This window comes from Microcebus murinus, chromosome X, assembly GCF_040939455.1.
Source record: "Microcebus murinus isolate Inina chromosome X, M.murinus_Inina_mat1.0, whole genome shotgun sequence".
NCBI lineage: Eukaryota > Metazoa > Chordata > Mammalia > Primates > Cheirogaleidae > Microcebus > Microcebus murinus.
In genome coordinates, this window is record NC_134136.1 from 31,644,558 (window position 1) to 31,763,189 (window position 118,632).

A 118,632-nucleotide genomic window follows, 5' to 3' on the forward strand; every position below is an offset into this window, starting at 1 on the left:
GATTCAACTGAATAGGAGTCAAAGATAATGATAAGTAGTGGTGGGCATGTCCTTTTTGCCAGACACTGTGTGTGTGTGTGTGTGTGTGTGTGTGTGTGTGTATCTCCTATAAGGTAGGAGACTTTAAAACAAATGAAGGACAGCAGAATTAGTACAACACCAGTGTATTACAGTGTTACCAGTAAGTGGTGCAATTATAGAGTATTAGCCTTTTATTATTTATATCCAACTGCATTTTCCACATGTAAAGGGATAAAAACATTTTATTACCTTAATTGTCAGCACTAAAATTTCTTTTAGGAATGTGATGGCCAAAAAATGTCTGGGGCTGGAAATGGGGTGTCTTGAAGACCCAGCTAGGTATTAATCCCAAATACTGCATGGCTGGCCTCCTGTTGGGAAGGAACTAGATGATTTTCCACTTTGTGGGGATGAATAAGGGAGATGGACGGTGATCTAGTAGAGAGCAGTTTCAGTAAGATGTTCTTTATCATGTCGAAAAAATACCTTTATTTCACCTAGGCCAGTCATTCACGGGCTACAGGGCTATCAACTGTGCCCTGCCCTTCTACTGGTGTCCGTCACAGCAGTCCTTCTTACAGACCCTCTGTTAGAGGGTGGTAACGTGTCAGCATTCTCAGGGATGGGTACTTTTGTGTCTACTTTTGGAAGCATAACCCACCCCAACATCTCTCCTCAGTCATCATCAGATATCCATCTCCTCTGAGCCCCAAATAAACAAGCTGGTCTTACCATGTTTTCCAAGATACATTATTGTGGTCCCTATCAAAGAGTGGTGAAACTAAATCCCTACATCCCTCCCCCCACCTCTACCCTTCTAAATCTGGCTTCGTTTTTGTATGACAAGGTCCTCTCAAGGTGCAGACACCTTTCCAGTCGTAAAGGCAAAGTAGAGGGGAAACAAACACTATTTGATCTCTAGCAGGGCGTTTTGCTACTTGTAGAAAAAACTATAGGGGGGAATACTGCACAGTGTTAACAGTGGTTGTCAGCAGGTGATGGGGCCAGTAGATGTTTGTGTTTCGATTATATCTTTACATGTCCACAAAGTTCACAAATTTTAAATGGGGAGCCGAAGAGACAGAAATGAGGCAGGCTGGGCTCCAAGCTAATAAATTGATTAGGAAATGGTTCATACCACAGATAAGATATGGGGAGAGATTGAAAGTAAACCAGCAAGAATATAGCTGGTATCTATAATTATATAGTTCAAAAGAGTGACAAAATACAGACAACTTTTCCCAGGCCATTTTTTGTGGAGCTTTGATAGACATTTGGCTTCATATCTTTATGCCTTATGCTCTCACTTTTATCTTGTTTTGTTGCAGATTTTTATGGGGAAAAATAAATTTACAGCATTAGGTGAACATATTATGTGTATTAATTTTATTTATTTTTTGTTTTATTTTGTTTTGTTTTGAGACAGAGTCTCACTTTGTTGCCCAGGCTAGAGTGAGTGCCATGGCATCAGCCTAGCTCACAGCAACCTCAAACTCCTGGACTCAAGCAATCCTGCTGCCTCAGCCTCCCGAGTAGCTGGGACTACACATATGCACCACCATGCCCAACTAATTTTTCTTATATATATTAGTTGGCCAATTAATTTCTTTTTTATTTATAGTAGAGACAGGGTCTCGCTCTTGCTCAGGATGGTTTTGAACTCCTGACCTTGAGCAATCTGCCCACCTCGGCCTCCCAGAATGCTAGGATTACAGGTGTAAGCCACCGCGCCCAGCCTATGTGTATTAATTTTAATTAAGCAAAGCAGGTTGAACAATATTATGGATATTATAACATCTTTTTCAAAAGAACAATTACTCATAGCATGTATTTATTTACTTATTTTAATTTCAGAATATTATGGGGGCACAAACGTTTTGGTTACATAAATTGCTTTTGTACCATTTGAATCAAAGTTATAAGTGTTCCCATCCCCCAGATAGTGTGCATTATACTCAATAGGTGTGAATTGACCCATCCCCTCCTCCCCACCCCTACCTGCCCAATCCCCAATGAATGTTATTTCCATATGTGCACATAAGGGTTGATCAATAAGTCCCAATTTAGGCCGGGCGCGGTGGCTCACGCCTGTAATCCTAGCTCTCTGGGAGGCCGAGGCGGGCGGATTGCTCAAGGTCAGGAGTTCAAAACCAGCCTGAATACATGTGTTTGTCTTCTGTGAAAAAAAGAGAAAAAAAAAAAAAAAAAAAAAAACCAGCCTGAGCAAGAGCGAGACCCCGTCTCTACTATAAATACAAAGAAATTAATTGGCCAACTGATATATATATAAAAAATTAGCCGGGCATGGTGGCACATGCCTGTAGTCCCAAGCTACTCGGGAGGCTGAGGCAGAAGGATCGCTGGAGCCCAGGAGTTTGAGGTTGCTGTGAGCTAGGCTGACGCCACGGCACTCACTCTAGCCTGGGCAACAAAGCGAGACTCTGTCTCAAAAAAAAAAAAAATAAAATAAGTCCCAATTCAATGGTGAACATATGTGATGTTTGTTTTTCCATTCTTGTGATACTTCACTTAGAAGAATGGTTTCCAGTTCCATCCAGGTTAATACAAGAGCTATTAGGTCACCATTTTTTATGGCTGAGTAGTACTCCATGGTATACATATACCATATTTTATTAATCCATTCATGTATTGATGGGCACCTGGGTTGTTTCCATGTCTTTGCAATTGCATAGATGAAATATGAAAACTGTACATGGGAACTGTAACAGTAGTTGTCATTGGAAGGGTGTCATGCCAAAGAATTTAACTTTTCATGCCCTGTACTGTCAGCCCTCTGTATCTATGGGTTCCCCATCCATGGATTCAAAATTTTCAGAAAAAAAAATATTCAGAGAATCAAAAATATTAAGGGAAAAAAGTATACTTAACATGTACAGGCTTTTTTCCTTGTCATTCTCTAAACAATACAATATAACAACTATTATAAGTAGTCTAGAGATGATTGAAAATATGCAGGAGATTATCTGCTGAAAAACTGTTAAAAAAAAGAAAAAAGAAAATATGCAGGAGAAAAAAAAATATGCAGGAGGATGAGCATAAGTTATATGTAGATATTATGTCATTTTATATAAAGAACTTGAGTATCCATGGATTCTGTTATCAGAGGGAAGTCCTGGAACCAATATTCCCCAGATATGGAGAAACAAATATATTTGTATATGATTTTATTTGTATATGATTTTTCTTTTATACATGGAACATGTATTCTTGAAATTTAAAAAAATTAATTTGAAATTCTAGATGAGGGCAGAAAGTACTCCTTGGGCTTTATAACAGTGAGGTGTTTGGTGATCTTGTGGGTTCAGTGTGTTCTTTATAAAGTTAATGTTCCCCTCTATTCCTAGTTTGCTTAGAGTTTTTATCATAAATGAGTGTTGGGTTTTGTCAAATGCTTTCACTCTTTGTTAATATTATATGAGTTTTATTGTTTAGCTTGTTGATATGATGGATTATATTAATTGATTTTTTTATAATTTTTTATTTCAATTTAATCTACATTTTTTTATTTCTTTTTTTATTATTCACTCTAAGATACCCATGACAGATGATTTTTTAATATTTAACCAAACTTGCATACCTGGGATAAATCCCACTTTGTCATAATGTATAATTCTTTTTATACATTGTTGGATTAGATTTGCTAGTATTTTGTTGACAGATTTTTATTTTATTCATGAGCACTATTAGTCTATAATTTTACTTTCTTGCAATGACTTTGTCCAGTTTGGGTATTAAGATAATATTGGCCTTGTAGATTGAATTAGAAAGTATTCCCTCTATTTCTGTGTTTGGGATGAGATTGTAGAGAATTGATATAATTTCTTCCTTTCTCGTGCTTCCTTTCTGATGCTTTCTCGTTTGGAAAGTTATTAATTATCAATTCAATTTCTTTGCTATAGGCCTATTCACATAATTATTTTTGTGTGTGAGTTTTGATAGATTGTGTCTTTCAGTGAATTGATCCATTTCACTTATGTTATCAAATTTGTGGACATAGAATTGTTCATAATGTTCTTTATTATCCATTTAATGGCCATGGGGTCAATAGTGATTGTCTCTCTGATATTAGTGATTTGTGTATTCTCTTTTTTGTCTTAGTTAATCTGACTAGAAGTTTATCAATTTTATCAATCTTGTCAAATAACCAGCTTTATTTTCTCTATTAAGTTCCTGTTTTCAATTTCATTGATTTCTGCTCTTGTTTTTATTCTTCTACATACTTTGGATTTAAATTGTTCTTTTTCTAGTTTCCTAAAATGGAAGCTTAGATGATTGATTTTAGATCTTTCTACTTTTCTAATATTTGCATTCAAGGCTATAAGTTTCCCTCTAAGCACTGCTTTTGCTGAGTTCTCACAAATTTTGATAAGTTGTGTTTTCATTTTCATGTAGTTCAAAATATTTTTAAATTTTTACTGAGACTTTTTCTTTAACCCATATGCTATTTAGAAGTATCTTGTTTAATTTCCAAGTATTTGAGGATTTTCCAGCTATATTTCTCTTGTTGGTTTCTAATTTAATTCCACTGTCTGAGAGTATACTTTGCATGACACCTGTTCCCTTAAATTTGTTGAGTGTGTTTTATGGCCCAGAATGTCATATATTTTGGTGATTATTTTGTGTGAGGTGAAGAAGAATGTGTATTTTGTTGTTGTTAGATAAAGCATTCTATAAATACTTTAGATTTTAGATTAAGTTGATTGATAACAATGTTCTGTTCAACTATGTTCTTACTGATTTTATGCTTGCTGGATCTGTCAATTACTGATGAGGGGGTGCTGAAGTCTCCAACTACATTAGAAAATTCATCTATTTTCTTTGCAGTTCTGCCAGGTTTTGCCTTGTATATTTGGTGCTCTTTGTTAGTAACATACACATTCAGGGTTGTTATGTTTCCTCGGATAATTGACCCTTTTACTTCATTATGTAGTGCCCCTCTATATCCTGGTAATTTTCTTTCCTTTGAATTTTTCTTTGCCCAAAATTAATATAGCTACTCCAGCTTTCTTTTGATTAGTGTTACCATGGTACATCTTTCTCAGCTCCTTCACTGTTTTGTTTTTGTTTTTTGTTTTTTGTTTTTTGAGACAGAGTCTCACTCTGTTGCCCAGGCTAGAGTGAGTGCCATGGCATCAGCCTAGCTCACAGCAACCTCAATCTCCTGGGCTCAAGCGATCCTGCTGCCTCAGCCTCCCGAGTAGCTGGGATTACAGGCATGCGCCACCATGCCCGGCTAATTTTTTCTATATATATTAGTTGGCCAATTAATTTCTTTCTATTTATAGTAGAGATGGGGTCTCGCTCTTGCTTAGGCTTAGGCTGGTTTCGAACTCCTGACCTTGAGCAATCCGCCAGCCTCAGCCTCCCACAGTGCTAGCATTACAGGCATGAGCCACCACGCCTGTCCTCATTTAAATGAAGACTTTTGTTGAGCACTAATGCTGTGCCAGGCACTGTTATAGACACTTGTGGGTACAACACAAAACAAAGTTGCCCCAAAGGAGATTACGTTTTAGTGAGGGAAGGACAACAAAGCAAAAAAATAAAATAAAATAAAATAAAATAAAATAAAAATAAATAAATAAAAATCTTTGTAGTGGTTTCCCTAGAGTTTGTAATATATATTTATAATTATTACAATTACATTTTCAAATAATACTATAGAACTTCATGGATAGTGCAAGTAAAATATAATAAAGTATTCCAAACTTCTCCCTCCTTTTACTTATAACATTGCTGTTATTCATATCACTTATCTATAACTATGATCACTGAATGCATTATTGCCATTATTATTTTGAAAAAACTGTTATCTTTTAAACTAGTAATATAAGAAAAATAAAAATTTTATTTTACCTTCATTTATTTCTTCTCTAATGCTATTCCTTTCTTGTTTAGATCCAAGTTTCTGATCTATATTATTTTCCTTCTCTCTGAAGAACTACTTTTAACATTTCTGTTAAGGCAGATATACTGGCAACAAATTCACTCAACTTTTATTTGTCTGACAAAGTCTTTATCTCTTCTTCACTTTTGAAGGATAATTTCACGGAATATAGAATTCTAGACTAGTGGAATTTTTCTTTCAACACTTTAAATCTTTTCTTTTTTTTTTTTTACAGTGGGACATGTATCTGTAAACACTTTAAATCTTTCACTCTACTCTCTTCTTGTTTGCATGGTTTTTCAAGAGATGTCTGATGTAATTCTTATCCTTGTTTCTCTATTAGCAAGGCATTTTGTCATTTCTCCCACCCTCCATCCGATCTGTGGCTCCTTTAGAGATGTTCTCTTTGTCTTTGATTTTCTGCAGTTTGAATATGATATGTCCTGGTATACTTTTTTTTTTTTTTTTTTTTTTTTTTGGTATTTATCCTGCTTAGTGTTCTCTGAGCTTCCTTGATCTGTGGTTTGGTGTCTGTCATTAATTCTGAAAATTTTTGAGTCATTATTATTTCCAACATTTCTTTTGTTCCTTTCTTTTCCTTCTGCTGTTCCCATTACGTATACATTATACCTTTTGTCATTGCCCCATAGTTTTGGATATTCTGTTCTATCTTTTCTATTCCTTTTTCTTTTTCCATTTTAGTTCTGGAAGTTTCTATTGACATATTGTCAAGTTCACTGATTCTTTCCTTAGCCATGTCTAGTCTACTGATGAGCCCATTAAAGACATTCTTTATTTCTATCAATGTTTTTGATTTCTAGTACTTCATCTTGATCCTTTCTTAGATTATTTAGCTTTATGCTTACATTGCCCATCTATTCTTTTTTTTTTTTTTTTTTTTTTTTTTGAGACAGAGTCTCACTCTGTTGCCCAGGCTAGAATGAGTGCTGTGGCATCAGCCTAGCTCACAGCAACCTCAAACTCCTGGGCTCAAGCAATCCTGCTGCCTCAGCTTCCCGAGTAGCTGGGACTACAGGCATGCGCCACCATGCCTGGCTAACTTTTTCTATATATATTAGTTGGCCAATAAATTTCTTTCTATTTATAGTAGAGACTCGCTCTTGCTCAGGCTGGTTTTGAACTCCTGACCTCGAGTAATCCACCCACCTCGGCCTCCCAGAGTGCTAGGATTATAGGCGTGAGCCACCTGCCCATCTGTTTTTGCGTGTTGTCCACATTTTCTGTTAAAGCGCTCAGTATATTGATCATGCTTATCTTAAATTCTTGATCTGATAATTCCAAAATCTCTGTCATATATGAGTCTGGTTTTGATATTCATTCTCTCTGTCTCCCCCTCTCTATCTTCAAATTGTGTTTTGTTTTATGGTATGCTTTGTAAGTTCTTTTGTCAGAAACCAGACATGATGTACTGAGTAAAAGAACTGAGATGCATAGTCCTTTAGTGTGAGGTTTATGTTTATCTGGTTAGGAGTTATGCTGTGTTTACAGTTTTCCCTAAGTACAGGTGTCAGAGGCAAAAATTTCCTCTGGTATCTTTATCTTTTTATTCCCTGTTGTCTTTGGATTTTTAAGGGACTTCTTTTTTATTATTATTTTTTTCTTTTTTTTTATTTTAGCGTATTATGGGGGTACAAGTGTTAAGGTTATATATATATTGCCCATCCCTCCCTTCCTCCTCGAGTAAGAGCTTCAAGCGTGTCCATCCCCCAAATGTTGCACATCTTACTTGTGGTTGTATATACCCATCCCCTCCTCCCCCTCCTACCTTCCCGACACCTGATAAATGTTACTCCTATATGTCCACGTAGGTGTTGATCCGTTAATACCAATTTGCTGGTGAGTACATGTGGTAAGGGACTTCTTTTTAAATAAGTTATGACATGGGCAATCTTTCTGTTATATTTCCCCGTGAGTATATAGGAGTCCAAATGATTTGGTTGTAAGGTTTTGGGAGAAGAGAAGTGTTCTCTTGTCCTATATTAAGTTTCAGTCTTTTAGTGAGCTTGTACCCACCCCTGTGCTGTGACCTTCAGAAGTGTTTCTCAGTCCTCTCTTGCCAGTTAGGTGAGTCAGGAAGGCTAGAGGAGGATGGAGTTGGATATTTCACCTCACTCACCTGGAAAGCTAGGGAGAGCTGAAGTTGGGTATTTCTCTTCCCCTAATTTGTTTGTTTCTCTTGAGAGCAGGTCTTGCTAAGAAAAGTAGAATGTTCTGGGTATATATCAGAATGGTTACTTTTAACCTTCCCTTGCCAAAAGCAGGAGGGTATTTTTTTCTGATCTTCACTATGAGAACCTAGTAGGACTCCTAGAAATAAAACTCACAAAGTGGGGCTGGGGAGCAGGGTGTGGCAGGCTAAAACTGGGCCCATCAATAGTTTTTAACTCTTTTTTTTTTTTTTTGAGACAGAGTCTCACTTTGTTGCCCAGGCTAGAGTGAGTGCCGTGGCGTCAGCCTGGCTCACAGCAACCTCAAACTCCTGGGCTCAGCGATCCTACTGCCTCAGCCTCCCGAGTAGCTGGGACTACAGGCATGCGCCACCATGCCCGGCTAATTTTTTGTATATATATTTTTAGTTGGTCAATTAGTTTCTTTCTATTTTTGGTAGAGATGGGGTCTCGCTCAGGCTGGTTTCGAACTCCTGACCTTGAGCGATCCGCCCGCCTCGGCCTCCCAAAGTGCTAGGATTACAGGCGTGAGCCACCGCGCCCGGCCCGTTTTTAACTCTTAATCTTGTCCACACTGAGCCTGTAGCAATTCATCAATTGTAGTTGATATTTTCCTACTGTGGGACTGGATCCAGTGGTGTTTTCTGCTCTTGGGCTTCTGCTCTAGTAAGCTGTGATTCTTTATATACACCTGTCTGACTCTCCAATTTGGGGAAACAGTGGTTTGTCCTGTGACATCAGTTCTTTAATGGCCTAAGAATTGATTTTTAGTTTATCAGGGTTTTGTTGTTGTGAGAATGGGAGTGATAACTTCCATGCTCCTTACATACTGGTCTGGAACTCAGAAGTTGAAAGGTATAATTTTGATAAAGAAAGACAAAAAACAACAACAGCAACAGCAACAAAGTAATCTGTATTTTTAATAACAAGATTTTGGTAAAGCATTTACTAAGTGAGCCTACTTCTGATTGAGAGAAATACACAATATCAGAAAGACTATCGCTAAACTTACTATTTCCTTGGCTGACATTTCTTAAAACAACTCATTTATTCTTCCATTTGCTATGTGTTTATGTAGCATCTACTGTGTACCAAACACTGCTAACCCTAATCAATATCCCAATGTTAGATTTCTTTTCTGAAACCGAGTCTTGTCTTTTTGAGATACCCATGAAATTGTTCCCATACTGACAACCCAAAATAAATGACTGAAGCAAAGATCTCAATCAGTGGAGGCTTATTAAGCCAAAGTTTGAGGACGCACCCAGGAAAAACAGAAGCTACAGATGCATCTGTGACTATTTATTCTGAAGTGGGTTTGGGGAACTTCAGTATTTAAGGGGAGAGGACATACAGAAATAAAAAGGAGGAAGAGGGTGAATAGTGAAGCAAATGGTTACATTCTTGTGAGGCCCAAGAAATCTACATTTTTATATAAGATAAGGTGAATATTTGAAGAGAAAAAGGAAGTGAAGGAAGAATCAATTATGTAAATGTCCCTGAGTAGGTGAAAGAATGATTGATCTTGTCTCTGTTCTGCACCTGGGAAGATAAACTTGTAATCAACATTATTAAGTGTGAAATCAGACTTTAGATTTAGTAGCTAGACTTAGACTATAGACCTAAAGTTATAATTTGAATGTCCTTGTTTATGGAAGGCCACCAAGGAATCTCCTTATGAATGATCTGTGGGGGCAGTCTTTGTAGAGGCTGAGGCTTTTTACTTTTCTGTGGGGAATCTGGTTAATGCATAAACTTAATAACAGCTATTCATTTGGAAGGGAGGATTGCACGAGTCAGCCTCCAGGCTTTACCTTCTCTTTTGCATAAGGCATTGCAGGAATGGTCCTGAGATTTTTATTTTCCTTTACAATACCTAATAATTTTTGGTTCAAGACTATAATTTTCACCTGTAATCCTAGCACTCTGGGAGGCCGAGGTGGGCGGATTGCTCGAGGTCAGGAGTTCCAAACCAGCCTGAGCAAGAGGAGACCGCCTCTGCTATAAATAGAAAGGAATTAATTGGCCAACTAATATATATAGAAAAAATTAGCCGGGCATAGTGGCGCATGCCTGTAGTCCCAGCTACTCGGGAGGCTGAGGCAGGAGGATCGCTTGAGCCCAGGAGTTTGAGGTTGCTGTGAGCTAGGCTGACACCACGGCACTCACTCTAGCCTGGGCAACAAAGTGAGACTCTGTCTCAGAAAAAAAAAAAAAAAAAGACTATAATTTTAAAATTTTGTTCAATTATTGGTTCCCCTGATAGAGTCTGTGACCCTCCTCCTTTCTCTGTCACCCTGCTGATAAATATCAACAGTCATACGACTGCTCTATTTGCTGTCTCCTAAATAGAAGAGGGAAGAGAAGGTGGGAGCATGAATGGAGAGAGCTCTGAAATCTCTTAAGTTTTCCCTGTCTCCAGTAGTTCATAGGTACTCTGTTCTAATGCTGTAATCCATCCAGGGTAAATAGTTTCTTCACCATGAAATACTGTGTTTGATTTCTTCTTTTAGTGTCTCATTTGAGAAAATCAAATACTATAATGACTTGGTAAAGAACATTTGGGAATTTACCAGCAAAGAAGGGGAGTAAAGACATCATGTACAAGTTTCTGTGCCCTTGCTGAATTAGTTGCCTAAGAACATTATGAAAGGGAAAGCAGGGAGGGCGAGATGGCTCACGCCTGTAATCCTAGCACTCTGGGAGGCCGAGGTGGGTGGATTGCTCAAGGTCAGGAGTTTGAAACCAACCTGAGCAAGAGCGAGACCCCGTCTCTACTATAAATAGAAAGAAATTAATTGGCCAACTAATATATAGAGAAAAAATTAGCTCACATTTTGAGCAGATCATCTAGGAGAGAATGCTAGGATTCACCAAGGAAGCTATGGGAGACACCAACAGTGGGTAAGGAGAGAGTTCAGGGCAGCTTGCTCAGCTGGGGGCTGGCTAACAGTTGGGAGAAGCTCCTAGATGTGATGAAACAGTAAGAGAGAAGCCCCCAGATCTCCACTCTCAAGATGAGTTTTTACAATCTTGGCTACAAGAGAACCTTCACACATGCACGTCTCAGGCCTAACATAGGTAGCTGCTTGGAGATTGCACAGAGATGTTGTTCCAGAAAGGGAACTCATGCAGAGCCCACAGGCATCCAAGCCTACAGCAGTTTGAGCCAGATGCCATTCCAAGAGACTAGATACCAGGGAACCACAGGCACACCTGCAGCCTGCACCTCTGCCTGCAGCACGGCTCTGAGGAAGGGTAGAAGAACTCAGTCATTCCCACACACCCCTAGAAAATTCCCCACCACCCTGCTGTGGGCTGCTGTTGAGACTGAAACAGGAGTGGACAGCATCTTCCACAGTTTATCACCCATGCTGCCTGCCTGGGTGGGGCCCCAGCCATTCTGGTCACAGGTCCAAGGCCCCATTTTGAGAATTTGACACTGGGCTGTGACCCACCTTCAGGCTGAGTTTGGGCTTGACGTATCTGCAGCCCTACCTGGCTGGGGAGGAGTAGGGAAACTTGGCTTTCCAGCATGCATCTGGGACAGTGCCCACCATCCTGGAGCCAGCTGCTCACTCCCCATAATTGCCTGCCTGCCTAAGATGGGCCCTCTCTGGTCACAGGCCAAGGACACCATTTTGGGAGTTTGAAGCCAGACAGCATCCCACCCTTGGGCTGAACTCAGGCTGATGCAGCCTTATCCAGCTGAGGAAGGACATGGAGCCCAAGCTTTCCTGCACACACCTTGGATAATTTCCGTTACCGTGCTACAGGCTGCTGTGGGACCAAGTTGTGAATGGATGACACTACCCCCAGCATCTTACATGTTTTTGCCTGAAAGGGGCCCCACCCTCTCTGGTCACAGGCCCAAGGTGCCAGTTTGGGAGTTTACAACTGGGCAGTGTCCCACCTTTGAGCTGAGTTCTGGCTGATGCAACAGCAGCTTCCACCTAGCTGAGGAGGGACAGGAGAGCCCAATCTCTCCTACCTAGGAAAATTCCCACTACCCTGCTCTGGGCTGCTGTGAAACTGAGACACAAGGGGACAGTACTCCACCCAGCATCTTGCCCATGCTGTTTGCCTGAAAGAGGCCCTACCGTCTCTGGTAACGGGCCCAAGGCACTATTGGGGGAGTTTAATGCTATGCAACCCAGGAAGGGATTTGGAGATGAGAACCTCCCTCCTCCAACCACCCAATGCTATGGACATAGCCACCTTGGCCCCCAAGCATGAGCTTTTGGCATGGATGAGCTATGGAACAGCCAGTTCTAGGCTTTCAGATAGGGTATGCCCCCAGTAGTAATCAACTCACAACACCCAGTTCTGCAAAGAAGATACAGCTCATTGCCCTCCCTTCATGGACAGGCAGTGTTTTTGCAGCTCTCCAACCCAGGAATCCCAGCTCCTGGGTCTCTATATCACTGGATCCATAGCCAACACTCTCCAGCACCCACTGAGATGGCAGCAGACTTGGGAGACCAGTGGGTCCTAGGGGAACTGTGGGACTCACAGAGAATGAGCATTCAGAGTGGAGTGCTTCCAGTTGAGAGAAGAGTGCAGCCTGCCAGAGGACTCCTTAGGACAAAAGGGGCCAGGGCACCAGCTCCCCACCATTAGGGGCCTTCTATTACCCCCTCCCCCACCCACTGCCGGTGAGGCAGCCATGGCTGTTTCTGTTAGGGACCAGTGAGAGTTCCACAGGGGACAATTAAGCCAGAGCACTTGGGAGCAGCTGTCCCACTTCTGACAGAATACTCATCACACCCAGGATTCCATGGAGCTTGAGGCTCACTTTTTCCCTCTAAAAAGCTGAAGCAAGTGTTTTTGTGTGCCCCAAGGACAAAAGCTACCACCTCCCCTGAGGGAGGGAGGGATAAACAAATCTCTCCCTGAGCTGCCTATCCCTTCTGGGAGGAGCCTGCCCTCCCTGGAAGCAAGTCCTTGGCACAACACCTGCCCTGCCAGAAAATTTCAGCCTCAGCCCACAGCCAGTCTGAAGCCCTAAACACAATGGGTTGAGCTGCCTCTACCACCTCTGCTGCAGCTGGGCCAGGGTTGGAGCTGGGAATCTGGGCACTTTTGTGCCCCCGAAGGACAGAGACTACAGTCACTTTGAGAGAGGGAGGTGTGAGTGGCTTGTGCATCCCATGGCTGCCCTGCCTGTGCTTATCTCGTCAAGAGGGGCCCACTGCTTCTGTCACAGGCTCACGGGGCACAGGGCATCTTGCCTTTCTCCTGCCTGAGCATTGTTCTGGAGCAAGACATCACCCCACCCCTCACTATGGCAGCTAGCCATACAGCTAGCTATACAGTTTTGATAGAAAGCCTCACCTGAACTCAGGGAGGCTTGAGGGCAAATTTGTGAGCCTTGTGTTGGGCTGGCTTCCCCAGGACTCAAGCATACCATTCAAGGGACTGGGAGCTGGGGATTACCTAACCTAGTTCACCACGACTGGAACCTGAACACTCTCCCAGGGATCTGAGGTTCAACTGACCCAAATTACCAGCAACACTACAGGGGACACCTACCTGCATGAGCCAAAAGGCAGTGTACCTCACCACCCTGCACTGAGCAGGAGAGTTCCTGGCAAAAGAGAACAAGAGAACCATAAAGCTCTCTGTTTTGAGCTGAGGGAAGAGGTTCCCAATGAGAAGGAACCAGCATAAGAACTCTAGTGATGTGGCCGGGCATGGTAGCTCACGCCTGTAATCCAGCACTCTGGGAGGCCGACGTGGGTGGATTGCTCGAGGTCAAGAATTCGAAACCAGCCTGAACCGAGACCCCCTATCTACTAAAAATAGAAAGAAATTAATTGACCAACTAAAAATATATATAGAAAAAATTAGCGGGGCATGGTGGCGCATGCCTGTAGTCCCAGCTACTCGGGAGGCTGAGGCAGGAGGATTGCTTGAGCCCAGGAGATTAAGGTTGCTGTGAGCTAGTCTGATGCCACGGTACTCACTCTAGCCTGGACAACAAAGTGAGACTCTGTCTCAAAATAAAAAAAATTAAAAAAAGAACTCTGGTAATGTGAAAAAACAGGCTCTGTCAACAGCCCCAAAGGACCACACTAGCTCTCTAGCAGTGGACTCCAACTAAAAAGAAACTGTTGAAATAACAGATATTGAATTCAAAATATGGATTGCAAGTAATATCAAGGGGACTGATGAGAAAATTGAAAACCAATACACAGAAACCAAATAAAAATTATAGGACACAAATGAAAATTCAGTAAATAAGATTTCATCAAGCTAAAAAGCTTCTGCACAGAAAAGGAAACAATCAGCAAAGTGGAATGACAGCAGACAGAATGGGAGAAAATATTTGCAAAATATCCATCTGATAAAGGATTAACAATCAGAATACATAATGAGTTCAAACAACTCAATAGCAAAAACAAATAATGCAATTAAAAATGGTTAAAAGATCTGATTTCTTAACCACTTCGATATAAGCGTTGACTATAGCCAATAGCCACAGATGAACACACACAACTTTAGCCGACAGCCATGATGACTTTTCTAATTTTTCATTTATCAAAATAAAATTGTGAATATTTAAAAATAACGTAATGAAAACATATATGTATATGTTACCTATTCTGATTTACATTACAAGTAAAGCTGCCTATAAAGTAAAACAAGCTTTTAATGCTTTAAAGCTTTCCTCATCACACAAGAGCAAAACGGTTTTGTCGTCAATGCACAGCACAAACTATCGTGCGGACTATGAGTGCCGGCTGTGGGCAAGGTTTCGAGGCTGGTGAGTGCTGTATGGAAGTGGTTAAAAGAAGACATGCAAATTGCCAACAAGTATATGAAGAAATGCTCAACGTTACTAATCATCAGCAAAATGCAAATCAAACCACAATAAGATACCATCTCACCCCAGTTAAAATGGCTTTTATCAAAAAGACAGGCAATATCAGATTCTGAAAAGATGTGGAGAAAGAGGAACTCTTATACACTGTTGGTAGGAATGTAGATTAGTACAGTCACTATGGAGAACAGTATGGAGGTTCCTCAGAAAACTAAAAATTGAACTACCATATAATCCAGTAATTCCACTAATCCAGTAATTCCACTGGGTATATATCCAAAGGAAAAGAAATAAATATATGGAAAGGTTATCTGCACTACCATGTTTATTATAGTGCTGTTCACAATGGGCAAACTATGGAATCAACCTAAGTGCCCACTGACAGATGAGTGGATAAAGAAAATGTGATATATATACACAATGGAGTATTATTTAGCCATAAAAATGAAATCTTGTCATTTGTAGCAACATGGATGAAGCTGAAGATCATGATATTTTTTTTCTATATATATTTTTAGTTGTCCAGCTAATTTCTTTCTATTTTTTTAGTAGAGATGGGGTCTCGCTCTTGCTCAGGCTGATCTCGAACTCCTGAGCTCAAACGATCTGCCCACCTTGGCCTCCCAGAGTACTAGGATTTCAGGCGTGAGCCACCGCGCCTGGCCAAGATCATGATATTAAGTGAAATAAGCCAAGCATAGAAAGATAAGTATCACATATTCTTACTCATATGTGGAAGCTAGAAGAGTGAATCTTATCAAGATAGTGTATTGGTGATTACCAGAGAACGAGAAGGATAGTAGTGAGGTAGGAATGAAAAAAAGTTGATTAATGAGTACAAATATACAGGTTTGTTTTTTTTTTGAGACAGAGTCTGTCCCGGCCCGAGGGACCTTTTGTTACTCACGGGGGTCAAGGGGGACCTTGCCTGAAAGAGATGGGCGAGAGAAAGGAACGAGACCAAGCAAAGGGTTGTCAAGGTCTACTTTACTTGGATTTTTAGTAGGTTTTATATACAGAAACAAGGAAGTAGAAATAGAAAAATAGAGTGGGGGGATGATGAGGCTTGGGTGTGGGCCAATCAGCCCCAATCAGCATCCCAATGGCACTGGAAGCTGTTTGTGATTGATCACTCAACCCCAACCTGGCAGGGGGTCGGGAACAATTGCAGGTAGCATGCCCTGGAGCAAGCACCTCATGGAATGCATTCTTCTCGGAACTATAGCTGGAGGGCTGGGTGCTGTTTTCATCTTAGGCTATTTTCTGGGGGGCGAGGCCCATGCGTAGGACAAGTCGTTGGGATGTGGAGGGTCTTAGTCTCCAACAAGAGTCTCACTCTTGTTGCCCAGGCTAGAGTGCCATGGCGTCAGCTTAGCTCACAGCAACCTCAAATTCCTGGGCTCAAGCGATTCTCCTGCCTCAGCCTCCCAAGTAGCTAGGACTACAGGCACGCGCCACCATGCCCAGCTAATTTTTTCTGTATATTTTTAGTCGTCCAACTAACTTTTTACTATTTTTGGTAGAGACGGGGTATGGCTCTTGCTCAGGCTGGTCTCGAACTCCTGAGCTCAAACAATCTGCCCACCTCCCAGAGTGCTAGGATTACAAGTGTGAGCCACCACACCTGGCCTATACAGTTTTGATAGAAAAAATAAGACCTAGAGTTAGATAGATAAGCAGGGTGTCTATGGTTTCAGTAATCTATTGTACATTTCAAAATAGCTAGAAGATAATAATTTGAATGTTTCTAACATAAAGAACAGACAGATATTTAAAGTGATGGATATTCCAAATATACTGATTTGATCTTTACAAATCATATGAGTATATTAAAGTATCACAGGCCGGGCGTGGTGGCTCACATCTATAATCCTAGCACTCTGGGAGGCCGAGGCAGGTGGATCACTCAAGGTCAGGAGTTCGAAACCAGCCTGAGCAAGAGTGAGAGCCCATCTCTACTATAAATAGAAAGAAATTAATTGGCCAACTAATATATATAGAAAAAATTAGCCAGGCATGGTGGTGCATGCCTGTAGTCCCAGCTACTTGGGAGGCTGAGGCAGCAGGATTGCCTGAGCCCAGGAGTTTGAGGTTGCTGTGAGCTAGGCTGATGCCACAGCACTCGCTCTAGCCTGGGCAACAAAGTGAGACTCTGTCTCAAAAAAAAAAAAAGTATCACATGTACCCCAAAACTATGTATATCTATTATGCATCAATAAAATTTAAAAATTAAAAACTTAAAAGATATTTTAAAATGTAACTATTTGCCAAGACTTCTGAAAAAGGCATATATTAGCATATGAAATGACTGTTTGGGTTTACTCATTTGTAAATAGGCTGCCCCTTTCTGACCCTCTGCCTACCCTAAATTTTCATTGCATAAAACAAGTTAGCTTTTCTCTTAGCATCTGCTAGACTTTCAGAGTCTGTGGCCCCAGGCCTATGTTGGATCTGATGCTCTTTCTCAAACACACTCTTTTGTTAGCTTCCCAGTAGAAAGCTTTACATTAACAGGTTTTTCCTGTTGTTTGTAACCTAATGGGGCCAATAGCTTTGCTCAGGTACCTAACTTATTTTGTAGTAGTTTATATAGTTTGGGGTTAAAAATTATGAGACCACTGGGAATTTGAACACCAAGCGGACATTAAGTAATTGTCCATTTTCATGTGTGATAATGGTGCTATGGTTATATTTTTAAAGCATCATTATTTTTTAGAGATACATACTGTATTAGTTACCTATTGTTGTGTGACAAGTTACCCCAAAATTTAGCAACTTGAAACAATACACTTTTATTTTCCTGTAAATTTTGAGAGTCAGAAGTCTGGGTGTGGCTTATCTAGGTCCTCCATCTCAGAGTCTTTTACAAGGCTGCAATCAAGATGTTGGCCAAGTCCAGCATTTTATTTGAAAACTAAGCTGGAGGAGGATTTGCTTCCGAACTCATTTTTGTTGTTTTGGCAGGATTCAGTTCTTTAAGAATTATTGACTGAGGGCCTCAGTTACTTGCTACCTGTTGGCTAGAGAACACTCTCGGTTCCTTCCTGCATGTGCCTTGCCAACATGGCAGATTGTTTCATCAAAGCCAGCAAAAAAGTGTGGAGGGAAGGAGGGAGGAAGAAAGAGAGAGTGAGTCTGCTAACAAGATGAAAGTCACAATCTTCTGTAACATTATCACAGAAGTGACATCCCGTCATTTTTGCTTTATTGATTAGAAACAAGATGTAATGATTTTGCCTGTGCTCTATAGGAGTGGTAATCACACCAGGGTATGAATACCATAGCTAAGTCTAACATGAAATCTATATATCTGAGTTCTGTCAGTGGGAATTTTTATGTGCTTCCATTGCATTTATAAGCTCACTGAGAGTTCTTTGGATCTGACTCTGTTGTTAGCTTCTATTTCTTTTTAGCCTGTGTCATCCATGTTCTTTAAGAAAAATGTAGTTGAGTACAAAAAATAACTACCCAATATCCCACAAGAGATAAAAAATTAAATTTTTATGTAGTAAATCTAAGTCTTCTTAATGACCTCATACTTTACATTTTAATGTTTTGACTGATTTCAAATATTCACTTTTATATTCTTCTAGTTATTATGGTTATTATTTAAGAATTAGATCATAATAAATATATACATACCAATATCCATTTAGACTTTAATGTGCATCAGCATCACCTGGGAAGCTTGCTTAAAACGAAAGTTCTAGAACCCTATTCAGTAGATCTAGGGACCCTAGGTCTACATATGAATCCACTTTATCAAGAATGTCCCCTAGTGATTCTCATGGAGGTAGCAGATTAGCATACTTTTAGAAACACTAAGACATTACTAAATGAATCCAGTGTTCCTTTAGGAATTACAAGTAATCTCTTCTAGAGAAGATAAGTTACACATTCAAGGTTATATACTTATTCAGGGAGTGTACTGATACAAGAACTCAGAGCTCCTGACTCAGTCATTATTAATTTTACTTTTGTTAAGTGCCTACCTCTTGTCACACAGAAATTGCAGCATGAACGAGACATTGTGGTACTGAGAACAGGAGGTATTGCTGGACTGGTGAGGCCTATCTTTGGGCAGTCTGCTTAATATCTGAAGGGAAAATCTGAGGATGATAGTCTTGCATCATAGGTGTGGACAGGGGGAAATCATGTAAACAGATCACACATTCATGACCTCATTTCACAATCATGTGAAGCAAATGTCACCCCCAATTTTTAAACATTCCTGGGTTCACCTAGCTAAAAGGTCCAAATTCGGTCACTAAGTATTTAATAAGTGACCTTATTGCTTTCATAAGGTTATTGGTTCCATTTCTTCTCAAACTACAGAAAATATGAGAATACATATAAACCCATCTCACAGAAATTAGTCCTTGTATTAATCCTTTGGTATATTTAAGTTCACTTTTCTCCTCATCCATTAAATAGATTAATATAAATTTTTAAATAAAAAATACAGATTGCTTTTTTAAACTGCTTTATTAACTTCACAATATATAATGAGCATCATTTCATGCAATAGGTAAAATTCTTCTGCTAACAAAAATCTTACAGACTGGGTCAAAAACACAACAACATTCAATTAGAAGCTGGTAGTAGGAGACCCACGTAAACAAATGACATCAAAAGGTTACAACAAGATACATCACGAACATGTAAATTTAGGAAGCAGGAGTCTCCCTGTTCAGGGAAAGCATCAGGATTCAGGGCATAAGGCAAAACTCATCATGGTGGTCATGGTGAGGGGGGTCAGTGCTAACTGCCCGCAGACTATGACTCAGCTGCTTTTCCCTCAGCTTTTCCATCAGCTGTCTCATCTCCTCCCCAATCCTCTCCATATTCTCTTCTCTCATCCTTGCCTGTGGCTCTCCAAGCCTATGCATCATGTCCCATCTATAATGCAGGATGGGCTGCCTAACACGGAACCGCCTACGATTCCCCCTAGGCACACAGTGTTCCCCAGCTCCCAGAGGGAGGGCCAAGGGCTCCCCCCCTTTATTAGCAGCTTGCTCCTTTTCTTCCTTTTCTTCGCGTTTCATCTGGGCATTTTCCATGCTGATATTTTTTACGGCCTGCTCTTCTTTGGGTTCCATTACTCCTAGGAGACAAAAGGCGAGAAAAAGGGCTGAATTTTTGGTGAACAGTTCAGCACCGAGGACAGAGGCTTCACTAATTTTTTTTTTTTTTCATGATTCAGCGTCCTGGATATCAACGCTTTTATTTTTTTAATTTCATTTTTCCCACCTGAGAGGTTTCCTGCGCCCTCTAGGGGGCCCCCAGTCCGAACCCTCCCCCTCCCTCTTGGTCCTCTCACCTCCCTCCCCCCAAACCCACCATTTTCCCTACAGATCCATCACTAGACTTCTGCAGGCACCAAAATGGAGGACAGGAGACAGGGGAGTGGGGAGGGGGCCTCAGACTGGACTCCACACCCGCCCCAACCCCCACCCTGTCCGCGCACCGACCTGGGCCTATCCTCGCAGTCTCCTCCTCCTCTTGATCCTCGCTGCGAGGTGCGCCGCCGCGACACTCGGCCCTGCAGACCTGCAGATGGTGGGGTGGGGGGCGCGGGGGCTGCTGCAGCCAAGCGCTCCCGGCCCCTTCCCCGCCCGGACCCTCGTCGCCGCCCGCGTCTCCCGGCGCCTGGCGCCCGCCGCCGCCCCGCCCCCCGCAATGTTCACCGTTTTTCCCACAGGGATTTGAGGTGATTTCCCATCGCTTTTAGTTATTCTGGCCCTGGAACCCCAAACGCCCCAATCCCCACCGCAGGGGGCCACTATTTATGTTCCCGAGAATGTTGGGATGTGTGGAAAGCTGGCAGGACCCACTGCGCTGTCTGCCTCCCCACAGCCAGGGTCGCCAAACAGCTGCCACCTTCGCTACGGCGCGGGCCCCGGGGCCCTTACCTGCTCCGCTTTCCCCGGGCCTGATGCCAGCCCGCCACCGAGCGCAGGGCAGCGGGGAGCTGGTAGCCAGACGCGAGTGACGACTGCACCGAAGGCTGCGTCGCTCTGCAGCTCCGGGTCACGTGTGGGCCGCGCGTCACCGCCAAGCTCGCCCCCCCCACCACCCCCGCCGGCCGGCGACCAGTCAACAGGATGCCCCCCCTGCACGCACAGACACCCCCTTCCTCACGTCTGTGCGCAGAGCCCCAGCGCACGCTGCCCTGTCACTCATCTCTGTCCCCTCCAATCTGAGGGCCCACAAGTGGCATCATCGCCTTGCAGTTGGAGTTTACTCATTTCTGGTTACCAGGGACGGTCTGTACTACCCCTGTTCCCCACCCACACCCCCACTCTTGGCTTTGGCCTTGGTCTTTTATGCTTTTTCTCCTCTTATTATTATTAGGAGGCTGTATATATGCTTCCTAATATTTTTTCTGTTTCTTAAATCAGCACGCTTTAAAATGTTGAAAATAATGAAATTTTATTTTTTAAAGAAATGCTTCAATCTAGAAAAGTAAGCAAACAAAAACACCAAAAAAGAACATTGTTTATGTTCACCTGTAGCACACAGAAAATATTTTCTCTAGGCTCTACAACATCATTCTTAGATCATTCTCACTTGTTTGAAAATTTTATGAAAAACAAAGAGGGAATCTTCCTGAACACAGCTGCTGATGTTTTCAAAATGATCTGTGAAGTAGATCTTCAGGGAGCAATCTAGTTGTCGGATCTTGGCCATTTTATGTAAACAATCTACCTTTTCTCCTTCTGGAACAAATTTTAAGTTTTATTAATAAACATTTGTATTTTATTCTATCATACTAAACATTTATTCGCTGACAACTGACATCTCCTGCTGATAATTAATGGCTATTACTATTGATCGCTTTGAAGACCTAAATGGAGGGAAGAGCCCTGAGGCCAAGGCAGGTTGAGGGATTCAGAAATAGATTATCCGGCTGGGCGCGGTGGCTTCTGCCTGTAATCCTAGCACTCTAGGAGGCTGAGGCGGGTGGATTGCTCGAGGTCAGGAGTTCGAAATCAGCCTGAGCAAGAGCAAGACCCCGTCTCTACTATAAATAAAAAGAAATTGGCCAACTTATATATATATATATAAAATTAGCCGGGCATTGTGGCGCATGCCTGTAGTCCAGCTACTTGGGAGGCTGAGGCAGGAGGATTGCTTGAGCCCAGGAGTTTGAGGTTGCTGTGAGCTAGGCTGACGCCATGGCACTCACCATAGCCTGGGCAACAAAGTGAGACTCTGTCTCAAAAAAAAAAAAATAGATTATCCCTTCCCTGACAAGAAGTTGGGAAGGTAGTGGTCTTCTCATTTCCATATTCTAGAGCTTCTCATTTCCTACTTTTCGACTCCTGACTCTGTTGCTTATTCCCAAAAATATAGATAGGCAGGTGACCAAGGTAGTTGACCTTAGTAAAGGCCTTTGGTTCCTTCCCTTCATTTCTTCCCCAAATTCCCATCTGGTGACTCACTTCCCAGCAAGGAAGGGAGGTCTGTTCCCATACTGGAACCAGAAGTGAGCCCTTCTACAGCTTTGTGGTGAGAGATTCCAGAAGTGATTGCTGGGGTTGGGGGGGGGGGGCGGTAGTAGGTTCTCAAACCTGCCTGCTCTCTTTTCACCTGGGGTGGGGAGGAGGGAGCCTCTCTGGGACCTTTCTGCTCTCACATGGCTTTGGTAGTACAGAATGCTGGGACACTCGCCCTAGCTGCCTCACCTCCAGGTTACCCAGGAAGAGCCTAGTCTTGCTGCAGGGTCACTATCTGCCAATCCATACCCACCCTGATACCTCCTCAGTTAAGCTATAGCTGTAGGAACACTCCCTGCTGACCATCCTGAGTAAACTTGGCTTTCTCAACTCAGGAGTCTGTGGAATCCCTTAAAGATTATTCAAAATTAACTGGGGGATGGGTGGTGGTATATTGGTATATTTACATTTTTTTGTGGGGAAAAGAGCCATACTTCTTAGCAGATTCTCAAAATAAGCTGTGATTCCTCCCCCCATAAAAAGTTTAAAAGTCCCTGATCTACAGGTGATTTCTCTCTCTCTCTACCCACCCCCATCACTTCTTCCCACCTTAGACCAATTTCTTTTCCTTTGTTTTCTACCTTAATATTCACCCATTGGCCAACCCAGAAACCTGACCGTTATCCTTGAATCCCTCTACCTTGTCCCTCATATTCAATTAATAACTAAGTCTGGTTATGTCTCTCTTTACATCTTTTTTAACAACGTTTTGGAGATAGAATTTATATACCATAAGATTAGCCTATTTAAAGTGTAAAATACTGTTTTTTAGTATTAAAATATATTTGTAGGTATGTGCAACCATCATCACAGTCAATTTTAGGACATTTTAATCACTTCAAAAAGAACCCCCCCCCCAGTGTGTGTGTGTGTGTGTGTGTGTGTGTGTGTGTGTGTGTGTGTGTGTAAAAAAAAAACCCTGCCATTCTTTTGCTATCACTTCCCCTATCCCCTCATCTTCTCCTGGCCAAAGCAATTACTAATGGTTTTCTGCATCTAAAGATTTCCCTATTTTGACATTTCATATAAATGAAATTGTGTATGTTCTTGGGCATTGGATTTTTTTTCATTTAGTATAATGTTTTCTAGTTTATATTAATATTAACAATATGATTCATCATTAGAGGAATTGCCAAACTGTTTTCCAAAATGGCTTAACATTTTACATTCCTACCAGTAGTGTATGATGGTTTTGATTTCTTCACATCCTTGCCAAAACTTGTTATTATGTGAAATTTTGATTATAGCCACTTTAGTGGGGATGATGTCATATATCATGGTGGTTTTGATTTGCATTTCCCTGATGACTAATAATGTTGAGCATCTTTTCATGTGCTTTTTGGCCATTTGTATATCTTCCTTGGAGAAATGTCTATTCAGATCCTTTGCCCGTTTTTGAGTTATTTTTCTTTTTATTACTGAGTTGAGTTTTTATATATTCTAGACAGAAGTCCCTTACCAGATATATGATTTACAAATATTTTAGTCCATTCTGTAGGTTGTTTTATCACTTTTTTAATGTTGTCGTTTGAAGTACAACAGTTTTTAATTTTGATGAAATCTAAATTGTCTATTTTTTTTTCTTTTGCTGTCCCTGCTTTTGGTGTCAAATCTAAGAATCCTTTGCCTAATCCAAGGTTACAAATATTTATTCTTATGTTTTCTTCTAAGAGTTTTATAGTTATAGTGCTTCCATTTAGGTCTTTGATCCAGTTTGAGTTAATTTTTTATAAGGTGGGAGTTAAGAGTATAACTTCATTCTTTCACATATGGCTATACAATTGTCCTAGCACCATTTGTTAAAAGCCTAGACTATTCTTTCTCCACTGAGTTGTCTTGACACCCTTATTGAAATTGAATTGACAATAGTCACATGATTTTATTTTTGGACTCTCAAAACTATTCCACCCATCTATATGTCTCTTTGTGCCAGTACTACAGTGTTGTGATGACTGTTGCTTTGTAATTAGTTAAGAAATTGGGAAGTATGAATTCTATTTTGTTCTTTTTCAAGATTGTTTTGACTATTCTGGGGCCCTTGAAATTCCATATGAATTTTAGAATCAGCTTGTCAATTTCTACAAAGAAGTCAGCTGGGATGCTGATAGAGATGACATTTAATCTGTCGATCAGTTTGGGGAGTATTGTCTTTAGGTACTCGATATTCAGTGGAGGTGGAGATAGGAGCCTGAAGTCTTTTAAGCCTGCCTCTCCTGGTGTGCAACCATCACCTTATAAGACAGAACAAGGGCCATTAAATCTCAATATTTTCAGTGATGCCATACCAATGGTACAGCCTTCATTTCACATGGAGGGGGGTGGAACAAGAAAGGAAGCCCCATCTCTCAAATGCATACAACTGGTACTTTGCTTTAGCAACAGGTAGTTGCGGGCAGTGTGAATAATGCTGACATCCTTCTCTTTCCAGAACAAAAGCCTCTGGCTAGGAGCTGGAGAGAGAGTGAGCCCTGTGTTCTTGGCTACAGCAGTCTGGAAAGTAATCTCCATGTCACTGAGCTAGGATACAGGAGACGGGATGGCGTCTTGATTGAAATTCTTACTACATTTTCATACATTTTCTTCAATAAATATTTCTTCATTTGCCTTATGGCCTTAGGACCATTCCTAGAAGATTTAAATAGCTATTTTAAAAATAATTTTCACCAGTTTTACTGCGGAGTAGGTTTGCAGAGGTTCTTGTGCTGTCATGCCAGAATTCAATCTTTTCCTCCCTTCCTTCCTCCCTCCCTCCCTCCCTTCCCCTTTTTCTTTTCTTTTCTTTCTCTCTCTCTCTTGCAAAATATAGCAATGCCTCTATTTTGAATATAAAAGCAATGAATAGTTATCATTCATTTTTACCTATAAGACAGATATCATTCATTTATTTAGTGTATATCAGCATAGGGGCGGCTACTATTCAGTTTCTTCCATTGAGTAGACAGTGATCTTCGGGAAGTGACTGTAGGTCACCACAACACCCCCAAAATTTTAGTATTATTTTAATACTATTTTTCCATTACAAATGAAAAGAGAGTATGAAAGACTCTAAGAAGTCACTAAAAGAGACTTTTTCATTCCCTGACTACTCTTCCAAACCCACTGCAACATTTCTACAAAGAGCTCCTCAGAATAATCTGAGACCATACACCTGTCTATGGTGCTGAGTTATACTATAAATATAGATTCCCTAGGCAGCCTCTTAGAACTTCGAAATGTTACACCATGGCTAGAGATCTCTACTGTGAAAGTTTCCTATGTGTGTATTGTCAACATACAAAAAGCAACATTCATATTGTGTTAGCATACTAAATATTTGCTTCCTCATATTAGCTGCACATACAGAGAACTACTGCTAGATGACATTAATGATAAAATTGTTCACATCTAGGCTGAGGCGGGAGGATGGCTTAAGGTCAGAAGTTTGAAACCAGCCTGAGCAAGAGCGAGACCCTGTCTCTACTAAAATTAGAAAGAAAATTAGCTAGACAACTAAAAATATATACAGAAAAAATTAGCCGGGCACGGTGGCGCATGCCTATAGTCCCAGCTACTTGGGAGGCTGAGGCAGGAGGATGGCTTAAGCCCAAGAGTTTGAGGTTGCTGTGAGCTAGGCTGATGCCACAGCACTCTAGCCCAGGCAACAGAGTGAGACTCTGTCTCAAAATAAATAAATAAATAAATAAATAGAAAAGAAATGAAAGAGTCATTTAAAGAATTTCAAAATACAGCAGAAAGTGCAGTGGCTATTCACAGGCACAATCATAGCACACTATAGCCTCAAACTCATAGGCTCAAGCAATCCTCCAGCATCAGCCTTCTGAGTAAATGAGACTACAGTTGCATGCCACTGGGCTCAGCAGTAAAATTTCTTTATTTTAATCAACGTCCATAACATCATAACTAGCAATAACAAAGATGTTCATTACAATATTTTAATCCAATTTTATATTTGTATTCCCAAATTCTAGCCTAGAAATCTAATTTCACCTCATCCTAAGAATTAAATCTCAGCAACTGCTTATTTAGGATTTTAGCAGGTTTAAAAGTTCCTTTGCTCACTGTTGCTTCTCTCATCATATTCCATTCCTTTGGAGTTTAATGTCCTTTTTCTCAATTATATCTTTTAGTGTTTTTAAATATTTATTTTCTATTTCATTTTGCTTTGTTTTACCCAAGATTTATCAGAAGTAAACTTTGTCTGAAAATATCTTAAATTCACTTTCTCTTGAGTCATACTTTGCCAAAGTATGTATATTCAGTTTCATAAATTTTTTAGCATTTTTAAGATACTATACCATTGTCTCCCACTATTGACTGTGGTTGAAGGGAAGTCTGGAGTCAATGTAATTTCTCTCCTTGGAAATAATCTGTCTTTTCTCTGGCTGCCAACAAGAGATTCTCTTTGTCTCTGATATTGGCATCTTTACCAAATATCTAAATGTAGATTTCTTTTTATTTATTCTGATCACAATTCCATGTGAGTTTTCATTATGTGTACTCATGACGTTTTTCAGTTTGGGGAAATCTCAGCCATTATCCCCTCAAATGATGACTCTTCCACCAGTCTTTCTTTTCCCACTATCTACAACTTATTAGACATAAATTGGATTGCTCATTTCTAGCCTCCATTTGTCTCTTTTTTGAACACTATTATTGAGATATAATTCACAAACCATAAAATTCAAAGTGTACATTCATCTTTTAGTATATTCATAAAGTTGTGAATCCATCACCAAAGTCAATTTTAGAACATTTTCCTTACTACAAAAAGGAATCCCGCTTCCCTTATCTCAAAGCCCATAATCACCCCTCTCTTCCAACCTTAGACAACCATTGATCTGTTTTCTGTGTCCCTATAGACTTGCCTATTCTGGACATTTCATATAAATGGAGCCATACAACATGATCAAGTATTCACAATTGTCCACTTCTTACCCTCTGCCTCAACTTGACCAAACTTTAGCCAGGCTTCTCTACTGCCCACAGGCTCTTAAACTTTGGATTCTATCAAGCCTGCACAAGCACTAAAAGACAGAACATGCTCCTCCTCAACTTTTCTTGAGAATTGTCTGACCACAGCAATACACATTTCCTGTCTAACCACACTGATCATGCAGTCCACTTACTCCCACTCATTTGCCCAACTTCACTTTACTTACTGCTTACCCCTCTCTATAAAAGAAAAATCATTTTTTATTTTGTTTTTGAAACATTTGCAGTTCCTGAGGACAGAGCATTTTTCCTTTTGCAATCATCTTTTGGAGTAACAGCTCCAGGATAGATCATACCCCAGGCTACAAAACAAGTCTTCATGAATATAAAAGGCCTGAAATCATATCAAATGCCCTTTCTAATCACAATGGAATTAAACTAGCAATCAACAGGAGAAGAAAAAATGGAAAATTCATAAATTTGTGGAAATTAACACACTCAGAGGAGAAATTGTGAGAAAACTAGAAAATATGTTGAGACAAATGGAAAGGAAAATACAACATACCAAAACTTACAGGATGCAGTAAAAGAAGAACTAAGAGGGAAATTTATAGCTATAAATGCTCATACTGGCCAGGCGCGGTGGCTCACGCCTGTAATCCTAGCTCTCTGGGAGGCCGAGGCAGGAGGATTGCTCGACTCGACATCAGGAGTTCGAAACCAGCCTGAGCAAGAGCGAGACCCGTCTCTACTATAAATAGAAAGAAATTAATTGGCCAATTGATATATATATATATAAAAAAAATTAGCCAGGCATGGTGGCGCATGCCTGTAATCCCAGCTACTCGGGAGGCTGAGGCAGAAGGATCGCTGGAGCCCAGGAGTTTGAGGTTGCTGTGAAGTAGGCTGACGCCACAGCACTCACTCTAGCCTGGGCAACAAAGCGAGACTCTGTCTCAAAAAAAACAAAAAAATGCTTATACTAAGAAAAGAAGAAAGACCTCAAATCAATAAACTAAAGTTTTACCTCTAGAAAAAGAAGAATAAACTAAACTGAAGCCTAGTACATGGAAGGAAATAATAATGATTACACAAGAGATAAGTAGAACAGAGAACAGAAAAATAAAATCAATGAAACTGGGAATTAGTTTCAATAACAAAGATCAATAAAGTTGAAAAACCTTGGCTAGGTTGGCCAAGCAAAAAAAATTCAAGGAACTAAAATTAGAAAAGAAAAAGGGGCATAACTATCAATTTTATAAAAATAAGAAGGATTATGAAAGGTACTCTTATGAACAGTCATACACCATCAAATTAGATAATCTGGAAGAAATGGACAAATTTCTAGAAACATACAACCTCATCAAATTATAAGGAAATAGAAAATCTAAATAGAGATCTATCTAGTAAAGAGATTAAATCAGTAATCAAAAACCTCCCAACAATGATGGCTTCATTGGTGAAGCCTACCAAACTAAAGAGGAATTAACACAAATTTTTCTCAAACTCTTCCAAAATTTGAAGTAGAGGGAACACTTCCTAACTCATTCTATGAGGTCAGCATTACCCAATTATCAAAGCCAGACAATCATACTACAGGACAAGAAAACTACAGACCAATATTCCTTATGAACACCGATATAAATATCCTCAACAAAATACTAGCAAAACAAATTAAACAGCATATTAAAAGGTTACACACCAGAACCAAGTGGGACTTATTCCTGGAATGCAAGGGTGTTCAACATACAAAAATCAATTATTTGCATTTCTATATAGTAAATGTGAACAATCTGAAAGGATATCACAAAAACAATTCTATTTACAATAGTATCAAAAAGAATAAAATACTTAGGAATAAGCTTAACTGAGGTGGCAAAAGACTTGTACACCGAAATGTAAATATGCTGAACAAAATTTAAGAAGACATAAATAAATGAAAAGATATCCTGTGTTCATGGATTGGAAGACTTCATATAGTTAAAACATCAATACTACCCAAAGTAATATACAGATTCAATGCAATCCCTATCAAAACCCCAATGATGTTCTTGCATAAATAGAAAAATCAATCCTAAAATTCACATGGAATCTTAAAGGACCAAAATAATCAAAACTGTTGAGGGAAGATGATTGAGGAATTAATGAGATGTGGCTCATAAAATTATTATTTTATTGTATCACCCAATATTACTATATTAAAGACAGAATTGATTTCAGGAGTTTTATGTGCTTTGCCCTGAAGGAATATGTAAACTCGTTAGTTTGCATATCAAGGGCTGCCTCTCCTTGGGAGGGCTCTCAAAGCTCTGGTGCCAATGCCTTCCAAGAGGCTTCTCTTATCTCAGATCTGTGACACCTCCCTGATCTTGAAAGATAAGACAGACAGGTAAATACCTGGTGTCTTAGGATGGGAGCCAGAACAATAAGCGCCCTAGCCCAGAGACTCACCCCTGTGGTTATGAGCAATTTAGAATGTAGAGCTGGGCTTCCTGCTTTCTCCTGTCTCAAATCCACAATAACTAGATAAAAGAAGTATAGAGCCACTATATCTCTGTTACTCGTCTGTTAATTGATAGCTATTTCTTAGAAATTAGAAGTTAGTCCTTGAAAGATTTCATATGTCTTTGTTCACATAGATGGAATAGATTAGAAATTGTTAGAAGCCCTTTAAAAAATCTTTTAAATAAAGACATTTTCAGATCTGAGAGCTACAAAAAAAAAAAAAAAAAATCTTTTAACCCAAACTAAAACTACCTGTTGTTATGTAAATCTGTTACTGCTGGAACTCAAACAACCTGATATGTAAATCTGTTACCCATAACAACTGCACTACCTGTCATTATGTAAATCTGTTACCCTGGCAACTAATAACTGATATCTTTGATTATAAAAACCTGTATGAATCTAACCTCAAGGCTTCACTGTTGACAGAGATGTAATGGAGACTCCTGAGTACCCTCGCTTTTTCTTCATATAAACCTATAAAACTATACCTTTGTCTCTGTGTATTCATTTCCATTATTCTATTTCCTATTAATTTCTTATCCTCTGTGATGACTACTACCTAAGGGACCCGGTTTCACAGGGAGAAGTAGCTGATCTTCTTGCAGCCTGCCTGCACAAAGCAATCTTGTAAAAGAACAAAGTTAGTATGCCACTTCCTGATTTCCAAACTTAAGGCAAAGCTATGGTAATCAAAACAGTGGTACTGGCAGGTAATCAAAACAGTGGTACTGGCAGAAAGACGGACATATAGACAAATAGAATTGGCAGTCCAGAAACAAGCCCTGGCATAAATGATCAAATGCTTTTCAACAGTGCCAAGACTATTCAATGGGGAAAGTAGTCCTTTCAACAAATGTTTTTGGGAAAACTGGATATCCACACACGCAAATGAAGTTATACATTACACCATATACAAAAATTAACTCAAAATGAATGAAATACCTAAATGTAAGAGCTAAAAGTACAAAAACTCTTAGAAGAATCATAAGGGACAAGCTTCATGACATTAGATTTCTTGGATATGATAGTGAAAGCATAGGCAACAAAATAAATTGTACTATATCAAACTTTAAAATTTGTGTGCATCAGAGGATACTATCAATAGAATAAAAAGGGAAAGCATTTATAAATCATATAGCTGATAAGAGATTAATCTCCAGAAAATAAAGAATGCCTGTGACTCAACAACAAAAAACCCAACCCAATTCAAAAAATGGAGGAAGGACTTTAATAAGATATCTCTCCAAAGAAGATATGCAAATATCAGTAAGCACATGAAAGACATTGTGTTCTGGGGAAAGAGGCCAAGGGTGTGGCTGGATACCTTTTGCTAAAGACATTAGATGTATAATTAATAAATCCAATCAACCCTCAGTAGAATCCAGGAATAAAGATGGGACTATCTAGAAAGAATCTGTGGAAAACCCTCGTCTGATGGCATGAATCTCCTTGACACACACGAGACCGACAAGGTTTTTAAGAAGACAGTTATACCACAGAGAACACTGCTAGCTTGGCCTGAAGGCAACAAAGGACAAAGTAAATAAGACTATAAGAATTCTAGGATTCTACAGGCAGTAAAAATGGCGCTAGAGGCTGGACTGAAGGTGTAGTGAATTATCTCAATTGTGTTGCAACCCAACCCCCCTTCCCTTCCCTTAATATAAAAGGAACCTACAGTGCATACTAAGATTGTTCTTTGGGACATTAATCTGCCATCTTCTCAGCTTGCAGGCTCTCCAAATAAAAGTCGCTTTCCTTGCCTCTCGACTTATTGACTCTCCTGCAGCAAGGGTATGAGCTTGGACTCAGTTACAGAGCCATGGATACAGACGAAGAGGCTGGAGAGGGCAGTGCCACTTTTATGGACCCAGAGAAAAAAGCATCAAGCCACAAAGGATAATTCTTAGGCCTTGAAACCTTGCTGAGTTTCAAACTTGCTTGGGACCAGTGATCCCTTTAGTGCTTTCACGTTTTTCCTTTCAGAATGGGAATGTGCATTCTATGCCTGTTCCACCAATGAAGTGTAGAAGCAGATAGCATGTTTTCTGGTTTTAGAGGTCCACAAATGGAGACGAATTGTGACCCCACATGGATTCACCATCTCACCTATACCTGATTTAGATGATGAGATCTGGGACTTTTTGAGTTGATATTTAGATGGATTGCTGGAATACATTAACTTTTGGAGATGGTGGGATGGGGTTCAATATTTTTCACATGAATGGATGGGAATTTTCAAGGGCAAGAGAGCACAATGTAGGGAGTTGAAGAGTAGCCTCCAAAAGATGTATACCTGGAACCTCAGGATGTGACCTCATTCAGAATGATGGTCTTTGTAGATAACATAGGGATCACAAGAGGAAGGAATCCTGTATTAGGGTGGACTCTAAAACCAATGAGTGACTTTGAAAGGGAGAGAAAATTAGACTCAGAAGACCAGGGCTAGGAGTGGTGGCTCATGCCTGTAATCCCAACAGTTTGGGAGGCCAAGGCAGTAGGATCACTTGAGGCCATCCTGGGCAACATAGTGAGACCCCCTCTCTGAAAAAAAAAAAAAAAAGAGAGAACATAGCCAAGAATTATAGCATGTGCCTGTAGTCCCAGCTACTTGGGAGGCTGAGGAAGGGATCACTTGAGCCCAGGAGTTCAAGGTTACTGCATTGAGCTACGATCACACCACTGTATTCCAGCCTGGGCAACAGAGACAGACCTGGTCTCTTAAAAAAAAAAAAAAAAAGGCTGGGCACGGTGGCTCACGCCTGCCTGTAATCCTAGCACTCTGGGAGGCCGAGGTGGGCGGATTGCTCAAGGTCAGGAGTTCAAAACCAGCCTGAGCAAGAGTGAGACCCTGTCTCTACTATAAATAGAAAGAAATTAATTGGCCAACTAATATATATAGAAAAAAATTAGCCGGGCATGATGGTGCATGCCTGTAGTTCCAGCTACTTGGGAGGCTGAGGCAGGAGGATTGCTTGAGCCCAGGAGTTAGAGGTTACTGTGAGCTAGGCTGACGCCACGGCACTCACTCTAGCCTGGGCAACAAAGTGAGACTCTGTCTCAAAAAAGAAAAAGAAAAGAAGTCTGTGTGAAGACTGAGGCAAAGATACCAGTTTATGTTGAGCTAAAAATGACCAGCAGCAACCATAAGCTGAAAGAGACAAGGAAGGATTGTCCCCTAGAGCCTTTGGAAAGAGCATGCCCTGCTAGCACCTCGATTTGGATTTATGACCTCCAGAACTGTGAGAAAATGAATTTGTAGTGTTATACCACTCAGTTTGTAGTACTTTATTATGGCAGCTCTAGGAAACTAATACAACAATATAGAAACACATAGACACAATGTATTTTTCTGAAAACAATTGTTAGCTTTCTTTTCTAAACTATCATCTCTCAATGTTTGCAGTTATGTTTTAGTTGTTAGTATGGTTGCATAGCTTTTCATAGATTTTTGGGATATTAACTATTGCTTTCTTTTTTATTTCGGCATATTATGGGGGTACAGATTTTAAGGTTTCAATAAATGCCCTTCCCCCCCCCCAAACTATTGCTTTTAATAATAAAAAGGTTGATATCAGTTTCCCTTCTCTACTGATTTCCTTATAGTATATCAGTCATATATATGGCAATTTTTTCTTCCCAGCTTTTGATGTGCTCTTTCATATACTGTTTTTCCCCAAATAGGTTGTTTTTAAATTTTAATAGATTTGTATGGCTAAGAAATAATGATTTCTGCATAAAAATATTTGACTAATGCATTAGGGACATAGACTATCAGCCTCCAGGCTCCTTAGGGTTGGAGAGCACTCCCCCCTTTGGAAGCCACAGGGCCCTCTGGAGCACAGCTACTGCCTAAGGGTGGGTCCAGGATTTGTCTCTACTCCATGGTTTCCCAGGTGTTGTTTACTCTGTGTCCCTTTCTTTTTCTGTGGAACAGAGATCATTATGGCTGACTCAAGTGGATACTGCAGGGATTTGATATAAACAGACAGCATCACTTTATTGTTAAAAGAAACAGGGATCCTGGTGGGGACAAATACACAGAAAAACTGGCCCTCTGAGGCAGGCTTTGACTTTTTACCTCCAACAAGACCTCCCGATTCAGCCACAGTAAAATGCTCACACTAGAACAAAAATGGAAGCAAAATGATGAGAATGAAAATGATGACATAAAAGGGTTTCTTCTCAGGGCTTTGTTTTCAGGATCTTGAGTCAATTTGTGCTGGTCCCAGGCTGGGCCTCCTCTGGGGTCTTGCTTTTGTCCTAGAAGGAAGCACAGGAGGGAGCTGGGAGATCAGCAGAGCCAGGAGTCCTGTGTTTCAGCCCCAGGCCACTGGACTCTGCTCACCTGGCCTGAATTCCCAGGTGTCACCTTGGGCAGACCAGGGACCTCAGCAGCTCTGATGTAGTCCCATTGGTTGTCATGAAGGCACCTGGGGTGAAGGAATGACAGGTGACATCCATTAGGACCCAACTGGAGAGATACTCTTGAGGACATATTGCCATTTCCTAATCTGTGTCACAGAAACTTGTCTCCATGGTTCATTCACTGAGACATTGCAGCAGAATGAACCCTGTGGCACGGTGTGTCATGGGGAAAATTTCCGGAAAAGCCAATTGTCTCCCAGTAATGGAAAAGGGTACATGAAATTCAGAAAAATACCCTAATCCTGTTTAAAATTTGATAGTTTGGCCGGGCGTGGTGGCTCACGCCTATAATCCTAGCAACTCTGGGAGGCCGAGGGAGGAGGATCGCTTGAGCTCAGGAGTTCGAGACCAGCCTGAGCAAGAGCGAGACCCCATTTCTACTATAAATAGAAAGAAATTAGCCAAACAACTAAAAATAGAAAAAATTAGCTGGGTATGGTGGCGTGTGCCTGTAGTCCCAGCTACCAGGAAGGCTGAGGCAGGAGGATTGCTTTAGCCCAGGAGTTTGAGGCTGCTGTGAGCTAGGCTGACGCCACGGCACTCTAGCCCAGGCAAGAGAGTGAGACTCTGTCTCAAAAAAAAAAAAAAAAAAAACTTGATAGCTTAATGTGTAGGGAGAAGAAGTTCAGTGTGATAATGAGCGACATAAATACCTTCAAGTACCCATTATTCACTTCCCTGCTCCTCCCAGCTCATACTGATCACTATGGACACCCAGCACTCACTTCTGAGACCACTCGAGGTTCATCCCAAATTGCGCAGAGAAAGCCTGAACCATTTTCTGCTGCTCCTGGGAGAGTGCAGCCACAGAACTGGAGTAGGGCGTGATCATTGGGATGGGGAAGGCGCTCCAGATCCCTTGGGGGCCAGTGTCCCGAATAAACAGCTCGTCATTTATGATGCACAGACTGGAGGAAAGATGGATCCTGAGATAGCTGGACAGATGGACAACCCCACAACCCCAACAGAGATCCTCCTTCTATTGCCCAGCAACGAGATTTCTTCTATACCCACATGTCCCACCTCCCAGCTTCCTTGGCTGGTACCCTCTACTCCTCCCACACCTGTAGAGATTTTCTACAGCTGCACACACTTCATAGGTTTACCTGTAACCCAGGGAAGGTTTTACATTTACATTTGCCCTTTACGACAGCCCAAAGGAATGGACAGTGGAATCACCATTTTCAGAGGAAGCCCCAAAGAGGTCATGGTCATATAACTTCACCAAAGTCAGAGTGAATATTGCCTTAGGAAAGAATCTGTCTTCTGATTCTAGAGCACACACTCTTAACCACTAGACTTGGTTTTTGACAATCTTGTGAGTACCCCCAGGACTACACTGCAAAATTCCCACACAGCTGGTCCCAGGCTTGGTGTTCCCATGTTGTACCCACAACACAGCACTTACCTGGAATTGCTGGTAGGGACAGTAATGAAGATCCGAGCGAAGGCACGTACACATCCCTGAGACTTTCCCTCTACTTCAATGACAACAAACAACAATACCTGCTTAGCACTGCATGTACTTTAAGTGCTCACACAGTATTCCCCAGGCAGCGTCTTACTTGATACTCATGCTGAAAGGGGCCAGACCAGAACAACTCACTTGGAGTCAGGAGGGTATGGTGGGAATGGGGAGAGCAACAATAGGAAGAATCCACTCCCAGTGACAGGGCCCCGTGAAAACCACTTCCCAAGTTCACTTGATTCCTGTGTCACAGTAGCCCAAGAGATGGATATTATTAGCCCCACTTTGCAAATGAGGGAACTGAAGGGTTAAGTGACCACCCCAAGTTTGTAGAGTAAGGACCCGAGATGAAAGCCATCAAGCCCCACAGCCTGTGGCCTTAACATCTGAGCCATGTGGGGCAGACAGGCATGGACCTAGGTCAGAACGGGATGATTTGTGGGCAGAGTCGGGGCCGGAGAACACAGAGGGAAGAATAGGACCAAAAGGAATGAAATCAGGGAAGCTGGGAGAGTTCTGACAGGAAGCCCAGCAGGGGCAGGGGGCAGTGTGGGACCTGGGAGGGGACTCTAAGACACTCACCTTCCTTGAACACCCCACTGACAGAAAAGCAGAGCATCCTTTCCTGAAAGGGAAGAGCCCAGGGGTTCGGCATCCTCCTTAACCTGCTACCCACCTCTGGCTGTCTGGGCCTGCCTGAGGGAGGAAGCAGGCACTCACCGCCTGGAACCACACATCCACCAGGAAGGAGCTGAGGTCATGCTGAGTTTTGGGCAACTCGCTGAGGGTGTCCACGATGTCACGTTTTGTGTGCTTCAGCAGCTGTCTCTGCAGGTCTGTGAGGGAGGAGAAGCAAAGATCAGGGGCTGCCTCACCCTGGCCCTGGGCCCCTGTGACTGTCCCCTTCACCTCCCCTTACCCTGCCCAGTCTTCCCCATTGCACACTCACAGGGGTCCTTGAGCATTTTCAGATTCCTGCTTTCCTTGAAGTACTCGCATAAGCTGCTCCTAGAAGAGCAAGAGGAACAGGAAGTGGTGGTCCAGCCAGTGCAGGTTTTCCAGGAGCCAACCTGTGTCTGCTGGGGAGCCACGTGGCCCCGGAGCAGAGTCTCAGCTGTGATACTCACGAAGCTGGGTCCTCGGGGTTGAAGGGAATGGTCAGGGAGAAGCAGGCCTCCTCGTGGTAAGCATCCAGGAGACTCTGGCGGTCTCCAGAGTCATAGATCAAGTAATACCTGTGGAGGAGAAAAGGGAACAGGCTATCTCTGTGGTTTTGGTCCCAAATGAGACTTGAAAGTCACCCTGAGTAGCGCTTATGTGGCCTCACCTGTCCCAGCCCTCTCCTTCCTCAGATTCCCAGGATACTTACTGTTGCAGGAATTGCAGGACCAGATTCTTTAGTGTTTCAGATCCAAAGACACTTCCCTGGAATAACAAATTCCAGGACCACAGCTGGCACCCCCTCCTCATGCACCATCAAACACCCTGCTTGATCCTCACCTCCTCACCTTGCTGGTTGGCAACTTCTTGTGGGTTTCAGTACCACCAAGAGTTGGTCTGGGTGACTCCTGGCCATCCTGGGAAAAGGAAGAAGTCAGCAGTGCAGAGCAGGGAAGTGGCCCTGGATGATCAAGGAAAAGGATGGGCCCAGGAGAGGGTGAGGGTCAGAGATCAGGTGTGAAAGGGCACTGGAAAGTATAATATATTGGAAAGACCACAGTTAGGGTTGCCACCATTTTGTCCCCGAAGCCTGTGGGAAAACTTGTGTGAAGAAGCTCCATAGCTTTTGTCAGCTTCCCCCATGGGTCTATATCACCTTCTCCCACCCTGCCCTTGGGGTTTAAGGGTCAGATCCAAGCAGATGGACCAAGCAGATGTCCATACACAGAACAACTGGCCCTCTGGATGGATGAGACTCAGCCTTATGAGGCAGGCTTTGACTTTTCAGCCCCAACAAGACCTCCTGATTCAGTCACAGGGAAATGCTCAGACTAGAACAAAAATAGAACCAAAATGATAAGAATGAAGATGATGGCACCCAAGGGTTTCTTCTAAGAAACCCTCTCTTGTCACCTGTCCTTTTTCCACCCCAGGTGCCTTCATGACAATACTCACTCTGTGACTCCATCAAGACCTAAAGGGCTTCAGAACAGTTAGGGGTAACATCAGTGCCAATTAGAAGGGTTAACATTTAAGGAAAACACTTACCAGGCGTAATAACTTGGGGAACAATTCCAGGATGGAGCTGCCAAAGATCAAAACAATAGACAAAAGTAAGTGGAACTGTGGAGCTGCCGTACCTCACGTGTGAGCTAGCAAGCACAGCTACACCGGAGACACAGCCCGGCACGTGCCTCCTACACAGCAGAGCCCTTGTTCATGCACAACGCTGGAAAGCTCCTCTGTGGAGTGACCCAGAGGGAGATCTTCACCCCCTTCCTCCTGGGCAGCCCCCACCTGGACTGCCCTGCCTCCCTTCCCCAGCACCGTAAGCAGCAGCATTTGGAACCAGCCTCCAGGGCTTCCTTTCCTTCCCTGCCTGTTTCCTTCCTCCAGGTCCCCATAGAAGGCTCCGCAGGGAACAGGGAATGGGATGTCAGCTATGCTACCTCACTGGGTGTCCACCACTCTGCTGGACCTGGCCAGGGCCCTGGCTGATACCAGGTCACCCAACCAGGGATGGCCCAGGATGCTGGGGCAGGGAGGTGAGCGAGGCCAGGCTCAGGAGGCAAGGAGGGGACGGTGGGGTATGGCAGAAAGGGGGTGAAGGTCAGGGAGGGAGATACGGGGCAGACACAGGAGAAGAGAGGCCAAGGAGAAAGAGGAAGCAATGCAGAGGGAAGGGAAAGATGCTCTCCCATGGCGGTGGGGGGTCAGGGAGGAAGAGAGAAAAGTGCGCCTCTGCAGCTGCCCTTTCCCTCACTTGTCCCTGGCTGGCCGTGGGCACCGAGGCAGGAATGGGAACCACACACCCTTTGGGCTGTGGCTTTGGTCACCTGGGTGAGCCCAGTCTGAGCTGGGCATGGGAAATGAGCAGCCACGGGGGCAGGAGACCTTCCCCAGAAGGAGTGAAGCGTCAGGCTCCAGCTCAGCATGGGGTTGAGGGTCTGGGACCCCCTCTCAGGATCACCACGTTCTGTCCCTATGGTCCTGGTCCAGCTGTGCACATCTGAGCTGGCACAGTGCCCGAGGCGTCATTCCCATCTCGGGATACTCAGGGCTTCTCTGAAGGACCAGGCAAGATGGTGGGAGGTGCGGGGGGAGGGAGAGGCAGTACGCCGAGAGGCCTGTCCTCTGTCTCCTCAATGTCCTTCACCCTCTGCCTCCCACTCCTGCCTCGGGAAGCCCTCTGCTCCCTGGCGGTGGCTCACTTCTTGCTCCTTGATGCAGGGAACCCAGATTCCTCCCCAGGGAGGACCCAGCTCCTGCCACTGTGCCAGAGGAATGGATGTCATCACGGCAGCCACCCAGTGCCTCAGCCCTCAGCCCTCAGCCTGGGGCAGGGAAGCCACCACCTCAGCCCAGGACAGGTGGGCGGGCCTTTATGGAGCAAGGGAAGGAGGGCCCCTCTCAGAAGAGGGGGGGAAGGCCCATGTCAGCACGGAGGCAAGAAGGCCTGGCTCAGCATGGGGTCCAGGGCCCCAGGATCTGGCCCAAGGCTGAACACCCTAGTCCTGGTGAGGCGGGGAGCCCTGCTTCCTGGCGCACACTCATGGAGGGCGTCCTGGAGGAGGCTGGCTGCAGACAGGTGCTAAACACACCCCCGAGCAGGGCAAAAGGGGAGCAGGGCAAAAAGGAAAGGAGACCTCTAAGTACAGCTGAGGGACACACAGAAAGAGGAGAGGGCAGCGTGGCCTCCTCCTTCAGAAGGGCACTGTCAGGGGTAGCTCAGACTCCTAAGGGGTGACAGAAGGTACAACTGACTTTATGTTGCCGGATTTATCCGGCAAGGTGGTACACGGGGCGTTTCCGCCTGCAAGCATCTGCTGTGGCTCCAGTCCTTTCTCCTTGTCCATCTCCCCTGCAGATTCCACCTGTAATTACGCAGAAGAACCACGTGGACCAGGGAACGAGAGCCAGGAGGGTCCTGCACCCCCATTCTCCTCCCTTGCCTACAAATCCACTTCCCTGCCTCTTGTCACCACCCTGATGAGCCCTCTCACTTCCCTCCAACTAACCGTCTGAATATTACACCTCACCTCCGTTTTGGAGAGATTCAGGCTGTTGATGTTGGGGGCCTTTGGCACAGTGTCGGGCAGCTGGTAGGGTTTGCTGTTGCTCGGGTTGAGAGGTACAAGCTATGGTGAGGAAAGTTAAGAGTGAAGGCCCCAACAAGAGATATTTTAGACCAATCAGCCCTCTAGCTAATCTCTCCCACCCTCACCCTCAATCCTAACACCTGGCTTAAGGCCTCACCTTAGTCACGTTCTCTTCATGAACGCCCAGGGAGGCAGCCATGTACTTGCTAGGAGTTGCTGCCATTTCAGGATGTCTCATGAAGTCTCCAGAAAGCAGAGAGAAGTGAATCAGAAGGTTGAGAGGGGCCCAGTTGGTATAGCTCCAACGCCAACTCCTCCCCAAGTTACAATCTCTAAGTCTCCTTCCTAGTAGGATCCCTCTGCCCCCCCCCACCTGCTGTATAATTATGGTCCTTAGCCATACCTGGGTCAAATTGGAGTTTCTGAATGTCAAGAGTTTCCTGGGAGTCATCACGTTTCTTCATGGTCAGCTGCAGAGTTAGACACGGGGTTTAGCTACTCTGAAGCTGAGATGGCGAAGCGGGCAATAGGTGGGGGAAGAAGAGGTGGGTCTGGCTATGGGTGGACAACTTTATCTTGAGTCTGCATTACCTTTACTTGCTGCACCTTTTCTGACTTCGGTTCCTTGTGCACAAAGTGGGGCACATCAGAGGGGCTGACAAATATTGATATCTGCAGAGAACACAAGAGGGGCTGGGTAAGCATGAGGATCTCTGAGCCCTAAGATCAAGCAAGACCTTGCCCATGTGCTTCCCTCTTGCCCCAGGGTAGCCCTGGTCATGCCCTTGACACACACCCTTTCATTATCCTGGTCCCAAATGTTGCCACTGACATTCTTCAGTGCAAAGGCGATGGTGGCATTCTCCACGAAGAAGTGGGCCTGCATTTTCTCATAGTGAAACTACAGGGAGAGTGGCAAGAAAAATAAAATGTGAGGCCAGAGTCCCTACTCATCCAGCCCACTGCCTGTCCTGTTTCCTCTCATCTGCCTCACTGTCATCTTTTACCTTGAATGGAGTGAAAGGGACACTGCATTGGCTCTGAATCAAATTTAGCAGCCACTTCTCATCATATTTTATGCCAAATGGAACCTAGGAGCAAAAGAAAGGATGAGTGAGGAGACTGACATAATGGAATTAAAGGTTAAAATTAGACCCAAACATGTTCCTTTCAGACCTTTTTTCAGGCTTTAAAATAATTTTTACAGTGGCTCATGCCTGTAATCTTAGCACTCTGGGAGGCCGAGGCGGGCGGATTGCTCGAGGTCATGAGTTTGAAACCAGCCTGAGCAAGAACAACACCCCATCTCTACTATAAATAGAAATAAATTAATTGGCCAACTAATATATATAGAAAAAATTAGCCGGGCATGGTGGTGCATGCCTGTAGTCCCAGCTACTCGGGAGGCTGAGGCAGAAGGATCGTTTGAGCTCAGGAGTTTGAGGTTGCTGTGAGCTAGGCTGACGCCATGGCACTCACTCTAGCCTGGGCAACAAAGCAAGACTCTGTCTCAAAAAAAAAAAAAAAAAGGACAGATTACCAATTCCCCTGCCCTCAGAAAAATACCTAGTGTCTCTACACAGTCCAACACAACGCCCCCCTTCTCCTTCTTCTGCATGTTAGATTCATTTTGTTAGGATACTCACTGTGATCTTGAACCAACTCCCTGAGGTCCTATCCAGCCTACGTCCCTGAATGCTTCTCTCTAGAGATTTTTGCTCTCTCTCCATGTTAGCCAGGGTTTTGTCTTGTTTATGAAAAGTACCTCTCCGGTGATATGGTGGAATAGCATAAGGAGTGCTGTGGGGAAGTGGAAAAAATGAAGTAGTCTATATACGCTCAGAAAGTCTTCTATACACATTTTCCCCACTGATACCAGGGCTACAATAAAGTTTGCTTGACCATTAATCTGGTCCTGTCATTCTTCTCTCTGCCAGGTCAGAGAGAAGAATGACATATTTAACTATAGGAGTATAGATTTCACTGGCTGGTATATTCCAGCCATGCCAACTGATCACTTACTATCTTACTCCAGAATCCATGTGGATATCACTTGCTGTTGCATCTCCATCTTGCTGGTGACGGGATGAAGGATGCATACTAGGACTGACTGGTTCAGCCCAGTTGGGAAATCTCCTTCGGTAAATACCCCAGCATCTTGCTCTTCTTTGAACAGAGTTAACTTGGTGATTGTGCCCTTAAATTAAGAAAAACACATCAATGTTTGGAATACCAGAAAAAGTACATAGAAAATGTCATGGATGGGGCTGGGCACAGTGGCTCACGCCTGTAATCTTAGCACTCTGGGAGGCCGAGGTGGGAGGATCATTTGAGCTCAGGAGTTTGAGACCAGCCTGAGCAAGAGCCAGACCCTATCTCTACTAAAAATAGAAAGAAATTATCTGGACATCTAAAAATATATAGAAAAAATTAGCAAGGCATGGTGGCACATGCCTATAGTCCAAGCTACTCGGAAGGCTGAGGCCACAGCATTCTAGCCCAGGCAACAGAGTGAGACTCTGTCTCAAAAAAAAAAAAAAAAAAACCAAAAAGAAAAAGAAAAGAAAAAAAAAAAAAGGAAATCTCATCATTAATGAAGAAATATCACTGATTTTTATAATCTCAAAAGAAATATATCATAGTGCCAGAAAGGTTGAAAGACTTCACTGTGGTTTCACTTCCTGGCAAATGAGAAGGGGGGAGCATTTGCAGCCAAGGAGAAAACAAGCAGGAAGGGTTTGGGGTCTAATCTGTGATGTTAATTCCTGCTCTGCCCTTTTCAGGCTGGGTGACCAAGGACAAGCTGCTTATCATCTCTAGCCCTCACCTTCCTCCTCTGCTTGTAGCATAATAAAATCTACCCTGAAACCTTACTGTTATGGTACAAAGGTCAAAGGCAAGTTCCCTGGGAAGGCTCAGAGAAATGAAAACATGGCTGAAGAAAATATACCCAGAATGAATCTTGAGAGACTTAATTATGGATAATACCAAAAGAGTGGGGGAGAAAATTAAAGGAGACATGGTAAGTATACCTAACACATGTTTGAGTCCCAGAAATAAGAGGGAACAATGGAAAAGCAGTGTTTGGAGAGATCTTGGTTAAGAAGTTTCCAAAAGCAACAAGACATGAAGTCAGTATAAAAATATTTATAGGAGAAAATGTATACTTTAAGGGAATATATAGGCTGGGCATGCTGGCTCACGTCTGTAATCCTAGCACTCTGGGAGGCTGAGGTGGGAGGATTGCTTGAGCTCAGGAATTCAAGACCAGCCTGAGCAATAGCAAAACCTCCTGTCTCTACTAAAAAATAGAAAAAATTAGCTGGGCGTGGTGACACACATCTGTAGTCCCAGCTACTTGGGAGGCTGAGGCAGGAGGATTGCCTGAGCCCAGGAGTTTGAGGTTGCAGTGAGCTATAACGATGCCATTGCACTCTACCCAGGGTGACAGAGTGAGACTCTATCTCAAAAAAATAAAAATAAAAAATAAGGGAAAACATTCCCAAAGACATACATTTCATGATGATGTTAATGTAAGAAAACTGGGCAAAACTGTGACCAGTAACCTCAAACTCAAGGAAACATTGAATGTTCCTCATGTAGAAAAAATATGATCCCCGATAGAGGTACGTAAGGGCAAGAAGAAAGACCAATGGCATTTGTGAATGTGTAGGCAAATATTAAGTGAGAATTAACTACATAACACAATGATAATTTCTTCTGGGGAGTTTTTTTTTTTTTTTTTTTTTTTTTTGAGACAGAGTCTCACTTTGTTGTCCAGGCTAGAGTGAGTGCCATGGCGTCAGCCTAGCTCACAGCAACCTCAAACTCCTGGGCTTGAGTGATCCTTCTGCCTCAGCCTCCCAAGTAGCTGGGACTACAGGCATGCGCCACCATGCCCGGCTAATTTTTTATATATATATCAGTTGGCCAATTAATTTCTTTCTATTTATAGTAGAGACGGGGTCTCGCTCTTGCTCAGGCTGGTTTTGAACTCCTGACCTTGAGCAATCCGCCCGCCTCGGCCTCCCAAGAGCTAGGATTACAGGCGTGAGCCACAGCGCCCGGCCATGGGGAGTTTTAATAGAGAATTAAAATGCATGATAATAAATCAGGAACAGCTAAATGGAGTCAAAGTGTTCTAAGGTCCTGGCATTGTTTGAGACAGGAAAGAACTAATTTACCTTAGACTATGACAGGGCAAAGACCTACATTATAATCTTAAGGGTAAACACTACAAGAATGGCAGAAAACTATTTAACTTTCTAACCAAATGAGATAAAAATTTAATAGTTAAAAAATATTAATCATTTCAAAGGAGAGGAAAAGGAACCTAGAAAAGACAAAAATATACTTTCCTCAAAGTTGAGAGAAAAGTAAGATAAAGAAAAAAAAGACAAAAATAAATGTATAATAATATGGTCTATTAAAACCAGATTAAATCTGTAGTTTCATTAAAAGTAGTCAGAATTCTAAGGATACCCTAATCATGAAAAAAAAAAAAAAAAAAAAACAAAAGTAGTCAGACTAAATTGAAAGGCAGAGTATCAGACTAGATTTTTAAAAGATTCCATCAAATCCTCCTTAAGAATATAAAAGTTAATGATATAGAAAATTCAAATAAAAAGGCAAGATATATACCATTTACACACTAACCAACTGAAAGTTTGTATAGCCATTAGTAAGAGAAAAAGTATACTTTAAAAAAAAATACTAGAGAAAAAGATTTTCATAATGATTAAATGTTCAATTCAACAAGAAGATATTAAGAAAACAATTCCAAATTTGTATGCATGTCTTAACAGAGCCAAAGCATACAAAGCAAATAATGATCTAAGTAAATGGAGAAATGGACAAATCCACAGTCACTGTAGGAAATTTTAATACACTTCACTGAGTAACAGATAAAGCCAGCAGAGAAAAATTCAGCTACATAGAAAAGATTTAAATAACACAACAAACCTGCTTAAATGACATAGAACACCATACATAAAAACTACACATGGAACGTTCCAGAACAGGTCATATGCTAAACCATAAAGCAAGCCTTGGGAAACTTCTAGTAGTGTAATGCAATCTACCCTGAATGGTTGGTATGAATATTTGAGGGTACTGATGGGTTCCCTGTCCCTCTCCCACCTCTAGTATAAATCCACGGAATGTTAATTTCTACCAACCCTTACCCTAGGTGACCCTCCCCATATCTCAAACCCTGTACCTGAGAAGACTACATGACTCAGGCCTGGGCGCTTGCTACTGCCCACCCCCATCTACATGGAGGTTGGCTGGGTGTTCTGTGAGTTGGGTAGAGTTAGGGGAGGGGGCCCAGAGGTCCTAGCCTCATGCTGATCAACTCACCCATGGTGTGTCCTGAAGGCAGTGACCTGTCACCAGTGTCCTCACAGTGCTCTCTTGAGAATCTGTATGTTCTGGAGCTGGGAGTTTGAAGATCGAGGAAGGCTGCTGAGGAAGGCAGAATGCAGGCCCCTAGTTACTTTGTTAGAGCCACATGACCAAGATGGAGTCCTTACAGGAAGTCTATCACCGAAAGCAGAGAGAGGAGTACCCTGGAGGCCAGAGGAGCCTTAACATCCTGTTCTTACTGCCCCCTAGGTTTGCTACCTGCCTAACACCCAGTAAGCTGTTTCCAAGGGAGTGGAGGCTTTGGACCCAGGTACTTCTTGATACAAGCACAGAGAACTCGGCTTGCCAGGCTGAGTTGGCTGTATTACATTGTATTCATTGATTCTGCAAACTCAGAGAACTTGTGATTCCCTGCTGTAGGCCAGGCTCTGTACTTGCTACATTACATCTTCTTTTTCATATGTTCCTCACAAGGGGACTCTGATTACAGAATCACCAGCTTCCTGGAGTTTCTGAGGTTTAATGAGGTACAGGAGCTTGTCTGGAGTCATTCAGATGTTACCTGGAGAAATAGAGTGAAAATGAGAACCATGGAATGGTGGGTAACCCCTCCATGCACTAAAGTCTTTTAGGGCAAAGTAACAGAATGTTCTGAAAATATTCATGTGGCTAGAACTAACTCCAGCCCATCTCAGAGGGAGAATACAAAAAACGGACCAGGAAAATACAAAGGAAATAGCAAACAAAGTTTAGTGGGCCACTGTAATGATGGCAGAAAAAACATCTAATAAAAGGAGGTCCTAGGTGGAGGTCAGGGGATTGTTTTCAGAGGAGATGGGACAATAGATTACAATCATCAACTTGTAGTTGAACAGTAACTGCCTGAAGCTGAGAACCCATCCTGTAAAAGCTCTGTATTTCTGCTTATTGTTAGGACGATAGCATTTCAGACAGGAGTCTCCATCCTCTTCCTCCTTTGCCGGCAAAGTCATAAAAATTCTCTTTCCTTCTCCTCAAGACACTTGTTCTCATTCTTCTGATGCGGCCTCGAGGACAAATGGCTGAGCTTTCAGCAACAGAGGTATCTACATATGAGTGTGTGAACATTTGGGGTGAAGGAAGCGTAAGGCAGAAAAACATATACCTACATAAACTTGTCAGGTCAGGGGTTGAAAAAAAAATTTTTTTTTTTAATAAAACAACATCACATGAACAGTTTTATAAAATGGTAAATGCTATGGTTTGAATGTTTGTGTTCCTCTAAAATTTATGTTGAAACTTAATTCCCAATGTGACAGCATTAAGAGGTGGGGACTTTAGGAAGGGATCAGGCCATGGACAGCTCCAACCTCAAAGATGGGATTAGTGTCTTTATAAAAAGGCTTGAGGGTAAGAAGTTTGTCCCTTTTTGCCCTTTTTGTCATGTGTGGATGCAGCAACGGTGCCATCAACAAAGCAGAGAGCAAGCCTCCACCAGACACCAAACCTGGGGATACCTTGATCTTGTATTTTCCAGCCTCCAGTACTTTGAGAAATGAATTTATACTATTCTAAGATATTTAGTATAGCAGCCACAAACAGACTAACATAGTAAACATATGGAAACTTATTTGCCAATTAGTTATTAGATACTTTCAGGTATCTCTCAAGAAAGTTGCCTAATGATAACATATTAAACACTAAAAATGTACATTTAGAAAATGAAGTCATTCTGCATTTTTTATCCATAAGATCCCCTCACCATGACCCACAGATATCCAATGTAATTACACAATGCGATAGATACTTGTTTTCCAGATGTGTGACTTTTGAGGTCATGTGTGTACATACCTTAAAATATTTGTGTGTGTATAATATATATTCTTTTATTGCTTTCCACAGTTTTCCCCACATGGGAAACTGCCAGCTAGTGGATTTCCACACTGGATTTCCCAAGGGATGAATAAGATCGTAAGTTATTCCCTTCCTGTTGTATCTGGTTAGTCTCCTCTTAGCCCTGGCTAATGCCTCCTGTCCAAACAATGTTCTCCTAGAAATTTTATTTCACAATTCCCCTCTTTTGGTCAAGCTCTCATCTAGGGGAAGTATGACCGAGACTTAGGGCATCAGCACTACTCTCAGCTTCCATCACTTTGGGTCTCTGGTCTCAGCATACCATGTTAGGTTACAGTATCCTCATTATTATACATTTCTTTGACTTTTGTTGTTCCATCCAAAGAGACCATTTGCTATTTAACAGATGGCTGTATGGAAACATTTAAAACCTTGTGTGGTCAATATGTGTAAATGTTTCAGGTTTTGTTTACAAAAGTATTCTTTACCAAATTGCTGTAAACTATAGATAGCTTAAAAAGAAAAAAAGGATTTCTTTAAATCTGAAAAACATTAAAAGAACTAGCCAAGTTTCAAATTTTAAAAAAAAGCCTTTAGCCGGGCGTGGTGGCTCACGCCTGTAATCCTAGCTCTCTGGGAGGCCGAGGCGGGCGGATTGCTCGAGGTCAGGAGTTCGAAACCAGCCTGAACAAGAGCGAGACCCCGTCTCTACTATAAAAATAGAAAGAAATTAATTGGCCAACTAATATATATATATAAAAAAAATTAGCTGGGCACAGTGGCGCATGCCTGTAGTCCCAGCTACTCGGGAGGCTGAGGCAGAAGGATTGCTTGAGCCAGGAGATTGAGGTTGCTGTGAGCTAGGCTGACGCCACGGCACTCACTCTAGCCTAGGCAACAAAGCGAGACTCTGTCTCAAAAAAAAAAAAAAAAAAGCCTTTAAAAAAAAAGCCTTAAAACTCCACAATTTTTCATCAGTTCATTCAATCTCATATAATTCTTACTCTGATCTTGGTTAGCATTTTCATAAACCCAGTTTCTTCATTAGAGTTTTGGAGAGTTACTCCAATAGTATGAACTCAAAGTTATTGGAAACCTGGACTTGTCAGAGTTCTTTTCATTCTTTACGTGAACCTCCTTGAAGACATAACATTTTAGGATATGTAGGGAGCAAGGCCCTTGGCCCCATAAAGGTTCACTGAAAAATCACTGACATAAGGCAGACTAATGGGAGAAAAGACATACAAATTTATTTTAATGTGTATACATAGGAACCTTCAGAATGAAAACTCAATTCCTCAGTGAGGTACAGAAGTTTTTTGTTTTTTTTTCTTTCTTTTTTGAGACAGTCTCTTGCTCTGTTGCCTGGGCTACAGGGCTGTGGCATCAGCCTAGCTCACAGCAATCTCAAACTCCTGGGCTCAAGCAATCCTCCTGCCTCAGCCTCCCAAGTAGCTGGGACTACAGGCATGCGCCACCATGCCCGGCTAACTTTTTTCTATATATTTTTAGTTGTCCAGCTAATTTCCTTCTGTTTTTAGTACAGACGGGGTCTCATTCTTGCTCAGGCTGGTCTCCAACTCCTGAACTCAAAGGATCCTCCCACCTTGGCCTTCTAGAGTGCTGGGATTACAGGCTTGAGCCACCATGCCCAGCTGGTATAGAGGTTTATAAAAGAATGGGGACTTGGATTGTAGCCAAACAGGTTTTTGGTGGCAAGACAGGTTATAGGAGAGAAAAAGGAAGCTTGGCTAGCAAAGGTGGTCTTGTTATGCAGATAAATCCTCACAGGTAGCAGCCCTCAGAGAGAAAAGATGGTAAATGTTCCTTTTCAGATCTTTGAAGGTGTCAGACTCTGTTTCTCAGAGCTGGCAAACAGAAATAACCTTGCAAAACTCTCTTTAGTTGGGGGGCATTTGCACCTGTAGATAATCTGCATTGATGCAGCCAGGCTTTCTCTGAAGCTCTCTTTAGTCCCAATCTAGGAGAGATTAACTGAGAGTCAAAGACCAAAAAGGTCTGAAAGAAATATTTACCATTCATTCTGTCTGATGGCTGCTACCTCTGAGGTTTCATCTACATAACAAGACCACAATAGTAACAGTAACAGTCCCTCCATCTTAAAGCTAACAAATAATTCTTTCTTTTACAATGCCTAATTGTATGTTGAAGAATTCCAGGAACTGGCTTTGAGCAGTTTATAGGACAACTCCCTGGAGGAAAATGCTGAGCAGTTCAACTTCAATTCCATTGCAATCTAGCTGATACCAGCCAGATGGCCCATTACTCAACCATTGGAAACAAGAAATGCAGACCTCCGTGTGGCCGCCGCGCCCAAGCCTCCTTCCCCTTTAAAAGTCCTTCCTTAGCCTGAGAAACTTGAGATAGCCTTTGCAACATGAATCCATCATCTCCTTAGGATACTGGCTCTTGAAGTAAACTTGCTTTCCCTACCACCAGCTCTTTATCTCTCAGGGGCTTGGCTTTTTTGACCCGTGGGCAACCGAGCCTGCATTTGCTTACACCTCTGCAAGCCAGGCCTTGTCCTCTTCTCCCTCCCATAACCTGCCTTACCATTATAATCCGATTTACCATCACAGCCTGGGTTTGGCTGTGCTCCAAGCCCCTATTCTTTTGGTAACCTCAAAATGGTGTATCTAAGCTTCTATACTCCATTGGGGGGTTAGGATAATCACTCTGTGTTTCTCCCTGTGTAAATCAATACATTTGTGGTCAATTTCACCTATTAATCTGCTTTTTGTGAGTTGATGTTTCAGGACACCTTCACAGATTCAAACCCCCATTCCATTGCCCCAAGAGATTGCTAGCCAGTCAACTCTTAATTTGCATTTCCAAAGGATGACTCTCAGATAAAACTAGGTAGACAATTTATAGAACATTTTTTTATTTTTTTTGGAGACAGAATCTGGCTCCATTGCCTGGGGGTGGGGGTGCAGTGGGATGATCATAGCTCACAGAAACCTCCAACTCCCGGGCTCAAGCATTTTCCCACCTCAGCCTCTGAGCTGTGTGATCACAGGTGTGAGCCAGCACTGGGAGGCCCAGGACTTTTAGTAGTAACCCTATTACCCTGGCGCCAGCCTAGCTCACAGCAACCTCAAAGTCCTGGGCTCAAGCAATCCTTCTGCCTCAGCCTCCCAAGTAGCTGGGACTACAGGCATGCGCCACCATGCCCGGCTAATTTTTTCTATATATTTTCAGTTGTCCAGCTAATTCCTTTCTATTTTTAGTAGAGACAAGATCTCGCTCCTGCTCAGGCTGGTCTCCAACTCCTGAGCTCGTAAGATCCACCTGCCTTGGCCTCCCAGAGTGCTAGGATTACAGGTGTGATCCAGCTCGGCCTAGCCAGTTGCTAATTAGACTACGGACTTCAGGGCAGAGACTTTAATGACTAGGGCAAAGGTGGCCCTTAGTTCAGGTGTTAAACATGGAGAGGAGGGGCCACGTGCCTTGGGGCAGGTGGAGGGGAATGGTGAATCCTGGCATCAGGAAGTCTGTCCTAGGGCCTTCAGAATCTCAACTCCTTTGTCATATAGAAAATCCAACATTTCAGGGCAGTGGTGATTGCTTTTGCTTGTAATCCCAGCATTTTGAGAGGCGTAGGCAGGATTTCTTGAGGCCAGGAGCTCAAGGGGGCAGCCTGTTTTTAGGGGCTTTCTTTGAAATCTTTGGGGTCAGTCCCTTGTCCAATTTCCTAGTTGTTTGCACAAATAGCAACATTTCTCTGGCAACTGCAGTTTTAGGGGCTGCTTATTGGAGAAGTGCACTGGGAGCCTAAAAGTCATTCTTGGTGGGTTTTTTTTTTTTGTTTTTTTTTTTTTTTGAGACAGAGTCTCGCTTTCTTGCCTAGGCTAGAGTGAGTGCCGTGGCGTCAGCCTAGCTCACAGCAACCTCAGACTCCTGGGCTCAAGCGATCCTGCTGCCTCAGCCTCCCGAGTAGCTGGGACTACAGGCACGAGCCACCATGCCCGGCTGATTTTTATATTATATATATTAGTTGGCCAATTAATTTCTTTCTATTTTTTTTTATGGTAGAGACGGGGTCTCGCTCAGGCTGGTTTTGAACTCCTGACCTTGAGCAATCCGCCCGCCTCGGCCTCCCAGAGTGCTAGGATTACAGGCGTGAGCCACCACGCCCGGCCATTTTTTTGAGACAGTATCACTCTGTGATCTGGGCTAGAGTGCTGTGGTGTCAGCCTAGCTCACAGCAACCTTAAACTCCTGGCTTACGCGATTCTCCTGCCTCAGCCTCCCAAGTAGCTAGGACTACAGAGGCACTCTATGATGCGCCCAGTTAATTTTTCTATTTTTAGTAGAGATGGGGTCTCACTGTTGCTCAGGCTGGTCTTGAACTCCTGACCTCAAGTGATCCTCCTGCATTGACCTCTCAGAGTTCTAGGATTACAGGTGTGAGCCGTTGCCTGCCCACATTCTAGGTTGTTGATTGCCATGGAGTTGAAAGATTTGGGGAATGGCTTTCAAAAGATTATTTGCCATCTTTTGTGCTTTGCCTATAAGTAGACCAGGTGGGGTTTGCCAGGCCCTTGATATTATTCTCAAGAGAATACCATTCTGCCTCCTTTATTCATTTTGGGCCTCCCGAGGCCCTACCAACATGGGTTTTAGTTGGTAGGTCTCCTGGAGTCATAAGTCACAATTCAGACCTTGAAACCTTAGCAAACTTCTGAAGATTTTCCCTAGGTTTAGAAAAATTTTTAACTAGGGCCTGAACTCTGTTTTTATCCAGGGAATGTAATTCACACAGAGCTTATCTCTTGAATGTTTACTTGTTTCTATCTTACAAGGAAACTGTTTAACTTTTCTTTCAGAAAAGAAATGCAATTCAGAGTCAGCAGACTGTGAATATTCAGGCAAAATTGGATAAAAGAGCACAGTAGAAGTTATATGTTTTACCATCCTTGGTATGGGGGGTATCTTGCATTTTTAGCTTTTCATAATGAATCTTTTTAAAAAGCTCTTTTAAAATCCTGTTGTCTCAGGCCGGGCGCGGTGGCTCACGCCTGTAATCCTAGCACTCTGGGAGGCCGAGGCGGGAGGATCGCTCGAGGTCAGGAGTTCGAAACCAGCCTGAGCAAGAGCGAGACCCCGTCTCTACTATTAGGAGGAAGAAATTAATTGGCCAACTAAAAATATATAGAAAAAATTAGCCGGGCATGGTGGCGCATGCCTGTAGTCCCAGCTACTCGGGAGGCTGAGGCAGCAGGATTGCTTGAGCCCAGGAGTTTGAGGTTGCTGTGAGCTAGGCTGACGCCACGGCACTCTCTAGCCTGGGCAACAAAGAGAGACTCTGTCTCAAAAAAAAAAATAAAAAAAAAAATCCTGTTGTCTCTGTAAAACTTCTGAATGCCAGTAGGAATCCCATTTTCTCTGCCTTCAAGAGGCTTGGGATTTTTACCTTCTTCGATGGTGTTCCACATAATGGCCATGGGAATTCTAGATTATCTTTAGTAAGATTTTGCCACTTTTGTAAAAATCTGTAGCTTCCAGGGCCAGACATCTTATACACAAAAAAGGCAGATCTACCAGAAATCAGACTACTCAGATCTTTAGAAACTAGGGATCCCATTTTTATGTTGGATCGTGGGACTCTTCAAAGCCAAGTTAGCTATGACTCCAAGATCCTCCTTGACCAACTTAACCAATTGACTTTCTAGTTCCTATCTGATCCAGTCAGACTCTGAAGCCTCCCTTACCAAAGAGTACAAGAAAAAAGGACCCACATACCTGTGAATTCTCAAAGCGAGCTGGAAGCCATTCCTCCTGAAGTAATAACCACTCATTGCAACTGCTGTCAGTTATCTTTAAAACTGCAGCCCTTTATGCTAGCTGCAACCCACATTTCCGTATGGCATAAGCTTGGGAGTTTTACAAGCCTTTTTTTTAAATTTTTTTAGAGACAAGGTCTTTTTTTTTTTTCTTGAGACAGAGTCTCACTTTGTTGTCCAGGCTAGAGTGAGTGCCGTGGCGTCAGCCTAGCTCACAGCAACCTCAAACTCCTGGGCTCAAGCAATCCTACTGCCTCAGCCTCCCGAGTAGCTGGGACTACAGGCATGCGCCACCATGCCCGGCTAATTTTTTCTATATATATATATATTACTTGGCCAATTAATTTCTTTCTATTTATAGTAGGGACAGGGTCTCGCTCTTGCTGGTTTCGAACTCCTGACCTTGAGCAATCCGCCTGTCTGGGCCTCCCAGTGCTAGGATTACAGGCGTGAGGCCGGCCGGCCGGCAAGGTCTTGCTCTGAGGCTCAGACTGGAGTGCAATGGCACAATCATAGCTGACTATAACCCTCAACTTCTGGACTCAAGGATCCTCCTGCCTCAGCCTCCCAAGTAGCTGGGACTATAGACATGTGTGTCACCACACCCAGCTAATTTAAGAAAGACTTTTTTGTTGTTGTTTTGAGACAGTCTCACTCTGTTGCCCGGGCTAGAGTGCCGTGGCGTCAGCCTACCTCACAACAACCTCCAACTCCGGGGCTCAAGCAATCCTCCTGCCTTAGCCTCCCGAGTAGCTGGGACTACAGGCATGCACCACCATGCCCGGCTAATTTTTTCCGTATATTTTTAGTTGGCCAATTAATTTCTTTCTATTTTTAGTAGAGACGGAGTCTTGCTCTTGCTCAGGCTGGTCTCAAACTCCTGACCTTGAGTAATCCACCCGCCTCGGCCTCCCAGAGTGCTAGGATTACAGGCGTGAGCCACCGTGCCTGGCCTAAGAAAGATTTTTTGTACAGATGTGGCCTCGCCATGTTGCCCAGACTGATCTCATACTCCTGGCTTCTAGCGACCCTCCTGCCTTGGCCTCCCAAACTGCTGGCATTACAGGAATGAGCCACCATGCCTGGCCTCAAGTTTTTTATGAAACCACATATGAGACACCTCCAAAGAGGGAGCACTTGCTGGTGACTTGCCAGCCACCACAAACCCAAAAGTCACGTGTCCTGGCACAGCACAAACTAACTCTAGGTACCCCAACGTCAAATGCTCTCTCACAGCACAAACTAACCTTGGTATCCCCAAAGCCAAAAATAATCAGGGAGCTCAACTGCAGAAGAGAGCAGAGCTCAGACCTGAAAGGGACTTACTCATGACTCTCAGGGCTCCGTAAGGAAGACAGTACACTTCACTGTTGCCAGATCTGTCAAAATGTAACTGGCTCCACGAACTCCCATATGTTTTTTATAATCCTCTTACTTAACTACTTGGTCGGTTGAGTTGTTTCCCAGAATTGAAAGGACTGGAACTCCTGGCCTTAAGAAATGCTCCTCCCTACGCCTCCCAAAGTGCTGGGATTATAAGCAAAAGCAATCACCACTGCCCTGAAATGTTGGATTTTCAATGACAAACGAGTAGAGATTCTGAAGGCCCTAGGGCAGACTTCCTGATACCAGGATTCACCATTCCCCTCCACCTGCCCCAAGGCACGTGGCCCCTCCTTAAAAAGCCCAGGATCTTCTTTTAGTCAGGGAGACAGATTTGAGGCAGCTTCTCCCAACAAGATGTCTGTCATGTTAAAAGTCCCTTTCTTCCTAGGTAGTCCTCATTGCCTCAATAATTAGATCTTTGTGCAAAGAGCAAGTGAACCTAGCCTGAAACACCCTCAAAGTTTAAACAACAAAAAGAAAAAATTATAGTAAATTTAAAGATCCAATTGGTTTTCTTTGCAATTCTAGAATCGGGCAACACTTCATACCATAAAATAAAATGTATTCCAACGAGATGAACGGAGGAGGTTGACTTTCGAAAGACAGGCTGAAGCAAGCAGAAGAACAAGTTTCAAATATATTTTTAATGTAAAGCAGGGACTGGGAGACAAAACAATAGAAAAACTTGACTAACCTCAGGTGACTTCCAGCTGCCTATTTTGCATAAGAATGAACGGAGGGAGCTTCATTATCAAGCCAATTAAAGATTTTAAATGGCCCAGTTTGGGAAATTAGCTGTTATCTCTTTCCCAGAAAGTCTTTTATTTTTTTTTTTTTGAGACAGAGTCTCGCTTTCTTGCCTAGGCTAGAGTGAGTGCCGTGGCGTCAGCCTAGCTCACAGCAACCTCAAACTCCTGGGCTCAAGCAATCCTACTGCCTCAGCCTCCCGAGTTGCTGGGACTACAGGCACGAGCCACCATGCCCGGCTAATTTTTTATATATATATATTAGTTGGCCAATTGGTTTCTTTCTATTTTTATAGTAGAGACGGGGTCTCGCTCAGGCTGGTTTTGAACTCCTGACCTTGAGCAATCCGCCCGCCTCGGCCTCCCAGAGTGCTAGGATTACAAGCGTGAGCCACCGCGCCCGGCCTCCCAGAAAGTCTTAAAACTTAGTTTGGGTTTGGTGAACTGGAACTTTAGCATGGGTGACTCCATTTTGATTTTTTAGTCTAGTCTGTTGGGACCTAGGGCAAAAGCTTAAGTCTAAAATACTGGCCTCGGCTGGGTGTGGTGGCTCACACCTGTAATCCTAGCACTCTGGGAGGCCAAGGCAGGCAGATTGCTCTAGGTCAGGAGTGCGAAACCAGCCTGAGCCTAACGAGACCCTGTCTCTACTATAAATAGAAAGAAATTAATTGGCCAACTAATATATATAGAAAAAATTAGCTGGGCATGGTGGTGCATGCCTGTAGTCCCAGGTACTTGGGAGGCAGAGGCAACAGGATCGCTTGAGCCCAGGAGTTTGAGGTTGCTGTGAGCTAGGCTGACGCCATGGCACTCACTCTAGCCTGGGCAACAGAGTGAGACTCTGTCTCATAAATAAAGAAAAACAGTGGCCTCATGGCCAGGCACGTGGTGGCTCATGCCTGTAATTCTAGCACTCCGGGAAGCTGAGGCGAGAAGATTGCTTGAGCTCAGGAGTTGGAGACCAGCCTGAGCAAGAGCAAGACCCTGTTTCTATTAAAAAACAATAGAGGCCTGGTGCTGTGACTCATGGCTGTAATCCTAGCACCCTGGGAGGCCTAGGCGGGCGGATCTCTCAAGGTCAGGAGTTCAAAACCAGCCTGAGCAAGAACCAGACCCGTCTCTACTATAAATAGAAAGTAATTGGCCAACTAATATATACAGGAAAAAATTAGCCGGGCATGGTGGCACATGCCTATAGTCCCAGCTACTTGGGAGGCTGAGGCAGCAGGATTGCTTGAGCCCAGGGGTTTGAGGTTGCTGTGAGCTAGGCTGACGCCACGGCACTCACTCTAGCCTGGGCAACAGAGTGAGACTGTCTCAAAAAAAAAAAAAAAAAAAGAAAATAGAAAAAATTAGCTGGGCATGGTGACTTACACCTGTAGTCCCAGGTACTTGGGAGGCTGAGGCAGGAGGATCACTTAAGCCCAGGAGTTTGAGCTTGCAGTAAGCTATGATGATTCCACTGCACTCTACCCAGGCCAACAGAGCGAGACTCTGTCTCAAAAAAAAAAAAAAAATGGTGTCTTAAAATTTTTACTTGACATTCCTTAGCCTCAGGTCTTTGCTTAAACATCACTTCCTGTGAGAAGTCTCCTCAGACACACCTTAATGGTTTAATTATCATTAGCCACCTAGTAACTCCACCAGCTTCACGATTTCCAGGTAAACTTTTTCATTTGAAAATGGGTCAATTGCGTGTGAGCTCAAAATTTCTCATAGTTGTGGCTTCACACAATTAACTTTAGACTCTGGAGCCTTCAAATGTCTAATATGAAAATTGGCCCAAGGATTTCCCTCTTCCAGTTTTGAGGGGGATGCTTGGGACACAGTTTAATTACCAATGGAACCCCAGAGTTGTTTTGGAGACTATGTACTTCAGAGAAGTTGTTTAAACTGAAGAGGACTGTGGATTGATACTTCCTCCTCTAAAAGACTTAATGTGAGTAATGAAATGACAATCTCTTCTTTTTGGCAGATACAGTTTTGCATGACAGATTCCCTATGAACCTTCTAGAGGTAGAATTGCAGGTTTGAAAGTTTTACACAATTTAATTGTGGAATATCATTTTAAATATACTTCTAAAATTTTTAAGTATATTTGAAAAAGGGCAAATTAAAGAAGCAAGCAAAAATCTCCATTAGCCACTGGTTAGATGTCATCATTCTTTATATTCTCATTAACTGTGTGCATAATGACAATGGTTTTATCATTTAGTTTACATAATAACAATCTAGTTGGCATAACTACAATGACAGCACAGGTGTTTCCCCCTTAACAGATGAGGAAACTGAGCCTCACATCTCAGGCAATCCTGAGGCTCTGTATGACCTTCACTGACTTTCGATTTCAATAAATCCAATTAAGGACCCTAGAAGAAAGGGAATCTTCACTCCTTATATGGAGAACCAGGGGTCTAGGGAGGTTACATGTCTCATGCTCCTAGTCATTGGCAGAACCCAAACTGGAGCCCATGTGTTTCTGACCCCAAAGACCTTACTCTTCCTACTATTTCATCTGGCCTAGTCTTTTTTTTTTTTTTTTTTTTTTGAGACAGAGTCTCGCTTTGTTGCCCAGGCTAGAGTGAGTGCCATGGCGTAAGCCTAGCTCACAGCAACCTCAAACTCCTGGGCTCAAGCAATCCTCCTGCCTCAGCCTCCCAAGTAGCTGGGACTACAGGCATGCGCCACCATGCCCGGCTAATTTTTTCTATACATATTAGTTTGCCAATTAATTTCTTTCTATTTATAGTAGAGACGGGGGTCTCGATCTTGCTCAGGCTGGTTTCAAACTCCTGACCTCGAGTAATCTGCCTGCCTCGGCCTCCCAGAGTGCTAGGATTACAGGCGTGAGCCACCATGCCTGGCCTGGCCTAGTCTTAATTACTGGGTATACTTTCATGAGCTTTGTTTCTGACTATAATAGGAATTCACACTCATTTTAGACAATGTGAAAAATACATTCAAGGATGGAAGGGTAAGTTCAAATAACCAGCAACCCCACAACCTGTTGACAAACACAGTTAATTTTTTTAGTTCCTTTTCTGACAGTCAAAAACTATTAAAAACTGATTTCAAGTTACTGTGACAATTTGAGGCAACCCTTTGTCTTCATTTCTGCAGTTTTTTTTCCCTAAATGATCAGTCTTAACTGGAACATCTCTATAGTTTTAAATCATATTACACAAATATTGCTTTTAACAGAAGGAAAACTATGTAACGTTTATCATTGGAAAATCACTGGCAAAACCTGGCAGAAATATTTGTTACTCAAAAATAATTTAAAAAAAATAATAATAATTTTTTAGGCAGGGCATAGTGGCTCACGTCTGTAATCCTCGCACTCTGGGAGGCCTAGGCAGGCGGATTGCTTGAGGTCAGGAGTTCGAAACCAGCCTGAGCAAGAGCAAGACCCCCGGTCTCTACTATGAAAATAGAAATAAATTAACTGGCCAACTAATATATATAGAAAAAATTAGCCGGGCATGGTGGCACATGCCTGTAGTCCCAGCTACTCGGGAGGCTGAGGCAGAAGGATTGCTTGAGCCCAGGAGTTTGAGGTTGCTGTGAGCTAGGCTTACGCCATGGCACTCACTCTAGCCTGGGAAACAAAGTGAGACTCTGTCTCAAAAAAAATAATAATAATAATTTTTCATAAAATTAAAGAGTTTAATTTTAAAGCATTACAATTAAAATCTATATTACAACTTTTTTGCTTATAGGCAATGAAAACTATAGAAATTGAGGCCAGGCTGGGCGTGGTGGCTCACGCCTGTAATCCTAGCTCTCTGGGAGGCCGAGGTGGGTGGATCACTGAAGGTCAGGAGTTCAAAACCAGCCTGAGCAAGAGCGAGACCCTGTCTCTACTATAAATAGAAAGTAATTGGCCAACTAATATATATAGAAAAAATTAGCTGGGCATGGTGGTGCTTGCCTGTAGTCCCAGCTACTCAGGAGGCTGAGGCAGAAGGATCGCTTGAGCCCAGGAGTTTGAGGTTGCTGTGAGCTAGACTGACGCCACAGCACTCACACTAGCCTGGGCAACAAAGTGAGACTCTGTCTCAAAAGAAAAAAGAAAAATTGAGTGAGGACAAAATTAGGATGATACTCATGGAAATTGTGAACAAAACCTTTGAATCTGACTAACTTAGTGATGCACCAAGATTCAGTTTAAGTACCATCCATTACTTGCTCAGAACAAATTATGTCTAAATGCAAAGCTATCCTTGCCCTTCCATTGAGATTATTTATTTTTAAGAATTGGGAAAAGGGCCGGGCGTGGTGGCTCATGCCTGTAATCCTAGCACTCTGGGAGGCTGAGGCTGGCAGATTGCTCGAGGTCAGGAGTTCAAGACCAGCCTGAGCAAGAGCGAGACCCGTCTCTACTATAAATAGGAAGAAATTAATTGGCCAACTAATATACATAGAAAAAAAATTAGCCGGGCACGGTGGCGCATGCCTGTAGTCCCAGCTACTCGGGAGGCTGAGACAGGAGGATCACTTGAGCCCAGGAGTTTGAGGTTGCTGTGAGCTAGGCTGACGCCACGGCACTCACTCTAGTCTGGGCAACAAAGCAAGACTCTGTCTCAAAAAATAAATAAATAAGGCCGGGCGCGGTAGCTCACGCCTGTAATCCTAGCTCTCTGGGAGGCTGAGGCGGGCGGATTGCTCAAGATCAGGAGTTCGAAACCAGCCTGAGCAAGAGCGAGACCCCATCTCTACTATAAAAAACAGAAAGAAATTAATTGGCCAACTAATATATATAGAAAAAATTAGCCGGGCATGGTGGTGCATGCCTGTAGTCTCAGCTACTCGGGAGGCTGAGGCAGCAGAATTGCTTGAGCCCAGGAGTTTGAGGTTGCTGTGAGCTAGGCTGACGCCATGGCACTCACTCTAGCCTGGATAACAAAGTGAAACTCTGTCTCAAAATAAATAAATAAATAAAATTAAATAAATAAATAAATAAAAAAGAATTGGGAAAAGAAATGATTTAGCAGCAGGCATGAATACAGGGTGATAGATTAAAATGCAGAGGTGAACGTCCACAATGGAAGGGAAATGGACTTCCTACTAGGAAAACTACAATGTACCCACACTTTAGAATACTTGAGCACTAAGCAGAGCATAAGAAAAAGGTTGAAGATATTCAAGACAAGCTTTCTCCTGAAGAAATCCCAGGTGTATGTGATACTGCAGGAGCATAAACAACCGCACCTCACTTACCCAAACCTTAAGGTCCTCAGCCTTAACTGGCTTCCGCAGTCTAGAATCTGTATATCAATTCTTACACAAATACTGCCTCCTGGACGAGTTCAGTCCCTTTCCTTGTGATCGTCTCATCTGTAAAGTAGGTAATGTCAAATCACAGTGGTGTTAGGGATCAAATCTGTAGGTGGTGGATTTAGGCCAAGGAGGATGGTTCCTAGGGGCAGAGAAAGGGGGCACCAATCAGGGGAAAGGACTGAAGGAAAACACAAAACATGTGATAATCATTTGGTAATAATCTCACACACCTCTTGTAAGCCCGCCCCTGGACCAGGCCAATAAAAGGAAACCATATGAAAGGCCTCAACATCTTTCTCCACCTGTGGGGACTGACCTGTTCCTCTCTCTGGAATTTATTTTCACTTTGGGTAGCTTTATTCTTTCACTTTGTATAGTTTCTTTCTTTTCTGTAATAAACTGTGTAGGATTACTTTGTATTTGTGATCACTTTGTGATCAGCTCGACTTAGTACCAGTACTCTTGACACTGGGAACTGAGGACCAGGGAAGATGGGACGATTAGAATCATCAACTGTAGTTGAACAGCAATTGACTGAAGCTGAGAACCTACCCTAGCAGTGGTTAGGAGCATGTGCAGGTGAAGTGAGACAGACCTGGGTTTAAGTCCTTGTTTCTTTACCTTTAAGCACAGTGGTGCCCAAGCTGCCTCGCCACACACTCAGATGAGCAAAAATATGTATGGTCTTTATGTCTATTGTAGGGGTGAAGGGAGTAGGGTAATCACATAATGTACAGACCCAATGTTGTACAGAAGCTTATATAATATACTCTTTTCTCATAGGGTAAGGGGAAGATGGGGAATGCAGACAATTCAATTTTGTTTTGTTTTGTTTTTGAGACAGAGTCTCACTCTGTTCCCAGGCTAGAGTGCCGTGACGTCAGCCTAGCTCACAGCAACCTCAAACTCCTGGGCTCAAGCGATCCTGCTGCCTCAGCCTCCCAAGTAGCTGGGACTACAGGCATGTGCCACCATGCCTGGCTAATTTTTTCTATATATATTTTTAGTTGGCCAATAATTTCCTTCTATTTTTAGTAGAGATGGGGTCTCACTCAGGCTGGTTTCAAACTCCTGTCCTTGAGTGATCCACCCGACTCAGCCTCCCAGAGTGCTAGGATTACAGGCGTGAGCCGCCACGCCCGGCTGACAATGCTCTTTTCCATCCCTCTTGCCCATCTGACTTGTGTGCCTACCCTCAGAACAGCTGTGACTCCTGTGTATCAATCTCCACTCCTAACACTTTGTCCCAGAATTATGTCTCAACTGATCCCTTTACCCCTGGGGCCCCTGCCTATAGCCCCTACAATCAGCCCTAGTGCATAGCTGCTACTTAATCTTCCTAAATGTGGACCCTATTTGGCTGCTTATAAGGTTTTTTGTTTGTTTGTTTTGTTTTTGAGACAGAGTCTCACTCTGTTCCCTGGGCTAGAGTGCCGTGGCGCCAGCCTAGCTCACAGCAACCTCAAACTCCTGGGCTCAAGCAATCCTCCTGCTCAGCCTCCCAAATAGCTGGGACTACAGGCATGCACCACCATGCCCAGCTAATTTTTTCTATATATTTTAGTTGGCTAATTAATTTCTTTGTATTTATAGTAGAGACGGGTCTTGCTCTTGTTCAGGCTGGTTTCAAACTCCTGACCTTGACTGATCCTCCCGCCTCGGACTCCCAAGTGCTAGGATTATAGGCGTGAGCCACCACGCCCGAAGGCTCATAAGGTTTTTGTTGTTGTTTTTTTTTTTTTTGAGAATAGGTTGAGATCGTTTTGTGCTCATAAGGTTGTTTTTTTTTTTTTTTTTTTTTTTGAGACAGATTCTCGCTTTGTTGTCCAGGCTAGAGTGAGTGCCGTGGCGTCAGCCTAGCTCACAGCAACCTCAAACTCCTGGGCTCAAGCGATCCTTCTGCCTCAGCCTCCCAAGTAGCTGGGACTACAGGCATGAGCCACCATGCCCACCTAATTTTTTATATATATATCAGTTGGCCAATTAATTTCTTTCTATTTATAGTAGAGACGGGGTCTCGCTCTTACTCAGGCTGGTTTTGAACTCCTGACCTTGAGCAATCCGCCCGCCTCGGCCTCCCAAGAGCTAGGATTACAGGCGTGAGCCACCGCGCCCGGCCGCTCATAAGGTTTTAATGGCATCATTTCCTTAATGATCTCAGAATTCCACTACAGGCCCTTCCTCATGTGACCACACCCTACTGTAACTCCTGCACTGGAGAAAGCCAGTGGTTGGATGTGAATCCTCCAAACCATCAATGGCCATATCCAAGGGCAAGAACCTCAAACCTAGAGCAGGCAAAGGAATAAAGTAGGGAGAAGTGGTGTCTGGCTGTTGTTAGCAACCTAACTTGCATCAAAAAAAGGTGGTGATGTAATGGGAAGAGGGCACACTTCTAACCAAGTATCTTTTAAGTCAGGCAAGGGTTTGATCTCTCCCAGACTTTCTGGAAGCTCCTATAATATCAAAAATAAGCAAATAAATGATAATCTTACAATCGATCCTAGATCTAGAGGGCCTCAGACCCCTGTAGTGTCCAGTCAGGTATCTCAAAGGCCTGTCTACTCCCCTAGGAGGCCCCCACTCTTCACTCCAGGCAGACTGGACTCCCTGTCCCCTTCCTCCCGTCCAGCCCCCGTAAGTCCTGCTCATTGTACCAGGTCCAGCTCGTCTCTGATGACTCCAGGGAGGCTTTCCTCCTCTTATACAGTGAGGTGATTCTACAGAGGGTGCCATAACTTCCACAAGGACCTGGACCTAGTGCAGTGATTACTGTGACCTCTCTACTGCAAGTGTGAAGAGTGACAGATGCTCAGTGAACACCTGAGTGACGATGCAGGTCAAGGCAGAAGAAACTCACCCTGGATGGCTCAGACACTGGGACCCAGGAGGAGCTCCTGACCCTTGCTCCAGTGTCCCTCCTGCAGACCAACATCACCTCTCGCTGGAGCTCCAAGAAGGTCCCAGAGCCCCAGGTCATGTACATGCCTGATGGGAACACACAGGGCCCCAACTGAGTACAGGAAAAGCACAAGTAATCAATGGAAAAAGGGTGAGGACTTCTCCCACTCCCAACTCCATTATACTATACAACACAGAGGTGGCACTGAATTTCCTACATAATATAGAGTGTGTGTGCTTCCCTTCTTGAAGTCCCAAATACCCACTAAAACATAATTATGCTATTGGGGTTGAGAAACAACATTCCCATTAAAAATCAGAGCAGTTGGGATGGGAACAAAGCAAATATTGGCATCATGGGTGATATGCCAAACACCATGTTGGGATCTTTTACAAAGGTTTCCACTTGACTTCCTCAGAGAGCTCCCCTAAAGCATGGGTCAGGATTTCCTTTTACCCATCAGGAAGGTGAAGCCCAGGGAGATTAAGCAGATTTTTCAGTTTCACAGAACTACTAAGAGCCAGAGCCAGTATCATCTCCCCAGTTTGCCTGATTCCAGGACCTGTGTTTGGAATGAGAAACAACCTCCCCTTTAGATGTATGATTTGGGCAAGGGGAACTTACACATGCCACTGGTGAGTGTACATCCACTCTGGAGAGCAATATGACAACTTCTAGTAAATATAGTCTCTAGTTAAGTTGAAAGTGATCCTACATTGTGATATAGCTCTTGCATTCATAGTTCGAGACCTGGAAAATATCTGCCATGAGAGCACAAGGAAACAAGTAAAAAGAATATTCATTGCCACATCACTTGTGAAAATAAATCTGTAGAAGGAAAATGTTCATCAATAGGACATTGAAAAAGTACATTGTGGTACATTCATACAATGGAATCATTACGCAGTGGTAAAAAATGGAATAGAAAATCTACAATCATCAGCACAAGGTGGGGTGACAATAGCAAGGGAGACAAGAACAACCACATAGAGTTAAACCCATGCAAAAGAATACTTCATTCTGATTAGGGATGCAGTCATTGGTATTGAAAGGATAAATCATAAAAATAATTTTCAACAGAGTGGTTCTCTCTGGGAAAGGGGAAAGTACAGAGAAGGGTAAACAGGGAGATTATACTGTAATTAATACATTTTATATCTTTAACCCATGTTCACAGCTGCCTACTATTATATTATTTACTATGACTTTGAATGTCTACAGTATTTCAAAATTTAAAAGCAATACTTGTGTGATCTTTATTATTTTACTTTATTATTTATGTATTTTAGACAGAGTCTCGCTCCGTCGCCCCGGGTAGAGCACAGTGGTATCATCATAGCTCACTGCAACCTCAAACTCCTCTGCTCAAGTAATCCTCCTGCCTCAGCCTCCAGTGTAGCTGTGACTACAGGTGTGTGTCACCATGCCTGACTAATTTTTTCTATTTTTGGTAGAGATGAGGTCTTGCTCTTGCTCAGGCTGGTCTCAAACTCCTGAGCTCAAGCAATCCTCCCACCTTGGCCTCCCAGAGAGCTAGGATTACATGTGTGAGCCACCACTCCCAGACTCTTTATTATTTTAAATGTAATCCATATTAATATTAGAAACATTCAAAAAGCCAGACATGTAAGAGATGGATAAAAATATAGTTGAAATCTCACCGTGCACCAAGATAAAACCTCATCTCGTAGGAGGGGAGGCCAGGATGTAGGAACCATATGGATGTGCTGGTCTCTTAGTGGGTGAGCAGAGCTCAGGAAGAAGTAGAGTTTTTGCTCTCTTAAAGGTAACCTTTGGTAAAATAGTAACATTATAGGAGTACTGTATATGAGACCTCAGTTACATTTTATTTTCTTTACCCTAGCAGCTATACGAGTTACATGTTATTACCACCAATATTCAGATTAGGATTCAGCTATAAATTGAACAACAGCCTTGTAGACTCCTTCTGAGTAATTTTTTTTTTTCCTAAGGGACGGCCTCCCACTGTTGCCCAGGCTGGAGTGCAGTAGCATGATCATAGCTCATTGTAGCCTAGAACTCCAGCTATTCTCTGCCTCAACATCGAGAGTAGCTAGAAGTATAGACACGTGCCACCATGCTCTGCTATTCAGCTATTTTTAAAAGTATTTTTGTAGAGACAGGGTCTTGCTATATTTCCCAAGCTGGTCTTGAACTCCTGGCCTCAAGGGATTCCCCACCCCCAGCCTTAGCCTCCCACAATACTGGGGTTATAGGTGTAAGCCAAGCCCTCCTTCAGAGTAATTAAAGTTGGAATTACTCTAAATCTTTCCCATTGTGTCCTCAAGCCTCCAGGACTCTAAGTGCTTCAATCCTGGCACTTGATGCTCCCCATGGTATTGCTCAAATTCTATTACAATCAACTGTACTTTAAAAATCAAAGTATTATTGAAACTTAAAACACTTTCTAATTGGTAAAAAAAATAAGGGGGGGGCAAAAAAATGTGTGAAAAATATATTCGTTAACCAACACAGAGATGGATAAAAGACAGCAAAAGAGAATTCACTTAAAAATATACCTGCACAGAAACATTTTTTTTTTTTTTTTTTGAGACAGAGTCTCACTTTGTTGCCCAGGCTAGAGTGAGTGCCGTGGCGTCAGCCTGGCTCACAGCAACCTGAATCTCCCGGGCTCAGCGATCCTCCTGCCTCAGCCTCCCGAGTAGCTGGGACTACAGGCATGCACCACCATGCCCGGCTAATTTTTTTTTGTATATATATCTTTAGTTGGTCAATTAATTTATTTCTATTTTTGGTAGAGAGGGGGTCTCGCTCAGGCTGGTTTCGAACTCCTGACCTTGAGCAATTTGCCCGCCTCGGCCTCCCAAAGTGCTAGGATTACAGGCGTGAGCCACCACGCCCGGCAGAAACATTTTTTAAAATGTTAAACCCATAAGCACAAATGTACATAACAACTGAGATAGATAATATTAAATAAGAAAGCAAGTTAAAAATTAATATGTATAACATGACTATAATTTTGAAGAATATGTAAATGTAAACATATATTTGAGTATATACCAATAAATACAAGTTAACAATCCACCTACATATAAACCCATTTAGGGAATCTAATGATAAAGCCCCTTGTGGTTCAGGGGATTGTAACAGAGTAGCTGCCCCTCCTCCCATAGATGTGGAAGCATAAAATTGAGAGTGGGGAATATGTAACAGAGGGAATGGGCTGAAAAAAATGGCTCTTTAAAACTTCCCCAACTCTTTTTGGGAACTGCAGCCTAGCCTACCTCCCTGAGACAGGGAGAAAGTTTTTTGTTCTTTGTGTTACAGGAGATAGCTCAGCCATCCCTGGCCACTGTCAGCCCCCCCCCCCCCCCCCCCCCCCCCCCCCCCCCCGTGGGCTAATGTGGGGCTTTGTCTTTGGCAGAGATGGGACAATTAGAATCATTAACACATAGCCTAGAACTGAGGACGCTCCCTTTAAAAGCTCTGTATTTCTGCTTATGTTCAGGATATTTGGATTTTGAGATGAGAAGGTCTACCATTTTTCCTCCTTTACCAGCAAAGTAATAAACTTCTCTTTCCTTCTCCTGGAACCACTTGTTCTCATTCTTCCCATGCGGCCTCGAGGACAAGTGCCGAGTTGTTGGTAACAGGATGAGGATCAGAAAAGTGGGAGACACAAGATAATTTTACTTTACACATGCATATTCCCTTATTCTTTGAAATGTTATAAATCAGGAAAATTATCATGGTAATAATTTGAGGAGAGCAAATTTGTAAATGGATTGACAGAGAATTTACGTATCAAAGAGAAACAGAGCCAGACACTAGTTAAAGGAGGTAAAAACAGATTTTATTCAGTACTATTGCAATAGGGAAAGAAACTTCAGCATAGAACTGAGCTCAATTACAAATACAACAAGGACAAGTGTGGATTTTTTAAGCCAAGGAATGGGGTGGGGGTGTCAGTGAATAGAAAATTACTGAGAGTCAAGGGTAGAGGGATTCTTGTTAAACTGGTTCAATAGGATTCTTGCTAAAAGCAAGCCAAGGTGATCAATATCAAGGGTAGAGAATGAGGAACTATGTCAGATACCAAGGATGATCAGATACCAAGGAGGGAATTGATTTAGTAAGGTTTTATGCTAGAACTGGCTTTGGCAGACAAAGGATAGGGCCCAAGGAGGGGACCTACTTGAAAGAGGGTTCAGAGAACTTATCTAAGAATGGTAAGGAAGAGAGTTTTTGTCATACATGTATACTTAATGTTTTTGAAATATATACAAAATAGTTTGTAGGGGGAAATCATGTTAAAATAATTGCTGTGGCATAGTAGATGTGTGTGTGTTTGTATGTACATATGTGTCAGAGTGTGTATGTGTATTCCTGTTGCTTAAACACAACAATGTTGTGTATGTCTGTGTTTTTAGTGTTCAAACTCATCACACCATACACACTCACAGGTGCAGCTTTCTCTCCATCTCAGACAAGGCCTGGGCTTCCTGTCTTGGAGCTTAGAGATGCCAAAAAGTGATGGATACAGACTAATTGCTGTGTAGAAATTTAGTATAGAAAATTCCAGAAGCTCTGGCTGAGATCATCAGGCCTAGTCTCTACCTCCCTCCAACTACTCTTGCTGAGTCCCCATCTGAGACTTCTAGAACTGCAATTAAGGATATGATCAGCAAAGGGGCATGTCTCCATTTTGGTTTGGTTTTCCTTTCTTAAAAATTAAAGCCCCTAATTTTTCAAATAAAAGAGATGTCTTTCTTTTCTTTCTTTCTTTCTAGAGATGAGATCTCTATGGGGACAGTCTGGTCTCAAACTCCTGCCCTCAAGTGATCCTCCTCCCACCTCAGTCTCCCAAAGTGCTGAGAATTACAGATGTGAGCCACTACGCACCAGCGGAGATGTTATTCTTTAGAATAATTCATAAAACAGTATGTAGGGTATATAGCCAATTGTGCTTGGAATATTCCTATGTATATTAAAAGACCAAACATAAGCTTCATTTATGTTTGCCCCATATATTTTATTCGCTGATAATCTCCTTTACTTCCTCTGTTCTCTCATCAGTGTTGGCTGACATGTCCACACTGTAAAGATAGCCCCTCCCAGAGAGCAGGCCACTCAAATCCCCAAGATCTCACCCATGTACAGGTTTCCCAGACTCTCCCCACCCCCTCTCTGTCATCCCCTCTCCAGGTCTCTATGGACACATCTGCCCAGACCAGTTTCCCTGAATCATGCTCTGAGCTCAGAGGAGGCTGTTGCATAGCAACAGAGGCTCAGAGCCAAATATAGCCTCTGGAAGGAAAAGTGGTCACAGGTAATGCTGGTGCTATTAGGAAAGTGGATAAAAATCATACCTTCAAAAAAACCTTTAAAAGCAGCCCACCTCCTCTCCTCGCCAAGACCTTCTGCCCCATGCACCCAACTTACATTTCTAGCCCTGTGTGCCAAGCACTCTGTGCTCTGGGCAAATTGCACCAGTAGCTCATCCCTCCATTTTCCAATCACCCCAGGGTCTCATTAACATGAACGGGGTTATATTTGCAGGGGGCTTATTTTGCGTACACACAGGATAGCACTCCATCTTGAAGACCACCCTGTAAGGGAGTGGTATCAATCCCCTTTTTTGAGATGAGAGAACTGTGTCTCCAAGATGGTGAGAACCAAGCCTGTCTTTCCTTTGAAAAGGCAGCTTGCAGTAATTCATGAGGAGGCACAGAGCTGAGATTCAGCAGACCTGGGGTCTAGCTCCAGCTTCTGAAAGTACATAAAAGTGCTCTAAAGTCCCAGACCAGTGTCTCACTTAGCCAGATTTAACGTCTAGGTCCTCACACACCAATGTGTGGTTCTTGCGTTAGGAGAAACTTGTTGCTCACTTAACTGTGTCTCCTGCCCTCCTCCCATCTGGAGGAGGCTGTTCTGTCCCCTGTCAGTAGGGTCTTGAAAGTAGCTCTGACCACCTATGTCCTCCAAAGGAGTCAACCCTTTCCTACACAATACCCCACCACCCAGCCATCTGAGGGCAACACTAATGTTGTCATTGCTCACAATATCTGGAACCAGTTTTGAAGGCACATAAACACGTGCTGTCAGCCGGGCGCGGTGGCTCACGCCTGTAATCCTAGCACTCTGGGAGGCCGAGGCTGGCAGATTGCTCGAGGTCAAGAGTTCAAAACCAGCCTGAGCAAGAGCGAGACCCCGTCTCTACTATAAATAGAAAGAAATCAATTGGCCAACTAATATATATAGAAAAAATTAGCCGGGCATGGTGGCGCATGCCTGTAGTCCCAGATACTTGGGAGGCTGAGGCAGTAGGATTGCTAGAGCCCAGGAGTTTGAGGTTGCTGTGAGCTAGGCTGACACCACGGCACTCATTCTAACCTGGGCAACAAAGTGAGACTCTGTCTCAAAAAAAAAAACAAACAAAACAAAACAAAACAAAACATGTGGTGTCATCCCCTGACAGGATATTCAGATGCCTCCGAGGAGGAGAGGTGTGACACCCTTATATATCTGACTAACCTGACTTAGGGCCACGGTTTTCACTCCTTTCTTACATCAAGGTCCCCGCCTCTGTGGGCTTCCCTAACAGCTGACACCTTCTTAGCATTCCTCCTCATACCTACTTCCCCAAAAGCACACACAAACACCATCAGAGCCACAAACTGAATACATCTTAGTCCATAGAAAATAATTCCAGAAGTGAGAGAAGTAGAAGCAGCCCCAGGAGTCCACACTGGAGCTTCCATTTTCAGGTGGTTCTGTCTTGCGAGGAGTAGAGTTTCATCAGTCATTTGCCATCTCATCGCCTTATCATGAGGTTTGGGTTAAGGGATAAAAATCAACACCCATTTCCACTTACTAAACTATTTTCTGGTTTTTTGTTTTTGTTTTTGTTTTTGTTTTTGTTTTGAGACAGAGTCTCACTTTGTTGCTCAGGCTAGAGTGAGTGCCGTGGCGTCAGCCTAGCTCACAGCAACCTCAATCTCCTGGGCTCAAGTGATCCTCCTGCCTCAGCCTCCCGAGTAGCTGGGACTACAGGCATGCGCCACCATGCCCGGCTAATTTTTTGTATATATATTTTTAGTTGATCAATTAATTTCTTTGTATTTTTAGTAGAGATGGGGTCTCGCTCAGGCTGGTTTCAAACTCTTGACCTTGAGCAATCCTCCCGCCTTGGCCTCCCAGAGTGCTAGGATTACAGGCGTGAGCCACCCCGCACCGGCTAGGTTTCACTTTGAGCTCTTGAAATGTGAGACATCACAGAGGAATAAGAGCTATGAATCTCCAAGTTTAATGATCACTGAGAGCGCTCTTCCAAGGCAGCAGGTCCAGGGAAATGAGCAATCAGAGTGGAAATAAAGGCAAATGCTGGTCATACCTAGTATTAGTGGAAAAGAAGGGGAGATGGGCTTTCACATGTGCTGTAAGTGCCAAATGCCATATGCATTTTCTGAGGCTCAGATTAGCATGGCTTAATAACTTGAATAGTCTTTCATACAGAAGTCCTGTTTCCAACAACAAAGGAATTTCTACTATGGGCTTCAAAAAGGATCTCCAAGATAATTCTGATGGGCATCCAAGTTAAGGGGCCCTATCTGATGGGTGAGTTTAGGAGCCACATTAGTTCCCTGATCCAGGGAGAAAAGGCAGCTAATATTGGTGGAGCAGATTGTTTAGAGGGTCCAGCTCCATGTTCTTCACTTTAGTGGCTGGATTTAATCTTCATGATTACCCCGCTAGTGGGCTATTGCTGTCCTGTCTTCATAAACGTATTTGACTACAGTACACTTGCTCCTAAGCACAGAGCTAGATGGCAATGAGGTTGGTCGCCACACACACTGGTAGAGCCAGGGAGAGAACCAGGCAGCCTAGACACATTGTACAAAAATAGTCAGGGTTCATAACATCAAAACAGCCGCAAAGTCACCTTATTAGAGAATCTTAGAGACACTATTTTCAGAGGGGAAAGAAAGTACAAATGAGCACTTACTCTTTGGTATCATATTAATATATATTTATAGCTAAAAATGTGCAATTACATATTTTGCATAATTCTCTCATAACAATTCGGTGAGGAAGGCACCAGTATTCCTTTTCTTTTCTTTTTTTTTTGTTTTTTTGAGACAGAGTCTCACTTTGTTGCCCAGGCTAGAGTGAGTGCCGTGGTGTCAGCCTAGCTCACAGCAACCTCAAACTCCTGGGCTCAAGCAATCCTGCTGCCTCAGCCTCCCAAATAGCTGGGACTACAGGCATGCGCCACCATGCCCGGCTAATTTTTTCTATATATATTAGTTGGCCAATGAATTTCTTTTTATTTATAGTAGAGACGGGGTCTCGCTCTTGCTCAGGCTGGTTTTGAACTCCTGACCTTGAGCAGTCTGCCCGCCTCAGCCTCCCAGACAGCTAGGATTACAGGCATGAGCCACCGCACCCGGCCCAGTATTTCCAATTTACAGATGAAAAACTCACTTACTGATGGAAAATCAATTTAGCAGAGGCATCTAGTAATGATCAGGAATGGGATTCTAACTCTTACCCTCCCCAAAAGATACCCAACAGTCTTCTTTATGGATAATAACTTTCTAGGACTTAAAAACATGTAGTTTTCATGTTTCTAGTATTGTGCCCATGTGGGTACTCACTTAACGACCCTTCTCTCCTTGAAGAAGCTGATGGTGCAGACGGAATCCAGGTGCAGGGTCCTGTAGGTGATAGTGGGTCTGGTATCAGGGTCAAGGGCTGTGACTCCTGCCTCCCTTTCATTTGCTCTCTCTCTTCATTTGGGGCTCAGCGGGAAACTGCTTTTCCAGATCAATCTAGAAGATCAAATAATGGGACAGAACATAATCCAGAATTAAAGGAAATGGTTTGATGATATTTTTTCCTCACTCCAACAACTCAGCAAAGCCATCCTGCAACACAGAAATGGTCCCAAAGCTTCGTTCATAATGTAAATGTGAGCATGTGCTACTTCTTCCTGTTACACTTCCAGGCGTTGTCTATGGCAGTTATGCTGTTTGGCTTAGGTGACAGTCAGCACTTCTCTGGGAGGGAGGTGAAAGGTGGGCCAGGACAAGCACACGTTGAAGTCCTACTACATTTTATAAACTTTGTACACGGTTTCCCATTAACTCCTTGCTATAGTTCTGTAAGGAAAATGTCATGAGATCCCTTTTAGAGATGACCAAAGGCAGCCTAACAGAGGCTAAGAAAGTATTTCAGTATCACACATCAAGTAAGAGGCAGGAATGGGGTTCCAGCTTCTGCCTTCATCACAAATTTTAATACCACAAATGAAGTGTTAACTTATTTATGTATTGTGGTCCTTTGTAGTAACACAAACCACTATAATATCTACTGTCCCTCTGGTCTCAAACTCCTGAGCTCAAATGATCCGCCCACCTCGGCCTCCCAGAGTGCTGGGATTACAGGTGTGAGCCACCATGCCCGGCCGCTATCCTCCCTCTCTCTCTCTCTCTCTCTCTCTCTCTCTCTCTCTCTCTCTCTCTCTCTCTCTCTCTCTCTCTCTCTCTTCTTTTTCAGGGTTTATCTGACGAGTCTTGCCGTTTATTCAGGCAAATCAATTTGATAATCAACTTGTCTACATCCATAAAAAGAGCTAATGGTATTTTTATTGGAATCACATTAAATTAACATAGGGAAATTGGCATCTCAATGATATTGACTCTCTTCACCCAAGAATATCATATGTCTTTCTAATTTTGTGTTTCCTTTAAGTGTCGGACATTACTTAAGTTTATGTCTAATCATTTTCTTCTCTTCCATTATACCTTCTAATTTTTTTGTTTGCAAAATGATTTTTGATGTCAATAGTAAAATCTGTTACTTTACTAAATTTTCTTTTTGTTTGTTGTAATTTTTCCATTGTTTCTTTGGGCTTTCCAATGTATAATCATAATATCAACAAATACAAATAATAACTCCTTCCTTTTCTTCTAATTGTTTGTTCTTGCTATTTGTGTTGGATAATACCTCCCATACAATGTCAAATATTAGAGGAGATAAGAGAGCATCATGTCTTATTTTTATATGAGCAGGAAGGTCTCTAGTGTTTCTCCACTAAGTAGGATGCTGGCTTTTTGTCCAAGGAGGGTGCGTGTGTGTGTATGTATGGTCATGTTAAGAAAGTATCCACAATGCCAGGTATGGTGGCACACACCTGTACTCACAGCTACTTGGGAGGCTGAGGCATGAGGATCACTTGAGCCCAGAAGTTCAAGCCCAGCCTGAACAGTATAGCAAAATCTCATCGCAAAAAAAAAAAAAAGAAAAAGTATTCACCAATTCCCACCATTTTCTTAAGTCTTTTAAACATTTATGGGGGCTAGATGTGGTGCTTATGCTTATCATTCCAGCATTTCAGAATGCCAAGGTGGAAATATCACTTGAGGCCAGGAGTTTGAGACCAGCCTGGGCAATATAACAAGACCCCAACTTTACAAAAAATTTAAAAATTAGCTGGGCATAGTGGCACACACCTGTAGTCCCAGGTACTTGGGGAGGCTAAGGCAGGAGGATCGCTTGAGCCCAGGAGTTGGAGGCTGTAGTGAGCTATGATCATGCCACGGCACTCCAGCCTGAGCAACAGAGTAAGCAAGACTCTGTCTCTAAAAAAAAAAAAAAAAAAAAAAAAGGAATGAATAAGAATGGATGTTGATGCTATCAAAATCTTTTCTGCATCTATACAGGTGATAATGTAATTTTTCTTTTTGGCTTTATTAATACCATAGATTATATTATTGGATTTCATGATATTGAAACGCCTTTGCTTTCTTAGAATAAGCTCCATAATTCATGATCTGGGTTTTGTATGTGTGTGTGTGTTTGTGCTGTAGGATTGTGTTTGCTGATATTTAAGAACTTCTTTCATATTTTTTATATGAGATTAATCTGTAATTTCCATTTTATGCAAAATCTTTGTGAGGTTTCAAGATCAATTATGTACTTGCTTTATCATCTTTAGTAGAATTCTCTTATGGAAAGATCTAGTCCTGTGCTTTTGTTTGGGAGAGGTCTTTAACCAATTTCTCGATTTCTTCTATTAATACATAATTGGTCTGTTTAGACGTTCTGTCTCTACTGGGATAAATTTCGGTAAGTTGTAATTTTCTAGAAATGTATCCATTTCATCTATGTTTTTAAATGTAGTTGAAAAGACTTATGTAAATTATTCACTGAAGGGTCTTGAAACTTCCCTTTGTTTTGATAACTGTTTCCCACTTATCATTTTATTTTTATTTTATTTTATTTTATTTATTTTTTTGAGACAGAGTCTCACTTTGTTGCCCAGGTAGAGTGAATGCCGTGTTCTTTCTATTTATAGTAAAGACAGGGTCTTGCTCTTGCTCAGGCTGGTTTCGAAGTCCCGACCTCGAGCAATCCACCCGCCTCGGCCTCCCAGAGTGCTAGGATTATAGGCGTGAGCCACCACACCTGGTCTACTCTGCCTTCTTTACTCATGGTTATATCACCATACTTACCTCAGGGTGCTAGGAAGGGTCTCTCACAAACAGTTTCTTGGAGGACAAGTGGCAATACCCTATCCCACTTTACTGTGTTCTTTCTCCCACAAAAGAGATGACTTAAACATGAACACCTCATAGAGATCACATGGATTTGAAATGGCGGGTAAAAAGTATACATACTTATACAATGGATAAACTTGGTGCCCTTTTTTTGTGGTATGAGCTGCCTGAGGATGGTGGAAGTAAAGAAGTATATGCAATTCTATTAACCACAAACATTCACTCAAAGATCAGGCTTGCTAATGTTTTCATCTGCATTATATTCTTCCAGTTTTCTTATGCAAGTATTTATATACTTATGGATGCATGTATTTATATATTTTTACACAAAAGATAAGATTTCATATTACATGTAGTTTTACAACCTTGTATATCACTGTAATGGTTTGAATTGTGTCACCCAAAAAGTTTTGTTTTCAAATCCTAACCCCCCAAACCTATGGATATGACCTTATTTGGAGATAAGGTCTTTGTAGATGCAATTAAGTTAGAGGACTTGAGATGAGACCATCCTTGATTTAGGGTAGGACCTAAATCCAATGACTAGTGTCCTTAGAAGAGAAAGGAGAGGCCGGGCACAGTGGCTCACCCCTGTAATCCTAGCACTCTGGGAGGCCGAGGCCGGAGGCTCCAGGTCAGGAGTTCAAAACCAGCCTGAGCCAGACCCCGTCTCTACTAAAAATAGAAAGAAATTAATTGGCAAAAAAAAAAAAAAATATATATATATATATGTATAGATATATAGAAAACATTAGCTGGGCATGGTGGCACGTGCCTGTAGTCCCAGCTACTTGGGAGGCTGAGGCAGAAGGAGTTTGAGCCCAGGAGTTTGAGGTTGTTGTGAGCTAGGCTGACGCCACAACAATCTAGCTCCAGCAACAGAGTGAGACTCTGTCTCAAAAAAAAAAAACTTTGCTCAAGACTGCACAATTAGGGAGGGAATGGGACAGCTTGGATTTGTTTCCAGCACATGCCCCAGAGCCTGGGAAACTGTCACAGATTTGTTGTTAAGTAAAGGAAGCAGCCTGCAAATGCATAGATATTTAAGTAGGTCACTAAAAGCAACATCTAGTATGTTAACATATTTATACAAAATAGCTGGATCTAGTGACAAAAGGTAGTTGTGACCTTGATGAGAACAATTTCATTGCAATTGTGGGGACAGTAGCCATAGGGTAGCCATAGTGTAGATTCGAAGTCAACGGGAGGTGAAGAATATTAACAAGAATGTAGAAATAATTTTTTGCAACTGTGTCTTTCAAGGAGGAAGGTTAAGGATGACAGGAAAAGAGAAAAAGATTCAAGAGACAGAGACTAAGACAGACACCTGTGAGAAAATGGAATGAGGAGTCCAAGGAGGGATTTATTTTTAGTCTTCAATTCCTTGAAAGTTGAGCAAGTTTAAGAGTTAATGTGAAGGAATCATCTCATCTCAGATTTAACCTGTGAAGTTGTCTGTATATTTGTTTCCCTTCTTTTGTTTTCTTTTTTTTTTTTTTTTTGAGACAGAGTCTCACTTTGTTGCCCAGACTAGAGTGAGTGCCATGGCATCAGCCTAGCTCACAGCAACCTCAAACTCCTGGGCTCAAGCGATCCTTTTGCCTCAGCCTCCCGAGTAGCTGGGACTATAGGCATGCGCCACCATGCCCGGCTAATTTTTTCTATATATATTAGTTGGCCAATTAATTTCTTTCTATTTATAGTAGAGACGGGGTCTCGCTCTTGCTCAGGCTGGTTTTGAACTCCTGACCTCGAGCAATCCGCCCGCCTCGGCCTCCCAGAGTGCTAGGATTACAGGCGTGAGCCACCACGCCCGCCCTTGTTTCCCTTCTTATTCTCTTATTTTCACTATGAAGCTAATGAAATGCTTCCAATGGAATAGTATGGGTTTTGAGCTCAATATATATTTCCTTATTAGAGAATGAAAAAAATGGACAATTCTGTGTTAAAGAAATGCTAGTAGTTCTTGAATATTTGCCTTTCAGAGAGGCAGCAGATGGCTGAAATCCTGGTGTGATGTGGCTGGATGACATGACTTGAGGACCGCTACATTGGTGACTACAGAACTGGTCCAGAGTTTTCCTATAAATATATTAACATACTGAGCAGTCAGGAGCAGCCATTAGGCAAACAGTACTCCTTGCTTCGATGGTGCGATCTATGGCTGAGCTTGCTGGTATGTTCAAAGACAAGCTTGTCGGCTGGGCACGGTGGCTCATGCCTGTAATCCGAGCACTCTGGGAGGCCGAGGTGGGCGGATCAAGGTCAGGAGTTCGAAACCAACCTGAGCAAGAGTGAGACCCCATCTCTACTAAAAATAGCCTGGGTAACAGAGTGAGACTCTGTCTCAAAAAAAGACAAGCTTGTCTTCCCAGTGTGGGGAATTAGATTTGGGTCTTCTCAGGGGCATAATGTTGAACAACTCATGAAAACACTCAAGAATGTAGAGAACTTTGTGTTCAAAAGTTAAGACACTCAAAGACAATTTTTCTTGACTTATGAATGTTTGTATCCTCTCAAAATTCATGTGTCAAAGCTCTAACCGATACGATGACATTTGGAGAAGGGGACTTTGGGAGATAATTAGGTTTAGATGATGTCATGAGCATGGGGCCTTCATGCCTTCATGATAGAATCAGTATCCTTATAACAAGAGACACCAAAGAGCTTGCTCTCTCTCTGTCTGCAAAAGGAAGAGGTCATGTGAGCACACAGCATAAGATGGTGGCCATCTACAAGCCAGGAAGACAGCCCTCACCAGAAAAGGACTATATTGGTACCCTGATCTTGGACTTCCATCCTCCAGAAGTGTGAGAAAATAAACATCTATTGTCTAAGCCACCCAGTCTATGGCATTTTGTTATGGCAGCCCTAGCTGACTAATATGGTCATCTATTCCTATTTTGTAGGTGGTGTAGTATCTTTTTTTTTTTTTTTTTTTTTTGAGAAAAAGGCCACATATGTAGGTGGTGTAGTATCTTGTTGGAAACTAGACATTTTAGATAATATGTGTTTGCCACTCTGGCTTCTGATTTTTCACAGCGAAAGTTGTTGTTGCTGCTGTATTTGTCACTTTTTGTTTGTTTAATACAATAATATGTTTGGGCTAAAACCATAAAGTTTATTTCTTTTGTCATATAGTACAGATGATGCTTTTGTTCACTCGTGTGTGTGTCTATGTGTATACATGGTTTATGTGGTATGTGTGTGTTTACATGTGTGTTTGCTCAGTTTTGTTCTTGCTTCTATTTATAAGGCTGTCTTATTTGGGGTATCCCCTGGTTCTGTGTAGCTTAAGAGTCAATAAGTGATTGGATAGAGTTTGTGCTCTAACACCTCCAGCCAATGAGGCTTGCATCCTCTGTCATTGTATTCGTGTGTGGGTAGGGGAGTACATTCAAACTTCTGGGTCTTGTCACATTTTTTGTCTGTGAATGCTTCTCATGATTAGCCTGGAGTGTGTGGCTAGTTGGGTCCTTTCTGATCTCTGCTCTACATTCACATAGTTTCAGCCAAGTATATGCTGGCCCCCACCATGACCATAAGCTTAGGCTAGTTGAGGCATTACACCCCCTGCCCCGCTTCACCCACTTCAGAGATAATTAATTTCATTGACAACACTCCAAATGCAGGAGGCCCCCTTCAACCATATCAGAAAACCTCCTATTTCTCATGGTCTGCCACACTCTTGCAGAATTCTGTACCTATCAAGCTGGAGGATGGGGTGAGGTGGAATGGGAGCAGCCCCCACTCAGACATCATAGTGTCCCACTGTTCTTACTCAAACTTCAGCAGTTTTTAAAGCATTAATGCTTCTCAGATTATTGTATGCCTCTGGTCCATTTCCACAGCATGGAAATGGTTGGTTATTGAAGTTTTGTTGAGTGTTACAGTTGCTTTTTGGGGACAGAACTTGTCAGTTCCCTCAGTGGCCATAGCCAGAACTCCTGCCCCCTGCTTCTGTACTCAACTAACTTACTTACTTTCTTTCTTTCTTTCTTTCTTTCTTTCTTTCTTTCTTTCTTTCTTTCTTTCTTTCTTTCTTTCTTTTTTTGAGACAAAGTCTCACTCTTTGCCTGGAGTGAAGTGCCGTGGCATCAGCCTAGCTCACAATAACCTCAAACTCCTGGGCTCAAGCTATCCTTCTGCCTCAGCCTCCTGAGTAGCTGGGACTACAGGCATGCGCCATCACACCCAGATAATTTTTTCTATATATTTTTAGTTGGCCAATTAATTTCTTTCTATTTTTAGTAGAGACGGGGTCTCGCTCTTGTTCAGGCTGGTTTTGATCTCCTGACCTTGAGCAATCCGCCTGCCATGGCCTCCCAGAGTGCTAGGATTACAGGCGTGAGCCACTGTGCCGGCCCCAACTTTCTTTTACAATCTTAATATTGCTCTTTTGGTTCCCTTCTGTACCACTGAGAGGGAGAAACATTTAGTGATGTCAGCTTTGGAGACTGAATTTGTCACTGCTGCTGCCTTCCTCACTGTCTAGCGATGACTCAGCCTGCAAAGGTGGCAGTGGTAACAGCCATGTAGCTGTGGCATCTTATTGAAAAGGAGCTGATCCAAGCCCTCATTAAACCAGTGTATATGTCCTGATTTAATTGGTAGCAACTGTCAATGGCTGGTGAGGAGATGGGGGACTGATTGGGAAGGCTTTACACATTCCCAGGCCCTTGTTTTGAATCCTGGTGACAGAGTCTCAGGACTTCTCCTCCTTAATAGGTGAGGTGTTGGCTGGAGATCAAAACATGAAATAAATATTTCACTGAGAATCAAGACTTTTTAACTAGTATGAAAGACTCCACTCTGTACATGGTCTGCTTTCACACACACAATTTTGTGTTTATTTTTAAGAAATGCAAGTATTATTCCTCTTTGCCTGATCTGCATTGACTGTGAAAAATGTGACTTTGCATAGAAACGGAAATTGTTTTTTATTGGCAAATATCAAAGTTCAAAATGGACATAGTGCTGCCCTGCCTTCAAGGGTTCTTCCATTAGAACGACTAATGTATGTTTTTATATCTGATGTTATATCTCGTGTTATGTTATATTGTATTATATTATAACCAATATATGTTATGTCTGTTTTTTTTTTTTTTTTTTTTTGAGACAGAGTCTCACTTTGTTGCCCAGGCTAGAGTGAGTGCCGTGGCGTCAGCCTGGCTCACAGCAACCTCAATCTCCGGGGCTCAGCGATCCTACTGCCTCAGCCTCCCGAGTAGCTGGGACTACAGGCATGCGCCACCATGCCTGGCTAATTTTTTGTATATATATTTTTAGTTGGTCAATTAATGTATTTCTATTTTTGGTAGAGACGGGGTCTTGCTCAGGCTGGTTTCGAACTCCTGACCTTGAGCAATCCGCCCGCCTCGGCCTCCCAAGAGCTAGGATTACAGGCGTGAGCCACAGCGCCCGGCCTTATGTCTGTTTTTGATACTAGGGATCTGTATGAGAATGTGTTAACTAATTCATGTGCTTTATTAAAAAATGATAGTCACTGAATTTTAGATGCTCACAAGAAAGTATAAACCTGAAGAAAAACTAAAATCCATGAATTACCAGCACATGTTTGACACATCATGCATCCATCCATCCATCCATCTATCCATCCATCCATCCCTACAGTTGACAGCCAGTAAGGCCAAACTCTACACCATCCCTTTGGTTAAGTTTTAGGCATCTCCAGAATGGGAGCAGGTAAGTAAAGTGTGGAAAGGGGGTGTGGGGAATTCAGATGGCAGATCTAAGAAGAGATGGCTCCTTCCCACTAATATTTCAACCTGATAGAGTCTTTTATCATTGATGATTTTAAAATATAATTTAATTCCGTGGATCCTGCTTTACATATCTAGTTACTGTTCTTGTTATATTCTCCCTTTGCAATGAAAATGCTATGCATAATTCTTGCAAACAATATATGAAAGTATATATACATATATATAGGGAGAGAGAGAATATAATTTATAAGTTATATAATTTATAGCAAATATCCTGCATCTTACTGGCCCAACTCCTGCCCCTTGACCCAAAGAGTTTGTTGTCCATAGAATGCTGCATACTCTCCAGATGTGTTCCTGTAGGTGAAGTGCACAGTAACATGTATACCCACACACACACACACAATCGGTTTCAAAAGTGGTATCACAGTCCTCACCTTTTGCAACCGGTCTTCTCCATATAATATAGATCCACAGGATTGTTAAATATTTGTCCTATATTAGTTCTTGTGTTTTGGGCATATTTAACATGCTTATTGCTTTTATGTAAACATGTTATATATAACATATATAACACGTTATGTAACATGCTATATATTTTTATGTAAATTCTCTGTTAAAATTACTTGCCAATTGCTGTCTATAAGTAAGTGTGCTTCACAACCCATGGATACTAACACAATATATAAGGTACAGTTTGCAAATAGTTCTCCCTGGTTGTCACCTAATAATTAGTGGGTTTTTTTCCCAATAAGAATGTGTTTTTAAATTTCACTAATATTGTGACTTTAAAACTATGCAGGTCATAATATTAAAAATAACACTGAGGCTGGGTGCGGTGGCTCACGCCTGTAATCCTAGCACTCTGGGAGGCCGAGGCGGGCGGATTGCTCGAGGTCAGGAGTTTGAAACCAGCCTGAGTAAGAGCAAGACCCCTTCTCTACTATAAATAGAAAGAAATTAATTGGCCAACTAATATATATAGAAAAAATTAGCCGGGCATGGTGGCACATGCCTGTAGTCCTAGCTACTCGGGAGGCTGAGGCAGTAGGATCGCTTGAGCCCAGGAGTTTGAGGTTGCTGTGAGCTACGCTGACGCCACGGCACTCACTCTAGCCTGGGCAACAAAGTGAGACTCTGTCTCAAAATAAATAAATAAATAAAATAGCACTGAACAACAGAGATCAAGACAAAATGGGAAAAAAATTAGAATGATTCCAGAGTAAGCTGCTGATCAAAAGATAACAAAGTTGCCTCCCTGATGTACGTAAACTCCCCTAAAGGCAGTGCCGTGATCTGAACCATGGTCATAATGATGGGTACCCTTGAGTAGCTGTTATGATTAAAAGAGATGAAATATAAAGTACATTGGTTTAAACTAGTTCAATGACTATTACTTTCCTTCCCTTTGGCTCATCTGCCTCAAGGGCAGCACCTGAGCTTCTGCCTGAGCCCACTCACCACTTCAGGGATCAGCCAACTCTTGGGACCTTACTCCCAAGCCTCTTGGCACAAAGGGTGGGATTTCATCTCCTCTGTCACCTTCATCACCAAGAAGGGTCGTTCAGTGAAGCCCCATTGGGCCACAATAGCAGGGGAGTGTGATCTGATCATTTCTCAAGCCCTGGAAGCCCATCTTCTAAAGGAGAGGCTGCTCAGAGTCTCCTAGGGAGGGCGAGGGCTGGAACCTCATTCCAATCCTGCCACTTATCTGGGGATAAGTTACTTAGGCTCTGTGAGCCTGAGCTTGGTCATCTGTGAAGTGGGACTGACACTATACCATCCTTACAGAGCTAGCCCAAGGGGTAAATGAGAAAAACCTGTCCAGAGTATATGGCATGGAGTGGGACTTCAATGGCCCTTGAAATGTTGAAACACAGTATTAGGAGCTGCCTGAGCCTCAGAACTAAGGCAGCCATTGTGAAATATTGTTTTTCATTGTTTCTCCTCATGAGAACAAAGGAAGCAAATTATCATTCTGATATGCCCTGAATTCTAAGTTTTAGAGTCAGAAGGTTCTCTATATTCTTGAGTATTTCAGAAGGTCATAAGAGCTGTTTAAGATCACGCCTCTGAGCAGATCCAAAGCCATTTCCCCATGCTGGGAAGGCAGGCATGTCTGGTGAGCTCAGTGACAGACTGCACCAGGAAAGCAAGGTTTGGTGTTTGCCTAATGATTGCTCCTAAACTGCATGGTATTTTAATATACTTATAGGAAAATGGTGGACCCATCCCACATTCCCCGGGTCATGGCTCTTCACATCATGCATTATCCAGCCATATCACACCAGGATTTCAGCCATCAGATGCCTCCCTGTGAGACAAAAATCCAAGAATTGCTAGCATTTCTTTGATGCACAATTGTCCATTCCTTCATTCACTAATATCTAAATATACATTGAGCTCAAACCACATAGGATTCCACTGGAAACATCTCATGAGCTTTAAAGTGGAAATAAGAGAGTAAGATAGGAAATGAATATGTGGACAACTTCAAAGGTTAAATCTGAGATGAGATGGTTCTTTCACATCAACTTTTAAACTTGTTCAAGGAATAGAAGATTTTCAAAAATGCCTCCTTAGACCCCTACATCATCCATTCATCCACAGAATGAAGTTTCTTTTTCTCTCTTTCTCCTCCCACCCTTAGTCTTTCTCCTCTCCTCCGAAGACAAAGTTCCAAAGAAACATTTCTACATTCGCTGTTAGCATTCTTCACTTCTCACTTCTTTTTTTTTCCTTTTTTTAAATTTCAGCATATTATGGGGGTACAAATGTTAAGGTTATGTATATTGCCCTTGCCCCCCTCTCCCCCCAGTTCCCACTTCTTATCCCACCGTGTTATGTCTTCTGTCCAGATTATTGCCAGAAAAGTGCTGTCATCAAGGTCACATTTTAACTATCTGTCACTAGGTTGAGTTATTTTATATAAATAACATACTGATTATTACCTTAAATTAACTCATAAAATGTGCTTGCTTTTGCAGACTCCTTTTTCGCTCGACAATAAACTGTTTCCCAAGGTCTGAAGCATGCTTTGGGACTGGGTAAAACCAAAGTTGTCACATTCTGTAACTATGTAGTCTTGGGCAAAGTTCTTATTCTCTCTGTCCCTCATATTTTTATCTATACAATGGGGATAAGCAACAGTATCTACCTGATAAATGTGTTGTGAGTACTAAATGAGTCAATTCACTAAAAACAATTTGTACATAATAAATTCTAGCCATTTTAAATTTCTTTTTGTATAACTTATTGACATTAGTATCTCTGCCATCACGAAAAAAAAGATAGAGACTGATATTTATTCAGAATTAATAACTTTTGAGTTATGTTGTTAGTGAACATATTAGTTTTGCATAGTGGCCAAACATATTACTACATAGTTCGTGGCTTCAAATAAAAGAAATGTATCATTTCCCAGTTCTTGAGTCCAGAAGTCTAAAAAATAAGGTTCCAGTAGGGCCATACTTCTGCCAATCTCTTAAGAGGAGAAATCTTCCTTGCCTCTTCAGCTTCTGGTGGCTTCTGCTTTCCTTGGTTTGTGGCATTGTAACTTCAGTCTTTGCTTCCATCTTCACATGGCCTTCTCTCCTGTGTGTATCAAATCTTCCTCTCCTTTCTCTTATAAGGACACCAGTCATTGGATTTAGGGCTCGCTCTGAATCCAGGATGATCTCTTGAGATCCTTAATTATGTGCACACAGACCCTATTTCCAAATAAAGTCTCATTCATAGGTACAGGGGGTTAAGGCTTGGACATATTTAGTTGGGGGACATAATTAGACCCATATAATGATCCAAGTAGGTCAGAAAACTAAAATGAGATCTTATTTTTTGTAGACAAATATGTAAATGTATCCATACATGCATAAATATTTAAATGCCTGCATAAGAAAACTTCTGGAAGAATATAATGCAGATGAAATAACATTAGCAGGGTTTATCTTTGGGTGCTATGTTTAGGGTATTGTTACCCTATTTCCTTTCCCATGTTTTCTATTTTTACCTATAATAAACACCTACTGCTTTTGTAAATATACAAAATAATAAAATCACCAAGAAACATATGCATTCTCTGCCCCACTCACAAGAAAGTCCCTTACTTTAGAAAAGGAACATCCCTGAGGCACAGGAAGGGAGACAGGATCCTGGCAGCCCCTTCCTCAGTATTACAGAATACATGTCCCCAGATTCGAAACCATAACCATTTTTTTCAATATTTTAAATCTCTGCCCTAGTTAACTGAGAAAAAAATCTGGAACCTTAATTTGTTTTATTGTGCTTTGCCCTGATGAACAGTAAGGTGGGTCTTCTCCTATGAGAGGCAGGAGCACATGCTGGTTAGATGAATTTGCTCAGGGATCACACAGCCTGTGTTCAAATCTAAGCCTTGCCACTTGCTGGCCCTGCCTCCTCCTCACAGGTTCTGGGGAGGTTTAAATGAGTAAGTATAGGGTTAGCACTTACAACAGTCTCAGGCACTGAGGAAGTCACATATTAACCATTTATGTCATTATTTTCATATCTGAATTGATCATTAGTGTTTCTACTCACATTTTTATGATTATGTGGACTTATATTGTTTGGCATGGATTGACTCTTATTTTTCCAAAAAAAAAAAAGCAGTTTGCAAAACTGCAATTAGGATATCATCTCATAGCTATTTATAAATGTACATGGTTATATTTGCATAGTAAAATTTCTGAAAACAAATATACACTCAAATATTAACAGCACTTATGCATGAATCGTAGGCTTTTAAGGGTTTCTAATAATTTTTTCCTATTCTGCATTTTTCTTTCTTTTTTATTTTATTTTGAGACAGAGTCTTACTTTGTTGCCCAGGCTAGAGTGAGTGCCGTGGCGTCAGCCTCGCTTACAGCAACCTCAAACTCCTGGGCTCAAGCAATCCTCCTGCCTCAGCCTCCCAAGTAACTGTGACTACAGGCATGCGCCACCATGCCTGGCTAATATTTTCTATACATATTAGTTTGCCAATTAATTTCTTTCTATTTATAGTAGAGATGGGATCTCACTCTTGCTCAGGTTGGTTTCGAACTCCTGAGCTCAAACGATCTGCCCGCCTCGGCCTCCCAGAGAGCTAGGATTACAGGTGTGAGGCACCGCGCCCGGCCTCTTTCTTATTTAAAAATACAGATGGGGCCGGGCGCTGTGGCTCACGCCTGTAATCCTAGCTCTTGGGAGGCCGAGGCAGGCGGATTGCTCAAGATCAGGAGTTCAATACCAGCCTGAGCAATAGCGAGACCCCGTCTCTACTATAAATAGAAAGAAATTAATTGGCCAACTGATATATATATATAAAAAAAAAAATTAGCTGGGCATGGTGGCGCATGCCTGTAGTCCCAGCTACTCGGGAGGCTGAGGCAGGAGGATCGCTTGAGCCCAGGAGTTTGAGGTTGCTGTGAGCTAGGCTGACGCCACGGCACTCACTCTAGCCTGGACAACAAAGTGAGACTCTGTCTCAAAAAAAAAAAAAAAAAATACAGATGGGGTCTTGCTATGTTGCCCAGGTTCAAGTGTAGTGACTACTCTCAGGCATGATCATAGTGCATTACAGCCTCCAACTTCTAGCCTCAAGGGATCCTCTCGCCTCAGCCACCCAAGTAGCTGGGATTATGGATACTGTGCTGACTCCTATCCTGCATTTTTTCATTTTTATCTACAATTAAAATGTCTTAATTTTGGAAGTAAAACAATAATACAAATAATGAAATATTTCCAGCCCTTCACATAAGAAAGTGGCTGAGCATCAGAATGGGGAACATCTTAAGCCATGGGTATTTGGTACTAGGGTTGTCCCAGAACTAATGTGGGGCTCTCTCTATATGATGGTCACAATAGGGCAGCTTCAGGGAAATTACTATGCCCAGGGGAAGGGCAAGCATGTCTCTCCACTGAATCTTTTATTCAGCAGTCAGATGATGTCTCTACATCTGGGACTTTAGTGAAGTCGTGAGATGAAAGTAGTTACACAGCATGCTTCTCTCTGCACTGTTCCAAATGAAGCCCCTTGAATTGACAGCAGGCTCCTCTGTTTATCCAGCTGCTTAGCCAAGCAGTGACTGCCACCGGGGAGGGAAAGAGGAAGCGGCTACATGAAATCGCCCAGGGCTCAGCACCACAGCTGCCAGAGGGGGAGAATCCTGACAGCAGGGTGCAGGGGAAAAATTGAATCACAGTCTCATTCTGCCCAGGACACAGGAGCAATGGATACGTGTGAATTAAAACGCCCATGAAGTACCTTTCTTGTGCAATTAAAAATAATAAAAGGAAAGGAAAATATACACATGCTCAGGACTTGCAATACAAAATCAGCTCAAGTTCAAAATAAGATGCACCCCTGAACTGACTAAGGGGTTTGGGTACTAGTCTGGATACATTAAAACTAACTCCCTGCATTCACTATCTTCTTTCATAGGCCAGATTAAGTTCCGGATGTGAAGGACAGGCCTAGAGTAACAGTGTGAATAAAAGATAGAAAATTAGGCCCAGATAAATGGGAAAATGTTTCAAATTCAGAATGCATTGATCCAGTGTTTTCAGCTAGCTGACACCAAGGAATAATAAGATTTTGGACACATTAGATTTTAAAAAATGGCTGAAAATGTATCTGCTGTTAGTGTGTCCTATAGCTTATATTGTAGAAAATACAAGGAGGTTTTGGCCTAGGTCAAATTACTCATTGCACAAAGATCCAATTATTGAGACAATGAAGATTGCCAAGGAAGAATGGAATTTTTTTTTTTTTTTTTGAGACAGAGTCTCGATTTGTTGCCCAGGCTAGAGTGAGTGCTGTGGTGTCAGCCTTGCTCACAGCAACCTCAAACTCCTAGGCTCAAGCGATCCTGCTGCCTCAGCCTCCCGAGTAGCTGGGACTACAGGCATGCGTCACCATGCCCGGCTAATTTTTTTCTCTATGTATTAGTTGGCCAATTAATTTATTTCTATTTATAGTAGACACAAGGTCTCGCTCTTGCTTAGGCTGGTTTCGAACTCCTGACCTTGAGCAATCCACCCGCCTTGGCCTTCCAGAGTGCTAGGATTACAGGCGTGAGCCACCGCGCCCGGCCTGGAATTTTTTAATATAACAGATGTCTTGTTGGGAGACCAGAAGCTGCCTCCCGGACTAATGGAGATCATGGCTTTTAAATAAGGGGCCACATGCCCTGGGGCAGGTCATGGTGCAACTAACAAGGGGCTAGGTGCATTGGGGGGCAGGTTATAGGGGATGGTGAGTCTGGAAGTCTGCCCACGGGCCTTCAGAATCTCAGTTCTTTGTCTTGCAGAAAATATACCATTTCTGGGAGCCAACTCAAAAGGTCAAGTAGTTAAGGGAGAGAATTATAAAAAAAAAAGTTAGGAGTCTTTGAAATTTGTTCATAGAGTTGGTTATGATAAGGGAAACCCCCACCTATTACTTGGCACATCAGGCACCAGAGTTACAAAGGATATCTCTCCAAGAAGGGAAGAGGGGCATGATGAGGCATGTCTGAGCTCCCTTTTCATGGCCAGCATCTCAGCTTTAGGGTAAATCTAGGGTCCCCTTAGCCAAGAGAGGGTCCATTTAGAGATTTATTTTCCATGCACACAGGGAGAATCACAGAGTGATTACCCAATTTCCTGATGGGATCAGAAGATTATATACCCTCATTTTAGAGGGGAAGGGAGAGATGAGGAATACAGGTAATTCTATTCTGGCAATAAATGGCTACTAGGGAGGAAGAATAGATACTTGGGAGAATGGATGGATGGGTGAAAACAGATTGACATGTAAATAATTCTCTTTGGAAATTAAATTAACTGCAGAGACAAGTATTATCTTCAAATGGTTTGGGCCAGATCTGGTTGCATTCTCGATCTTCTTTCCTGCAATATATTGAGATAACAGGGAGGGGAAGGGAAATCAATTGTTCTTTTTGATGGGTCTGGTTTTATGAAGATAGGGGAAAAGCCCCTTCCAATGTCTGTTCACCTCTACAGGCCTTTAATTCAAGGAGTCATATTTGGGAGTGAAATTTCCTGAGTTCCTTCAGTACATTTTTAACAATTCACAAACCCATGTTGATACATGATTATTAACTGAGGTCCATAGTGTTCACTTTTTGTGTTGTACATTCTGTACATAATGACAATTGTATAATGACATGTACCCATCATTGCTGTACCATACATAATAGATAGATGTACTGCCCTGAAAATTCTCTATGTTCTACCTATTCATTCCTCTCTCTCCCTGAACTCCTGGAGAAGGGTGTCAAAATTTGGTACTCTAAGATATACCACATTGGCATGTGGATTATTGTATTTATAAAGGTGTCTTCCTCTCTCATACCAGGAAGAGGAGAATGACTCCAGAGGTGACTTATCACTGAAGATGACTTGAGTCTGCATAACAAATCTTACTAAACATCCCTTATTTACTGTACATATCCTAGTCACATTCCCTCAATTTTCCACTCCAAGGAACTGAAACGCCATTTCCTTTGTTTACTTACTTCTTCAGAATTTATCATCCTTTGTTAAAATGATATATAAACTCCCAAGTCTAACTACTTCTCTGGGTTTTCACTTCTTTTCTTGAAGCCCCCATGCACAATAATTAAAAACACCAGTAAAATTTGTATGCCTTTTCTCCTGTTATTCTGCCTTTTGTAAGTTTAATTCACAGACCCTAGTCACAGAACTTAAGAGAATAGAGGAAGTTTTTCCTCCTCTAAACTGGAAACTGCTGATGTTTTCACAGTTTTCATATTTTTGCCTTTTCCAGAAAGTTATATAGTTGGAATCACATAGCCTTTTCAGATTGGCTTCTTCACTTAGCAATATGCTTTTTAGGTTCCTCCATGGCTTCTCATGGCTGATAGCTTACTTCTTTTTTTCGCCAAATAACATTCCATTATATGGATGCACCAGAGTTTATTTGTACATTTACCTATTAAAGGGCATATTGGTTACTTCCAAGTTTTGGCAATTATGAGTAAAGCTGCTATAAAGATTTGTGTGACTCTTCTGTGTCTGTAGACATAAGATTTTCAATTTGTTTGGGTATATACCATGGAGCATTTATTTTCTATGTACATATATTTTTTGATGAGGTGTCTAAGTTCTTTTGCCCATTTTTTAATTGGATTCTTTGTTTTCTTATTGTTGAGGTTTATGAATTCTTTGTATATTTTGGATTATCAGTGTTTTATAAGATATGTGTTTTGGGAAGATTTTCTCCCAGTCTGCTTTTTTGTTTTTATTCTCTTAACAGTGTATTTTGCGGAGCAGAAGTTTTTAATATTAATGGATTCCATTGTATCATTTTTTTCACTCACAGATCATGCATGTGGCATTGTAATTTAAGTAGTCATCAACAAATCCAAGGTCATCTAGATTTTCTACTGTGTTATCTTCTAGGAATTTAATAGTTTTGCATTTTATATTTTAATTTATGATCCATTTGGAGTTAACTTTGTGAAAAGTATAAGTCTGTTTCTCGATTACTTTTTTACTATTTGTAGGTGTATGCCCAGTATCCCAGAACCATCTATTGAAAAGACTATCATTTCCCACTGGATTGCCTTTTTTCCTTTATCAAAGATCAGTTGCCTATATTTATGTGGGTTAATTTCTGGGCTCTTTATTCTGTTTCATTGATTCATTTGTCTGTTCTTTCATGAATACAATGCCATCTTGATTACTGTAGATTCTGAGTTAATTTGAAATCTGGTAGTGTCAGTCCTCTGTTTATCTCCTTTAATATTGTAATGGTTATTTAGGGTCTTTTGCTGTTCCAAATAAACCTTAAAAACAGTTTGTATATAACTTTTTGTATGTCTCCAATATTTTATAATAAACACCATTTTTTATGAGCTTTAATTCTGATTTAAAAAATGAGCCACACTAATTTAGAAAATGATTTTCCACCTGTTTATGTCCTCTGCTATTTCCTTCCTCAGTGTTTCATAGTTCTCCCTGTAGAGGTCTTTTACCTCCTTAGTTAACTATATTCCTAGGTACTTTATTTTCTTTGTTGCCATTGTGAAGGGTATTGAGTCTTTGATTTGGTTCTCAGTTTGACTGTTACATTGTTAAAATGTCTATATTACCCAATGTGATCTACAGATTCAATGTAATCCCTATTAAAATACCAACATCATTATTCACAGATATAGAAAAAATAATTTTACACTTTGTATGGAACCAGAGAAGACCCTGTATAGCAAAAGCAATCCTAGGCAATAAGAACAAAATAGGAGGCATCAATTTACCAGACTTCAAACTATACTACGAGGCTATAATAATTAAAACAGCGTGGTACTGGCACAAGGACAGGGACATTGACCAGTGAAACAGAACTGACAACCCAGATATAAAACCATCTTCATATAGCCATCTAATCTCTGACAAAGCAGACAAAAACATACACTGGGGAAAAGAATCCTGATTCCATAAATGGTGCTGGGAAAACTGGATAGCCACATGTAGAAGACTAAAACAGGATCCACACCTTTCACCTCTCACAAAAATCAACTCACGCTGGGTAACAGACTTAAACCTAAGGTGTGAAACTATTAGAATTCTAGCAGAAAATATTGGAAAAACTCTTACAGACATTGGCCTAGGCAAAGAAATTATGAAGAAGACCCCAAAAGCAATCACAGCAACAACAAAAATAAATAAATGGGACCTGATGAAATTAAAAAGCTTCTGCACAGCCAAAGAAACTGTGATGAGAGCAAATAGACAACCTATAGAATGGGAGAAAATTTTCACAAGCTACACATCCGATAAAGGGCTGATAACTAGAATCTATTCAGAACTCAGGAAAATCAGCAAGAAAAAAATGAAACAACCCTATCAAAAAGTGGGCAAATGACATGAACAGAAACTTTCCAAAAGAATACAGAATAATAGATAACAAACATATGAAAAAATGCTCAAAATATTTAATCATCAGGGAAATGCATATCAAAACCACAATGAGATATCACTTACCTCTAGTGAGATTGGCCTTTATCAAAAAGTCCCAAAACAATAAATGTTGGCAGGGATGCAGAGAGATAGGAACACTTATACACTGCTGGTGGGACTGCAAACTAGTTCAACCTCTGTGGAAAGCAATATGAAGATACCTTAAAGAAATACAAGTAGATCTACCATTTGATCCAGCAATCCCATTACTGGGCATCTACCCAAAAGAACAAAAGACATTCTATGAAAAAAAGACATACACACTTAAATGTTTATAGCAGCACAATTCACAATTGCAAAGCTATGGAAACAACCCAAGTGCCCATCAATCCATAAGTGGATTAATAAAATATGGCATATGTATACCATGGAGTACTATTGAGCTATAAGAAACACTGGTGATATAGCACATCTTGTATTTTCCTGGATAGAGCTGGAACCCATTCTACTTAGTGAAGTATCCCAAGAATGGAAAAATAAGCACCACATGTACTCACCAGTAAATTGGTTTCACTGATCAACACCTAAGTGCACGTATAGGAATAACATTTGTTGGCCGTTGGGCAGATGGGAGGGGGGAGGATGTGATGGGTATATACATACATAATGAGTGCAATGTACACTGGGTGGGATAGACACGCTTGAAGCTCTGACTGGGGGGAAAGGGCAATATATGTAACCTAAACACTTGTACCCTCCTAATATGCTAAAATAAAAAAAAGAAAAGAAAAGGAAAATGAAAAACATATTCAAATCCAAAGATAAATTATTAATCAACAATATTATCACTCATTAATTTTAAAAATGTATCATGTTTATGTTTATGCATTTTCTCCCACTATAATCTTTGTACACACATATAGGTATATAGATTACATATGGGTTTCATACATATGTAAGGGGAGAGGTCAATATGGGCTAATGATAATGAAACCAGTTACTAAATGTACCTAAGTTTGCAACCCACACTATCCACAGTCCACCTCCATGGTCAATGGGATATGCAATCTTTTCTTGTGTTAGGGCCAAGGCCAGCACAGAAGAAGTAACTACTCATGGTCCTGTATAGAAGAACACATCTGGTATTTGAGACCCAGGTCTCTTGATTTCAGTCTGTTGTACAGTAGACCCTTTATGCTTTGTCATTCCATACTGTCTACTTTCTGGAGCTCAATGGGAGGCTGCTATTACAATATAAAAATAAGAAGTAGAAATATATATGAAGTGGCCAGGCGCGGTGGCTCATGCCTGTAATCCTAGCACTCTGGGGGCCGAGGCGGGCGGATTGTTCGAGGTCAGGAGTTCAAAACAAGCCTGAGCAACAGCGACACCCCGTCTCTACTAAACAAATAGAAAGAAATTAATTGGCCAACTAACATATATACAAAAAATTAGCCGGGCATGGTGGCGCATGCCTGTAGTCCCAGCTACTTGGGAGGCTGAGGCAGAAGGATCGCTTGAGCCCAGGAGTTTGAGGTTGCTGTGAGCTAGGCTGATGCCACGGCACTCACTCTAGCCTGGGCAACAAAATGAGACTCTGTCTCAAAAAAAAAAAAAAGAAATATATATGAAGTAATCAAGATATATTCACATACATATATTCTTTCACAAAGTTGAGGTCACATTATATATATTTTTCACCAACTTGCCTTTTACGCTTGACATGATAGTCTATATAACCCAGCATATTAATCTGCATTTCTTTTTTATTCTTTTTTATTTCAGCAAATTATGGGGATACAAATTTTAAGGTTTCAAATAATACCCTTTCCCCCCTCCCCCCCACAAGTCTGAGTTTCCAGTGTGACCATCCCCCCGACGGTGCACATCTCACTCATTATGTATGTATATACCCACCCCCCACCCCCTCCCACCTGCCCAATACCCTATTACTGTAGTTCATATGTGTCCACTTAGGTGCTGCTCAGTTAATACCAGTTTGCTGGTGATTATATGTCGTGCTTGTTTTTCCATTCTTGGGATACTTCACTTAGTAGTATGGGTTCCAGCTCTAACCAGGAAAATATAAGATGTGCTATATCACCGTTGTTTCTTAGAGCTGAATAGTACTCCATGGTATACATATACCACATTTTGTTAATCCACTCTTGGATTGATGGGCACTTGGGTTGTTTCCACAGCTTTGCAATTATGAATTGTGCTGCTATAAACATTCGAATGCAGGTGTCTTTTTTGTAGGGTGTCATTGGATCTTTTGGGTAAATGCCCAGTAATGGGATTGCTGGATCAAATGGTAGATCCACTTGTATTGCTTTAAGGTATCTCTATATTGCTTTCCACAGAGGTTGAACTAGTTTGCAGTCCCACCAGCAGTGTAGGAGTATTCCTATCTCTCCACATCCACACCAGCATTTATTGTTTTGGGACTTTTTGATAAAGGCCAATCTCACTGGAGGTAAGTGATATCTCATTGTGGTTTTGATTTGCATTTCCCTGATGATTAGAGATGTTGAGCATTTTTTCATATGTTTGTTGGCCATTCTTCTGTCTTCTTTAGAAAAGTTTCTGTTCATCTGCACATAAACAATGCCTGTAAAATGAAAAAAAAAAGAAATAATATAAAGATAAATAATTAAAAAAGAAAAATTTTTTTTTTTTTTTTTTGAGACAGAGTCTCGCTTTGTTGCCCAGGCTAGAGTGAGTGCCGTGGCGTCCTAGCTCACAGCAACCTCAAACTCCTGGGCTCGAGTGATCCTTCTGCCTCAGCCTCCCGGGTAGCTGGGACTACAGGCATGCGCCACCATGCCCGGCTAATTTTATATATATATATCAGTTGGCCAATTAATTTCTTTCTATTTATAGTAGAGACGGGGTCTCGCTCTTGCTCAGGCTGGTTTTGAACTCCTGACCTTGAGCAATCCGCCCGCCTCGGCCTCCCAAGAGCTAGGATTACAGGCGTGAGCCACAGCGCCCGGCCTAATTTTTTCTATATATATTAGTTGGCCAATTAATTTCTTTCTATTTTTTTATAGTAGAGACGGGGTCTCGCTGGTTTTGAACTCCTGACCTTGAGCAATCGGCCCGCCTTAGCCTCCCAGAGTGCTAGGATTACAGGCGTGAGCCACCACACAGGGCTCTTCTGTAGTTTCTTGATCAGCCAATGGTGGGAGCTCTTCCACCACACTTGGAAGGTTCCCCTGTTGGGGGTAGATACTTGTGGAGCCTGCCCCTGACCGGGGAGGAGGTCCTGTCCCAGCTTTCTGTTCAACTGGGTGACCTGAGCTGTTCTGGGAAGCACAGTCTTTTATACTCTGTGCTTATGCATTACGTAGGTCTAGCGGGTTCTTCCTAGATCTGGGGGAGAGTGGGTTTTCTTGTCTCGCCCCGCCTCCAGGGGTGGAGCCTACCACTTTTAGCAGGAGAGATGCGGGCTGGGGGGAGGAGGTATCTCCTCCCAGTCTGCCCTGCATCGGGGCGCCCCAGTGGCTGTGACTCCTCTCAGCTGTTAGTCTTCTCAGTCTGCATTTCTTTAGATATTAAAAGTTGACCTATTTTTAAAAGTTTAGTGAGTATGCACACTGCTTTTTATTTGAATTTTCTATTGATAATATTTTCTCATCTTTCTATTCATTAATAAGAAGTCTTTCCATATCAACAATATTAGGTAGGGTAGTTAAGAAATTGGTATACATCACAATATCCAAGATAAGGAAAAAAAAAAAAAAAGAAATTGGTATACAGGTAACTACAAGACAAAAACAATAACTGTTATTAATACCAACAAAAAGGGAGTGAATAAAGCAGACAACCTAATAAAATAATGTATATATAATTTATATTGTATATTAACAATATGACAGAATTGAGCCTTAATTACCAAATATATTTATCCTATAAAAATGTAAATGAGTGTAACTTGCCTACTACAAAAAATATTTTCAGATTGCCTAATGAAGTGAAATACAAAACTGTTTTATTCAAGAGATATACCTAAAATAAAGGCATTCAATTATGTTAAACATTTTAAAATAAGCAAATAAAAAAAAATAAAATAAAATAAGCAAATATATACTAGGAAATGGCAAATAAAAATGAAGCAGAGGTTACAATGTTGATATTTAAGAAGTAATACTCGGCCCGTTGGCTCACGCCTGTAATCCTAGCACTCTGGGAGGCCGAGGCGGGAGGATTGCTTGAGGTCAGGAATTCAAAACCAGCCTGAGCAAGATGGAGACCCATCTCTACTATAAATAGAAAGAAATTAATTGGCCAACTAATATATATATATATATATATATATATATATATATATATATATATATATGAAAATTAGCCGGGCATGGTGGCACATGCCTGTAGTCCCAGCTACTCAGGAGGCTGAGGCAGGAGGATTGCTTGAGCCCAGGAGTTTGAGGTTGCTGTGAGCTAGGCTGACGCCACGGCACTCACTCTAGCCTGGGCAACAAAGTGAGACTCTGTCTCAAAAAAAAAAAAAAAAAGAAGTAGTACTGACCCAAAAATGGATTAAAAGAGACAAAGAAAAGCATACTTGATAATGCTAAATGCTGGGAATTTGCAAATCTCCCAACAAATGGGGTCCCATGCAGGAATGTGGCAAGAGATTGGAAATACAAGAGACAGAGACAAAGTATAGATTAAAGTGATGGGGAAAGCAGGAGTCCTCCAGCATTCCCAGGAGCAAGGAGGCCACGAGTGGAGTCCTGCATAGGTATTTATTCTTTTAGCAAACACTTGTCATCAGTCACCAATTTACATGTACATATCACAAGTTTAAGTTTCAAGATCTCTCAAAGTAACAATAAACTAGCTAAGTATACACAAGTTAAAGATAAAATCGTGAGTCATTAGTAAGGCATATAATCCAAATGGGAACAGAGACCATGTATTTCTCTCTACTTTATCTAGTTCCTCATTTACTGAGACATGAACTCAGGAGAGATAGAAACATTGCCTCAGGCTTATAATAGCAAACTGCTCTGGTCTGCTGGGCTGACATCCTTTGATCATTCTCTCTGCCTTCGGATTACAAGCCTCATCTGTTTGTAGACATCCAGGCTGTAGCCCTCAGGCTTCAAGGCAGGGTCGATTTGCAGACATCCCTGATTGGTGAAATTTCCCCCTCAGTGTCCAGCAGCTTTTGCTCAGTGAACTGACATGTCCACAGGTTGCTCTTTGGCAAAGTCCTGTCCCACTCCTGGGGTTCCCATGTCTCAACTCTAACCCTCAACAGATAAAGGCAAAAATTCACAAGAAAAATTCATGAGTTAATAATATTTATGTACTTGGTCACATAGCAAAAATATGAATAGAGTAAAAGCTACAAGAAGAAATAGAAATAAACCCTATTAATAGATTATTCTAACACACTTGTATAGGCTGAGTGTGGTGGCTCACACCTGTAATACTAGCACTCTGGGAGGCCGAGGTGGGTGGATTGCTCGAGGTCAGGAGTTCAAAACCAGCCTGAAGCAAGAGTGAGACCCTGTTTCTACTATAAATAGAAAGAAATTAATTGGCCAACTAATATATATAGAAAAAATTAGCCGGGCATGGTGGCGCATGCCTGTAGTCCCAGCTACTCGGGAGGCTGAGGCAGAAGGATTGCTTGAGCCCAGGAGTTTGAGGTTGCTGTGAGCTAGGCTGACGCCACAGCACTCACTCTGGCCTGGGCAACAAAGCAAGACTCTGTCTCAAAAAAAAACAAAAAGAAAAAACACTTGTATAAAAATAAGGACATTCAAGTGGATAAAAAATTTACTAAGTGTAGAGAAGACCTAAGCCATATAATCTAAGGGGTAGATCTTATAGGTAGACATATAGTGTTGGGAACCGAGGCCTTTGAAGTTCTTAACCTGGAAATACCCTGAGCAGAAAATACCCTGAGTTGCCAAAAAGTGCTTAACAACCTTTCCGGAAAAAACTGCAAGATATTTCAGGCTTGCTGCCTGAGGCTGTTTGTAATTGATCAACCCTAACAACCCCCCCCCCCGCCCCTCCCTACTTCATTGTTTCTGTATGCTTATAAAACCAACAAAGGATCTAAGTAAAGCAGACCTTGACAACCATTTGCTTGGTCTCCTTCCTTTCTCTTGCCCATCTCTTTCAGGCACGGTCCCCCTCGCCCCCCCTGCGAGTAACAAAAGGTCTCGCTGGCCTGGACAATATAGTACTCTGAGGCCTGATATGAGATAATATATCTACTTTTTGGGTGAATGTTGGATATTGATGGCAATTGACTATACCTGAAATCGTTAAACAAATCTTGGGCCAAAATGAAAATGCAAATTAAAATTGTAGAATTTAATGAGAAAACATGATGATGAAAATAGAACATAGAGTGGTACCAGAGGAAACTTTATAGCATTAAATACAAGTATCAATTAAAAATGAAAAATGAACTAAACATTCAATTTTAAAAGGCAGAGAAAAAACACAACATAAACTAAAAGAATGCAGAAAGAAAAACTGTTAATGGTAAAAGTAGAAATAAGTCTGTTAGAAAATAAAACGATAGTAGAGCTTATATATAAATGTAAAGACAGGTTTATTTCAGGGGGAATAAAAAAGAACAAATCATTGGATAAATTCATCAAGAAAATGGGGGAAGGAAAAATGGGAGGAAAGACAATTAAAGTGACAAAGAGGAAATAGTCATCCAAAGAAAGGAATTTAATTTTATTTATTTTTATTTTTTTATTTTTTATTTTTTATTTTTTATTTTTTTTTTTGAGACAGAGTCTTGCTTTGTTGTCCAGGCTAGAGTGAGTGCCGTGGCGTCAGTCTAGCTCACAGCAACCTCAAACTCCTGGGCTCAAGCAATCCTACTGGCTCAGCCTCCCGAGTAGCTGGGACTACAGGCATGTGCCACCATGCCTGGCTAATTTTATATATATATCAGTTGGCCAATTAATTTCTTTCTATTTATAGTAGAGACGGGGTCTTGCTCTTGCTCAGGCTGGTTTTGAACTCCTGACCTTGAGCAATCCGCCCGCCTCAGCCTCCCAGAGAGCTAGGATTACAGGCGTGAGCCACCGCGCCCGGCCTATTTTTTTATTTTTTTAGACAGAGTTTCACTTTGTTGTCCAGGCTAGAGTGAGTGCCGTGGCGTCAGCCTAGCTCACAGCAACCTCAAACTCCTGGGCTCAAGCAATCCTCCTGCCTCAGCCTCCCGAGTAGCTGGGACTACAGGCATGCGCCACCATGCCTGGCTAATTTTTTCTCTATATATTAGTTGGCCAATTAATTTCTTTCTATTTATAGTAGAGACGGGGTCTTGCTCTTGCTCAGGCTGGTTTCGAACTCCTGACTTTGAGCAATCTGCCTGCCTCGGCCTCCCAGAGAGCTAGGATTACAGGAGTGAGCCACCACGCCCAGCCAAGAAAGGAATTTTTAACACAATTAAGTTAATAATGTGTACAACTTTATTCAAATACATTTGAAAACAGATGAAAGGATAAATTTCTAGAAAAAAAATGCTTCTTACCAAAATTGACCCCAGTAGAGACATAAAGTCCAAAGCAAGCAGTTACATAAAAGAGAGAATTGGATAAAGAGCTCTCTCACGGAGAAACCACCAGGGAAAGATCTTTCCAGAGGAGAATTCTAGCAAAGTTTTAAAGGTAAAATAATCTTATTGTTTGTTTGTTTTTTTTGAGATTTTTGAGACAGAGCCTCACTCTGTTGCCCAGGGTAGAGTGAGTGCCGTGGCGTCAGCCTAGCTCACAGCAACCTCAAACTCCTGGGCTCAAGTGATCCTACTGCCACAGCTTCCAGAGTAGCTGGAACGATAGGCATATGCCACCAGGCCGGCTAATATTTTTATATATATTTTTAGTTGTCTTGCTAATTTCTTTCTATTTTTTTTTTTAGTAGAGACAGGGTCTCGCTCTTGCTCAGGCTGGTCTCAAACTCCTGACCTCAAGCGATCCTCCTGCCTTGGCCTCCCAGAGTGCTAGGATTACAGAGGTGAGCCACCATGCCGGGCCATCTTCTTGCTTCTTAAACTACTCCAAGCGGATAGGAAAGAGGAAATCTTCAAATCCTTATGATGAAGCAAGTACATAATTGATTCCAAAAACCTACCACAATTACATCACAAATGAAATTTACTGACCAATTTCATATACGAATGTGAAGGAATGCCTTTAAATAAAATGTTAATAAGCACAATCCAGCACAAAAAAATAGATTATGACATTGTGGAGCTTATTCTAAGAGCACAAAGATGTTTCACTATAAGGAAATGTATTTGTATAATGTATTGTACTAATAGAACCAAGGAGAAAATCATGTGATCATCTTCATAGATACTGACAAGGTATTTGCTTATATTTTTTAAAATTTCAATAAAAGAAATAGGTAGATAATTTCTCAGTATGGTAATATGTACACACATCTCAGCCAAAAAGCCAGCATCCTACTTAATGAAGAAATAGTGGAGGCATTCCAGCTACAAACAAGTTTAAGGAAAGATGCCCACTTATCTTTTCTAATGTTTGATATTGTGTGGAAAGTATTATCCAATGCAAGTGAACAATCTCACAATTAAAGCATAAAGTGTGGAAAATATCTCTATATTTACTGATGATATGGTAACACATTGAAAAAAGAAAAAAAACAGAAAAATTGCTACAGCCAAAAAGAGAATTTAGCAAAATAGCAGGTTATACTACCAATATCCAAAATCAATAGCCTTCACAAATTAGAAGATATAATGGAAGAAAGGCAAATGATTGGTACTATGGTCTGAATGTATACCCTACAAAATCCAGGTGTTGAAACTTAATAGTCAATCTGATAATAATAAGAGGTGGAGCCTTTAAGGGGTCATTAGGCCATGAGGAATCTGTAAGGGTATAAGGTTAGGGTGTGAGCTAGTGCACACGGGTTTTCAGAAAGATTTCTTTAGACAAAGATTAGGATAGAAAGAAGACGTTTATTTTACTTTTCCCAGGCAGAAAAGGCCAACATGGTTAAAGACAGGGAGATAGTGTTGGCAGAGAGAACTAGATATTCAGGCTTTTTATTTAGGGGAAGGTTGTAAATTAGTGGGATACAGTTGAGAAACTGTTGTGTCTGTTCCTTTCTTTCTTGCTGGAAGTGAGCTGATAACAGAAATGGGTGGTGAGAATTTCAAAGTCCAAGAGTTGGCTCCCCTGCCTTTGTTTTGGAGATGGGATTATCACAGGAGATGTGACTGGCGATATGGCTGAAGCCTGAAGCTTATATCCTGCTGTTGTTCAGGAACTCCAAGGTTGTAAATCAAATTCTACAAAAAAAGCAGTTTCTGGCAAATGTAAGGAGAAAGATTTACATTTCCTTTCTGTCTGTTAGGCTCTTTTCAGATGTTGCAAAAACAGAATCCCCACAGGGTTCTGCCTGTCAGCTAGGCAGCTAGGGGGAGAGAGGGGAGGGGAGGGGAGGGGGGAGGAGAAGGGAGGGGAGGAGAGGAGGGGGGAGGAGGGGGGAGGAGGGGGGAGGAGGGGGGAGGAGGGGAGGGGAGGGGAGGAGAGGAGCTCATGATTGATCTTTAGCTGTTATTGGGGAAATTGTGGAATATTTTCCTGTTATTTTCTGCAAGGCTGCCCTTTCAGGATCCTTCTTCGTGAATGGGATTAAGACCCTTAACAAAGAGGCTTCATGCAGCATTAGCTTCTCTTGGCCTTAGGCCTTATGGCATGTGAGGACATGGTGTTCCTCCCCTCCAGAGGATGCAGCAAAGTAGCACCATCTTTGAAGCACAGACTGGGCCTTTAAAGCCAGACACTGAAACTGCCAGTTGCCAGCGCCTTGATCTTGGACTTCCAGTTTCCAGAACTGTGAAAAATAAATTTCTATTATTTATAGATTGCCCAGTCTCAGGAGTTTGTTATAGTAGCACAAACAGACTAAAACAATTGGATATAAACTTAAGAACCAATATTTATCACCTATATAAAACACAAAACTAGACTTGAACAAATAGAAAAACAAATGATATTTTTGGGGAAGAAGACTCTGTGAGAAAGAGCAGGGATCCTCCTAGGGCTCTCAGGACTCCCAAGCATGGAAATAAAGGAAAATCTCAAAGCCCTTCAAGGGAAATTCAGACACCTAGCTAGCCTTGAAAAGGAAATGAGAACCTCATAAGCAAGAAGATAGTAACAATAGTATCCCAAGCAAGCCAGAGTCACAAGGTGTTTTGATTTTCTACGGAAACTAAATTTCTTGAGTTGCTTTATTAAAATTCCCACCAGAGCCGGCTGCGGTGGCTCACGCCTGTAATCCTAGCACTCTGGGAGGCTGAGGTGGGTGGATTGCTCAAGGTCAGGAGTTCAAAACCAGCCTTAGCAAGAGTGAGACCCCCGTCTCTACTATAAATAGAAATTAATTGGCCAACTAATGTATATAGAAAAATAATTAGCCAGGCATGGTGGCACATGCCTGTAGTCCCAGCTACTTGGGAGGCTGAGGCAGTAGGATTGCTTGAGCCCAGGAGTTTGAAGTTGCTGTGAGCTAGGTTGACGCCACAGCACTCACTCTAGCCTTGGCAACAAAGCAAGACTTTGTCTCAAAACAAAAAACAACAAAAAAAAAAACCTCCCACCAGATGGAAAATACCAACCACTGTCACGTAGACCTCAGATAAGGGGGAACTAAAGACTGAACTCTGACTGCCATTCTTTGTTCTAATTTTCTTCCTGTTACTTTTCTGAGGAGCATGTTAACGAAAATAAATAACTATCTTCCTGAGGGGCCTAGAGAAAGTCACATTCACAGGCCAAACCTTAACATTCCTTTCTGCTGACTCCAAGTTTTAGACAAGGCCTTGCTTCCTTAATTAACTGCTAATCAAAGAATCTCTGAATCTACCTATGACCCGTAAGCCCTAATTTCAAGATATCCTACATTGGACAAACCAATGTATGAACTTCATGTATTGAGATACAATTTTGCTGCAATATCTCCTTTCCTGAAATGTACCCTGGCCTTTAAATCTTACAAACCTTTGCTTGTAAGCCACTGGGGAGTTCAGGCCTTAAGCATTAGCCGCCTGTTCTCCTAGCTTTGCACCATGCTGTAAATGCCTTTTTCTTGCATTGCAAATCTCAGCATCAGTGTCTGGCTTTACTGTGCCAGGTGAGTGGATTCCAGTTTGGTTCAGTGATATCTGCAGAAGCCAAGGGAAAACTTACCTTTCACTCTTTGAAGGTTCACTAAAAAATCAATTGATAAAATGCAGATTAATAGGAGAAATGGCATACAAATTTATTAACATGCATACATGGGAGAACTACAGAGTGATTACCCCCTACCCCCTAATGGGGTTGAGAATCATATACCATCTTGAGGTTACAGAAACAATGGGGGCTTGGATCTTGGCAAGACAGGTTATGGGAGGGGGAGAAAAGGAGGCCTAGCTAGCAAAGGTTGTCTTGTTATGTAGATGAAATCTCATAGGTAGCAGCCCGAGAGAATAGATGATAAATGTTTCTTTCAGACCTTTGAAAGTGTCAGATTCTCAGTTAATCTTTCCTGAATCAGACAAAGGAAGGACTAAGAGAAAACTCTTCTGCATCATACAAATTTTCTCTACAGATTCAAATCTCCCCCACAAAAGACAGCTTTTCAGTCTTTTTGTATTTTATTTCCAGCTTGTCTGAATAGTCATCTTGAAGTATGTCAAAGAAGTATATTTTGGGGTCAAATATTTTGATTTACTTCAACTCAATATCATTGACATGCGGATTTCCCTGAGTAAATTTATTAATTCAATGTAATCTTAATTAAAATATCATTAACTTTTTAAATGGATTTAGACAAGTTGATTATCAAATTTATCTGGCAGAATAAATAGCAAGAATAATCAGATAAACCCTGAAAAAGAAGAGTGATGGGAGGAATGGCAGCTGGTCCTATCAGATACTAAGACATATAACTAAGTAAACATGATATAAGAGTGTGGTATTGGCCCATAGATAGATAGAAAGATGAATGAAACAATATACAAAATACTGACATATAAACCCAATTATATTTGAAAATTTAGAATATAATTAAGGTAATACTTCAAATCCGTGGACATATGATGGGTGATTTACAAAGTGGTATTGTGATAACTAGGTAGTCATATGGCTAAAAAGGTATCAAGGGATCTATCTCTCAATCTTACATCACTATAAATCCTAAAGAGTTCAGATTTAAATGTAAAAAATAAATCCATAAAGTATTAGAAGAAAGCATGGGTGAATTCCTCAAAAATCTGGGAATAGAAGAAACTTTCCTAAGTATCACTCAAAAAATTCAAGGGTACTAAGGAAAACGATTAATAAATTTGACTACATAAAAATCATAGTAACAGGCCGGGCGCAGTGGCTCATGCCTGTAATCCTAGCACTCTGGGAGGCCGAGGCTGGTGGATTGCTCGAGGTCAGGAGTTCAAGACCAGCCTGAACAAGAGGGAGACCCCGTGTCTACTATAAATAGAAAGAAATTAATTGGCCAACTAAAAATATATAGAAAAAAATTAGCCAGGCATGGTGGCGCATGCCTGTAGTCCCAGCTACTTGGGAGGCTGAGGCAGGAGGATCGCTTGAGCCCAGGAGTTTGAGGTTGCTGTGAGCTAGGCTGATGCCACGGCACTCATTCTAGCCTGGGCAACAAAGTGAGACTCTGTCTCAAAAAAAAAAAAAAAAAATTAAAAACAATCATAGTAAGAACTTTGCATGGCAAAAAACATGCTAGCAAAGTAAGAAGACATTGTGAAAAATATTCAACTAATATTGCCAACAAAGTACTGATATCCTTTATATATAAAAACTTTTAAAATATAGAGGCATTAGAAACTACTATACCAAAAACATGTAAGAAATATGAACAGTTAACAGAAAAAAAATGCAAAGAGGCTAAAACTTGGTTTAAGTAAGAGAGATATAATTAAAACTATAATAAGATACCATTTCTCAACTAGTAGATTGTCAAATATTCAAAAGTTTGTCAACACAGTCAGTTGGTGAGAAAGTAAAAAAACATGTTTTCATAAACTGTTCAAAGAGATGGAAAATGGTATGATTACTGTAATAGGCATAAAACTGGCCTCAAGGGTATGTCTTAATGCTTGGAACCTGAAAATATTACTTATATAAAAAAAGGGTCTTTGCAGATATGGCTAAATTAAGGATCTTGAAATGAGATTGTACTGGATTATCCAGATGGGCCCTAAATGCAATCCCCATTGTCCTTCTAAGAAAATGGCAGAGGGGGATTTGACACAGACGGAGGGGAAGGAGGCAGTGTGGCTAAGGATGCAGAGAATGGAGCAGTGCAGCCACCACTCAAGGAACACAAGCAGCCACCAGAAGCTGGAAAAGGCAAGAAATGGATTCTTCTCTAGAGACCCTGGAAAAAGCATAGTCCTACTAGTACCTTAGTTTTGGACCAGTAAAACTCGTTTTGGACCAGTTAAACTCATTTTGCACTTTTGGCCTTCAGAACTGTGAGAGAATAAATATTTGTTGTTTATAGACACCAATACTGTGGTTATTTGTTATAGTAGACATAGGAAACTAATACAACCACTATGAGGGGAAATTTGATAATATCTAGCACAATTATTTATGCTCTTACACTTTGACTCAGAAGCCCCATTTCCTAAAGATATACTGGCAATGACACAAAAAGTTTGCCGATGTAGATATAGATATTTGTTGCAGTGGTTATATAGCAGGAGAATAGAAATAACATAAATATCCATCACTTGTGTGATAGATGAATAAACTGTTCTACAACCACACAATGATGTGAATTAAGTACAGTGTAAAGAATAATGATGAAAATCGTGGTGGCTCACACCTGTAACCACAGCACTCTGGGAGGCCAAGGTGGGAAAGTCCCTTGAGAGCAGGAGTTCAAGACCAGGCTGAGCAAGAGCGAGACCCCGCCTCTACTAAAACTAGAAAAAATTAGCCGGTGTGTTGGGTATGCCTGTAGTCCCAGCTACTCAGGAGGCTCAGGCGGTTAGATCACTCGAGCCCAGGAGTTCAAGTTGAGCTATGATAATGCTACTGCACTCTACATGGGGTGACAGAGAGAGAGACTCTGCCTCAAAAAAAAAAAAAAAAGACAAAAATAGAATAATGATGAAAAATCTCTGCATGGGGCTATGGAGGGATCTCCAGGATATAATGTTAAGTGAAAAAGTCAATGTACACAAAAATGTGATTAGCACCTTTTTATTCAAGAAAGGGGGGAATGCTAATATGTAAATTTTAATTATATTAGAAATGGAAGGAAAAGACTTCTGCTTTGGGGACCAGAAAGAGCAGCTGTATATTATAAGTAAAACAAATATAACTGTGAAAGTCTGTATCTAGACAAAGAACTAGGAAAAAACATCTAATAGGAAAGAAAGCTTTTAGAACCTAACTGCTGTACTCCAGCCAAGCACCACAAAATGAAACACAGCTCCGCCAACAGCATGCCAGCAAGGCTAGGTGGGGAGCATGGATTCAACAATCACCTGACTGTAACCAATCTCCCCTTTCCACCCTCTGAGCTGGTATCAGAGAGGCAATTTGGGGAACCTGAAGTTTTATCCCTATCTGGCTGTTATGAGATGATAACACCCTTCCTCCACTGGAATGGTATCACAGAGAACTTGCTAAAACATACAATTTAAATAGGATCCAGAGACTCATAACATAACAGGGTGAGAAAACATGAAATTGTTTTTCGTCCAATGTGAATGCTCATGAAAGGGTACCTCAGGAGAGGAAGACTTTAATAATCAAGTGGATAGCATGACCTGTTTTTGTGGATACCAGTCAGCCTCTCTCTCTAAGCACTCATTTCATTGCCCAATGGGCTCATGAACAAAATGTCCCTGATTGCAAGGATGGAGGTTACACTTGCCTCAGCAACATGGACATCCACTAACAAAAGACAACTTGGCTACAGCTACTGATGAAGGCGGAGTCTGATAGCATCAGAGACCAATCCTGAGTCCCTAATATGGCACCATTCCATAGGGTGAACAGTCAGCTACCTGGTGGCAGATTAATTACATTGTATCACTTCTTACATGGAAAGGGTAGCATTTTGTTCTTATTGGAGTATGTTCTTACTGGAATATTCTGGATATGGATTTGCCTTCCTGGCATACAGTGCTTCTGCCCAAACTACCATCTGTGAACTTATAGAATGCCTTGTCCACTGTCATGGTATTACATACAGCATTGCTTCTGATCAAGGAGCTCACTTCACAGCAAATGAAGTGTGGCAGTGGGCCTATGCGCATGAAATTCACTGACCTTACCCTGTTCTCCACCATCATGCAGTAGCTGGCTTGATAGAAAAACCTCTATATAGGGGATTCAATGCTATCTGATAAAATTGTGTAGGCATTTACTCTTGGAACCAGAAGTCTCTCTTCTAAGAAGAATCTATCCAAAGAAACAATGTGAGAAGACAGAAAAGCATAAGCACAAGGCCACTCCTGGCAGAACAATTTGTAACAGCAGAAAACGAGAAATAAGACAAAGATCCATCAGTAGGAGGATGTACTCTTCTGTGGAGCATGTTTGAATAAATAGGAGGATGGTTGAATGTACATCTACAACAGAGAGTACTGTACTATGCAGCTATAAAAAGCAATAAAATCTGACTGTCTATAATGCTATGGAGTGATCTCTACGATATCTTGCTAACTGAAAAAAAGCAAGGAGCAGAAGTTTGTAGAGCTGCTGATTTATAATACAGTAGTCATTAGTCACATGTGAGTATTTAAATTTAAATTTGTTAAATTGAAATAAAATAAGAAATTCAGGGATAGAGGAGTAGTGAGGATGGGAGCTGATGATGTTGAGTCTCTTAAAATATAATACCTATTTACTGGCTCCATGCACTACAAAGGTAAGAATCAATGATCAACCCAGCAACCATGAGAAATCCTGGTACCAGATTGATTCCTCTAAAAATCATTTCTCACTTTAAGGAACCAAGCTTCCTTGGAGAAATAGATGATTCCAGGTCTAGGGTACAGTTTTCTAAAAGATGAGTCTGGACCAAACTATCATACCAGAAAGCATGTCAAAAAGACTCAGAAGCCAATCTGAAGGGGCTCTCACCTGCCAAGCAAAAAACAACTTGAACAAATAAAATAATGACTGCAGTGGATTATAACACATCAGATAAATATTAATAAATATTTATGAACTCCTGATGACATGCCAAAAGAAAAATAAACAAAACAAGCTCACTGCTCACCTATGCAGGCTCCTAGGAAAAGAGCTCATTATTTTGAAAAGTGGAAATACTGCAAAAAAAGGTAAGCTTTTATCCTACCCTTGCTGTGCATACCATTGTCAGTGTAGCCTTACAGCTGTTGAAAGTTTGTTTTATAGAAGAATTCCAGCTAATGAATAAAGAAGAAAATATAGAATGAGAACATCACTCTTTGACAAATTTTAATAAATATAGTTGTGGCTATGATCTTCAGAAGATGCAAAAAACATGAGGTGAAAAGCACATGGGAAATTCTATAATGAATGGATCAGGCTGACAACACCTGAACCCAGAGAGCAATCTTAACTTCTCAGGAGGAGAGACAATCAGACACCAGGGGCCTTCTGGTGTAACTCTATAGGAAGTAAGGATTCACTGTGAGCGGGCTGGCTTATCTGCAAGAACTCTAGGATATCTCCCTACATCTTTGTGTATTAATAATACTTTCCCTCTTGTCACTTTTAAAGCAAACGAAACTCCTGACAACAGGGATATGCTTTGTTCCAACAACCTGGGTAGAGTTCTGCCAGTAGCTTGAGACCCAGCCTAGTTCATTTAATTAGTGTTTTTGGCTTTCAGAGAAAGACAAAGGGACAGAGGGCCCTGCGTGGCGGTTGCCATAGAAGCCGCCTACACTTCGTGGTTGCCATAGAAACATGACGTCATTAAGGCGACTGTGACGACTTTTTAATAAAGACCAGCGTGGCCTGGAGGGAAAAGTAGTGTCCCGCCTTCAAGTGTTTGGGACTCAGCTGAGGGTGGGGGTGCACCGCGGTGGGGGCTGAACAGCCCTGGGGTGTGAGGAGACGAAGGGATCCCAGGGTCCAAGTCGGTTCGTTCCCGCTTTGGGACTCTGTGCCCCGCTGTCTCCTGAGGGAGAGATGTGGGACCCTCCTGGCCCCAGTGAGGGTGGCATCCTGCTCCAGGGTGTTTTGGAGCTACTTTCCATGCAGAGACCTGGCGCGAGAGAAGACAGGTAACGACTCCCTCTGAGCCTAGCTAACCCCTCTGTAAAATGGGGATGAGAATGCTCACCACAGGATTGCTGGAACCTTCAGTGACAACACCTGTGCAAGCCCATAGCCCTGTGGTTACTGTGGGATCATGAATGTCTGTATGAATTTGGGCCACTTCCTATTCCTTTTGGAATTTGTTGTTAGGGGATAGATGAGGAAAGTATAAGAGAAAGGCCTTGGTGAGGCCATTGTACCTTCTGGTCATTATGATTACTGCCCAATTGTATCAGTGTCATTGGTCACTAGCCCAGGGCCTAGCATGGTGCCAGGCATATAGTTATTCCTATAAACATAGGGATTGCTGGATTCTCTCTCTCTTGGCAGCTCTTGGTGCAGGTGCCTGAGCTCATATCAGGTTTTTGAAGGAGGCGGTTCTGAGGAACCGGGTCACGATGGCTGCTGAAGCTTCTACTCCAGATTTGAAGGGCAGCAGTCCTCAGGAAACTCTGAAAACTTTGCATCCCTGGTGGAATAAGATACCTGGCTCAAGTGAGTTCATAGATCTGGACAAAAATGTGTTATGGGCCTGGCATGGTGGCTTACACCCGCCTGTAACCCTAGCACTTTGGGAGGTTGAGAGGGGAGGATCACTTGAGGCCAGGAATTCGGACCAGCCTGGTCAACATAGCTAGACTCTGTCTCTACAAAAAATTTAAAAATTAGCCAGGCATGATGGCACATGCCTGTAGTCCTAGCTACTTGGGGAGGCTGAGGCAGGAGGATTGCTTGAGACCAGGAGTTTGAGGTTACAGTGAACTATGATCTCCCTACTGCACTCCAGCCTAAGTGACAGAGTGAGATCCTGTCTCAAACAAAACAAAACAAAACAAAACAAAACATAAAAATAAAAATGTTTATGGAATAGTGCCTATGAGGCTCAAAAAACAGTCTAAAAGTAGAAAAGGCATTTTGATGTTCCTGTTGGAGAAGAGGTTTAGCAGGTAGAATTTCATGCCATCAGCAGCTACATGCTTTGTAGTAGTCCTAGAGGCCCATCTTAGCAATGTCCTCTTTTTTTTTTTTGAGACAAAGTCTCACTTTGTTGCCCAGGCTAGAGTGAGTGCCATGGCGTCAGCCTAGCTCACAGCAACCTCAAACTCCTGGGCTCAAGTGATCCTCCTGCCTCAACCTCCCAAGTAGCTGGGACTACAGGCATGCGCCACCATGCCCGGCTAATTTTTTCTATGTATATTAGTTGGCCAATTAATTTCTTTTTTATTTAGAGTAGAGACGAGGTCTTGCTCTTGCTCAGGCTGGTTTCGAACTCCTGACCTTGAGCAATCCGCCCGCCTCAGCCTCCCAGAGTGCTAGGATTACAGGTGTGAGCCACCGCGCCCGGCCAGCAATGTCCTCTTTTGATGAAAGCAATGACCTGTCCAGCTTGAGGAAGGAACTCGAACTTTAGTATGTATTTGCAATAAATATGCCTAAACTGTTCTCACTGTATAAATATTATTCAGCAATTCCTATGTTTCTCTCAGATGGATACAGAAATGTACACTTGGTAGAATGTCTTTCTCGCAATTTTAGATGGTAATATGGATTCTTCCTTGGTAACCATGTTTTTCATTGATTCTATAATAAATTTTTTTAATGCCAGAAATTTTGCAAGTGTTAGTTTAAAATGTCAATTACAAGAATTTTGTCTTTTCTTTTTTAAAAAAGGTTTTTTAGAGATGGGGTCTCTCTCTGTCACTCAGGCTGGAATGTAGTGGCACAATCGTGCTTCACCGCAGTCTCGAACTCCTTGACTCAAGTGATCCTCTTGCCTCAGCCTCTCGAGTAACTGGGATTACAGGTGTGAACTGTAGCTAATTTTTTTTCATTTTTTTTAGCGACAGGGGTCTTGCTATGTTGCCCAGGCTGATCTCGAACTCCTTGCCTCAAGTTATCCTCCCACCTCAACCTCCTGAGTCACTGGGATTTATAGGTGTAAGCCACCACACCTAGCAGTATTTTAAAAAATAATAATTACCATAGAGTTTTCCCTCTTATATTAATACTCAACCATGTTGTTAGGGACCGACTTTTTACAGCCCCACCGGACAGAAAAGCAGAGACGTTGAGGATGCAATCACACAAGAGGAGGTTTATTTTCTGGCTAGCCAGGGTCCAAGCCCCAGAGAACCAATGCAGTGGCCACTCTCGCAGGCAAGGACCCCGACCGGAACAACAGCATGCCTTTTATCTCTATGGTGCACAAGCCGCGCACACGCCGACTACCATGGATTATGCGTTGACCTTTAAAATGATTGGTTGCCCACTATTGCCTTTTGAAATAATTGGCGGGTTGGTTGCCCTCTATTGCTTGATGGGCCAGTCACTCGTGCTTTAATGACCTCATCCCATAATTCCCCTTACAGCGATGTAGCAAGCAAGCAATGACCAGAAGCAAAGGTTTGCGGTTAGCTCATTGCCCCACCCAAGTAAATTTTCGACAATTGGAAAAACTCTTCTGCCCTTCCTCTGTCCTACAAATTCTTCCGCCCTACATTCCCCCCCTTTCTCTAGGTAGCAGACGAGCACTCTTGCTCGTCCTCAAGGTCTCTTAGGTGCTCTAGTTCTATATCTCTTGACTGTAGCTGCTGATATTGTTGTTGCAATACTAGTAGTTGGACAGTGTTTATCTGTTCTTTTATAAATGTCACTAGTCTATTAACTAGACAAGGCCCAAATGTGAGGACTAAGAGTAATATAATGAGTGGGCCTAGTAGGGTAGATATTAACGTAGTTAACCAAGGGGAACTGTTAAACCAGGACTCAAACCAGCCTGCTTGCTGTTTGTGTTCTCGTTTGCGGCGGGCGAGTCCTTCTCTGACCCTAGCCATAGATTTTCTAACAACTCCCGTATGGTCTGCATAGAAACAACATTCTTCTCTGAGGGCAGCACACAGTCCTCTTTGCTGGAGGAACACTAGATCTAACCCCCTCCGGTTCTGGAGCACTACCTCGGATAGGGAGGTTAGTGACTTCTCTAGGTGCGAGATCGACTCTTTTATTCTCGCTATATCTTTATTAACAGCTGCCCTCAGGCTATGAAACCCTCTTCGCTGCATTGCCAGAGAAGAGATACCAGTTCCTGCTCTTATCGCTCTTAAGCCAAAAAGAGTAGCCAGGGTTATGGCTGTGATGGGCTCTCTTTTTCTTTTAAAAATTAGGTTAGTGACTCTTTGCCCTACTATGCCCTCATACATTGTCTCTTTAGTGTGGTATATTATTTTTGGGAACACTAACACCATTATACAGTAATCTTTAGACCCATTGAAAATGGATAGACTAAGGCAAGGGGTTAGACTGTTTTGGGAGCAAATCTATTATTTACTTGGCCCAGGAATGACCTACTTTGTCCCTTTAGATCGATCTATTGTCTTGTTACCCTCGGCACAGAGTTGTGCATGGCTGGGAGGCACTGTTCTTAGACAGGTACCTTTGCCAAGAACCGACTGGAGGGTGAGTCCAGGGCCCCTATGGTCCCATTGACACATTTTAGGGGAGTCTTCTGAAGAGAGGTTAAAATAAGTGGCTAACCTCACCGCCTCATAAAAGGGGGGCCTTACATTATAGCACAACTAACAGGCCTTTGTGGCATTGGGATTTGTACAGTTTAGTGTCTCGTATGCTGCTGTCAGCATTTTCTATAGGGGATCTGTAGGCTCTCCATTGGACAATGAGCCTCGGGGACTGCCTGTGTCAGCCAGTTGTGTTTGGGGAATCCCTGTGTTGGAGGGGGTACGGGGTGCCACAGGGCCGGGACAGACAGTGACTGGCCGTGGATGTAGTACCTGGTTGGGTCCTACTGCTACTGGGAGCGGGGTAACCTTAAGTTTGATATACATCAGTGAGCAAAGGTATGGTCTATGGTAGAGGCATATCTCTCACGAGAGTCTTGTTATTTACCGCTTATCTCTCTTTCTTTCTTCTGTAAATTTTACCCTTATTAGGTTACAGTCCTCAGTATACCTGTCTCTGGTACAAGGTTGGACATAGGACATTTTAACAAGGAGAGGTTCTACTTGCCATTTCTACTCCCCGTCATTTGTGGTTACACAGTCCCATTTAGCACAATAATGATTAACAATTCTGCAACGGCGATTGTCTTTTGGGGATCGGAACCCCGGGCATGCAAAGAAACCATTTCTGCTCATGGACACTCGCCTTTGGCCCTGCCTCTACGCTGCTCTCCCCATTTCGTCTTCTATCCAGGACCCGGGTGCCCCTATTTCTTCTAGGGGGCTAACCTCTTTTAAGTTAAAATATAGGTCTGGCCACTAACTGTTTAAGGGGGCCACGCCGGAAGTCACATTCTAGACCTCGTGGGTTTTTTGGTTGGTAATTTTTCATGTCAGGTTATGAGGTTTGTGAGGATTGAAATTATTTATCACAACTGCAACACTCCCGCCCATAAGCAAAATGCCCCTAAAGCACTTATGTAGGAGATATAAAACTAACCCCGCATACATCTCTGCAGCGAAGTCTAGTCTCTGGGCGCTACAGCCCCAAGTCTAAGTTTAGATAGCACAACCAGTAGCCCAAGAGGAATAAGGATCAGCAGGCTTCTCCCGACGCCGCTGCTACTCGAGTCAGCCTGGTCTTTAATGGGTTCTTTGGGTCTACTGTTGCTTTCTACTGGTCTTGACACTTTTGGTCGCTCTTACTGGCAGGTCTCACGTGGGAGTGGTGTATCTAGGTCGCTATTTTGTCGACCTTAAGAGCAGTGGGGGTAACAAGGATAGTTTGAAAAGGGCCCTTTCATTTTGGCTCAAGGGTTCTGCTGTTATGCCGTTTCACCCACACCCAGTCCCCCGGCTGGTGTGGGTGAAACAGGTATCCAGCACCCTCCTCTTCTGGCCAGTAGATAGCACGGAGGGCTGGCCATATTTGACTATGGACCCATTGCAGAGCCTGCACCGCTTGTAACACTTCTTTGGGATGTCCCGGAAGAGCCTCAGGGCTCATCCTAGGAACTACAGGAGGGGGTGTGCCGTACATGATTTCAAAAGGGGTTAAACCCAAGTGATATGGGGTGTTCCGGGCTCGGAACAGGGCGAAGGGAAGGAGGGTCACCCAGTCTCTGCCAGTCTCTAGGGCCAATTTAGTCAGGGTCTCTTTTATTGTTCTATTTATTTGCTCTACCTGCCCAGAGCTCTGGGGATTATATGCACAATGTAATTTTTAATCTATCTTTATAGCCCAGGCCAGCCCTTGACTAACCTGACTGACAAATGCAGGTCTATTATCTGATTTTATCTCTTCTGGCAGTCCATACCTGGGGACTATTTCTTCTAATATTTTCTTGGCTACTGTTAAAGCAGTCTCTCTTTTTGTAGGGAAGGCTTCTACCCATTTTGAGAACGTATCTACCATGACTAGTAAATAACAATACCCAAACCTCTCAGGCTTGACCTCTGTGAAATCTACTTTCTAAAATAGTCCTGGCTGCCTCCCCCTTTCCCTCGTACCTGCGTGGGTCCCTCTGATCCTCTCTGGCTGCATAACCTGACAGGCTCGGCAGTTTCTGATGATGTCATTTGCAACCCGTCCTTGTGACCTGAACCTTAGTTGAGCAGTGTCCAGCAGTTGCAGCATCTTTCTCTTCTCTAGATGTGTGGTCTGATGCAGGTGTTCTAACAGGTGGCGTCTTAAGAGTCCTGGCACTATTAGGCGATGCCCTTCGTCCCGCAGCCAGCCATCTTCACTTTTGCTCGCATGTAGCTGCTCTGAGGCCCAGACCTCATCTACACTGGAATAGTCCGGCCAAGGAGGCAACCGTCCCATGCCTGGGGGTGGCAGGCTAAGGTGCAGGATGTTTGGCTGCGGAGTGCCTTCTGCAGCCTTTTTAGCTTTAGCGTCTGCTCTCTGATTGCCCCGTGCTTCTACTGAATCCCCGCTCTGGTGTCCCGGGGTATGGACTACCGCCACTGCCTTTGGCAGCAAAACAGCCTCTAGTAGGTGGAGTATTTTAGGCTTGTGCTTAATTTCCTTTCCTTCTGCCGTGATGAAGCCCCTTTCCTTGTAGAGGGCCCCATGTATGTGCACAGTCTCAAAGGCATAGCGGCTGTCAGTGTACACCGTCAGCCTTTTTCTTCGGGCCCGGCTAAGAGCCTCTGTCAGCGCTATTAGCTCTGCCTTCTGAGCAGATGTCCCTTGCGGAAGGCATGCCGCCCAGACAAGTTTACCTTGGTCATCTACTATGGCCGCCCCTGCGTACCTGCGTCTGTCCCGGATGAAACTGCTTCTGTCCGTGAACCAGGTCAGGTCGCTACCTGGGAGGGGGCGATCCTTTAAGTCTCTACGGGTCGTCTGGGTCTCAGCTAGGATTTCAAGGCAATCATGCTAAGGTGCGGCTGCATCGGGGGTTGGCAGAAGCGTAGCCGGATTTAAGGTGGCAGGGGTCCGGAACTCGATGCGGGGTGCGTCTAACAGAAGCCCCTGGTAGTGTGTCAGCCTCGCATTTGTGATCCACCGTCCCGGTGGCTGCTTCAGGACCCCCTCTATGGCATGTGGGGTGGTGATCTGCAGCCGCTGCCCTAGGGTGAGCTTATTAGCGTCTTTGACCAACAGGGCTGTGGCTGCGATGATTCGCAAGCACGCTGGCCACCCCGCCGCCACCGGTCTCTTCTAGGGTCCCAGGGCCTGCGTGAGTACCCCCTTGGCTATTCCCCTCTTCTCGTCTATGAACAGGTGAAACTCTTTGGTAGGATCAGGGAGGGCTGGGGCTTCTAGCATGGCTGCCCTCAGGGCCTGAAAAGCGTCTTCTATTTGCACAGTCCACTCCCATGCTTGCTCCGCCTTACACCCTTTATACAGAGGTCGAGCCTTTTCCGCAAACCCCGGAATCCAGAGGCGGCAGTAGCCCACCGACCCCAGGAACTCCCTCAGTTTTCGGCTTGAGGCTGGAGTGGGTATCCCCAACACAGTCTGCTTCATTGCCTCAGTAAGCTACCTTTGGCCACCCTTTATTTTATATCCCAAATAGATGACTTTATCTTTGCAAATTTGAGCCTTTTTTGCACTGGCTCGGTACTCCAACTCGCCTAATACTTTTAGTAAGTCTTTGGTGCCCTCTAGGCAGGCCTGGGGGTTAGGTGCAGCTAACAGCAAGTCATCTACGTACTGCAGCAGAGTCACCTCTGGGTGATTAGTTCGGTACTCACCCAGGTCATCATGGAGGGCCTCGTTGAACAGGGTAGGTGAGTTTTTAAACCCCTGGGGCAGTCTCGTCTACGTCAGCTGCCCATGAATTCCTCTCTCGTTGTCCTGCCACTCAAAGGCGAAAATCTCCTGGCTGCGTGTTGCCACCGCCAGGCTAAAGAAGGCATCTTTTAGGTCTAGGACGGTATACCAAGACAGCGTGGGAGAGAGAGAGCTCAACAGAGTATAGGGGTTAGGGACTGTAGGGTGGATATCTAGGGCCCTTGCATTGACTTCCCTGAGGTCTTGCACAGGCCTATAGTCCTTACCCCCCGGTTTCTTTACCGGCAGCAGGGGGGTGTTCTAGGCCGACTGGCATTTCCGGAGAATCCTACTGTCTAGGAGTCTCTGAATGTGGGGCGTAATTCCCACTCTGGCTTCCTGGGACATGGGGTACTGTCTGACTCGGGCTGGCTCGGCTCCAGATTTTAACTCAATGTAAAGAGGCGGCCGGTGTTTTGCCCATCCTGTGCCCCCTGTCTCGGCCCACGCCATGGGAAATTTATAGAGCCATTGTTCTATGCCTTCCTCTCTGCTTTTTATGGGCTGATACAGTCTATATTTATCTGCCTGTGTCAGGGTCAGGATCTGAGTGACCCGGGGGCTGTTGATGAGATTGCCTTTATTATCAGTTATTATTATTTCCTCTTCCTCAAAGTGAATTCGGGCCTTAAGTTTGGTAAGTATATTTTTTCCCAGTAGTGGTGTGGGACATTCAGGGATGACCATAAAGGCGTGACTCACTTGTCCTGAGCCCAAATCTAATCTCTGCTGTGTGGTCCATCGATATAGTTTGGCTCCTGTTGCCCCCTGCACCCAACTGGTCCTGCTGGACAATTTTCCTGTGTCTTCTGTTAGTACCGAATGTTCTGCTCCTGTGTCTATGAGGAAGCTGACTGGGTTCCCCTCCACTTGCAAAGTTACCCTAGGTTCGGGGAGGGGGACCAAACCCCGTCTTCCCTATTCGTCTGTCACCTGTCCTGCAACTATGACTTTCTCAGGACCTCTGAGTCTTCGCCCCCCTTTCTTTTTGGGGCACCTTCGGGCCCAATGCCCATGCTCCTTGCAATTGGCACATTGATCCTTGCCTAGCCTCTCCCGCCAGGGCCTTTCTCTGTCCTCTGACCCTATCTGTCCCCCTCTTGTGGCAGCTAGCAGGATTTTAGCCATCTCTCTGCTTTCCGTGCTTCCCCAGCTTGGAATTTCCTGTCTTCTCTTCTGATCCTCTCTAACCTCTCTTCTAGCGTCTCTCTATTGTTATAGACCTTCTCTGCCACTTTTAACAGGTCCTGCAGAGTCTTCTCGCCCAATCTATCCTCTGCACCTTGCGCCTAATGTCGGGGGCTGCCTGATTGACAAACGCCATCATAACAGCTGCCTTGCTCTCTTCCATAGTGGGATCTATGGGGGTGTACTGCCGGAAGGCCTCCATGATCCTCTCTAAGTATGCTGCCGGGCTCTCCTCCGGCCCCTGACGAACATCTCTTACCTTAGCCAAATTGGTTGGCTTTCGCGCCGCCATACAGAGACCGGCCATAAGAGTCTGGCGGTAGACCCGGAGACGCTCCCTACCTTCAGCCTCATTGTAGTCCCAAAGCGGCCGTTCAAGGGGAAAAGTTCGGTCAATGGTTCGCGGGTTTGTAGTAGGTCTGCCGTCCTCCCCCGGAACCAGCTTCCGCGCCTCCCCCTGAATCCTTTCTCTTTCCTCCGTTGTGAAGAGCACCTTAAGCAACTGCTGGCAGTCATCTCAGGTGGGCTGATGAGTGAAAAGAACAGAGTCTAAAAGATTAATTAGGTCTCTCGGATTCTCGGAGAAGTTCGAGTTTTGAGATTTCCAATTATAAAGATTACTGGTAGAGAAGGGCCAATATTGGAATGTCTGTGTTCTATCCTCCCCCAGGGGTCCCACTGCCCTTAGAGGGAGCGCCTTTATGGGCTCTGGATCTGTGGCTCGGCCAGCCCGCTGTCTGGTCCCATAGGCCGGCCCCGCTGCCAGTGGTCCCGCATCCGCCTGGGCCGGGAGAGCCGCAGAGGCTGCCCCAGGGTTATAGGGCGGAGGCGTGTTCCATTCGGGACCTGTTAGGTCTGGGTAGAGATTGGAATCCGGCAACACTGGCATCCCAACGGACCTCGGACTCCGCGCCCCCTCCTTTCTGACTTCTTTAACTGCCAGAACTTCTGCCTTTCCCCTCGGGGCAGGTAGGGGGGCCTTCAGCCAAGGTGGTGGGTCTCGAACCAAGTCTTGCCAGACCACAATATAGGGGATCTGATCAGGGTGGCCGTGGTGGCCAAATACCACCCCTTTTACCTTTTCAATCAAGGAGGCATCAAACGAGCCCTCCCTGGGCCACCCCACTCTAAACGTGGGCCACTCGGCCTCACAAAGGGTAACAAACTTTCCCTTCTTGACCTCCAGGGACAGGTTGTGTGCCCTTGCCCTGACATCCTTAAAATGGCTCACCAGGATGGACAATGGCGTTGTTAGAGCCTGTCCCATGGCTAGTTGATAATAGGCGGATGTGCAAACCGATATTCTGCAGTTGGGGCACTGGGGACAAGGATCTGAATCCCTAGC

General features: G+C 42.6%; 2 protein-coding genes across 2 annotated transcripts; both read right to left on the reverse strand.

The window, feature by feature from the left end:
* Positions 1-19,409: 19,409 nt before the first annotated feature.
* LOC105884179 (protein BEX1-like) lies at positions 19,410-20,996 on the reverse strand. Its single transcript, XM_012787895.3, has 3 exons — positions 20,854-20,996; positions 20,413-20,491; positions 19,410-20,045 (listed from the first exon to the last, which is right to left on the reverse strand). Exon 3 carries the CDS (start codon positions 20,038-20,040, stop codon positions 19,651-19,653), a length of 390 nt encoding a protein of 129 aa, XP_012643349.1. The 5' UTR covers positions 20,041-20,045; positions 20,413-20,491; positions 20,854-20,996; the 3' UTR covers positions 19,410-19,650.
* NXF3 (nuclear RNA export factor 3) lies at positions 20,040-115,793 on the reverse strand. The gene is made up of 24 exons (XM_075999133.1): positions 115,661-115,793; positions 45,394-45,498; positions 42,058-42,232; positions 41,682-41,835; positions 41,043-41,126; positions 40,832-40,936; positions 40,627-40,707; positions 40,439-40,505; positions 40,193-40,278; positions 39,701-39,810; positions 37,985-38,021; positions 37,285-37,353; positions 37,146-37,201; positions 36,904-37,011; positions 36,726-36,784; positions 36,497-36,612; positions 36,359-36,401; positions 35,717-35,789; positions 35,034-35,216; positions 34,229-34,313; positions 24,798-24,957; positions 24,523-24,671; positions 20,854-21,054; positions 20,040-20,045 (listed from the first exon to the last, which is right to left on the reverse strand). The coding sequence occupies exons 1-24, from the start codon at positions 115,791-115,793 to the stop codon at positions 20,040-20,042; spliced, it is 2,445 nt and encodes an 814-aa protein (XP_075855248.1).
* Positions 115,794-118,632: the final 2,839 nt, after the last annotated feature.

What these genes read in the sequence shown, in the direction of transcription:
- LOC105884179 (XM_012787895.3), bottom strand. Translation starts at nt 20,040, where the DNA reads ATGGAACCCAAAGAAGAGCAGGCCGTAAAAAATATCAGCATGGAAAAT.
- NXF3 (XM_075999133.1), bottom strand. Translation starts at nt 115,793, where the DNA reads ATGAAGCAGACTGTGTTGGGGATACCCACTCCAGCCTCAAGCCGAAAA. An exon ending in GCCTTCAGGACACACCATGG is followed by an intron (nt 42,233 to 45,393) that starts GTGAGTTGATCA and finishes TCTTAATTTAAG; the next exon opens with GGCACAATCACCAAGTTAAC. An exon ending in TCCCCAAGTTATTACGCCTG is followed by an intron (nt 37,354 to 37,984) that starts GTAAGTGTTTTC and finishes TCCTTTTCCCAG; the next exon opens with GATGGCCAGGAGTCACCCAG.